The sequence below is a fragment of the Anguilla rostrata genome, chromosome 6, assembly GCF_018555375.3.
Source record: "Anguilla rostrata isolate EN2019 chromosome 6, ASM1855537v3, whole genome shotgun sequence".
Lineage (NCBI taxonomy): Eukaryota > Metazoa > Chordata > Actinopteri > Anguilliformes > Anguillidae > Anguilla > Anguilla rostrata.
This window is the reverse complement of record NC_057938.1, coordinates 46,878,760-47,020,915: the sequence shown is the minus strand read 5'-3', so window position 1 is coordinate 47,020,915 and position 142,156 is coordinate 46,878,760. Positions and strand designations below refer to the sequence as shown.

The 142,156-nt window shown below is 44.3% G+C and overlaps 7 protein-coding genes and 1 long non-coding RNA gene across 20 annotated transcripts in view; 6 read left to right on the top strand and 2 right to left on the bottom strand.

Moving 5' to 3' along the window:
* tpd52l1 (tpd52 like 1) overlaps positions 1 to 10,767 on the top strand; it is a 17,046-nt gene extending 6,279 nt beyond the window's left edge. For 7 of the 9 annotated variants that reach the window (XM_064340105.1, XM_064340104.1, XM_064340109.1 and 4 more), the window contains 7 exons: positions 1,341 to 1,456; positions 2,108 to 2,256; positions 5,904 to 6,005; positions 8,413 to 8,427; positions 9,278 to 9,316; positions 9,872 to 9,932; positions 10,444 to 10,767. In XM_064340105.1, the coding sequence (XP_064196175.1) occupies positions 1,341 to 1,456; positions 2,108 to 2,256; positions 5,904 to 6,005; positions 8,413 to 8,427; positions 9,278 to 9,316; positions 9,872 to 9,932; positions 10,444 to 10,572 (611 nt within the window). In that variant the 3' untranslated portion in view covers positions 10,573 to 10,767. The remainder of the gene's footprint in view (positions 1 to 1,340; positions 1,457 to 2,107; positions 2,257 to 5,903; positions 6,006 to 8,412; positions 8,428 to 9,277; positions 9,317 to 9,871; positions 9,933 to 10,443) is intronic. The other 2 variants (XM_064340111.1, XM_064340106.1) reach the window with 1 other exon arrangement.
* Positions 10,768 to 11,915: 1,148 nt separating this feature from the next.
* On the bottom strand, positions 11,916 to 17,714 carry hddc2 (HD domain containing 2). 3 transcript variants are annotated; one of them, XM_064340113.1, is made up of 7 exons: positions 17,576 to 17,714; positions 16,342 to 16,467; positions 14,259 to 14,380; positions 14,064 to 14,166; positions 13,513 to 13,581; positions 13,264 to 13,402; positions 11,916 to 12,820 (listed from the first exon to the last, which is right to left on the bottom strand). In XM_064340113.1, exons 2-7 carry the CDS (start codon positions 16,405 to 16,407, stop codon positions 12,675 to 12,677), a joined length of 645 nt encoding a protein of 214 aa, XP_064196183.1. In that variant the 5' UTR covers positions 16,408 to 16,467; positions 17,576 to 17,714; the 3' UTR covers positions 11,916 to 12,674. The 3 variants fall into 3 exon arrangements, with proteins under 3 accessions (XP_064196183.1, XP_064196182.1, XP_064196184.1); XM_064340112.1 differs by having other exon boundaries at positions 16,342 to 16,519; positions 17,576 to 17,709; XM_064340114.1 differs by lacking the exons at positions 16,342 to 16,467; positions 17,576 to 17,714 and adding an exon at positions 14,581 to 14,728.
* A 161-nt stretch (positions 17,715 to 17,875) lies between these two features.
* On the top strand, positions 17,876 to 22,201 carry LOC135257408 (uncharacterized). Of its 2 annotated transcripts, none has more exons than XR_010330647.1 (3): positions 17,876 to 18,012; positions 18,557 to 18,638; positions 20,019 to 22,201. It is a non-coding gene; the product is annotated as an uncharacterized LOC135257408 (long non-coding RNA). The 2 variants fall into 2 exon arrangements; XR_010330648.1 differs by having other exon boundaries at positions 17,887 to 18,012; positions 18,554 to 18,638.
* Positions 22,202 to 55,825: 33,624 nt separating this feature from the next.
* Positions 55,826 to 59,768, top strand: hey2 (hes-related family bHLH transcription factor with YRPW motif 2). Of its 2 annotated transcripts, XR_010330646.1 has the most exons (6): positions 55,826 to 56,365; positions 56,835 to 56,913; positions 57,032 to 57,115; positions 57,352 to 57,433; positions 57,941 to 59,102; positions 59,140 to 59,768. XR_010330646.1 is itself a non-coding variant. In XM_064340101.1 (5 exons), the coding sequence occupies exons 1-5, from the start codon at positions 56,283 to 56,285 to the stop codon at positions 58,627 to 58,629; spliced, it is 1,017 nt and encodes a 338-aa protein (XP_064196171.1). In that variant the 5' UTR covers positions 55,826 to 56,282; the 3' UTR covers positions 58,630 to 59,768. The 2 variants fall into 2 exon arrangements, 1 of the variants encoding a protein (XP_064196171.1); XM_064340101.1 differs by having other exon boundaries at positions 57,941 to 59,768.
* Positions 59,769 to 62,557: 2,789 nt separating this feature from the next.
* On the top strand, positions 62,558 to 88,044 carry pex7 (peroxisomal biogenesis factor 7). Its single transcript, XM_064340100.1, has 10 exons — positions 62,558 to 62,919; positions 63,318 to 63,375; positions 63,660 to 63,810; positions 67,275 to 67,352; positions 67,535 to 67,643; positions 74,206 to 74,312; positions 75,851 to 75,964; positions 77,420 to 77,475; positions 81,063 to 81,165; positions 87,208 to 88,044. The coding sequence occupies exons 1-10, from the start codon at positions 62,811 to 62,813 to the stop codon at positions 87,286 to 87,288; spliced, it is 966 nt and encodes a 321-aa protein (XP_064196170.1). The 5' UTR covers positions 62,558 to 62,810; the 3' UTR covers positions 87,289 to 88,044.
* A 100-nt stretch (positions 88,045 to 88,144) lies between these two features.
* On the top strand, positions 88,145 to 91,292 carry slc35d3 (solute carrier family 35 member D3). The gene is made up of 2 exons (XM_064340098.1): positions 88,145 to 89,381; positions 89,840 to 91,292. Exons 1-2 carry the CDS (start codon positions 88,946 to 88,948, stop codon positions 90,655 to 90,657), a joined length of 1,254 nt encoding a protein of 417 aa, XP_064196168.1. The 5' UTR covers positions 88,145 to 88,945; the 3' UTR covers positions 90,658 to 91,292.
* A 7,199-nt stretch (positions 91,293 to 98,491) lies between these two features.
* Positions 98,492 to 107,567, bottom strand: il20ra (interleukin 20 receptor, alpha). Its single transcript, XM_064340097.1, has 7 exons — positions 107,305 to 107,567; positions 104,309 to 104,441; positions 103,494 to 103,693; positions 102,646 to 102,821; positions 101,939 to 102,083; positions 101,332 to 101,471; positions 98,492 to 100,758 (listed from the first exon to the last, which is right to left on the bottom strand). The coding sequence occupies exons 1-7, from the start codon at positions 107,402 to 107,404 to the stop codon at positions 99,946 to 99,948; spliced, it is 1,707 nt and encodes a 568-aa protein (XP_064196167.1). The 5' UTR covers positions 107,405 to 107,567; the 3' UTR covers positions 98,492 to 99,945.
* Positions 107,568 to 109,158: 1,591 nt separating this feature from the next.
* On the top strand, positions 109,159 to 140,472 carry med23 (mediator complex subunit 23). The gene is made up of 27 exons (XM_064340096.1): positions 109,159 to 109,370; positions 109,681 to 109,712; positions 110,180 to 110,267; positions 111,131 to 111,255; positions 111,602 to 111,713; positions 112,343 to 112,441; positions 112,540 to 112,641; positions 113,115 to 113,184; positions 113,293 to 113,405; positions 113,789 to 113,884; positions 118,282 to 118,482; positions 119,176 to 119,319; positions 120,798 to 120,943; positions 122,328 to 122,573; positions 123,621 to 123,763; positions 124,249 to 124,423; positions 124,935 to 125,098; positions 125,955 to 126,079; positions 130,062 to 130,232; positions 131,332 to 131,548; positions 133,327 to 133,563; positions 134,314 to 134,479; positions 135,054 to 135,126; positions 135,614 to 135,828; positions 137,853 to 137,973; positions 139,115 to 139,246; positions 139,651 to 140,472. Exons 1-27 carry the CDS (start codon positions 109,320 to 109,322, stop codon positions 139,849 to 139,851), a joined length of 3,765 nt encoding a protein of 1,254 aa, XP_064196166.1. The 5' UTR covers positions 109,159 to 109,319; the 3' UTR covers positions 139,852 to 140,472.
* Positions 140,473 to 142,156: the final 1,684 nt, after the last annotated feature.

Here is a 142,156-nt window from a genome sequence, read left to right as displayed (position 1 = left end):
AGTTATTTGCCAAACTGTGATTTCTATTTCCCTCTGGAAATGTTAACTCAGGATTTATTCATTTTAGACTGGCTGATGAACCTGGTCAGGTACAGTATCACTGCCAGGTGGCACATTCACCATGGGGTAAAGCATAATGCTTCATTTGGCCCATCCGTCGCTTTCATCCGCTGCAGGAGCTGGTCGGCTCCACAACATGGCCGTTGTTTAATGGAGATGCACTTTAGATTGAAATCAGATAATCTGGTTTTGAAGAAGAAATAGAGAACAGTTCCGATTCCATTGGCTGATACCCTTGTGGGGGGGGGGGGGGTGTTGTCTAGATGATACTGATCTTATATTTAAGTCTCTTTTATACACCAGAGCCCACTGTCATGATAAACTGCTACGAAAGTGGCTCACTTTAAATTTCTTATGCGATTATTCAGCCCTGTATGTGTTTTGAAACCAACTGAACAACATTGCTCTCATTTCGCAGTAATCTCTCGTTTAAATCAGGCTCGAGATGCAAACGTGCTCCATCGGGAGCTCTTAAATATATCTGCCTCGGCGTTGTTCCTTTGGCAGATCTTTTGATTATAGATGTGCAAAAATACACCTCCACTCCGAAACTCCGAGGTTGAAAGAAGTGGATAATTTTCCCTCCTATGACACAAAAGGCGGTTTTTAAAATTGCTTTAAGGTCATGCTGGAATATTGCAGTTGTCACGGTGATGGAGGTTAAAGCCTTACATTTTACAGGCAATATAGCATCTGAGCCTAACCACCATGGCAAAAAATCTCAGGACCACTCCATTAAAAATACATGTTTGCAGGTTTCTGAATAGTTCCTTGTTTTTCTAAATAGATGCCCAGAAACCATTTATGTCCAAACAGCATGTTTTTGAATGTATACCAGGGGACTGTTGGAAAAGACTTGTGTAGGAGTAGAGAAGAACTCCTTACCACAGGGACTCACCCAAAATAAGGAACACTGGAGGTCACTTATGCAGGGGAAAAGGCACTGTTTAATGAACAGGGTAGACTGACGTTTCGACATGTACAACGTCTTCCTCAGAGTCAAACAGCACACTCCTTATTTTGGGTCAGTCCCCGTGAAGTGTCCACGTAAGGAGTTTCTCTCTCCTTTTTTGCTGCAGTTTGACTGGCCTTGTGGTTGAGCACCTATTCAGTCCTGTTTTTTAGCTGGCTTTAAGCACGTTGGGCTGCTTCCTCTCATACTTGCGTAGGAGTGTCTAAAAAGCCGTGCCAGTTTCTCAGTGCAGTCAGTCATGCAGTAAATGATTGCATATCTTGTCGACCTGCTTCACCTTGTTGCTGTGCTGTGTTCATATCCACAGGCCTGCTGGAGCCTGAGCCACTGCAGGAAGTGGATGAAGACATGGTGTCAGAGGTGGACCTCAACAACAGTGTCTCTGAGGAGGAGAGAGAAGAAATTCAAACGGAGCTAATAAAGGTGGTCGCTCTTCTCACTTTCAGACATTTTTTAACTGCCGTTTCCTGCTTAAACAGATAATTCAACAGGACCTTAATCTCTGTATCATTTTTGATGCTGCTTTTGTACACAGAGACTTTTGGAAAGCAGCACGTGGTCATTATGATCCAAAAAGTTGTTTCCATGACCGAAAAGCGGAGCAGATGCAAATGCTGGCGCTCAGTCTAATCAAAGGTTTGCATACTGTGTGATGCAAACAGGGCCTTGTTGGTTTTCGGATGTTGAGTCCAGAAGGCTGCCGAGAGAAGCTAGCTGATCTGAGAACAGTTTGCACAGCTGTTTGCTGCCATGCCAGACCCATCACAGCTATATGATTCCCCCAGGCCATTTTTGCCAAGGCCTTCAGATACAGTCCGCAGTGAGTTCAGTCAGTCACTAACCCTTGGCCTTGTAACCACATAGTTGTCCTCATTAGGAAAGGTTTAATAAACAAGCCACTTCACGAGATAATGCGGATGAAGAGCGATGTGATCAAATTCTACATTTCGTTAGCTTTTGTACATTTCAACAATGCTGCTTGGCAACCTTGTCCACCTCTATCAAGATCAGACAAAAAGAAGAGAGAATGGAAATTGAAATGCTCAGATGTGAAAATGTGGTCCTCTCTTACAGTTGGAAGAAGAAATCTCCACCCTGAAACAAGTCCTGGCAGTCAAGGAGAGACGTCAATCCGAACTGAGGCAAAAACTGGGCATATCACCGCTGAATGAACTCAAGCTGAATATCAACAAGAGTTGGACTGAAATGCAGACATCCACTGCGTAAGTTCAGTTCCCATCTTCTCCACCGTCAGCTTCACTATAACTATCTGTCACACCTCACAAGTGTCCCTAACGCCTTTGTAAGGAACCCATCAGATACATCAAACGGTGCATCGAGATCACCAACAGCAAGAAACCCCTTTGCAAACCAAACAGTGGGAGTATCTCAGTAGCGAAGGTACGCATGTAGTCTTACCCGGTGCTACTGGAATGGGATTCATTTAATGTTATCTAGGTTATCTGACTCCAAAAATAATGTTTTCAACCTTTCCTCTGTGCTAACAGTTATGCATAGAAGGAAACTGCAAGTGATCCACCGGTAGTGTTTCAAAGCAAAACACCAAGTCATCAAATGAAGACACAATCATGGCAAAACAGTATAGATCAATGATACTGCTTTCACTATCTCTGTAAGCATATCACACCGAGTTAACCTTTGTATCTGGCTGGGTGCTGACCCATAGGTATCAAGAACTTTAGTCAGCACCCCACCACCAAAGACACCAAATGGTTCCCTATGACATCAGCTTTCCAACAATACAAAACATGATTACATTGTATTATGGAGAACCTAATGTTTACATAATTGTTTTGCAACTGAGCACTGTCTCTCTATCACAATTTCTGACTCTCTGTCAGCACAGTAAACAGTCTGTTTTCCTTTGAGGGTCTGATAAGAAGTAAACTTCTGCCCTAAACCTTCATGACACGTGTTCATGTTCTTCAGCATACTAACATGCCATTATAATTCATTCATATGCCTGTGTGCAGTCAAATATTAGTAAAAATATATATTTTTTACTATAATAGCTCATGCTCATAAAATTCATAGAATGAGTGCCTATCTGAAGCAAGTATATGAAAAAACACTATATGAAAAACCCTGATGCCTCTATTAATCAGTAACAGTTTTGAACTTTCGTTCTATATTTTATCATTTTCAGTTTCTTCTCAGAAACAGTATGTTTCCTGTGAATAAATGTATCCGTCCTCCATATTAATAATATTCTTATTATGGACTGTGCATAATTTCTCAAAGGGCACGAGCCCTGTCAGTGCAGCTGAAAGACTTGTGTGTGTTTGTGAGAACAGTTATGTCAAAGAGGGAAGGAAAAAAATGTGCCTATATGCCTAGAGGTATTTTTCTCCTGTCAACAGAAATTAGGTTCATGGCCATTAGAGGCGGCAGTGTAGTATAATGGGTAAGGAGTTGGTCTTGTAACCTAAAAAAAAGGTTGCAGGTTCAATTTCCCACTCTGACACTGCCATTTTACCCTTGTGCAAGGTACTTAACCTACATTGCTTCAGTTTATATCCAGCTGCATAATTGGATGCAATGTAAATGCTATGTAAAGCTATGTATGTTTTGTAAGGCACTCTGGATAAGAGCGTCTGCTAAATGCCTGTAATGTAATGGAGAGCAAGGGCGACTGTATGGATGCTATTTCTCTCACACATAGGCCCTGTGATGTCATCACTGTGAGGCTTTGGAGAGTCATGTTAGCATAGGTTTTTGGGAAGGGAGGGAATCTCTTTAAGCCCAGAGTAATGCTCTCTCACACAATAGCCACCGAGGACCACACCCGAGAGAGCAGCAGGCTCAAGTTCCTTTGCAATCCCAACTGAGGTGTCCTCGTCAATATCAGTCAAATTACGGGCTTTTTTTTGGGAAATGTGTCGTGCTGTCCTTATGTAAATGGACCCATTTCACGCTCCATTTACAGGAGAGAGGGCTTGTCACGCCTCTCCTGAGGGTCGTGCGGTGTTAACTGCTGCGTCGTGGGGAAACGGGCATGGGGAAATAGCCCTGAACGGCGCTAACGGTGTCAGCAAGCCGACAGCTAGCGCTATGTGTGCCTGGGGACTCTCGGTTCACTCCGATGCCCGTCTGTCTGTCTGCTCTTTGGTTAACGATATGCGATCGTGAACGAGCTTGGGTCTCGGATCACCGTTGCCGTGGTGATTGCACGACGGCCTGAACGTTTGGCTCACTTTGAGGGATCGCTGAACGAGAGAGAGCTGTGTAGGCAAATGAGAGCCGAGTCGCTGCCTGGGTGAAGCCACTCTTTCACCATAGCCTAGAGCGGGGTTGGCTCGGGGGTGCAGCAGTTAGCACTGGGGTTTCACATGTTCTCCCCTAGGTTGTGTGTGTTTCCTCCAGGTTCTTCCCACAGCCTAAACATGTAGCCCAGGGACTACAGATAAACATTTGCCTTCCTGGCTAACTCTGGTATATTTACAGAAATGCTATTAATGTGCTTTGTCCCTCTCAAATAAGCTAACTAAACTAATATTTATGTCCTAGTATTCCAGTGCAGAACAATTGAGTGGACATGAATTCCTGCCTCATGTTCAAGATGACATTCCCTGTAATTTGAGCTTGGTTATGTGGTTAGTTTCAACTGTGCAATCAAATTTGTGTTGAACAAAAACAGAAACATCTCAGGCAGTCCAGGACCAAGATTCCACACTCCTGAGAAACAACAATGATACTAATAATAACTAAGAATTCTATACTTATTATTACTGATAATAACTCCCTATATAAGAAAATGGGACAAATATGGTAGTACTTATGGACTTAGTGGTCTGACACAGTAGTATGTTTTTTATCTCAGTGTTGCTGACACAGACCTCAGGTCTCTTAAAGCACTTTGCTTATAATACTCTGAGGTGTAACGTTTTTTCAGTGAACAAGATTTCATCTCCAAATCACAACTTGACTTATCGGACCAAAATAGAGCCGACAGTACTATGCTTTAGGGTTCCTGGCAGTGTCTTTATAATGTTATAATATAATTTTCTTATAAAGAGTTCCACATTTGCCCTTGAAATTTATGTTCCTCATTCCGAGAAGGCAAGGATATCAGAGTTGGTACTAGGGCAATATTCATACGTTTTCATTCTGTGGTGTAGTTTTACATTCAATTTTTCTACCTCGTGTGCTACATTGTCTTTAGCCTCCAGAGACCGATTCTCTCAGAGCCAAGCTGCAGACAGGCTGTTAGATCAGAAATCTGAGAATAAAATCAATAAGATCCTTCTTTGGGTGCTCTTTTTTAAAGCAGTGCTACTGTTTCTGTGCTATTAATCAAAGCACGCGTTTTACAGGTTGATTTGCGTGCAGCAGTCATGCAGTCAGGGAATATTTACATTTTAATATAGCTGTATTTTAAACCTAAGATGAGGTCAATCTCTGTTCAAACTGACAAGCAAGTAATGACTCCGTTAGTTTACCGTTTGAAATTGCAGTTGTCTGAGTTTGCTCCACACCGCAGTGGCTCACTCATAAATCCATTGATCTCCAGATATTAATATTCAAAGGCTTTTCTCGTGAACATGAGAACACACTAAAGGGCATTCTGCCAGTGGGGGAAAAAGAGGAGGGAGAGAAGACATGTTCTCTTGTAATGTGAACTGTGGCAAGGTGCAATTAGATGTGCTTGCTTTGTACAGTATGTATGTGTTTGTATGTGCATATGTGTGTGTGCATGGTACAGATTGGCACAGATTTTTGCTCGAGGACAATGTTTATGTCAAGCTCCAAACAGACATCAGTGTTAAGTGGTGCTTGTGATGATGACGTAAAAGATGATGTAACTTCTGTGCCCATTAAGCCTTTATTATGTTTTTTTTTTAAAAATCAGCTACAAAAAGACGTCAGAAACGCTAACGACGGCCGGGCAGAAGACCACGGCGGCTTTCAGCACGCTAGGGACGGCCATCAGCAGGAAGTTCGGGGACATGAGGTACGCCATCATCTCCAGCAGCATGGCCTCCAGTCATTATGCTTAACACTCAACTGTGCTCGCTCTCTCTCTCTCTCTCTCTCTCTCTCTCTCACTGTCTCTCTCTCTCTCACTTCCTCTTTCTCTGTCTCTCTCTCACAATCTCTCTCACTTCCTCTCTCTCTCTCTCTCTCTCTCTCTCTCTCTCCTTCACACACACTTTTTTCCTCTTTCTTGCCCTCAAGCCTCAGTGTCACATGCTGAAAAATACAGTCTTGCTCATTTTCTTCCGTTGAGTCAGCTGTTGGCGGGGATGGCGGCTCTAGAGGTCCCCTCCTCTCCTCTCTCCGCCGTCGTGCTTTCCGTGGCTGCGGCTGACCCAGACAATCTGCTGCAGGGCCGTGTTTGTGTTACGTAAGGCCTGCGCATTAAGCAGATTTGGGCCTGGCAGCGGCGTGGGATCAGGCCTTAAAGAGCCGCGAATTAGAGGAGGGTAACGCTCGCTGCAATCAGCGCGGATCAGCAGCCCCCCCCCCCCCCCCCAACGGTGGCCTCGCCCTGGTCACTCTGGGCCCTGCAGGGCTATCATGTACAGGCTATAGTGTTCCAGAATGACTCTGCTAATGCCATGCAGCCTGAATCGCTCACTCAGTCTCACTGAGGACAGGGAGGGAGGGGACTGGGTCTGACTCCACAGAGCAGGAGACTTTTGAATGAGTTTAGCTTGAAAGCTTCCTCTTAATTACTTATTAGTGCGGGTTCTGGCAGTATGCTTCTGCTTATTTCTGTTTTTCCTCTACTGCATGAAGAACTAAAGGTTTATCTTGAGTATCTCCTGTCACATTAAGCATAGTCACGTTTTTTTTCCATTCTTATGCATGTTAATAAGTAAAAACTATGACTGCTGATGAATAGAATTCAGAATAAGAATCTCAGTCAAAACAACGCTTTTATGTGCTTCAGCTTGTTTGGCCTTGAGCTACTGTATCCAAGAAGGTAAGGTATTGTGCGTGCGCATGTGTGTACGTGCACGCGCGTGTGCACACGTGTGTTTTTTTTTCCATCCGAATGTGTGCAGTGGAAATAAACCCTTCTCTTTGCGGGAGTCTTTTCCTGTGCTGTTTAAGAGAAGTGTAACCTGATGCCTTTCAAAGGGCTGGGGCTACAATATAGAAGTACAGGGTCGGCATGGAAACAGACCCCCAATGTGTTCAGTGAGGAGAAGAGGTGCTTTGCTCTTGGACCTACTGTATCAGTAGACTAGGGTTGGTCAGAGTCACTGGAGTTATCAATATCCGCTTACAGTAGGACTGTAACCTGGTATTGGTTACAGAAAACAGGAAGTCATGTAAAATAAGTCACATTATTTACAAAGTCGACTTAACAACCCCTCCTTATGTGATATTAATTTGGAGTAAAACTAGATTAACATGCAGTTTATCAAGTAATACATCAGCTATGTTTGTTGTATACAATGAAAGGACACATTCATAATAGTGTCACTAACACCAATGGGTTAGTAATATGTATTCTAGAATTAATCGCATTATGTTCAGAGAAGAAGTTCGTAATTTTGTTTAATCAGCTCTCCTAAGTGGTTCCTACATTGCTCTCTGACAGTAGGTATATAGTTTTCAAAAAATGATTTGACAAACGATTTCTGCCCCACATTTCATACACTGCAACTGGTATGAAATGCTAAGGGGAAAAAATTCAGACTGTGCTTGAATTTGCATGAGTGTGATTTCAGACATTTTGCTTGAATGCCAAACCTCTTGCTGTGTGGTTAAGCTTTTGACTAGAGTCCACAATAGGGTTTGAGATCTGTTGTGGGGGAATTGTGGGAAATCTCTAAAAACAGTATGTCTGGTATTTTTGCCACTCTTGAAATGCTTGAAATATTGTAACCTTCTCTGTTTTTGATGGCATATGAGCAGAGGACATTTAATACACCATGAAGATGCAAAAGTATTTTTATTATGTGCATGCCTATTTATTTCCTTGGATCCAGAAAATATTTGGACAGTGTCACAGAGGTGCAAGCTAAAAGTTCCCTTTGACAGAAGAAATCTGTGCTTTTGTGAATAAGGCAAGGCATTGTAGTCACAGTGGTAGGGAAGGAGGGAAGTAACAGCCTTTTGATGTGAATCCTGAATGTTTAGCTGTCTTCCTGTCTAACCTCAATATTAACCGTCTCTAAATAAGTGTTTCAAAATATGCCTGGTGCTACAATTTACCAAGGTCACCAAACTAAGCCTGGTATTCTTGCTTTTCATTTTCATGCAAACACATGTATAGGCTATATTTAGATAGCAGTGTCGTTGAGAACAGATTGATTCATCTACATGGACTATGACTGTAGTAAGTCCAGGTGATATAAAAATGAACCTCTGACTTTTTTTCTCCATTTTTCTCTGTGCACCAAAAGATCAAACTCAATTGGGTAAGAGATTGTGTTATAACTGGATATTATTAGCTGAGTCCAAGCAGGTGACACAAACGGTTGCACTGAAACTGAATCTAACTAAGCAGCGGTCAACTCTGCTATGCACAACAATCGACTTGCAGCACACATGTCCAAACCTGCCGACTTATCTGTGCCTTGGAGTCAATTGGAAACTACAAGAGTTACTTAAACACAGAGGCATGTCTTAGAATGCATCTAAAAATGCATAATGATTCTGTTTTGGAATATGTATACACGGAATGTGATTTATGTTACTTCATCAGTTTCAGTTTAACCACAGCACGACCATGCAAGTCCCCTTCCTCTTTTAGCCAAGAGGATCACATAAAGATAAACTGTAGATCTACGACATCATCCTATATTTTGACTGTTTGAATAGTATCTTTAACACTGAATGTTGAATAGTATCTTGAATACTTCTCAGTTTTAATCAGCCTCTGCTTTAATCAGTGGACCCTACGTTGTCTGCTTTATATCGGTTGCCGATCAATAGAAGAAAAATCAATGCTTGTACACCTCTAAGGTTCAGACTGTTGGCCAGTGTTTTCATAGTGCCTGACACTTAAGACGTCCCAGACGCGAACTTGGCAGTCGTGGTCCTTCAATAATTCAGAACATTGTTACGAGACTACTAAATATTTAATTGTATTTTTAACCAAGTTAACCAAAGTTCACGCGATAGCTAGCGGGTGTAGAAGAATGCATGCTTGCTTAGAGGACCGATGTACAGTGTAGTGTGTGTCTGTACACTTTTGCACGCTCTGCTTTGGAAGCCATGTTACTGATTTAACCCCTTTCTCGCCTGGCCCATGCTCACACGGAGCAGTTACTCAATCCGCCATTCAATGAGCATGCCTACTATGAGGTAAACAAGCCTGTGTCTGCGTGTGCATGTGAGTGTGGCTGAGGGTGTCTTAACTACCCTTGGCAACGTGGCGTCAGGATTGATGATCTCCGTACATGAGTAAACTGATCATAAATAAAGAATCTTGACATTAAAGACATTTGAATGCTTCAATGTGTGATGACAATATATTTCCTATTAAACAGACCAAGAAATTCTGTGAGAAATCATACTTCATGTTTTTGATTCAAGAAGGAATATCTAGGAGGTCTAGATGTTTATATTACGAGAACTGCATGTTACAGTACCATTAAAATGTAGTTTTGCATGTAGAATAGCTTTTCTTGCTATACTGTTCTCCAATTATCTACACTGTGCTGCTTCAAGACTGCATAGTCGTGTCTATATTTTGGGCCCTAGAGTATACACTGTAAACAGTCAAGAAAATAAGGGTTATTTAAGGAACAGATGTAGCAGATGTATAGAGGGAGGCATAACAAGCTTGTTATTCTGTCAAATAATGTCTCGCATAAACAAGCTTTGAACGTCTGACAAATATTTCCTTATTCCCAACAGAAACTCACCCAGTTTCAAGACGTTTGAGGAGAAGGTCGAAAGCACAGTTTCCACCTTAAAGGTAAACATATATTAAAATAGTGGGTGGTATTCTGCGTGCTCTACTGAATCAAGTCCACCTTGTGTGTGTGTGTGTGTGTGTGCTGAAGAATACAAGTTTAGCATTTTGAGACCAGCACGCACTCAAAAACGACCATTATTTCCTAGAAGCACTATTTTCCCAATACGGGGATGTACTGCTGCTATAGCTGTTCTCAGCGTGTGTGTAATACATATTTACCCTTTTTTATGATGCCCTACCCATGGCAACTTAGAATTCTGTGCATATCCCGTAGCTCATTCATCCAGTGAAAATAATTAAGTTTGCTCACTGGTACATCTGCAGTGTCACCCTTGGGATTCAATCCCATGATCCTCAGGTTGAAAGCTCTCCAATAAGTCACATGCACCCTCATATGATCCCTGATTTGTGGCTGGGGAACTTGAAAAATTGAATTAAAATGTATTTAATCTGCCTTTTGCCGTGTGTGTCTGTGTGTTTGTGTGTGTGTGTGTCTGTTTTTCCGGAAAAGACCAAAGTCGGAGCGAGTGGTAGCGGAGGCAATTTTGAAGAGGTGCTCAACTCGGCTGCGCACGCTAGCGCCCAGAACACTCCCAGCAACACCCACCTTACGGAAGACGGCAGCGAGCAGACATCCTAGGCTCTGCATCCCCTCCTGTGCACTCTACTGCCCCCCTCTGGCCCTGAGGCCACATAGTCTGCTGAGGAAAGAGTCACGGATACATTTTCATTCCAACCACAGTCGCAATCACAGAATTTTATCACAGGCATTATTTAAGCCGCGTTATGTCTGAAATAGCTTTGCATGCCATGAAGAATAAAAATCTCGTGTTTACATTGTTCTTATTGCGCTTTACTGTAAAAAATAAAATAAAATGAACTAATGAAATTAAAGACTGAGGTTAATAAATAGGCTCCTAATTAAGTTTCATAATTATAATCTTTCATAACTGTTTTCGCTTTAACTTAACACAATGCTGGTTTGGCCCATTATGATTTGCTTTGTCTTTGGATTTGTCATTATCTACCAAAGGGTTAGTTTTATTGGCCATGTGTGCACACTTGCACCAGGTAGGAGCTTGTTGATCGACTTTGGTCTTTAATTTTATCAGTTAAATAATTTTGCTTCCTCTGGGAGGTTTGTTCGACATGACATGAATAGCTATTTCTGACATAATGTAGCTTAAGAGGGTAAATAATCCCTCTAAGCATGAAAAGCCCCTATTTAAGAAAGATTAACAGCATTTTGAAATTCTTTGATTGCAATTGTGGTTGGACCAAATTTGGGAACCACTGATTTAAACACTACAAGCCTCTGAATCGATCTGTCCTGATAGAGGGCCCTAGCCTAATTGACAACGCTTTGGTTATTACATTTTGTACTCAAAAGGAAGCAAATATTTTCAGGCTGTTTATAACGATGTCTTCAGTCCATGCAAACGCTAAAACATTCCAGAACATTCCTCAGACGCTCTCCAAGTGTTTTGGAGCCGTATTATTCAATTGTGTCGTCTCATCCTTAAGTAAAAAGAAACAAGATATTTGTACCCGTGTACTTTTTGATATACTCCATCTCATCAATTTTTTTCTTTTTGGCTGTCGCTTTACAATAGAGAACGATTTTATGTTTTGTACTAATACTTGAAGTTCCTTGTGCTGTGGTGTCACGCTAAACTATCTGATTAACTTAAGAAGTGCTTGTGCTTGATAATACAATATTCCCTTAAAACTTGAGGCAATGGGTTCCCTATTAGTCTGTTTCTACATCTTATATCCACATTCACCTCTGCCTGCCAAGTCAAGACCTAGCACCTAAGGCTGGAATTCTCAGCAAACCCCAAGCACACGCTCCTTGTATTAATATTTGGCAGGTGTTTAAGAAACTGTGTTTATTTACACAGCAACAGACATTCCTATTCGTGGTTATTGGTAAAATTCCACAAAAATGGACCAACAAGATTTATGTTCACATAAGTTGAGGCATTTGATTGATCTATGTTTTTATTCATCTGTGGTTTTAAAACTATTTTGCTGTGGTTTTAATTGTGGTTGGTAACAGGTCGTCATCGATGTTTTCATGAGCAAATGTCTTTTAACTGTCCCTCTTATTTCAATGTTCACTTTAAGACCATTGGTTATGATCTGTTACATACAATCCCATCATGCTTTTTTAAAAACAAAAGGTGTGGCTAGCTACCCGGTTACAGTTTCCCACTGTATGGACATACTGAACTGTTTTCTGCAGGTATATTATTAAAATACCAATTGTAAATTGGGATCTGTTGTTCTTTATTCACACATTGTTTAATACTACTAGTACATTTCAGAACAATGCTTGACATAGGCCTATATGTTAATGCCAGAGCTAACATTGGTAGTCTGCACTTACACACATTTGTGTACAAGAGTATAACTTGAACCGGTATACAAAAATGAGAGCACACAGCCTGGTCTTAAGAGGAACTGCTGACCCCATGCAACAATAAAATATATACAAAATAAAAGGAGGTAGCACATGAACTGCCATACTGAGACGTTTCATATTATCCTGCTGATTCGGGGAGCAGTTTTCAAATTCAGCCATTTTTACTCAACAGTCACTCTGACTGGCCAAAGGAACCCACATTATGAAACTGTGTGGGGCAGTTATGAGTGGCTTGCTGCATGAAAAACATAAACAAACAAATAAAATGGCCTCCCTTCCACTGACGAACATAAGAACACGGAGGATGGGCCTGGAGGTCAAGAAGTGCCAGCCGGTCTGTTAGACTGATTGTCTGTGGTCTGGCAACCTTCAGAAGAGCTCTTCCTCCCTGTGGCTATATGACCAGCTCTCTCCTCATTCAAACTCTTCACCAACTGGAGGACTTCGGGGTGGTGGAATCGGCCTGTTGGTAAAAGAAAAAGTGTGTTTAATTCACATTCAATTATTGCGAATGTTGAATTACTCAATATTTACTTTTCTTTGTTTAAGCTCAGGTCATCAGGTTGAGTGATCAATGCTGGTTAGGAAAATAAAGCATTTATCTTACTGTTCTAACTGCTTGGCTAACAGAGATATTTAATTTTCCAGACTCTACAGCAGTTTACATATATATCAATACATACACATACACTCCCAGGACTGCACACCACTCATGTCACAGGGCCATTACTCTTGATTCACTCATTAATCACTCATTTGAAATTTACTAGGATGAACAGATGGGGAACTGAACCCACAACCTTCTGGTCTGAGAGGCAAAAGGCTGCTGAAGTGGTGTTTCCTTTTTAAATATAAAACACTGCCATCAAGACTTACTGATGGTGAAAAGTCTAAAAAGCAAAGTACCTTGCGTGGAGTCGAAAAACTCCTGCAACCTGCCAGGGGTGTGCTCCAGCTCCTCGTACTCGTGGGCCTGCAGGATCATCTCCAGCTGGTCCAGCTCCTTCACCAGCCTGGCCTCCGGGCTCGACTGCTGCTCGTATTCCTGGCGGTAAGAGGGGAGCACCAGGGCACACATACGCGCATGAGCACACAGGATCGGTTTCGTCTGAGTTTGACTGGCTCGTGAAGACCGGCGGGACTGAATGAACTCACTGTCCACAGTTCGTAAATTTCTTTCCTCAAATCTTCCTGTAGCAGCCCGGTCAGGTGTTTCATAGCCTCCTGGAACATATCGGTATCATGATGGACACACTGCATGACTTTGCACACTGTACATCAGTTAAAAAGAATACATATTGACAACAAAACAATATACAACATTACAACAACACTGAAATAAAATATTTCCTATTTTTAAATTATATGTCTACTCAGTTCAACTCAAGCATGTTTGTGGACACAAAACTGAAGCAGAATCCAAAAGTAATTAGATAATTTATACTATATTTAAAATCCATAACAAAACTAATGTGCACCTGCAAACTGTAAAATATTTTAGTTGCTGTTTTGGTCTAGTATGGTACTGCTATGGCTTACAACTGACATTTCTGAGAGTAAGCAGAACTTTAAATATCTCAGAAAATAGCAACTATTGTATTCTTTTCATGTGAATATTTCCCAAAAACATACAAGCACCATTAAATGTAATTCAGTTAACTTATCACGGTACACAGCCGATATTGCAGGCACTGCAAGTAACTGACCTCTTCCCTTCTATGCTTCTCCGTTTTGCTGATGTTATCTGCTGGAGCAATATCACCCACGATACACTCTGCCATGTCATGGACCAAAGCCAACTTCATGCATCTGCATTTTTAAAGAAAATTCTGTTTTGAAAGTTGCACATTACTCCAGGCAAAATATATGACAACCAATAAGCAAGCTGGCCAGATACCGACCTGTCCCTGTTGACGTTGCGGTCTGTGATTGTTAAAGCCATCATCGACATTCTGTACATGTGATCTGATACACTTTCCGGTTGTTTCACATTCCTGTACACCCAGCCTGTCCGTGGAACGCGCTACATGAACGAACAGAGGAAAGACAGACATAACACATGACGCATACATTCCTAGATAGCGCCCTATACAAACTTGGGAATAAAAGTATTAGCTAGCTAAGTAGGCTACTGCTAACGCACTTTAACTTTACGAATTTAGCTAACTGGTCATCCTTTATCAACTGATCAAATTTAATTTCAAAATTTTAACATAATCTTACTTTTAACTGTCCAATGAGTTTCATGAATTGCAGCATATTGCCTGCCTGACAATTGGCAGCCATTACTCAGACAGCGAACCGGAAGTAAATACGAAGGCAGCATGTATTGCATCAAATTGAAAGAAAATCATGCATATCACCAGCAGTGGGCAGCCTATACCAAGGAAGCGGAGACAGATCTGCAGTGTGGGCAATATGAGGATTTCTCAAGCTATAGCCTCCCCACGTGAAATACTGCTTTTGTTGCCATAAGCAGGACTGGCTCTTCTAAGAAATAGAAATGTACAAAGTAACTTTCAATTAGTGTGTTGACTACTTTTCACTCAGCGTGTACAAAAACTGTCACTTTCCTTTTATAAGTTTTGTCCTTGCCATGTATTCATGCACACAATGTTTCTCTTCTGAAAATGATTAGGATTCCTATCAGAGTGCATCATAAACATGTACGTGCACACACGGCACACATACACACACACACACACACAGTGAAAATTTTATTTTTTATTTTTATTTATTTATTCATATTTTTTTGCAGAAATTAGTATGAAATGCGTAACGTTAAAACACTGGCCTGAATTCAACTAAAATTTGCCTGTCTTACAAATAAATGCTGTAAAACATTTTTGGTCACGAACATAATTTGATTTAATTTCAGCGATGGCTGAACTTTCCGAACCGTGTCGGTGAATAAAGAAATAAATAAATAAATAAACACTTGCATTTACTAGCAAGTTAAAGTAATGAAACATTGATTGAATCCAGACCATTGTCTTTACAACTGTGTGCTGCTGAGGCACCATCACTAAAAACAATTTCTATGATCTCAGTATATACCACCACACCTCTAACTGTATAATACATTGAGGCTGGAGTCTCTCCCTGTATATCTATTACAATCTCCAAGTACTCATTCAGTATAAACCTCAACTTAAGTTTGTTCTCATTTATATTAGGCCAAATTCTAAAGTCTGTTTGCTCAAGCATGACATTTTGGCGTTTGCCAGTTTTTTTTTTAACACCATTCTGAATTGCAATACACTTTGAAGCCTTCTTCCCAAGGATACTATTTTCCTGTATGTGAACTGATACAGCACAGCAGTCCAAGTCTCTCCGCCACGCTTGGGGAAGCAGGAGGATGTCATGCCTGGAGACTTCTTTGGAAGATTTATCATCTTGCGTGTCGGTGTGACATGCGGTTGCCCTGACCATTTAACACCCCTGCCCAGGCGTTAAACCTGTGTGAATGTATAATGACTGTTTACATGATACTGTTGCCTGGTACACAACAAAGTGCTGGGCAACCAGAGGACACTGACACTCTTGCTTTCTCTGCCAAGCAGCCTCCTCCCATGCCAGTTGTGGAATCGTTCAACAGTCATAATTAGTCAGAATTGTTCCATACGTTGTATCCACAGCTAGATGCAGCAAAGTATAGTAATCGTTTGCGTTTCAAAAACGCACGTGACAGAGATGAGTTTTTCGAGTTTGGTTAATTGATTTTCAGGAAATTGCCCGGAAGAAGATTTTGTGAATGGTTCTTTCTTATTAATTTTTGAATATAAACTGCATTTTCTGAAAAGCACTGCAGCCAAAATCATTTGTTGTGTTTTCAATTCCCCTGAGGGAATTTCAGACATGTTTCCTACGTAAAAAATAAACAATTTGTCAATTAAGCAGGGCCATCCTTGTCTCCCTGAATTTCTGTAAGACGATCAGTATCACAGCTGTGCATCTATTTGTGATGAAAAAGGATACAATCACCTTCCTTCCTGCCTGGGATATGACGTTATGTTCAGGGCACCTGTCTTGCTGGAAGACTTGCCCCATCTCATTGGTGGATGTCAGCCTCTTCCTCGTGCATGCACTGCTTCCTTCTGGCTCTATTTCCTGGAAGAAGCTTTATTTAGAGGCCGGAGCGTAGGGTTGTGATCACTGCTGTCTATTAGAGAGGAAGGAAGTAAATGCAATCAAAGCTCTACATTTGGAAATACTCTAAAGTTGGCTAGGTTGCGCTGACAGAAAGGTTGAAATACATTGGTGGAGCTGACTCAATCTACTGAAGCCTAAAAACAAAACTTTAGCCATCTTATATTCAAATGGTATTTGATTTACCTTTAAGCTGAGTGGTTTGGGTAGCATTTCAGAAAGCCATTTCATGTATCCATCTAATGTGACTGGCTAGGATTCAATTTAACAAGAGTACTCTTTGTCCTCAGTTTCAGTAACAAGCACAATTTAAAGTATTGTTCATATTTTCACAGCATGACATTGACAACACGAGAGCTTAAATTTATGGAAAATGTTGGAGCATTGTTCAAAAGTTAACGTTAAAATGAGATTGGATCTGTGCCTGTGAGGTGCACACTGTACATTTAATTTGATCAATTTTAGGAGAGGTATCATCTGTGCACCTGACAGGTGATTTGCAGGTGATAACTAATAACTAATAGAGCATGAAAGCTAAATGTCTAAAGAATCTTAAATAGCTAAAGAATCGTAATGAAAGTTTTCTGGGTTGCATGATAGCAGTGCTGCAGAAAATCTTTTCTCCATTAGATTTAATATATTTTTCAAAGATAGAGGAGTGGGAAAAAAGTTTTCTCTTACCTTATAATAGCAAATCTAAGAATGTGTTATGGTTGTTCCTTAAATGTTTTCAATTCACTACAGAACTCATGATAGTAAAAAATTTTAACAACTTGCACATATAAAATGTATCAGGAACAGGGTGGAAAGAATGACTTAACTCCTCAAGTATTGTGGGATACACCCACATATAGTCAGTAGCCTATACAAGACATGGTTAATGTCACAAAAATTATGATACACCCACATATAGTCCGTTTACAAAATTGAATGTACTAACAACGCTAACGCCTAATTAATTGATTGTATTCATTTATTTATTTAAGGTTGCGAGAACACGTATTCAGAAATGTTGAAAACAACACGTTGAAAAGTGCCTATTGTTTCATCTGACGGAAAAATACTTTACATTTGCAAATGTTCCGAGGGCTTCTTCCGCAGGTGGACGTGATGGGTGTCAGAACAAGAAGTGCATACGGCTTCCGTTGTCAAGACAATAATGGCTGCACTTCTTTTTTGCAGGAATTCGCTTTTTCCTGATCTCTCCCTGTTGCAGAAAATAGATAGACGAGAGGAACACTGAATTGCTGACTGCTCCAAAGCATTGTCACATACTCCAGCATTTTGGTGGCATTATTTTTTGCATACCCCGCTAACCTTTGACTTCTTGACCCTGGTTAGTCTAAATTTAGGCGCGAGTACTAAAATTGTCTGGGAAATCTTTTGGGGGATTTTATGTTCACTCGCCGTTCTGAGAATCCTCTAAGCGAACGCGTGACGTGAAAGTCGGAAGACGGCGCACTTTCTCGTGAGAATGCGATACTGCCGAGTCTGTCACGCGCGGGGGTATGTTTACCGAGACTACGGGGTCTTCCGCGCATCACTCATGTAGGCACATTGGAGACCACCGCAAACGCGCACAGCAGCGCACTGTTATTCTAACCCACAGTCCTCTCCCACTGCCTTTCTATCAGTATTGGTAGTTGCAGACTTATTTACATTCTGAAGGAGTGCTTAAATATTAAGGTAGACCAGAGCTTATAATAAAAAGCTGAAACATTCCTCTTTTTTTGGTGAAATTTTCTGTTTCTGTTTTTTTCAGGAAGTCATAAATTCATTTTAAAAATTATGTACAAACAATAGTAATTATTTGGTCCAGTAAATGTAAATACCAGTGTGGTTCAGGTATTTGAAGGTGGTTATATTTCTGATTTTCAATAATTCTAGCCAATAATGCTGGTAAGCCAGTAGCTATTTGCAAAAAAAAAAAAACAATTTCAGTATAGCCTGTAGCATGTCTACTCTTAAAGAATTTGCATGCAAGTTATGTCTGGTCTTAGTTGGTCGATGTGATATTTGACAGTCGTTCTTTGATATGCCCCCCAAGCAGGCGTCAGGCAAGACTTCTGGCTGAAGAGGGCAACGGCGAGTAAATAAAGCGCACATCCCTTTGTGGGTTACCTCGGCAACAGGTAATGGATCCGCCGCGCTGGAATCTTCCCAGCTGCGTGCGCTCGGTGTCGGAACATGCTGTTTGCCAAGCGGGGCGCTTTGTGTCCGCGCCGATGCTGTGGAAATTCGCGGCAAACAAATAGGCATCACTTGCGATGCCTTGTCGGCTCATTGTTCGGCGGGACTGTCAGACAGAGGAGGGCCCTGTCCCTGCAGGCCGTGTGAATGGAGAGAGGTTAGGGCTGGGGCAGGTGAAACATGAATCCCCTGCAACAGTGCACCTCCAGAGAGGGCTACCTTGAAGTGAGTGACCCCCAGAAGGGGTATAAACGCAGGTCAGGGCGAAGACAGGGGCGAATCTGTCTTCTTGGGAAGAGAACCGGAGGGGTGAGGGGGGGGGGAATTGTGGCTTTCTTCTCTGTACCAAGGACAGATTGGGAAGAAAGGAACGTTGTAATTCATAGCTCTTCTCCTTTGACTTGGACCCTTTGAGGTGGCATGTATATAATGCACAGGCTGACGGCCTGGAGCACAGCCTGGTTCACTTCTGTGAAAGCGGAGGTTGAACTTACAGTGTCCATAAAATCGATTTTTAATGCATAACTGGTGACTGACAAAAAAAAATAGTTTTTTTTTTCCTAATGTAAAATAAATCTTAGACACATAATCTTTATACCTCGTATATATTTTAAATGAGCTGACTCAAGAATCATTAATCATCGGATTCTTAAAAAATCAAATGCTTTATCCTTGGGCCATTTTAATAGTCTGCAGTCTAACAGTCTAGAATATGTCATGGTTTATTACATGAATGAGGGAATTTATGTTTGTTTTTAGATATTCCAAAGATGTTATGAAATGTTTGACCCCACCTTTGGCATTATGAGCCTGTCTTCGCAGTTCCACAGTGTAAAGGTGTGTTATATTCATGTCTTAGTAATTAATGATGGATCACACCGTCTTTGTTACAGAGCATCACTAAAGCCTGGCTAACAATGATTAGCGCTGGCGAGGGATGGTTGAATTATGATAGCTGTGTCTGTTTTGGTTTGTGCGGACGACAACTGACAAAAATCACAGCTCAGAGGTGTGGACATTGATGAGAAATTAGTTTGGATGAGGTCCCACGAGTATCCATCAATTTGCAATTAACCAGTTCCTTTTAAATGCTTTTGTCTTTGGTGCTGGTGTTTGCAGTAATGAACTTGCAGACTTGCTTGTGATTCAATTAGAAGGTGCACTATTGTTGATGTCACGTTGTCAGTTCGGCTGTCCTATTAATTAACAGTTCCACGGGACTAGCTGTCGCATGCTGAAATGTCACACCAGATAAAATAGTTATATTTGAATTTTTGATAGTAGTAATATAATTGTCTATGTACATTTTCTCATCCAAAAAGAAAAACAGAAACAAGGATTGGCAGAAAGTGCTCAGTCGGCCAGTCGAGCGCTCTTTAATGTAGCTCTGACCTCAGTAGCCGCTGCTGACCCTCGTCCCAGGCCCTGACTTCCAGATGAAGGGAAAGAAAAGGAGCGTCATCTGGCCAGGAAATCTGCCTTTCGGCGTCTGCTCCCACGGCTTCGGCCGTGACGGATCGGCCCGTAACCAGCGCCGTGCCAGTCCACCGGGTCGCCCAGGCAGGCCTCGCCACCTCTCTGCCTGCAAGTGAGCGCCCAGCATCACTGTCTGCCAGCATGCCTGGACCCTGCCACCAGCCTCCTGCATAATGCACTGCCTGTATTTATATGTATGCATATATATATGCATTGTGTATTTGACGATGGTGTTATATTATCATCTAAATTAACTATTTATAATGATTGTTTACCTTTAGTTTGTTCATTTTATGAAGCTATAGAAGTTATAGAAGCAAAATATCAAAAAATATCAAAATTGGCATATGGAACCAAAATCATCGTTTTTGACGGTGTTGCCCCCCTTAAACTGCTTTAGAATGCTGGATTTTGTAGCGCATTGATTTTAGAACTGTTAAAAGGCTGAGGTGTCCCTTCATTGCGAAATAACTTGTTGCGAGGTAAAAAATAAAAAAATAAAAAACCTGGACTGGAGTTAAAAAAAAAACTGGACTGGAAGAAAAAAAAAACCTGGACTGGAATTTCAAAAAAAACTGGACTGGAAGAAAAAACCTGGACTGGAATAAAAAAAAAACTGGACTGGAAGAAAAAAAAACCTGGACTGGAATTTAAAAAAAAACTGGACTGGAAGAAAAAAAAACCTGGACTGGAATTTAAAAAAAAACTGGACTGGAAGAAAAAAAACCTGGACTGGAATTTTAAAAAAACTGGACTGGAAGAAAAAAAAACCTGGACTGGAATTTAAAAAAAAACTGGACTGGAAGAAAAAAAACCTGGACTGGTATCGAAAAAAAACTGGACTGGAAGAAAAAAAAAACCTGGACTGGAACAAAAAAAAAACTGGACTGGAACAAAAAAAACCTGGACTGGAAGCAAAAAAAACTGGACTGCAAGAAAAAAAACTTGGACTGAAAGCAAAAAAAACTGGACTGCAAGACAAAAACCTTGGACTGGAAGAAAAAAACATAGACTGGATGAAAAAATTACGGAGCCCCCTAAGGGTCATGGTGGGGATTTTTTTTTTTTTTTTTTTTGAGCTACTTTTGCGTTCCCTCGCAATGCTTTTGCATTACCTTGCAACGTTTGACACTCACAGCAGTTACACGCAGGCTACCTTTCCGTGCAACTCTGATAATTCATCTTGCCCTGGCTCTACATTTTGGACGGTGCAGTGGCATGCGCCCTTTTGTGTATGCCATATATTATGCATGTACTTGCTTATTTATATTTGTGGGCGTGATCCCGTTCTAAACGCTTGGTCTAGTGTAGTAAAAACTTGACCCTTTTTCAGAGAGAAAAAAGTATGAACGTTCTAACCTGTTGGCCTTAGGCCCCAAGTAAGAGCTTGCGAGAGCCTGTAAGAGAAGCCTGGGAAAAGGCGATTTAGGACTCGCTGGGTGAAAATCTCAGGTCATGACGATTTAGCCTAGGAGCATGTGATGGTGCGTGCCCAAAGAGCAGTGGCTGAAACCAGGCCTCTGAAGTTCTGGTGTCACGACTGAATGGTGACGATCGGAAGAAAAAGTGTGGATCAGAGCCTGAACCCCCTGCGTGGAGAATCTCAATGGGCATTCAGGAGGAATTAGGGCCCCCGAAACAACTTTCATCTTTGCGTTGTTGCTAGTTCCATCTGTCAGCATAACGCTCTTACTGTTTGAGGAAAAAAGGAACTTGTTAAAGTTAAAGGGAGAGGGGAAAAAAGCTAATATCACTATTTGAGGATCAGTGCTTTTTTGAAGTCATTTTTTGAAATGTGTAAAGTATCCAGAGTAACCCTTTAAACTGGGATATGAATTATATGATCAAATAGCATGTTTGATATTGTTTGAGAATTGTTTAATTATTAAAAATGTAAAAAAAAGTTTGAGAAATGGCTTCTGATAGTCATCTGGCTTTGTTCTTTTTGGAAACCATGCTGTCAGTGTGTACGTGCATTAGCTTTTCCTTAAAATCTCCAAAATTGAGTCATTAAAATAATCAAAACTTATCTGAATTGATAAAAGGGCTTTTCATTTAGCTGCACGATACATGTTATCATTTCACAGCCTGTGGGTGTAACCACCTTTATTTTCATTAAAAGACAGATCAAGGAGGGGAGGGGGAACCATTACATAACTTTAATTTCTAGACTTGCTATTTAAAAGAACTGACGGTTATTAAAAGCAATTGGTTTACAAATAGCTATTTAGTGAATGTTGGGAGCGATAGCATGACCTGTTGTTATTTCTATGTTTGGTCTCCCTGTCTGATTTTGTTATGCACCATGGTAATGTGTCAGAATGTTGTGTTGGCAACTTTTGCTGCATTCTCACGTCATCCAAATTTATAAAAGTTTTTCCGATTAAGAGCACATACAGCTCTGCTGTTTTTCAAAGAACAGGAGTCTTGAAAGGTATGCTCGCGAAGTGGCGGTACGACAAAGGACTGGTGGAAAGGTTCGACCATTTTTGAGTGTCACAAGGTCCCCACATGTGAGGCTGCTTTATGTCATGCTGGGACCTGACAGCTTTGACTGTATATAAACTGAGAGTGTAAGTCGTTTCGCCACACCTGACCCCGAGGGGTCAAAGGTTAAAACAACAGCTGAGTTGAATTGCTCCAAAATCTGGTCTTTACATATTGGCAGAGACGTGCCCTGCCGTTCGACATTTTCGCCAGTCTTTCCCCTTGAAACCTCTGTCATAGGCCACGTACATAATTCCGCAATTATTTACCGCTCAATTTATGCCATTTTATCTCATTTTAATGTCAGAAGACTGAAAGTTTTTTGATGCTCAAACCTCCTCGCCCCCCCCCCCCCCCCAAAAAAAAAGAAAACCTCAGCGCACACAAATATGTAGGAAATATGTGTACACTATATCCTGCTGGACCGGCCGGGGCTGGAGGGCGACCAATGGGAGGTTAAAGCAATGGGAAACGACTCATGCTCCCTGGTTCCCCTCTCCGCCTGCGCTGCGACGGGGGCCCTGTCACCGCGCTCGAAGGGACGAGCGGGGGCTAAATTTAGCCGTCCGCGGCTGCTCCAGACGAGAAAAAGGGCAGTCACTTAATAAATAAAGAGCTCGGGGCCCTGAGAACGATTGTGAGGCCTACCAAGGAAAACAAGCCCCGAGTCAACGCGCAGCAGCCTGTGAAAACAAACAGAGCTGATGAGAACGGCGCTGCCTCTGAAAGGCTCATTAGCGGCCAGATGCATGCCCCTCCCCCCACCCCCTCCCCCCGGCTGTCACCCCCAACACCCCGGCTCTCAGCGCCGCTTCCTCACTCGCCGCCCGCACACCGGCAACCCAGCGGCAGGGCTTCCCGGCCGCCCAGTCACCCTCACAGTTTCCGACAGCTCTCCATTTTTTATTAACGTCGTCGTTTTTTTTTTTTCCCCTCCTTCCTCTTCTTCCCCCTCTTCCCCGCGCCCCTCGCATAACAAACGGTCGGGCGAAGTCTTCGGCAGGAGTAACCGCACGCGGTTTTTCCACACGCACGCGAAAAGGATGTGTTCCTACCCAGCCAACCCTACATTTATGTCACCCACGCCCTCATTATTTTTTAAATTCCTTTTTCGTTCTTTATGTAATGATTTTATGTCCTTTGTTTTTGGTTTTGAAATATGAAAATTAATCTCACTACTCACGTAGGGCCAAACAGAACACATCTTTCAATGGCAAAAATATACAAATGTCTAGGATATTTTCAAAAATATTATTTATTTTATTCTTATCGAATGTCCCACATAGTGTAGGTTTCAACATAGCATAATATATGATTCTTGAGACCAGAGACTCCTCTACTGGTAACAAAAATGAATAGCTGGATTTTAGGGGGATATTACATCATTTTTGTGTTGAGATGAGCATGTTCTGAGGCTTATTCTTTCTCTCTCAGTCATTACATCCACCCATCCATCCATGGTTCATCTATCCATTCATTCCACAAGCACAGATTGAAAAATAAAGTACGTACGTGTGCCTTTTGCCACTCTGCAGTCACAAACAGAATCAATCTGTCATTACAGTGCCAACAGGAGTCTCAAGCCCACCAAAACTAGTCTAAATGTCAGTGGCTTATTCTTAGCTCATAATCGCTTCAGGGATAATTACTTTATTTGCTGTGGTTCTTCCATTCAAGGGCTTTCATCTTACAGACAGTTCTACCTCTAAGAGACAAATAATTGTTTTAGCTTTTTTACCAAAAAAAGAGAAAGTTTTCGGAATAAAACGAGCAGGCAAGCGCAATGATAATTCGGAAACCTTTAATGTCTGTTGGAAAAGTAGAAGGTACCCTGGCTTTGCGCTCTTGCGACTGTGAGAAACGCTGATAAGCACTTCACTCAGCGGTGGAAGTGCCCCTGGCTGCTTGTGTCGGGTGGGGGGGGGGGGGGTTGGGCGGGGTGGGGGGGGCGTAGTCTCCCCGGAGTTGCGGAGTGTGTTTCGGGGGCCGATGTGGGAACCGCGCTAACGTGGCAGCGCTCCCAGATCTTGATAGCGGCGGGAGAGGGTGGAGGGGTCGCCCCGTATCTGCGAGGGGATCGCCCGGCACAACAGCGGGAAGTGCTCCAGAACGCGTTGACTCAGAGGCCATTGTGTGCTCCGCGCCGTCGCTGCGGTAACTGTACGACTCTACTGTACGACTCGCGCGCTACACAAACCCCCCCCCCCCCCCCCCCCGTCAGAAACTTTCTGAAAGGGAACTCAAAACCGAGTGGAAGTTTGCGTTGCTCATTGCGAGCCATGTGCGCGTAGCGTTTCTTGGTCAGAAATGAGTCTCTGAGCCCTAAATGAAACTCAAGTCTTCTTAAGAGTTTCAGGTCCTCTGACCCAGGGTCAGTGCTTCGACCAGCCTGCTTCATGCAGATCAAACCCCTTCGACCTCAGCCTCCTGACCTGAGTGCAGCCAGGGCCTGAGATACATGTGTGGCTGACTGATTTGCCTGTTCTGGGGACCCAGGACCCCACTGCAATGCCAGTCTGACTGGTGGTTCCAAGCTGTCCTTGCTGGTGTATTTGCACATAAAGGGGGAACCACAGAAAGAAACACTGCAAAATTTTCAGTGTTAAAACACTTCAAAAAGAGCTCATCAGCCTGGTAAGGACACACCCTCTGTGATAAGACGAGGTGGCCTAAGCAAGAATTCTGTGACATCCTGACAAGTTACGAACACCTTACTTGATTAATGTGGTGCGTTCTTCAGGTTGCGCGTATCGCTGGGGCATGAGCGTTAGCGCAGACGCTCGCTGAGAGGGAGGGTTTGGGAAAAACTGCAGACCTCTCCGGTCCCTGGAGCCACAGGTTCAGATAGCGGCTACGTTTTCCCCATTCACGCTGCACATGAGAGACTTCCACGAAATCAAGAGACAGGGGGCCAGGCCCCAAACGGGAGGGGAAAGCTACCTCAGATAGCAGAGTTAATTCGGCTAAATGCGCCGCAATTCAGAAATAGATTAGGGGCCTTTGAAAGATACGCGGGGTCCCCAGGGGCCTCGGTAGTACGCTTTTCAGGAAGACGGGGCTAAACAGGCTGATTCTGGGCAGCGGGCGACGGCGGGAGTTTTTTGGGCGAAAGGAGGCTGCTCTGTTTGTTTCGCTTTTACCGCCGGCCGCGCGGACTCCGTCTTTGTGTCCGTCGCTACGCTCCCACTGCGGCGGCTCCCTCGCGGTGCCCTGGGGAGTCGGCGGGAAAGGGGGGGGTGGGTAGGGTGGTGGGAACGTCACCTGATCCGCGCCTCGGGGGGCGACCCCAGTGGGCAGCCGCTCAGCCCGACCGGGGGCAGGGAGGGGGGGAGGGAGAGACGAGACGGGGGATCGAATGCGAGCGACAGGCGTGGGCTCCCGCCACAAAAAGGGCTCTGTGATGTTGGCGGAGGGGCAGAGTAAGTCAGCGGCGGGCTCCCTGGCCAGTGGCTGGGGGGGGGGACTGGGGGACGGGGGGAGCCATGAGAAGGGTCCTGGGAGAGAGGAGCGTGCTGGAGGCGGGCCAGCCCGGGGCTGCCCTTCTCACGGGACCCCTGCGTCGGCCGCACTTAACCCCCGAGCGGCCCCGCGCTCCCCTCCCCCCCCCCCCCCGCTCCGCTGCCGCTTCTCAGGCTGCCTGTCTTCCCTGTGCTCTTTTCCTCCTTACCTCCCTTTTTCAGCCTTTCTCTTCTCTCTCCTGTTTCTGTTCTCTCTGTCTTTCTCCCTTTAATCTTTTCACTCACTCTCTCGCTTTCTATCTGCTTCGCTTCTCTTTTCCCTCAAATGTCACTTCACGCACTTTATTGACATGGCATACAAAATGCACTTATAATAATCAGAAAAATAAAAAAAGAAGAGTCCGTTTTGAATAAAATGACAGTTACACATGCATAGCACTCACAGCGCTATCGGTTACAGTGTGAAGTAATAAACCGACAAACCTGTTGCCACCATGTACACTGTGTACCATGGAAAAATTCCCCCCCTCCCCATTTTAACTGTTCCATAAAGGACCTTTTACAAGATTCTGACACTTGCCAAATATAATTTAATTAGATCTCTCTCTCTCTCTCGCTCTCTCTCTCCGCTCTTTCTCTTTCTATCCCCCTCTCTCTCCTCCTCCTCCTCCTACGCCATCGCGAGGATGTTTTGGCAGAGCTGAACCTGCTTGGCATGCGGATGGGGTTTTTGGGAGAGGGCAGAGGTTGGGAGGAGAGTAAGGAGGGCAGGGGGGCACACGAGAGAACAGGAAGACAGTAGGGTCTGAGAGGCGAGGCTGTGATCCAGGCACGCATCATGTGACAAGGGAGTGGTGGTCCATCTCGCCCTAAAGGTCTCCATTGCACACGGCTGGCCGTTCTATTATCCCAAATATGAAATTGATAGCTACTGTGAGGGCAATCTTGGGGTTGTTCATCTATGCAAATGAAAGGTAATTTAACAAATTAATTCCAGCAATCTCGCTGGTCCATGACATTTTTCTATTTATTGGATTTAAATAAAATGAATAAATTATATATACTTTATATAATTGAATAATTTTATATTTAAATCTAATATTTAATATTCTACTAATATAATATTCTTTTTTCTGATGAGACAGTGAGACTCATAAGCCTATTTTCTGCTTGTAACACCACTTTTATGTGCGACATTCTGAATATCCTTTGTTTGGCACTTCTGTTTACAAGTCATAGTGAATGGGTTTTAATTAAAAGAGGCTTATAATCTCCTATAAAATGTTCACAGCCAGGTTATAACTTGACAGACACAGGCATCAAGCAAATGTACTTTCAGATTGACCTCCTTCTGGTGGGGTGTTTTCACATTGAGCTCGAGCAGCAGGGAGTTTGACTGAGGGAGACAGAGTTATTTATGCACACACCCCAGGAGGTTCTACGTAGAAGAGCTTTGTTGGCTTTGTTTAGCTCCTGTTACCTTGATAATACATTTTCTCTGAAGTCGTTTTTGTATGTAGCCGCCTATTGTATGTCTAGTTATATCGTCTGACGTGTCAAGGAGAAAGCGAGTTTTGAGGATCTGCTGTATGATCTTGACTAGAGATCTGGTCAAAGATGGAAATATTGCATTTCATTCCTGGTCATGGTTTGTGGAACCATGAAATAAACATTTTACATAATTTTGTTTGGATTATGAATGCCATTAATTGATTGTTTAGTGATTAATGTCACCGTTATATTTGTTTTTATTTTTGGAACCAACCTCTGGCTATTTGTATCAGATTTTATTTTTATTTTGTTTAAGTACAGTACATGCTAACTAGATTAAGCTGTTTTATATTTCTCTGCCTTTCTATCTTACTGTGGTAATATAAGTTTTGATTTTCCATGTGGAAATGAATATACGTAATCTCCACATATACACAATAAAATTAACTGCCTGTTGGACTCATACATATTGAAATAACAGTGGGGAATTTTACACATTGAAATAACAGTGGGAATTTTACACATTGAAATAACAGTGGGAATTTTACTGTGTAGTGTGGAACCAGTTGGGGAGCCTGCCTTGAGTCAAGAGTTGGGTTCCAGCTGGAGCCGAGAGTCAAATCCTTCCCGCCCCCCCCCCCCCCCACGTGACAGCCATGACTGTTGAACTGCCCACTGCTGGTTTATGATGGGGGCTTTCCGAGGAGGTCAACAGCTTACCCATGAGAGCAGGAAGTTGAACTCCTGCCTCCCTGTCCAAAGCACAGCGGCGTTACAGCAGCGCTAACAGACTGGGCCTCCGAGTGAGAAGGACAACGCGCTGCCACCACTCTCAGTACCCAGCGAGGCCTCCTATGATACGTGCCTGCTGCTGAAACCGATTCCCTTTCTCCCGTTACATAGCAGCGAGGTGACCAGATTGCTTAAAGGTCAGCCCTCGTTGTTTTGGTCGGAATGTAACACTGTAAAGTTCTTCCTGGTTGACTTCAGGGATTATAAAATAGGCATAGGGAGTCATCACTTTGACATCACAGAAACCAGAGAGGAGCTCTCCACCAATCACAGCGTGCCTTGGTAATTACCAATAGAATGAATCCAGTAGATGGATACATTCTGCGTATAGTCCTTTCATTGAAAAAGGGCTTGTGAGAATATCCACTCATCATCGTCAGGGTGGTTCCATGTCTTCCAAACAATGTGCTCTGTGATTGGTAGAGTCCCTCCGGTTTCTATGCAAAAAGTGATGACTCCAATGTCTAGTTCCTATTATTATCTCTGGGTGACTTCACCCTTTCTGATCGGCATGGTGACAGTGGCATCACAGTTAATGGCCTGCACCATTGACTATCTGACCTTTCCCAGGTTATTTGTGGCTTTCCCCGTTGCTGACTCCTCCATTGCCTGTGAGTTCACAAAGAAAACATTCATTACTACAGGTGATATTCAGGGTGACGCACAGACATATTAGGGGGGGTGCGGGCATATCCTCAAAATAAAATGTGTGCCTGTGCTAAGTTAAAAAAAAAAAATCCCTGCAGTCGAAAAGGGAACTTTTACTGTCTCAGGGGAGGGGGCATACGTGCCAGCTTATGTTGGCGTGTATCTGTGCATGTGCATAACGGTGATAACGGAGCAGATGAAAGACACTTGTGTATACGTGTGTGTGTGTGTGTGTGTGTGTGCGTGTGTGTGTTCAAACTTTCAAATCCTGTGTTTGGACCGGTGGCCGCCTCCTGCTGTTACACAACCGCTGTATCTGAAAATATTATCTGCCGCAAAGTTCCCAGCCACCTCTTTGCATTGTTCGGCATTAGCCATAAAAATAAGCAGAGCGAAAACCGGCCTCCCACCGCTCTTCCTGTTGGTTTGTTAAGTGAATGAGCCTCTTTCACGGGCCTACGTACAATCATCCTCCTCTCTCTCTTTCCCTCTCCCTCTTTCCCCTGGGCGCAAAATCAAGAAAGCCACAAGATTGCTCAGAGGTTTCTCTGTCGGTGGAGGCGTGGCTCTTTGTGTGTGAAAGTGAGAGGGGGACAAAGGGGGGGGTTTTGTGGTCCACACGCAGAGGGGATTTTAGGAGCGCGGGACAATCACTCGCTCTCTGAGCGGTCGATATAGAAATGACCTGCCGCTCGACAAATTTTAGCGGGTGACCTTTTTCTCCTCTCGTCTTGCTCCTGCCGGGGATGCATTTCGCGGTCAGAGCGTTCAGTCGCCTTTGGCTCAGGTAGAACGACGCCGTTGGGATCGAGGTGGTGATTTACGCATCGGTATACGACCAGGACGGGAACGCATGCATGACATTTAAGAGCGTTCAGAAATGGCAGCGCACCAGCGTGAGCGACTACATCAGAAGTGCGTCTGTAAAGTCCCACAGGATTTCCTGGCACTGCATGTCAAGTGTCCTCTGTTACACAGACATCCGGGTGAAGTCCCGCGAACCACGTCATTATGAAAGAGAAAGAAAGAAGTAAAGAAAGAGAAAGAAAGAAAGAAAGAAACCTTCATATCGCACATTATACACATTACAATACATGACTTTTGGCCTTGAGTCTATGTCAAACCACGCACCGCCATTTCATCTCCGTGTAAAGAGGGATAGTGGAGTGTTCAGTGCATAGTGGTGGGACGTCGGTGGGGACAAGGTTCCACATCAGTGATTTTAGACTCAGGGAGCGCTGACCCGCTGACCGGCTCGACGACACGAGATCCTTTCTTTACGCCGTCCTCCGCCCAAGTCCCCTGAGCTCCTTCCAAGATTATTTCATCTGGCTAACCTGCCGGGGGGGAAAGGGCCCAGCCGGGCGCTGCGCGGAGATAAGGAGACGCGAGACATGTGGCGGGCGGTGATTAGCATCGGGCCGCTCGCATTCCTGCCGCACGCCTGGCTGTCAGGCGGCTCTGCTTCCAGGGCCGCCGCGCCGGTTGACGTGCGAGGAAATGGCCGCCGGGGCTGTTGTGCTCTCTCCCTGTCAGAGCCCCATTACGGGCCGCCGTCCCGCGCTGATCTGAGCGCCGATCTGCGCGCCGAGCCCCGCCGTGATTTATGTGCCCTTTGTAATGTGAACTTTGGAAAGGTGCGAGCGGGTGTGTGTGTGTGTGTGTGTGTGTGTGTGTGTGCGTGTGAGTGGATGTGTGTGTGTTTGACTCTGTGTGTGTGTGTGTGTGTGTGTGTGTGTGTGGGTGAGTGCTTGACTCTGTGTGTGTGTGTGTGTGTGTGTGTACTTGACTGTGTGTGTGGGAGGGTGAGTGTGTGTGTTTCTGGGTGGGTGTGCATGCGTGGGTGTGTATGTGCGTGTGTGTGCTTGACTGTGTTCGTCGAGGGGATATATATGTGTATCTGATGTGTTTGATCTTATGCATAATATATATGCCTATCTCATCTTTAAGCACACAGTTCACATATGGTTTGTAGTATCTTAATATGATCAATTTTGTATACAATCAGTCATAACAAGTAGAATCACTACACACAACAGAAGGCTTCACAAGCATGTTCCTGAACAGTAAAGTTTCTTAGCCTGCCAGTTTATTCAGCAATCTCACTGGGGAAAGCGGCCAGGGAAAGAAAGACATTGTAGCTCACTTTCAGAATCCCACAGAACCAATGTCAAGATGGTAATTCAATTAAAACCTAGACACTGTGTCCCATCCAAAAAAGCCCGCATTGTCTGAGCTGATGAAAGTCCGCCATACCCAGCACTTCTCATGCTTTTTATTTTTAGACGCGAGGGTAAGGCAGAGGACAGCGGGCTGCTCCTCAGGCTGTATCATATTAACCAGGCAGCTGAAGCGCCGTGCGAGAGATCGCTCCAGTCGGCCTCATCTGCATTCAAGAGCCGCCGCCGCCGCCGCTAATCTCCCTAATGAGGGGTGCGTTTAAGGGGGCTGAATCCCTGATTGAATCTTATGCAAATCGTTAGCACCTAGCAGCGCGAAAGCAGCCCCGGGTCTGTGTACGAATTTAAACCGCAGTTTCGTACGAATAAATTTATACGTGCGTATTTTTTTTTTCTGGCAGACTGAAAGGCACGCGTTTCACAACGTCCTCCGCGCTCTCGGTTTATCAAAGTGTTCTCCTCACTCCCCTCCTTCAGCGCGCGGCGTGACAGCGTGGGGCTCCCCCCGACAGCCACTTAGCCGAGCGGCGAAAAGGAATCGGGTCCAAGCGCGCCGCAGGTGGCGCGGGCCTTCGCACCCGGTGCCAGAATCAATTTGCTCACCGCGCCCAGCGGGGTGCGAGGGGAGGCTGCCAAATTGGCAGGGTGCGAGGGCGGCCCGGGCGCAGGAAGAGCTCGCGCGAGCAAGGGCTGAGTTCAAAAAGACCGGCGCACCCCGGAGGGGGGGCCTCGCCGTCGCCCCCCCCCCCCGGGTCTCCCGACTCGCGACTCAGGTATTCGCTCTTCGCCACCTGGAGCGGCGACTCTTCCTCTGCCAACATCCGACATCCTCAAGCGCCGTCGCTCTCTCTCCCGCTCCCCGCCTGATTGGCTGCCGCAAGGGCAGTGACAGCATTTTACGGTTGAGGCTCGTTCTTTTTTCAGGAACAGTCAGGATGCGAGAGAATGAGCCAGCAAGGAAGGAAAATATTTAATTTCTCTTATGAAGAAAAAACATACAATAAATCATTGATCACCGTGTGGAAACACATAAGGAGTAAAATAATATAGTCGTTTCAGTTATATAATATCATATAATGTATTCATTCATTTTAGAAATGACTGTGTGTGTGCGTGTGAAAGTGAATGTGTATTTGAACATATCTTACAACAAATTTGTGTTTTATACAAATGAAAACATGACATGAGCTCTTTCAGAAAGTGAAATGAAAATGAATGATCTGTTCAAAGTATTTCCCCACTGATAGCTCCAATGTGTCATGCACCCCAAACAGCAGGGCTTAGCCCTAGGCTTAAGATGAAAACCTAGCCGGTGTGTCAGAATTAGCAGGGGCAGCAGGTTAACTCTGTGACTTTCAACCCTCTGGAGTGAACGGCTCAAAGATCACAGATCCGGTTTCGTTTTAATTATGACCGAGTTCCCAACGCAGCCCACAGTGGATTTAAATGATTAGGAGTTTATTTATAAAGTATTTATCTATGGGTGAAAATTCTTGACAGACTTGGTTTTTGTTTGTTTTCTTCAAATATGTGTACTGAAAAAGTTATTGCTGTAATGATTTTTCCGAAAATTGTCACACCGCATCAGAATTACCATTGATTTAATGCTGAGATATAAATACAATTATGATCTACAATATCTTATAGAAAAACCTATACATTTTATCAACAACACGGCAGTGTATTTCATATGCCCCCTGTAGCAGAGAAACCACTGGCTAAACTGTAGCTGTACTGCAATGAGAAACCTCAACGTCTCGGAATTGTTCAGCTGTCAAGCATTGTTTGTGGGCTACAATACTTAAGAGTATTGATACATTGCTTCCTTTTCCTCCACAAACTTTACACTCCACACTTCACAGCGTAGTAACAGCTCCTATGCTGTAAGTTGCACTGACAATAAAATGTCTCTGTGTGTTCCACTAATACTGATTCCGAGGCCTATGAACTTTAGATAGAACAAAACCAGAGATTCACGAATGCATTCTTTAAAGTGCTCACGTGTTACTTCCACTGTGTTTATTGCCATTACCAGCTGTACCATCTTGTTTCCTAACTCTGCATAGCAACAAGGTGAGTCATTTCTGTTTTTGTCAGAGACTGCTGATGGAAGCGGAGGTGGTGTGATCAACACGCAATTACAATCGTTTCTATCATCTTCATCTGCAACCGGTTGCCCTAATTGTGTTGTGTTGGCAGTGGCGTCTTCTACAGCCCAACGACTTGCTGCTGTCCCGTCACCATGGCGACAGGGAAGGGGATTTCCTGGGTGAATGACGGTTCTTCATCATTAGAAAGTTTCGCCAGGACTTAACTTTGTGGAAAAACCTTGACTTCAGCTTTTTTTCTTTTCATTTTCTATATCTGATTCAACATATCAAAATTTTTGTAAGACAAAAAAAAGAACTGTGTTGTGCTTTGTCGTAACCTTTCAAAATACTTTTGAGCCAGTGCTTCTTGATGTTAATTATAAGTTTTAAGCATCTCTGAAAGTGATGAAGATGTAAGGTAGAGTATGAAAAAGTGTAATGTTTGTACCGATTCAAAGATATGGGTAAATGATATAATAATGAGAATTAAAATGCCCAAGACCCGGATTCAATCAATATTTGCCCTTAATTTAACTTACAACGGGATGCATGCATTATATTATTTCCTCATAAACATGCTTGAGTGATCACCAAACGTAATTAAAAAAAAGGTTTTTTGCATTCAAAAAGTTGGGTTATACTGATGTGGTTATAATATTTGCTGCTCGTGATATTAAATCATGCTGCTATGAAGATATCCATTGCTTTCCATTGAGTACCAGATCATAAATGTAAAGCTGCTGTGTGCTGTTATCTGGGTTCAAATATATATCCCATCTTCCTTATGCAAGTAGCTATTATAAGCTAAAAAAAAAAACATTTCAGTCCAATACAATCCAGTTCAGAATAAATTGCATGTTGACTGAATCTAAGGCTAAGCATTTCAAAATGGGTGTGTTACTGTGTATAATAAGACAAGCTTTAAATAAGTCATAAATTATCTGTTTTTTAAAGTACGTCCTTAAACTCCTCTCTTTCATTTACACACATGGAAAACAATTCTTTGCTTTATTTCCTGTTTTTGTGCATAGGGTGTGTGTCACTCATTTTGTTTGTTTCAGTGGCACTAATTAAAAAGTATATGTTTTGAAGATGGTATAATGAAAGGAATGCAACATAACTACAATATATCTTACTCAACACCAACCAAACTCCTAATATACTTAATATATATTTTATTGCACGGGTTAAGATGATTTATTACTTTTATGAAACTTACTCCATGTGTGGCTCTCATTTACAGTTCAAACTGAATTTTAATTCGTATAAATCTTTTCTGAATGTAAATAGAACTTACGAATGAAAAAAGAAAAGACAACCTCAGTGAACATTCAGATAACAGGGTAAGTAAATTGTGGCTTTTATTTAACTGCATGTTTACACATTTGATTTCAAAGGGACTACAGTTTTGTTTTGTATTGCTTTGCAAGGCGATCACGTTGAGCATTGAGCACAAACCTGATTCTGAAACTCAGCACCAGATACAAAGGCTTTCTATTTGGCCACTGGCATAAATTAAAAGGACACAATTGAGACAATCTTCTGAGAATCGCAACCAAGGACGCGTTCTGGTCACGTTCTCCACTTTTTGTCTTTGTGGACTTTCTCAACAGCTTGACCCGGCGTCAAATTGAAACTGTACCAAGAATGAAACATGGGGAGGAATCAGCTGATCCTGGAATGGGCTGCACCCTAGAGGTCGTTCCCACACCCCTCACGGTTCTCGGGAATGTGCAGAACCTCGGATTCCGCACCCCTCCGATACCATCTCCGGAACGTGTGGGGTTCGGCAATTACAATAAGCGCTCAAACAAAGGTTGCACTATTAAATGGCTGAATCGTGTAAGTAGCCGGTGTGCTTTGCATAATTGTGAGCAACGCTGATGAGTTTTGCCCATTGTGTCCGAAAATGAATCGTCCTTTCGCGGTCTTCAAGTAGGACGAGGTTTTGTACGTGCCTCAAAGACAGTGGCGTACTCCGTGAACTGTGTTAATCAACCTTTTCTGCATTAAATGTGACAAAATCATACACTTACATCACACGCTATTTGCTGAAGTTTAAAGGCCTCATTTTATATGCCAGACTCCAATACAGAGACAGTGAACGGCTGACAAAAGCCTCCATTGCAATGGTAATGCCCAATGAATAATTCTGATTTCATTATAATACCAAATCACTTCCTTGTGACAGGAATCTTACATTAGGATTGCAATAAACTGCTGCATAACAAACTACATCATGTACATTCGTGTTTTAACCGTCCTTCAGCCAGTTTTAATGAGTTGAGCGAAATGCCAATTATTAAACATAACTCACATATAAAAAGCATTTTTCACTTTATGTTTATCATATACTGGGAGGAATTAAAGTTTATTTTCTTTGGTGCCCTGAAGGAGAACAGTGTGCATCATCGCTGTTTCTGCTGTACCAGAGGCATTGTTGTGGTGTAGATATTAAAATTAGACTTTATATAGATACAGTCCATGCAGCTGGACTGTCCTACCACAAGCAAGCCGTGAAATATTTTGCTGTCAGTGCGTCTCGATGGGCAATAAAAATAAAGTTGACAATTTTATCCGCGCTATGGCTCCCAAACAAGCCTTGCCAAGGCCTAATCATGGGGTTGCTTCTCATACGAGACTTCCTGGTCTCAGCGATACCTTGGGGACCTGGTGGTTGGTTGTCTCTCACCACTATCTTGCTTTATAAATAGATCAGGACAATGGCGTACAGAAGGCATTGTCTGTTTTTTTGACCACAAAAGTGTCACAAGCCAGAAACATAGAATGACAATGGTGTTTGCCAAAAGACAAATATGTCTGCTTCTAGAGAGGATGCACTCAGCAGACAGCAAGACAACATTCTTGAACTTTTTTTCCCCCAAGGGGTTTAAAAATGCTAAAGCCAGCTAAAAGCGAGCTTAAGGGATTGTTCAACCTTCTCTCTTTGTCCTACAATCTGTCAATTTTTTTGAAACACCTTTTATAACTGTATTTACAACAACAAAAATATATATTTTCACAACACTCACAATGACTTTTGAATAAAATACACAGTTAGACTTGATTGTAATAAAACGTGAAAGAGAACAGCGTTCAAACTCTGTTATGGTATTGTACGGCATCCTAAACTTTCGAATGTATGATAAATTATTTCCTATTAACTGTGTTTTTGGTGCTGCTGTGCCATATAATGACCTGCCACGTTGAATATAAGGATTTAATTTGCATTCAAAAAACAAATTAAAGCATGCAAAGTTGGGAAATTAGTTTCTACACATACAGAATTCAGTTTTGCATTTGCATTGCAAAACCGTTTAACCATACTTTCAAGTTCCATTTCCAATCCTAATCAAGGTATTTGTTCTGGCTGATGTGTATATAGACTGAATGATTTAATTGACAAATTTTCGTTCATCAACCACAAATAATGCTGCTTTTAGCCAGGTATATAGGTATTTTGAAAAGTTGATATCTAGCATCTTTTTCCGTATTGTTTGCTGAAATAGTACTTGTTATCTAGAGCAGGAGAAATCACTGCTCTTTCTTCATTTATTTAATGGTTTTTTCCATGTATGTTACGATAAGCAGCCGGGGAGAAGTAATGTTGTCAATGCACAATGTTATTACTTGTGACATTTTGTCACTATTGCCATTCCTGTCTTTGACTGATTTCTGCTACAAATCAGTTTGAATTTGTCTCAGTATTACATTTTCTGCAGTTTTCTGCTGTATAAATATTCTTTCAAAATCACAACACTAAAGAAATTCAACAATTAAAATGATAATTTCATGACGAAATATGATACTGACATTTACATTAATCAGTTTTATATATCATAAAATATTTTTGTTTCCTACAATCCTTCTTTAACAAGTTGAACCTTCCATTAATTGTCTTGTTTAACTTTAAATGATTCAGCTCCTCTGAAAAAACCATATTAATCGTGCTCCTCTTAATCACAAGGCTGTTGAATTACAAAGTAACAGGGGAAAAATCCCCTGGTCAATAAGAGCATTTATCGCTTGCCTTTGAAGAATCTCCCCAGAACCCCCACCCCCCACCCCCCATTATAACTGTTGCATAAAGGAAGCCTTTAACAAGATTTTGACACTCGCCAAATATTTTAATTAAATCTCTCTCTGCCTCTCTCCCTCTCTTTCTCTCACACACTCTCTCACACACACACACACACACACACACACTCACTGTCCAACAGACAGAAAACTCCAGGAACACACTGAACGCTGGAGAGTTAGGCTCATATAGGAAATTTTTGTTCTTCAGTGATGTTAAAGGAGAGTTTCGCTGCAGTAGGAGAGTAAATAATGCAAAGTCAGAAATCAAAACTCCGCAGCACTCAGTATGTTGTTCTACCACAGCCATACATAACTGTCACACAACCCGCCAGGCACCCTTACTTTTGCATGAAGATGGGATTCTTTATGTTTCGCTTTCCCTTTGAGGAGCACTGTTAATCCATCATCGGATTCCCAGAGAGCGAGGGGTCAGTGTTAAGGTCCTTCACCACTAGTTATCACGTGTGTGTTTGTTTGCATGCACATGCAAGTGCGTGTGTGTGTGCGTGCGGTGTGCGTGTGGTGTGCGTGTGTGGGAGAGAAAGACGGAGAGAAAGAGAGCAAGAGAGATGTACAATATTGGTGGCACAATTCGTCACTTCCAACTGTACCATGAAGGAGAGTGAATACAACAAGATAAACACATTAAAAAAACAAGTATTTCATGATATTTATGTCTTACTTGTTTTTTGTTTTTTAATTCTCACGTGTGCATAGGAATTTCATACCTGCCAAGGTACTGCAAATGTATTGACAATATTGTTTTTGCTCGTGCTAGACACCATCGATCAGACATTGGAAACATGTTAAACTATGTCATCAATAAAAAATTTGAAATTGAACGGAGAGCCGGCAGTTATTCTTGGAAGTGGGAAGCATCCGGAAGGGTCGCGTGTGCAGGTGTGGCAAGACAGGGAAACACCAAGTCACCTGAGATTACGCTGTGAACATTTGACCTTTCTCCCAGCAGGCTTTGGGTGGGAATTGAGGGGGGGGGGAGGGGGGCATTACAGTCATGGCTGTGGGAGGGGCATAGAGAACCCCAATGGTCGGGGCTCCATCACCCTTGGACTCTATCAACGGCCTATCCCCCAGGGCCGCCAAGCCTTGCCTTTCAACGCAGGGATGGCCGACCCTCAAACCACCTCACTGCCTGGAAAGTTTGGCGGTGGAGACAAGGTGACTGCTGAAAGATTGACTACAGCAACTGACCACCGCCCCCCCCCCCCCCCAGGCTAGCTCTCCATCTGACAAATAGGTTGGAGTTCACTGTTTACTGCATGCATTTATTTCCATTCAATAACGTAACGCTCCCGACATGGAAGCGGCGAGCTTCGAAAAGCACGCAAATTACTCCTGACCACATTAAAGATTTTGTCATTTCGAAGATAAAAGGGAGCGCTGCGCTCGGGTCAGAATCACTATTTTATCTGCGGATCTCGACGGGGGGGAAAAAAACCACTTCAGGTTTCCACGCATCTCTGAGGTTGACACGACATGAAAACCATCCGCTGGTTCGTCGCCATAAATGGAAGAGGCGTCTATTTTGACAAGGGGCTTCGCTGGCATTGTACGGCACGCACGCGGCCGGGAGCTCTGCAGCTACTTGAAAGTCCTCCGAGTCTGTGGGAAAGCATGCCTCTCAGACTTTATTTTAGCCCTCAGAAGAATGCATCCGCGTCCCCGCTCATCTGATACGACACGGGTTCTCGGTACTCAGTATTCCCAAGGTGAGTGTTATGTTTTATGGGGTGTCTGGGAAGACAAGAGAGCCTCGCTGTCCAAAGCTCTCGCAGTGCCAGGAACAGACGAGCACTCACAGTGAACACAAACGTTCCAAGAGAAACACAATAAACTCACCTGTACCATAAATAACAATTAAACACAAGACAAAAATCTGATCAATGGTATAAATGAAGAGAATTGATATATATGAATTATGTCAACTAAGAAAAATTAATTTGAGCTATTTCACAAGTGTGGGTTCTTAATATCAAGTCCTATCTATTTTTATTATTATTTTCCCTACAACCTGAAAACAGACATGCAAAGAAAAAAAGAAAAAAGAAAATATGACTATTTTATGTAAAGTATAAAATACATTAAATAAAAATGCAAATGTTTTTATATATTTATAAAATCATGCAATATATAAAATCAGTTATTGACACCTGGGTATATATAATATGAGGATATATAACAAAATATATTTCTTAAATTTGAGATTTAAACATATTTTTCGAGAAGGACGACAGCCTTGGATGTGGCGTGGGAATCAATTTCGCAAATACGCAGAAATAATCAAATGAATGAGGTGTTGTTCTCGTATTTTTTCGCCAGTGAATACTTGCTTATTATTTTCAGGTGTCAAGAGACTTACCACACCCCTACGGAGAATATATTTGAACTTCCATGAAGTTTTCTTTTTTTTATTCTGCACGGGAACAAAGGTCTCTCGAGGGAAACGGTGGTGCAGAACCCCAAATACTGCTCCCCTCCGTAATCAATGGCATCCTTGTCAGTGATCAATTAGCGCGCGGTCGACGTTGTCCCCGCACGTTTCCCACTGCCCCGCGCGGCCGCCTCTCCCCTCCATCTGGCTTTCTCACAGGCTCCCAGCGGCCGGCCCGGGCACATCTCATTAAGGAGTTATGTGTAACACAAACAAACCAGCTCTCCCAGAGTGTTTATCTCAGGGCCACAGAGCGCTGTGTGCCCGCAGATCAAAGACTGTGGGAACAGACGCCGCTCGGCGCAGCAGCTGCACTCGGATCCTGTCCACACCCTTCCTGTTTGCCGCGGTCTACCTCGGGGCTATTATTTTCCCAACAGCCCGATGATAACCCCCTCACTGCTCCACGGGCCACTGCCGCCTCCTCCGTGCTGATCTCCCTCTGTACCCCCGTTCTCTAGACCGCGCTGTATGTCTCATGCAGGAACGATCGGTGCTACGGACGCAGCTTCTTTAGAACGCGCGCTAACTGTTCGGAACCCAGCGCCGTACTCGCTGTGTAAGATTTCGTTGCTGATAGTCCTATATATCATCGTCGGTTTCTTAAGGAGTATTAATCCCTTGCATGGCATATAAGAAAATAAGTGGCACTATCGTGCTAAACCCACAATGGATGCAAGCCCAAACGAGGTTTAACATTTTAACGCTGCACACCGTAATTAAACTACAATCACAAAATCTAATATTTGTTGACACGTGCCTTTATATATACACCGTTTGCCTAGCTTTGGTCTTTCATATTTTTTAAAGTTTTTTTTTTTTTTTACATGAATTTTGTCAGCCTAATTCAAAAGCAAAATATTACTATTTTGTGCATAACGCAAATATGCTTTTCAAAATATATAGGATAATAGCGCACAAATAAAACGTGCTACATTGGTTTTCAAAGCCTTCCCTACATAGATTAAAAAGATTTTCACCTGTGCGTTCTAAGCTGAGAAATGATAGGATTCAAATGCAATGGCATGCAAACACTTTTCTTAAAAAAAAAAGAAGAAAAGTGACTTTTATCATGCATAGACAAGCAGAGGCGCCTGTCCTGCGGTGGGTCCACGTTGACCCCTGGGACACACCATTTCCTGTGTCTGACAGTAGAAAGCAGGTTCTCCTGGGTTATGGAACCAGCAGCTGTCCCGCCCCCCCCACGCACACCCACACACACGCAGCCAAGACAACCGCGAGCGTGCGGCGCCAGGCCAGGTGAAGGACATCAAAAGGACGGGTCGAGGAGGACTGGCTGACCTCCAGCCCGGCAGGTCGAGGGTCCTTAAGCATGTCCGGGCCGGGGGACCACCCTTTGCTCCCAGAACCACCGTCTCTCGAGGGCCACCACAGAAGGTTGGCGAATGCTCGCTCGTTCACTTCCAGGTCATGCATTAGTTCCCTTCACAGCCAGATTGATGCCCAGTCAGGAAACCATGACTGCATTTTCAAATGGGATGCTAATTGATTGTGGTTAACTGCGCTGGGACCAGTGTACCGAGGACAAGAGGAATACGTTTTTTTTTTTAATGAGTACTTCATTTTCATTTCAGAAGCCACCATCGAACAGCCTTCCAAATAGAATTTTTGGATGTGGTTCGGGTTGTCAGCTTGTTTCGGATGGCTGTCTTAACATTTAAGTAATTTCATTGCAAACCATATAACACCTTCTGCTTATGAACACTAACTACCCTCATTTGAGAGAATAATTTTACAAACACGCTTTCGCACCTCTGCAAAACTGTTTGAGCTAGCTAGTAAAGTTCAGTTGTTTCAATTTTTTCTATTTATTGATCTTCAAAGAGGGCAGAAAACATATGAATTCATACTGTAATTAATGTATTGAATAATGTTCTGCATATATGCCTATTTTCTTTTATGTTAGTTTTTATTCAAAATGTAACACAGAGGCTTGTGTATGGCACTCATTGAATTCTTGATCACCCACTGTAGTGTCCATTAGTAGTAGCCACACAGAATTTGGGCCAGACATGACAGACAGGATGGTAAGCCAATCAGTGCATGATTAATGACTATGACCTACATGACACCAGCCATTAGGAGAGAAGACATCCTAACGATGTCACCACAGTACCATAAAACAGGGATTCGATATGCTTTATTTTGTATATGTTGTCCATTCAGAAAGATTCTCAAATACCCACTTTTATTTTAAAACTACATCTGGTCATCCAAGTTTCTTGTGGAAAAAGTTTTTTGATAATTTTTAACGCCATAACTCCCCACTGAGAGTGCACATGGATTTTTCTTTGTATTAACTTGATTAGTTAATAAAATAATGGCAAATTGGTTTACAATAATAATTATTTGCAGAGGTGTGTGGACATAATATAAGCCGAACCATGTATGACTATTCACAAGAGTCATTGGTCTGTACAGCGATGTAGATATCTGTCTGTAAAACAACTGCAAAGTGTGAGTGTAGTTGTGTAGGAACAAACAATATAGAACCTCACATGCACTTATGAAAGCATTCTGTCCTGTACTTTGTGAGCTGTTTATTTTTATTTTCAGGGATGTAGTTTAACAGAATATACATCTGCTTTGGAAGAGTAATGTGAATTTTGGTGCGAAAGCGATCGGTCAGATTAAGCTTGCATCGGGGGCTCAGACAGTGTACGTTTATGGTGCCGCTTTATCGCTGTTTCCTGGGTTAAGGGGTGGATGGCCTGTGATCCCCAAATAGGAAAGACATGAACGGTGCCTGTGTCGTAAACACTGGCACCTGCTCCCCCACCGCGCCTGCACACAGTCGGCTTTCAAACACCAAGCGGCCATTTCCATCTCAAAGAGGCCGGTAATGAAACAGCTTATTATTGATTCTGCTTAATGAGGCAGACGTTCGCCTGTCACTTTTTACAGGAATGCCCACTCTGAATAGGATTCCCTTTCAGATAACTCACATCTGACACTGTAGCGTCTATGCACGCTGCCATTCAGCGAAAGATAAAACTATGTCCGTCCCAGCGTAGAGATCAGAATAATAAATAAATAGACAGTGTTTTTCGGTGAAAAGGCTGATTTGACGAGGGAAACGAGTGCTACAGTGCCGGGAAGCTTCCGCTGCTCGTCCAATGTAAACATTCCAGCTTTGAAAGGAGCAGCAACGCGTCGCGAGTGCAAATGCCTTGAAATATGTCAAGAGTGCGCTTCCGTTCCTGGCCTCCGTCATCAATCTTCAAACACGCAGGGCAGACAGTACTCAACAGAGGCTCTGCCCTGTCACAGATATATCATGTTCTGAGAGACCGGGGTCTTTACACCGCAGGAAGGTTGCTCTCGTAGCTTACCGCAGCTCACAAAATACCATGAAAAGTATATGCGTATTTCCTTTTTTTTTTTTGGGGTGGGGGCGTTTTGGTATTTTGACACATATTGAAACTTCTCAATCAGCTCTATGTACTTTCACTATTATCTCGCTCAAAATTTCTTAGAAAGGCTTCAAAAAACGAAAAAAGAATCCTTTTTTGCTTTTCCTGAGGATTCAATTTTTTCATTTTTTGATATGCAAGGTTTTCGTGTGACACTGACAATATTTAAATTGTGTAATATTTTGATAATCACTTCGAAACATTACACAATTTACCAATGAATAGATGAACATAGTAACTTTATCAAAGTCTCGTAAACATCCCTTTGATTCAGAGGACGTAAATAGACGTAGGCAAAGTTAAAGTGCATTAACTTTCAAAACATTATTTTTGCGAACCCCAAAATTCTACCGCAGCAGTCGTGGGACAATATTTCCAGAAATCTATTTTACTTCAAAGTAAAGCAGGGTAGAGCTAAGTGCATATGTGAAGGCAGGAGAAGGGGGCGAATCGATACGCTGAGTTCTGGCTGCGGTCCTGACCAGTCAGGCGAGCGGTCACACGGTCCTGGTGAAGGGGTCTTCTTATAACCCGTCCCCGCCATTCCCCGCTGCCTTTTACAGCCCGGAGAATACTGAGGCCTCTGTGTGCGTCGTGCCAACACACTGTCACCGCCGGTTATTTACTCGTTCCTGTTGGAAGCCCGGGCCTGTCAGGTTACGGAGTCAGGAGGGAGGGGGGTTGGGAGGGAGGGGGGGCTCCTGGCCTCACCGTGGCCCCCGTCTCCAGCCCTGGCCCCGGACCAAGCGCGCAACCAGACCCCAACAGGAAAGACAAAAACGTGCGGTCGCGGACACAATGGCGGCAGCGACCGTTTTGCCCCGTTCCGCCGGCCTGCTCGGCAACGCCGCGCCGCGCGACGGCCAACTGTGTCCCCGCGGACGCCTCTCGCCGCTCGGCGCTTGCCTCCCCCCCCCCCCCGGGTCGAGCAGCCTGGCATGTCAGGAAGTCGGAATGCGCCACGGTCCCGTGGTGCCATGGTGATTTCTTATACTTTCCTGGCGTTTGCTTATACAAAAGGGGAGCCAGTTCCACAATCCTCTCACTGTCTGCGATTCTACTGATTTTCAGAGGTTTCCAATCTTACGTCCGCATCAATTTTCCCACGTGTTTGCGTCAAGTAGGCATTAATGAGCAATGCTGAAAGGGAAGATTAAACAAATATTGCCTACCTTTCCATAAATATTGAACTTAAATCTAAGATGTGAGATTTGAATCTCTCGTAAGTATGAGATCCAAAGTAATAATGTTGGAACGAGATAAACCGGGAGAGGTATTGGCCAGTTTAACAGCAGCGGTTTCAGACTCAAGCAGCTGTCACACCTTCAGAAATGTTGATTTATTTCCCGCGCGGACGTCTCTTGTTTTTTTTTCCCCCTCTGGAGTTGTTTTCTTACGGGGAGCGCTAATCCCCGATCTCCAGGGCAGCGGACTCGTCTGCCGGGGGGAAACGATGGGCGGTATCTGCAACCCATCTGCGGACACCTCTCCCTCCACTCCTCCTCTCCCTCTCCGGCGCGAACGCGGCCGGATTCCTGCGGACCGACCCGCGGGGGGGATCCCGATGACAGGTATTTTCCAGGCCTGGGAACCCGCAAGCCGCGGCTGCCCCTCCCAGATTCCCCCGGCCTGAGTGCCAGGAGGGCCCCCGGACGTGTCGGTGATCCCGGGACCCCGCGGACAGCCGGCCGCCACCGCGGGGACCCGGACACCCGATAAGAACGCGACCCCGCTGTTGTCACGCTCTCTCCTCCTGAGATTAGACGCCTTGGCCCCGGGGAAGATTGGGCCGGCCGAAGGGGACTGGGGGAGGAGGGACCCAGGGGGGGCCGAGCATGTGTGGAAGGGTGGTAGTGTTCTTCAGCCGTTATCAGGGCCTCAGATAGCGCGAGCGCTCCGTCTTCCCAAAAATGAGGAACTGTACGGGCCGACACAAATCCGTCTAGAATCGGGATACAATGTAAACTCTGGGTCAGCCTTCAACTGGAAAAACACAGGGTATCTGAAGCAATCATTTGTGGTGACCTGAGTAGTGGTTCCGTGTGGATTTATACTCTCTTTTTACCTTTTCATTAATTTCCTCCGCTTATTGAATGTCTTCTTCATTCAATAAGCATTTTTAATGGAATCCCAGGCATCCAGCTGAATATATCCCATCAATATAAAAATAAATCTGATAAATCTTTTGTCCCTTAGTGTCCGTCCGTCTCAAAACAGCGACTTACTATGTTATGTAAAAGGGTGTGTTGAGCCACTGAACTCCAAAAGCCCCCAGAACGCCATGGTGTGAACGTACGGCTCTCACAATGCTCTCAAGCATCCTTCACAGCGTAAGAAAACAGGGAGATACGGCAACATCGGGCACAACCCATAACAACAATATTTGCCGCTGTTTATCGCGAGGCAGTGACCGGCGGTATCGATGTTTTGGCTCTACCGGGTCTTGCCCTGATAAAGCCCGGCGCGCGGCTCCTCCCTCGACAGCCTTGCGGCTCCTCGGAGTCAGCTGACCCCCTAGTGCACTCCACCACCACCCCCCCCCACCCCCCTCCCCCCCACCTCAAAAAGTGCCCAAGGAGAGCGGTGGAGTCTGGGCCGCCGGATGTGTTTGAGGCTTGGACGTCTGTCTGGAGACCCTGAGCGGAGCCGACTTTAACGGCGCTTTATTGAAGGCTGTCCACAGCCCTGGCCAAAAACCTCCAACCAACAGGAACTTCACAGGGGCTGGGAGAATAGACTGGCAGCTCCTTCTGCATGGTCTGAGCATGAATAAAATTATTATAAATTATTATTTTCTTTCTCTCTCTTTTTCACATACTGTTCTTCACTCTCTCTTCGCTGAAATGTAATTTTATTCTTATTCTTCCTGTTCCTAATTCACATCTTTTCTTCACTCTGAACACAGGGAGCCACTGAAAAACAAATTGCCTGGGATGGGTAAAATGTATGTTTGTCCTTTAAATTTTTATTCCTGTGAAAAAAATGAGATGAAAATAAAGAAGAGTCATACATGTGTGTTTAATCCCACCAAATATATTCCCTGGGCTTTATCATAAACCTGTGATAATGAGGAGATTGCTCAGCATTGTAAGCATTTGCTTCGTACTAACAGTATATTCTGAATGAGTCTGCATTTACTTTATGTCACCGTTGATTTTGTTTTTTATAACCAGTTCCTTATTTTATCATGGCTTCTTATGTGTAATACTTATCCTTCCTTTGAGATAATATTTCCTTTGTGACAGAAATATTCCTTCTGCTGTCTGTAACATACATACATCCTCCTATACCTAGAGAGGTACATAGATAGTTAATGGACTGATGCGCTCTCTCTGCTTCGGAGATGATCAAAAGGGAGGTGCGTGGCGACAGGTAACCAATGCAAACACGGCGGGGCAGAGTGTGCCAGCCACATAGCAGGCGGTTGCCTGTGTTTATGTTTGATGTAATTGCTCCTGTGGTTAGCCACCTGTATGGCAATAATCCCAGGGTATCGAGGATATTGTGCAACATCTGGTTTTTAAAAGCCTTGCGGCCTAGGCGGGGTTCACTTTCACCTGCCCAGGTGAGGCTTGCTTATGAAGGGGACCTGTTGACATCATCCGCGAAATGAACCAATCGTCCTCTTTTGTCAAAACTGACAAACCAATGGCTGCTCACATTCCGGAATGGAAGCTACCGCCATTCTTTCACGGCAGTGCTCAATAGTTATGGAGCTTAAGTAGCTTTAGGCCCCTCTTGCCAGCAGAGCCGAGTCTGCTTCCTCATTTTGAGTCACGGCGATAAAAAAACGACCGCGGCGTGTCTTCGCGGACGCTTCATTGGTCCGCGCCACGCGTTAAAAGCGAATCTCTTTACCAGACTGTTGCTATATCCTGCAGACGGGGGCAGTGATTTCACAGTGGTCAGGTCACTTTATGTGTGGCTGATGACTTCCTCACTCACAGCTGCTAATTGCTTTAGCACATTTACCCCTGGAGCTCTTCCAGACAGTAGACTAATGGGGTTTACTACGCATCGTCTTGGGCAACCCGTACCTTCAGAAAGCACTTTTAAAGAGCAGCCGGAGGATTAATGGCTTGCCACTGTCTTTCAAAATATTAATCCCGGAGCTTGATGTTTATTCAAAGCTCCTTGAGTTGAATACCAAGTTGATGAACCAAGCACATGCCTCAACTCTGCATGTACAACCAAACTCTTTCCCTGGACTTAATGCTTTTGACAGAATGACCCCTGGAGCCCCTAGTTTTATTGACGGTGTGTGTGTGTGTGTGTGTGTGTGTGTGTGTGTCCGTGCGTGCGTGTGTGTGTCCGTGTGCTGTCTTCATGTCTGTGTTCCAGATAAAAGAGATGATGAAACAGTGGAAGTGTCCAATAACGTTTCACTACTCAGCCATTCGTGGTGTAGCTAATTTCACGTTCTACGAGTGAGTCACTGACTTATCCTTAAGGAACTTTTACATTCCATTGCATTCATTTAGTAGATTCCCTTATCCAGAGTGACTTGCGCAATGAAATATGTTGATTTTGTATACCTCATATCTCTATGCATTTCATAGTGAATACTTTGCTTTCAGTCCCCCTGTTACGATTTCCTGTTAAATATCAGTAATGGTTATTTCATATAATAGCTAAATGCCTCCAGTCAATTTATGATGATCGGTGTGCTCATTGTAGGGAAAACCCACGGCTTCCTCTCATTCCCGCTCCTCGGCAGGAAGTCCATTTCATAGCGCAGGAAGTCGGAAAAGGCGAGCAGCACCTGTCCGATGCGTCTTGGGTCTCCCCGCTTTTGGCTCGGGGTCGCAGGAACCCAATTCGCCGCGAGCTCGCCGCGATTTCTCTTCCTCCGACAATGGATTTACCCGCGTCGCGCACATGTGCGCCTCGCTTTTGACACTCTTCCCGCACGCTCATTTTTTTCCTTTTCTTCCTTTTTTTTCTTCCACATCCACACCCTGTTCGTCCGATGACGTGACCCGGACGCGCGGTGTTTGGCCGCGGCGGCGGCGGCGGCGGCCAGGCCGAAGTGACTCAGGAAGATTTGTTGCGCCGTCGGCCCGGGGCCCTCGTATCTTGGCTCGCGCCGAGGCGAGCTCCGGACGCAGGGCTTTTGAAAAGCCCTGACAGAAATACAGCGCGGTGCTGAGAATGGCAGGAAGGGGCCTCTGTTATTCTGACCCGCTCTGTTCGCCGCTGGCCCCGTGCGACGCCCCCGGAGCCCGTCTGCCGCGCTCTCGCTTCCCAGGATGTCCGACTCGCGGGCCGCCCGCCCCCGACTGAAAAGCCAAATATTTCACTCCTGAGACGCGCTCGGCTTCCTGATATAGGATGCACTCGCTTGTCTCTCGGTGACCTTAAACACTAATAAAGCGTCCATAATACGAGCCCGGAGTCAAGAGGCGAGTAACCCCGCTGGTCGGGCCATTGTCATCGCAGCGGCTCTCTTCCACTCCCAGGGAAAATAAACAGGCCGCTGTTATTCTCTGACAAATTGGCCAACAATGAGAAAAGGTCCGGAGTATTTGGACAACAGCGGAGTGTTGTTGCGGTCGGTTTTATTTAATCAAATGTCTCACATTTACCAATGACAAATGAAAAAGAAGGAAAGGGAAAAATGATTCTTTTAGTCTTTTAGATTTTATTTGTGCAACTCTAAATTCTACAATTCAGTCACCCTCTGTCCTTAAATCTGACTCTCACAAGTAATTGCAAGCGCTCTTTTATTTATTATTGTGAAGAAAAAAAACTGAAACCTGCACTTGCAAGGACAATTGCTCACTGAACACCGGTCATGCCTTTTCACAGCCTAGTATATGTATCCACTGAAGTGTTTAACACCGATCTGAAGGGTTTGGTGGATGATTCAGCCTTTGTGCTGATTGTGCTACGCGGCCGCGCGGTCGTCACGAGCCGATGATTCAGTGTCGCCCATCGCAGACCCCGGGTCCCCACAAAGCCGCAGCCTGTACCGCAGCCACCCCAGAGAAGGTAGGTGTGCATTAGTTCCACCGAGGCGGCATTGAGCGGTTGGAGGCCGTTGATTTAGCGCCGTGGCGACGGCGAATAATAACAGGGGGGGAGCGAGCGGGAAGAGCCGGGCGGAGCGGCAGCTGCAGACGTGTCCTCGGCCCCGGGGCGACTGTTGCCATGAAGCGGTTAACTGGGTTTTAAAAAAAGGCAGCCCGAGAGTGACTGAGGGCAGCCTTGTGTTAGGAGGAGGGCTTGAGATTGTGGCTGTTGCTGTTGTTTTCTTTGTGTTCTGGGGACTCGGGGAGGGTAAGAACAATAATGCTTGTAATGCTGATTTTGGAACAGGTCCACGCAGCTTTTCCCAGGCCGGGCAGCCTTGGGAACCACTGATACCATGGCACACCAGGGCCGGGCCCCGATCGAGCGATGCAGGGGCAGGGGCAGGGGCTGGGACAGGGGCAGGGGAAGGGGCTGGGTTGGGCTGGGCTGGGCTGGCAGAGGCCCGGGGCAAGTATGAGAGGGATGACAGGAATCTTCCCCCTTCCTGGGAATGGGAGGCGCACACACACATACACGTGTATGGAAACTCAGGCACGCACGCGCACACATGCACACACACACCCACACACACACAGACTCACACACACCCACAGACACACACACACACACCACACACACACATACACGTGTATGAAAACTCAGGCACGCACGCACACACACACACGCGCACACACACACACATACACCCACTACAGAGACACACAGGCACATACACACATACACATACATACACAAGCAGACACGCACACAAAAAACACAAGCACACATATAGCACACACTCACACAAACGTACACACACACACACACACATCTACACACATACACATGCCCGCGCACATAAGGACGCCTCTCCCTGGCCCGCTCCGCTGTTTCCCCCTTCCCCGTGTGTCCCCAGCGGTGACGGGCAGAGAGCAGATGTGCCGTTTCGGAGCTGCCGTCGGGGAAGCTCGGCGCTCGACGCCCGGCATGCCGTGCCTCTGCTTTCGGCACCGCGCCCCGAGCCGTCGGACGAGCTGCTTCGTTCTCTGCCTCCCAGGGATAGAAAAAACAAAAAAACAGAAAGATAACAGAGCGGGGAAGGAGAGAGTTTTTATTCTCTTTGACTAATTAATTTTACCAAAAATTTCTGTTTTCCAATATCTAAAGGAATGGGGAGTAGAAGTGCTTTATTGCAAGGACATTGGAGTTGCTCTTGCAATCACCCGTGATATAGCCAAAATATACAAAACAGAACCCTCTGTATGGATTGAAACTACAGTATGCCACGATCTACAGTGCATGGCTAAATAATGATTTCTGAAATTACTTATACATGGGAATAAAAAACAGACTAATGTCAAATTAAGAGGGATTGCCTGGGTTTGTTAAAAAGAGTAAATTGTTTTTATTATATTTAAATTTAGATATAATTTATTTTCTGGGACAGCATATTTATCTTGGGTGTGTTTTGGTGAAGCATATCTTCGTGTGTTGGCGGAGGGAAGCTCGTTGATTACTATTCATTTACTCCAATCTGTTGTTGACAACGGAGCTGAATAAACATTTCGGAAGGCATTAGAATCAACACTCCTTCTACGGCTCGTAGACTTAGCTGAATCCTGAAACACGATCAGATGTTGGGCAGAGCCCCTGCTCTCTGTCTCGGGCAAATGAAAGTCCGCCCTGAGGTCCTGAACGGTCACCGGGGACTGGCTGGTAGCGGGGCATGACCGCCGGCAGCCAGAGACAGAGATCCCATCCCTGAGCCAGAAGGGTGGCAGCTCAGTGCCAGCTTGCGCAGGTACGGAGGGCATGGAGATTCCACGCGGGGGGGTGGAGGGAGTTTGAGCAGGCGCACCTGTGAAAGCCATTAGAGTGTTTTGGGGTATGAGTGGGTGTTGACAGTGCTGCGATATGCTCACTTGCTTCGGCGGGGGGGGGGGGGGGGCGGACACTGCGACGCGTGAGTGATCTGGCCAGCGTTGGCTGGGAAGGGAGAAAGTGTGTGTGTGTGTGTGTGTGTGTGTGTGTGTAAATTACTCAGACCTGGGCTCCCATTTCCACTGTACTGGCTCAAAGTGTTAGAGTGAGATGGGCTAAACAATCAAAGTAACAAGAGATCATCCACCTGAAAAGAATGACATCATGTTTTTGCAATAAAAAGAAACCATGTTCGTGTAATTACATTATAGTACCAGTTCAAAAAGTATATTTCAACCTATTTTTTATTTTTCACAGTCCACGCTTATACTGCCCTTATGAAAAATTTTCATGAAAAAACTGTGAATGTATGTTCAAATATAAAATGGCATACTTTAAATATACATCAGCACAGCAATACTAATATTTTACAGTGCTCATAGCTTATAGCTCATAGTTATTTTGCCTAAATAATGAAAATCTTCACGTTCTCCTTATTCCTTATTTATTTTGCTACTTTAGCGCCAGTGGTAGAACATTCAACCGACGACGTAGCATCTTTGAAACTATCCCCCCCCCCGAAAAAAACAAAGGGAAAATAATGTGTGAAAGGTCAGAAGTCCCTCTGGCCCTGCGCGGAAGCGGCCCATTTCTCAGGTTTTATATGGCGTAAGCTCGGCCGGGCATACAATAAACACAAACAATGCGAAGAATGGGGTTACGAGCGCTGGTGGGCGCGGCATCGCGGGGTGGGGGGGGGCGGGGGGGGCAGGGGGGCTGGTTCTCTCCCCGCTCGCGCCGTCCCCTCGCCCCGCGCTGCCCGGGCCGCCGCCGCCGCCGCCGCCACCGCCGCCACCGCCGCCGCCTCGCTCTCACACGGCGATCGGGTTTCACGGCGGCGCGGCGAGCTGTGGGAACGAGTCATCGCGCTGGCAGCGTGCCTGGGGAGACTGTGCTGCTCTCCGCCGGGGCTTGAGGCACATGACAGGGGGGGGTTTGTGCGGGGGGGGGGGGAAACAATGCGCCCGTCTTCGCTGTTTAACCCGGACCGCCGGCTACAGCTGGAGCCTCCCGTCGGCCCTGGGAGGGACTCTGGCTGTGTGTGTGTGTGTGTGTGTGTGTGTGTGTGTGTGTATGTGTGTGTGTGGACCTATAAGGCCAGGTCATTGTGCGGTGGACAGAAGCAGCCAGCTTCCTTTTAAGTCTCTGTTCCCCTGTCTTTTTCATTACTTTTTAAAATCACATTCATTTGCTCATTTGGATCCAATTATAAACCTATTGGCTGTTTTGCTCATAATGGAGAAGTGGATTTAGGAGGAAATAAAATGATATAGAAGTTCAAACAAGAAAGACAAGAATGTCCAAATAAAAAATGCCATAAAACAGCATGAGTTTAAGCCATAAATTCTACTTTTATTTCATTTCTGCAATGAGTCCTTAAATGTTGCTCTTTTACAAGTCCAAATCCAGTTGTGCAAACAAAATTAACAATCAGTCACAAAATTCAGACATAGGTGCTATTTTGGACACATTTTGAAACCTACAGGTGTATAAACATTTAGCAATTTTTCAACATTAAATGACTTTCGTGCCTTGTACTGAGGCTACAGTTCACTGCATATCTCCCAAAGTGCTCCGTGTGTATGATTGCCTTAGTGAAGGTGAGAAAGGAACTGCACAGGGTTCTCATGGGTAATCCTTCAGCATGTCTCTGCCTAAGCTGCATGGGTCAAATGAACAGAAGATGAAAATTTGGGAGATTAATGCACCCCCACACGAGGGCTGTAAGCAGCTTCTGTTACTGTTCTCAGACTTATCTTGTGTTCAAAGAATCTGTGACCTGTTTCAACAGTAGACTGACCAGCTCATATAGGTGGTTCATATATGTGAAGTTCATATTGGCTATAGAGAGAGAGGGACCATGTCAATCAAAAAAATAAAAATGAATTTTGCTTCATTTCTCTAGTTCTTTTTTTAAAATAGATAACTGTATAATAAATAAATATTTGACACTGATGTCTGTTAAATTAATGTTGATGTAGATCCTACTGCAAAATGTTTCCAGCTTGATATATGGTGCCCCTGTCAGTGATAAAATGATCACCTATATTTTTACAGAAAGAGGCCAGTCGGATTCGCTTGCTCCCTACAGATGTAGGTCAGTAAGTCTACTCCACTTCAGACACTGCTTAAGAAACAGTACTCAAGATGCAGTCTATATCAAGTGTTTCCCCCATCCCAGATTCTGTAGCAGATTACTTCAGCTTAGTGCTGTGGAATGACACATGTGCCTTCTGTAACTTAAAACCGCAGTGAAGCGATTAGGTGACTTTAAGTGAAAATCAAACTGTAGACCAATTAGAATTTTGCCTGCAATCCTCAGGTAAATGACACAAATGAACTGATAAGCCTATTTTGCAAAAATAGTCTACATAACAATAATAATAATAATAATAATAATAATAATAATAATAATAATAATAATAATAATGTAACTCGACTTCTTTCAGCATCATTCCACCACTTCAACAGTTGTCTCATTTGCATCTTTCCTACTTTTCCATGACATGACAAAATTGACCCCGAGAAGCGTTTGATTGGCGTATATGACTGATGCATGCGTGCGAGGCCCGGTCACATGACTCACATTGACTCCAGGCCGTGCCGTTGCTGACTGCTGCCAGGAGCCCCGTGGAGCGATGCACATTTGAACAGAGCACGTCGAGGGGGCTTTGATCAGCAGGGTGACCCCTTGCTCACTTCTCATACGCAGCACAATGAAGCCCACGAAATGAATTCAGCTCCCTCCATGGACTCGCCGAACGCGTAGCAGTAAAACACGCCGAGGCACACGCTCGTCAGCTATAGCGGATTATCGGCCATGAAACTATGTATTTATACCGAGGAATTATCTTACCCCTCATATGCATTGCAAACTTACCAAGGCACACTGCGACAGGACAGTTTACTCCACACTGTAATTTTACAATTTGAAGAAAATAATTATCATTTTCTAAGAGAATGTCTGTGAATTTGTCCCCTTTGTTTGAATGCAACTTAAAATTTTTGTCTTTCCCACATTAGATGCATTCATCAGACTTCCTTTTGCGAGTTTTTTTCTTCACATCAGTTTCATGCTTCTTATCGTTTATCATTTCATTGCTCTTCCTGCTCCCATATAACACTCCTGTGAGGTTTCCTTTCTCTAATCTGCACTTGGCTTTACATTTTTTCATATGCACACCTTTCTTCTTCCTCTGAACAGCATAGAAACCCTCTATATTCCATATGAGCGTATTCAGTCACTATGTAAATGCTTGTTTGTAACTTTTCTTCTCAGTAAAACCAAATTGAATTACTTCTTTTTTGCTTAATCTAGGTTAATGCAAGAAGCATCACAACCAATATAAATATACCAGTTCTTGTATGAAGATGGAGGTTACTGTAGAAGGTTACTGTAGGTATAGAATAACAATTTTCTGTTAATTATAATCAGTTTCTGTAATCTGTTCATTTTCCAATTATCTTTTATGTGGCGCAAATTTACACTAGATATCACAAACAATGCTGAAACTCGCAAGAGCTTCTCTGTCATGCTTCAACAGCCTGCAAAGGCAGTGATGAGCAGTTGGTGTGCGATGTGCCTGCGATGGGTTAAAGGTCATCCAGCTCCGTACACCTTCCATCGCCGCCGTGTCACCTGTACCTGCGTAACAGCTCCTCGCTCGTCCTGCATTCTCCCGATGCACCTGACTGCAAACCAGATACCGCCTCCCGCTCTTCTTTCAAAAACAGGACTCCGGGATAGGTGACGGCTATTGAAGAACAGGTGTGCCTCTCGCTGACGACAGCTGGCAGCCTGTGGGAACCTGGCGTACCACTGGGAGGAATTAATATAGTGATAGTCTGGGGAACCTCAGCTGATTTAAAGCCAATAGTGTCTCCCTGCTGCAGATTCAGTCAGCAAATTAAATATCCCAGTCCAAATCTACAATTCTAAGCTTGCAGTGCAAGATGTACCCAAGAAGTCTGACTCTTTTGACTGGTGATTGGCAGGCTACAGTCAATCAATATGGTTGCACCGTGCCCAGGTTCTGAACCAGGTCCATGTATTTTTATACAAAAATCTTTATTGTGACAGTTTTAAAGAAGGCCCAAAAAAACATTATAGTTGTGTTTCTTAACATATTGTTAAATTCCTGTTTGTTAATTCCCAATCTATTTTGGCATGAGCACTGTACCTAAAATGGGGGGGGGGGGGGGGGTTGTATGTGGAATACAAACATTGGAAAAAATGTGTAGCTCACCCCCTAGGCAAACCCTATGCCCTACCAAAGGGAGGCAAAGACCCACCTCCTCCGTGCGCAGAAGATTGTTTCACCCCCACATATTTTTCTTGTGCGTATGTGATGTCACACACTGTATACTGACAAAAATATTTTAAGAGAGCTTAGGTGCACCCCATTTGCACTCCCCTGTGGGTCTTGAGAGTGGAAATCCCCAATTGTGCTTATGATGTCAAAACATAAATAAGATCAATAAATACAGCAAACAAATTGTTTTATTCCTCTGCTTTTGTGATGACTATAAGCTCCTTTGTTTCTATGTAACCACAGCATCTTAAATAATTAAGTACTATCAACTATTAATAACAATCCTGTTCTGACTGAATACATTACCTTGGTTAGTGTCTTATTACAAGTCGCATTTATGTTTTATAAAACCAAGGCACGGTTGACTTTACATTCATTCTCTGGGACTGTTGTTTCTCACGGTTCTCGGAACCCACGGGTGTTTTGCACCACCACTAAAAACGGGCAGAGTCAATTATCTGGGGAACTCTTGACAGAACAGCGGCTGCAATCCCCGGCTCAGTGGCTCGGGGCGTGTTTTTTCTACTGTGGGTGTTCCCAAGCAGGACGTGGGCGGCAACGCTCCCCCGCAACAGTGATTGAGGCTCCGATGTTTCGTGGGAAAGAAGTTCAGTGGGATTTGTGTAGTCGCCAGCGAAGGCTACCTGGACGCACGTTTACTGTGGTATTGAGGTTACAAACACAGCTTTCACCATGAAGAGGCCTTGTGAGGACACTACCTCTGATAGTGACATGGATGAAACTATTGATGTTGGAAGCGAAAATAACTACTCCGGGTAAGTTACAAAAAACACCTCATTGATATTATCATACGGTATCGTTTTACAGCGCGACTTTTTAAAGCTGTTATGAGTAGCTCCTAATTCTCGACAATAAAGTGAAGCAAAAGTTCTATTAAAGTTTGGTCAAATAATTCGTTGTCAAGTTCAAATCTCTGTTTCATTGGCTTCTGTTTGGCGCGTGTCAACCCATTTTGCGTTTTAATCTCCAATGTGGAGTCCTGACAAATAAATGTATATTTAAGCTTAATGCGTGTTTGAAAGCAACGGTCTCGGATAATATATCACCAGTGATGAATGAATCGTTATTTACAAGGACAGAAGTTTGCCCCGCTGAGGTATTCCATTCATTAATTCATGTGGCTATTTTCTCCTGGTAGTGTAATGAACCTGAACGGGATCAAAGTGTTCTTTTTGTAATCACAATGAAAATAGAACTAGAAGAGTGATTAATATTTTCCCACAGACAAAGCAGCAGCTCGCTTATTAGATCCAACTCCCCAACAACAACGTCCCAAGTTATGGCAAGGAAAAAAAGAAGAGGGGTAATTATTATTATTATTATTATTATTATTATTATTTCATCGAAAAAATGGCTGACTTTTCTGCTGCATTTTGCTTACGATTAAACTGTATACTATTACTGTGCGTTTATTTTTCAAGATTATCGAGAAGAGACGGAGAGATCGAATCAATAACAGTTTATCGGAATTACGTCGGCTTGTTCCAACTGCATTTGAAAAACAGGTAAGTTGAAATCCTTCAGTTAAAGGCTTGTTACTGGTACATAGAATAGAGGTTTTAAAATGGATTAAGCAAATAATAATAGCAATAATAATTGTAAAGATAATAATAATAAACAAAACTCGCATAGTCTAGAATAAGGATTTGATTGGAAATAATATAATAATAAGTCCAAAGGAACATTACTTCACAAATTTAAAATTACAAATATATTTTTTAATACACTGCTTCTTTTGCAGGGATCTGCCAAACTTGAAAAAGCAGAAATATTGCAGATGACAGTAGATCATCTCAAGATGCTCCAGGCAACGGGAGGTAAAGGTAAGGAGTTAATTGACTGCTTTTTTTCCACCTCACTTTGTAGTGAAATTTGAGCACGCAGTCCCTTTGACAAGATTAAAGGGGTGGAAATCAATGCTAATGGCGGGGTTGAACTCGTGGGAAAGCACTGCTGGGACAAAAGGAGCACTTGACCCTGGGATTGTGTTTGCTTTCATAAATCCGTGGGAGGGGAGAAGGCCGCATTCACAGGCCGTCCTGCTGGGGGTTTGTTTGGGGTTTCCAGAGAGTGTAAGGACCGGCGCGCAGGGGAGACAAAACAAACACACAAACATCCCAGCGCGAGCGCGGCTTGTTTAGGTTACGCCGCGCTGCGCTGCGCCGCGCCGCGCGGTCGGAGGGTAACGGTGGGCATCACGCTCCACAGGTTCGGCTGTTTACCCCTCGCTGCCACTAACAGCTGCTAGCCTCATTAAGGCTTGTAGTGGAGGAGAGCTGTGCTTACAGGCCGTTTGGCATTGATGTTTCGGCCATCCCTTTTGCCCGTAGGGTTTTTCGACGCCCACGCGCTGGCCATGGACTTCATGAGCATCGGGTTCCGGGAGTGCCTGACGGAAGCGGCTCGGTACCTCAGCTCCGTGGAGGGCCTGGACTCCAGCGACCCGCTGCGCGTGCGCCTGGTCTCCCACCTCAGCACCTGCGCCTCCCAGAGGGAGGCGGCCGCCATGACCACGTCCATGGCCCACCACCACCACGCCGCCCTCCACCCGCACCAGTGGGCCGCCGCCTTCCAGCCCATCCCCGCCGCCTTCCTCCAGCAGAGCGGGCCCCCTTCCTCCTCCTCCTCGGAGAGCGCCTCCGGCAGGCCATCGGAGACCCCCCAGCGAGGCTCCGCCCTCCTGACCGCCACCTTCTCCCACAGTGACTCCGCCCTCAGGGCGCCCTCCGGTGGCGGCGTGGCTCCTTGCGTGCCGCCGCTCTCCACGTCCCTGCTATCCCTCTCAGCCACCGTACACGCAGCTGCGGCCGCCGCTGCCGCCCAGACATTCCCCCTGTCCTTCCCCGGAGGATTCCCCATATTCGCGCCCAGCGCCGCCGCCGCTGCTGCCGCCTCCGTGGCTGTCTCGGCCATCAGTCCCACGTTATCGACCGTGTCGGCGTCCCAACAGACCAACGGCGGCAGCGGCGGCGGCAGCAAGCCGTACCGGCCTTGGGGGACAGAAGTGGGAGCCTTCTGAGCCGGTCTGTCTCAAGGCTGTCCGCGTGGCTGGAAGTCTTCCACACTTTTTGTAGATATAACGGAAAACCTTTTTTTTTACTTCTTCGGTTGGAGATTCTGCACAGAGCGCACAGACTTCGCCCGCCAGCTTTTCGTCCTGTGTCTTAGCTGTGTGCAGAACCGAAGCACCTGCATTTTAACATGCAACGGGAAATGAAGGACGGTGGATAGTGTTTACATACGGCACACAAACTGGACAAACCTGACAGTGTCAAAGATTACAAAATGGAAAACAGCACTCAGTTTGGATCTCTTCATATTGCTTTATTTCCTTTCCTTACCCCTTTTCAGAGCAGTTATGGGTAGTGGCTACTCAAATATGTCAATGGTACAGTTTCCCGCCAACAGTTGGGCCATTCTGTTTATGTGTGGCAATAGAGGGCCTTGTGTCTGTCTTCCAATGTGTTTGATACAGTGGAGGCACCTGGGATGGTTCCATCCATTATCATTCAATCCTAAATTTAAGGAGGTTGTCCAAGCTGGTGTGAATGGCAGTGTCGATTTAATGGGGGAAAAAACCTACAATAACCCAACAGGTTACATGCTGGGGGTTGTTTTAATCCCATAACTCCAGGAGACATCTTATAAACAGGATTTAACACCAAACAGTCTGTGATCTTGCTACTGTACTTGACCACACACAACGACAAATAAGACAATACAACAACAAATAGAATGTGGTCTTTGTTTTATGTGAATCACAAAAAATGAACCTTGAAGCAAAACCAAAGGTTTTTTTGAGATAATCAATCAGACAAATTGCAGTGTGTTTGAATCCGAAAACTAACAAGTTTGTAAATATGTACATGTATGATATCATAAGCTAGAGGTTTATATTAAAGATAGAAACTTGCTTTAATTCATGATGATGCACTTCAGTTCTCTACTGTGTAAAGAGGGACAAAAAAACATTTCAGTGAGAATGTATATGACAGATACAAATTCGTAACCAACAAAACACTCAGAAAGTAATGTTAAATACTACTGTAACATGTTTGGCTTTTTTATTTCTTATTCTGTGCTGTATGCTGTAACAATTTTCTATGCAAAGAAAACCTCTGCAGATGTCACTGATTAAAAAAGTATTCATTTTTTGAATGTACTGGCATTCTTCATCATTCATCATGCTTTCAATACAGCCTTGTTATTACAAGCCGATGGGTAACAAACCAAGTTTCCGAGTCCAGCCCATCAGATGAGGTTTTGTCTATGCAGTAAGACTTTCATAAGAGAAAGGAAATGTTTGGAGAAGAGTCTTAAAATTGGTACCACAAGAATGTACAGAAATAAAGTCCCCCCCCCCCCCCCCCCGTAAATCAAAGTAAAAACAAAAAACAAACAGATGTATAGCTAGCAGTTTCCATGTTAAGGGCCCAATTATGCACTCTCAGATTCTTTGAACAAAATACATTTATATAAAGTTGTAGATGTAAAACAATGATTCTGGTTGATGTTTTACAATTCTGGCTGTCATGTAATAATTGCAGCAGCAGCAACAGCTATGGTAATGGTTAGAAGCAGTATTAGTAGTAGTAGATGTAGTAGTAGCATTAGTGGTAGTAGTAGAATAGAATTTAAATGAGCCTATGAGATATTATTGCAATTCAATTGCACAAGTATCAAGTAAATTATAAATGACAGATTAAAGACAACACCTTTCAGTTTTTTTAATCTATGATACAGGTATTTTGTTTGCTTTCAATAATATACCAATAGCTTGATGTTGGGTTTAGAAAAGCAGAGTGTATTAGGCTTTTCAAAATAGATGGTGCAACCCTTATTGGACATTGTTGGGCAAAGCCTTCAGGTACAAAACGTTAGTTTTATGACAGGCAGCGGAAAGATCCTTTCAGGAACAGGCCCCCAAACGTATGCAAAGGCTTTGGCTCGCCCAGGCCATACTGCCCGCTCTGTACAGCAGGCAAGCACATGAAAGCGAAACAACGGCGGTCACTCCTCCCAAGATGGGTCTTTATGCCGGGCTAATCCACTCTCTTTATCCCGGGGTCTGTTAGAAAGATTTACATTAGTAAATCACTGTCACACCATTAAATTCCTTAAGAGAAAAAGTATCAGCATTTCCAAGTGAATGGGGATTACGACCAGCAGCGCCTGCTGCCCACCGGCGATCATGGGAACAGCGCTTGGCCATAAATCCGCCAGTTATCTGCTTTAGTCTGACTGGTTCTCACGCCGGGGCCCGGGCTTTGAAGTGGCCGTCATAAAACTGGGGCGCACATGATCGGTAGCTACAGAAACATCAAATGCTCGGAGTGGCACAGCCGAAGCGCACAGTGGTGAAGCGCCCTTTCATGATCCGACAACAATAGAATTAATGCTACTTGATAACAGATTAATAAGAATAATAAATGGTCAAATAAATAAATAATGATAAATAATTGTCTTTAATGTAGGTAAATAGGTTTTTCGAAACAGGTTGCATTGTGATGTTTTGCCTTTGTCTGTGCCTGTTAGTGTGTGAAACCTTGTTATGCTGTGGTATCATTTTCAGCAGAATTATGCAATCAGTCGCAGTTCCTTATCTCCCCAAATCTCCCAAAATGGGGGGAAGTGTTTGTTTCAAAAACACCATCTGCCTTTGAATCATGTTTATTTAAAAATAAACCGCACTTCATAAAAATTGAAAAAATAAACCACTGAAGAATTGTACACACACATACACACACACGCACACACACACACACACACATACACATACACACAACAGGAGTAAGGGCAATGGTCCACTGTTTACTGAGTTTAGCATTATAAAAGCTAACTGAGCCATTTAATTTAATTAATTCATTAAAATGCATTGATATAGATAATTTCACATATAGTCCTGACCATTCTAAACATTTTGTCAACTGCCTGTTATCAGGACATTTCTTATGTATATAGCACAGCTTTTACCGAGCGATTGTATGATATGATGTAAAAACCACAAAATATGTGTTTTAGCCTATTATAATTAATTTATCACTAAATCACATTTTATTAAGGTTAAGTAACAGTAACAACACAAGTAAAAAGTACATGTCTGGAAACACATTTCAATGTTACATATATATATTCAGTGTTTTAACCTTTTAAATGCTTTACAGGCTTTTATCAAATTATGTTGTACTGATCAGTAAAACAAATGTATTAGTTCAAAGAATTATATTCTGTTCTATATGGAAAACAACATGTGTTTTACTATTTGATTTATTGTTTATTAATTTATTTATCTTAAAATCTGCCTATTGAAAGAGTATAAAGCTTCATCACCAGAGATCCAGATGTAGTCACATTATTGACATGCTGGGGAAGAAAGTGAAAGTCCACGACTCAGAAAAGCAACCTGCCCTCAGAAGCATGTAAATATAAACATTATTTTGGTCTGCGTGCTTCTCAAGAGTCAAATTATACTAATAAATAATGACTGTCAACTGCTCACACTCGACACGAATGAAGCCTGAAAGGGACAATGCTGTGACAATATTGCCACCTTGTGGAAAAGTAGGCTACATGTAAACAGGGAGAGACAGAAAATGAGGGACAACCAGAGGCACCATCCCTATTATTTGTATTGTTAATGGTTTTTGTTACCTTTAGTATTATTATTATTATTATTATTTTATTATTATTTTAATGTGTAATTTTATTATTATATTTATGTCTACTTGAATTTGAGAGAGAGATAATATTGATAACGTTTCCTAAAATTTACTCTTGAGATTTTACGTACAAGCATATCTACTTGAACTTCAGAATTTAATGTGTTAGCATAACATCCCATTATCTCATCAATTTATCATATTGTGCAGGGTTTTAGCCAATGGTTTAGTTTACTCTCTGGCCAATTATATTTGGCCCGTAACTGGCCAATCAGAATGCTCGTGAGTTATGTTCTTCCGCAGTGATTCAAAACCAGGAAATGGGTTCTTACTCTGTAGATAGTTGGGTCGTTCTGTAAGAAATTCAAGAACATGCATTCATTTCTCCTTTGTTTTCCCTGTGTTGTTAAATGTAATGACGACCTGTCAAGACGTATGTTTGCAAATGCCGTTATATATATAGCTAGCTTTTAAACACCAAGGGGACAAACGATTCTCCAAGCTAACTACAGCTAGCCAGCTTCACCAAATTACCGCAGAAATGACGAAGACGTTCAGATCACCATCTCGACACGGCTATGCTGTAGAGATATCCCCATTTTTTCCAACCCGATTGGCCTGTGCTACGTCTCAGTACTATGGAATAGCAGGTGACGACTTGCTTGAACATGAGCGTGCATTATGAGCAGCTATAATGGTACCGAAGTTGCTGTCTGTCAGCCAGTAAGCTGTCGGCATTTCGACTTAACAGAACTTCTTCATCTGACAAGCTATGAATTACGTTAAAAAGCACTTTTGTTCGCAAGCTTTCATATCTTCAGTAGCCATTGGCTGCGTCTAAACAGTATCAGCTTATGAAGTACAATGTTACCCATTGTAATTGTATGCAAGGCATTGTAAACAATGATTTAAAATGACTTTGCTTATGTTAATTGGATATTCTATGATTCTTCTGTATCCAATAATAACAATGTACCTTTATACAAATCATTTGCGAGGTAGGGTTGTTCAAGATTTGGAGTTGATGCTCTTGGTTTCTTTTACTCAGGGTGTGGGACACTTCTGGTGCTGGATCAGAGCGAAGTTGAAATTTCTCTGTTCAGGAGGTATAGTGCACTGCTTTACATGGTTTTAACTGGTCTCAAATCCTCTTCAAATTTTGAATCCCATCAGATGATCTTGATTAATGACAATGAACAGTATTTCACTGTTCCACCCAAAGTCTTAATTTCTAGAACAAACCCATACAGTAAGCCTATAAATGAATCAGTGTGTGCTCTGACATTTTAGAATCCTGTGAATGATTCATATTTGCAGTTCAGTCATTTAATTTTCAAGATATTCAGGAATGTATTGGACCGTGGTTCAGTGTTGCACCTTCCATACGCAGCTTCGACTGGAACGACGGTCTCTTTGATGTAGCGTGGAGCGAGAGTAACGAGCACGTCCTGGTGACGGGGGCAGGAGACGGGTCTCTGCAGGTCTGGGACACGGCTAACCCGCAAGGCCCTCTGCAGGTACTAAAGGAACACAAACAGGAGGTGAGCATCCGATCGCGCACAAATAAAAATGGCACTCTTATATCAACACCCGACCTCGGTCGAGTTGCTCATAACTCATGGGAGCGATGCCCAAACTTTGAGCATGTGAATCACTTAAACAACTGTGTTTTCCCTATGTTATTAAAATGCAGCATGACGTGCTCAGATGTCGAATACAAATACTTTTTACCTGTCTCTAGTGCCCATTCCTGTAATTGGTGCAGTGTTTGAATGAAGTGAATGTACATTTTTTCACGCATTGTGTGTCAACCCACCTCAGTGCTCCACCCAGCCCCCAGTTAGGTCCCAACCCACAGGTCCATAAAGACTACTGAACGTTACCACTGTTACATGGCCATATTCCCTGATCTACTTTCAAAACCTTATAAGGTTCAGACACCATTCTCATCCTGTCATCCACACCTTCACTCACTGTGCGCCAGCATATTCCATTGTTAAGCATTTACAGTAATCATCCTCACCTGCTGAGTACCTGATAGTGGTAGATAATGCTAATTGCACTGCTGTGACTGCAGTCCACCCATAGGCTAGTAATATGTCTGCTCAGCAAGACATAAGTGCTTGAACATCCACACCTTCACTCACTGTGCGCCAGCATATTCCATTGTTAAGCATTTACAGTAATCATCCTCACCTGCTGAGTACCTGATAGTGGTAGATAATGCTAATTGCACTGCAGTGACTGCAGTTCACCCGTAGGCTAGTAATATGTCTGCTCAGCGAGACATCAATGCTTGAACATGAAGTACTGGTTACTCCCCAGGCGTCATGTAAGCACATTACTGCTAATGCTAATTGTGTCTGTCATGCAGTATATTCTCATTCTCCCCTGGTACTGCCAGTATTCACATGACATTACTCATCAGCTATATTGGACAGCTGTCATTGTAATGTGTTTCACGATTACATTTTCACTTTTATTTTAAGCTTCAACAACTATAGTGTTTTAATATTCATTGCAAACCCTTAAAAACTATTTAATAGATGGATGTAATGTCCGAGGAGGGTATTAAAAGCAAGTACTGTGCATTTTTTGTAGCTGAATCAGCAAATGATCCTAAAATTGCTATGGCTGTTAAGCTAGTATGGCTGCAAAGCCAAGGGCAGGTCTTTCTAAGGTTAAGGTATAAGCTGCTGCTTAAAGCTGCGCCATTCTTCCTCTCTGCAGTCAGTCTTCTGCAGTCTTTGAAAAAAAAAATGAATCTACAAAGCTAAATATCACCCTTCCAAATGGGTTTATGCATATTACGTAGAGATAATCATACTTAATTAGTCCAAGGACACTCAATTTTTAGGGTTTACACAAAAGAGAACTCTAAAAGCCTACATGAAGTTAATTACTGAATAACTATAATCTCACACAATAAAACACCTTAGCTGTCCACTAAGCTCTCGTAGCAGTGAAAATGCACAATATGTGGGGGATGCTGCTTTTTTTGGGTTAATTTAATGCATATATATTTTAGTGAGCTTTTATGTAAGATTGCAATACACTGGGAGAACAGCAAATGCCGAAATGCAGGACACTATTTATCAAGGTTGACAGGAAAGGTAATTGCATCTGTTTTTTACACCTGGGGGAGGCAGTTTTTGGGATTGGTTGCGGTTGGTCTTTGCCCCCCTCCCAGTAGCCTCGTCCACTTAAACCCCGTCGGATGTTACTGTGGTTTCAACAAGTTAGCATCTTTTAACTGTTCCCTAAAGTTATCAGTCTGTGGATTTATTTTCACAGGAACAGATGCGAGATATATTTTTTGGAATTATTTATCTCAGTTTAATGAGATACAGTTGCTGTATGCTTAACATACTGTGCATGAGCAGCTTTAGTACTTTAGTGTCATTTATTATAATTTTTGGCCTTTTCCCACATAAAGAATTTGGTAATATATGTTAACATTTATTTACAAATTTATAAATACCATCTGGATGTTTATATTCATTTTCACACATTGCACCTAGCCTCTTCCTTTTCCATGACCCTCACCTGCTACCCTTCAAAAAGTCTGTAGAGTTGTGTCTACATGCTGTATAGTCTCACAGTATGTTCATAATGCAACTAGAGGCGAGGTGAGACCGGGGACATCCCACCCCCGGCTCACATAATTGGATTCCAGTGTGAAGATGGGGTATAATTGAGGAACGACAGGAATACCCCCAGTCGGGGAGACCCTGGCAGCGGGGAACCCGTTTCAGTTGAAACCTGTGAAATGCAGCTAAACCCGCCTCTGGCTTCCTGCTACGGACGGACCGGGAGAACACAGCCAATAAAGGCTCAAATGACACAAACATCTGTCTAGACAAAACGCCACAAGTAGGAATGGGTTCAGTGAGTTAACGGTTATTTTATTGACAGAACCTTGACATTTGAGTCCACTAATACTGGGAAGATTCAGAGCGGCTAATAGGTTAAACGTGTACTGTGTAAGAAGCTGGCTTCGACGCTTCTGATTTTGTTTAACTTGGAACGATCAAAATGGCTTCCTTATTTGTTAACTATGTGGCCATGGGCACACGAGCAAAACTATTATTGATTTTTGGAAAGGAATACTGGGGTGAATAAGTAATCACATGATCAGATTGCTGTCACACAAGCAGTCTTACCTGGAAATGAGCGCTTGCTTAAACTTCCTTGTGAACTACAAAAGTGAAACTCAGGAATTTTGTTGCCATCAGTCATTTTAAATGTTAACGAAGCACTTTTTTTTTTCAGGACATACGGTGAATAAGTAATCTCTGTTCAGCTCTGTTCACCTGCTTCCTGCAAAGTTTGAACGCTGCAATTTTGTGCAGTACAGTCATTACAGGCACTTCTATAGCTGAAACAAATAACTCTGGAGCACAACATCTTTCATGGTTTTAAAGGCACATTATAGAAGTCAGCATTGGGTAATGGGAGAAATTATGTTTGAATTCTGTATTGACGCAGAGGTAAAATACATTCAAAGAGAAGGATTTGTGGGTAACATGAGCGACTAGACCCTTAATAGTTTTCACACACGGTGTAGCAAGTACAGCGTGCCACCAGATATACAGGATATATCTTTTATGCATTTCCACACTTTCCCAATACAGTGCAGTACAGTATTGGCGTAGGTTCTTTCGTTCAAAGTTCTATGCCACAATTTCATTATCCTTACTTTTTTAAATATCAGTAGCTAGCTGTGTGCAGTAGCATTCAAAATATTTGGTCATGCTAAGCAAACATAAACCTAATTTAAGAGACCATAGTCTCAATGGCCTGATGTAATTTGTTTTATATCATATACCGTTACCTTAGGTGAAGAATGAATCACACCCTATGGTACAGTAGTGTTTCAGCTATGCCAGGCTGCTCTTGTGTGTAAGATTTTGTTTAAATTGAAGGACCTGCTCTATGGTGACGCTAAAGGGAACGCTAAATGAGTGTGAAGGGGAATCTCAAAGTTGGTTTTCTCCCTACCCAGGTGTACAGCGTGGACTGGAGTCAGACCCGGGTGGAGAATCTGGTGCTGTCTGGGTCATGGGACCGTACCGTGAAAGTGGTGAGTTTAATTATGACCATGTGTTTGCGTGTCTACTTGCCAAGCCTGATTTGTTATCTTGTATACCGGCACATTAAAAAAAGACAAATGATATGTGGAAGAATTGTATGTAATGTGATATGATGTACTTGGAGTGCCTGTTATGAGTCCTAAAATGCACATGGTGTGTTGTGTCCTCACAGTGGGACCTGGAGCACCCTCAGTCCCTGTGCACTCTCCAGGGTCATGAAGGGGTCATTTACAGCGCAGTGTGGTCCCCTCACGTCCCAGGATCCTTTGCTTCTGCTTCAGGTGGGCGTTTAACAGTTTTTTTATCGTTTGACCCTGTTATCTTTATACATGATGTGTATGGAAAAAAACTCATTTTGCTACTGTCTGTGTACTTTAAAATAATATGATTTGGTGTTGGTACTGTATCACTGTGCTTGCTTTGGATTGGGAGATTATAATACATATTTGTTTAATACCATGTTACCTTGAACATTTTTATATTTTTAAAACAAGATAAATGAATGCATGGTTGCTTCTAACTTCTACATATTTGAGTGTGTTTACATGAGAGGGCAGCACTGTTCCTTAAACTCACTGTGGCAGTAGAACCTACAGTAATACTGAGTTTGGCCACATGATGTCAGAGAAGGGGTTCGCCTGGTACAGACACATAGCACTGTCCTCTTAATATGGCCCTTAACAAGGAAATGAGCATGTCTTCTTAACTTCCTTGTGAACTACATAAGAGTGAAACTCAGGGAAAGTTTTTGGTGTGCCTTCCTGGCATTTATAAATGTTTAACTGTGAAAGTTTTCTTTGGGTAGTCATTTTTTTTTCTTTTTCTCAGGAAACATCACGGTAAAGCATTATCTAGCTCCAGATGTGAATGTAAAAACTTTTGCTGTGTTTTAACGCTGATTGAGTTAGAATGAATTAGTTGTGCCTATTGATTTAATTACCTCGGGGGTAAATCTTAATGTCAGGGAGTGCATTTATCTGTAGGTAACTACATGGCTTGCATTTACAGTGGCGGGGGGGGGGGTCATGTGATGTTCATACTTCCCTTTCCATATCAGTAAACCACATATGACCTCCATCAGACTGAAGATGTGACTTGTTCAATTGAATCTGTTGGTACGTTCCTGCCATTTCCTTTCTGAAAGATTCTGATTACTTGTATAGCTGCAAGCAGGCACAATCTATCTGTGCAACATATGTTATATTATCTGTACAACACTAATTATATTAGTTTTCAGTTTCTGTTTTTCACTTGTAGTTTGCTCCTATAACCGAGACCCTATGAATTAACCAAATGTGCCCAGAGCCCTTTGTACTGAATGAGAAACCAGCTCCCCCACACTTACATAAAGACATTTGTTCACATTGGTGTCTATCATTTGCCTCTATAGCTGAAATCCATAAATAACATAGTGCTTTAACCTAGCTAGTTATGCAAGTGTTTGGATTCATTGGTTCGTTCATTTGATTGAATTGATCTTATGACACATTGCAGTCGATCCATTTTGTGAAGCGTGTCAGTTCATTAATATTTATATTGACGTGATGTTAATTCATTTGGACCGCATGGTTTATATTTTCTGTTCACTCAGCAGTCGCTGTGACTCGTCTTATTCATTAACGTGTGTTTTTTTTTTTTCCGAACTGAACGATGACGGTCGCATCGCTCCCTTCGAGGCGTTATCTCGATCAAGCCAAACGTGCACTCTCCCTCACGGCCCGTCCAGGGCAGCTTACCAGCCACTCAGTTACGCTCCCATTTCTAGAAGCAGCCGGGATAATGACAACATGTTCTGCTGAAAAATTGTTCTTTTATGGCTTCAGGGATTTTCTTCCATTAATCCCCCGTTACGGCTAAGTTTACATAATTGCACACCAAATGTGCTGCCGTGTGGGATGTGAGAACATAATGTCGCTGTATAATTCCCCCTTTGTTTAGTTCTTTTGTAGTTTCAGGCACAAAAACAGCTGCTAAAATTGTTGAATGAAATTGGCAGTATTCAAGAGTTTTACAACTATCAGGGAATGAATATCACCAGAACCATAAAAATGGAAACATGTAGGCTGTATTAAAAAACATTATTAATATAAAAATGTAATATAGCCTACGTCTATATTTTATGTTCTTTATAAAATGTTTTTTTTTTCTTTTAAAAGAGGTAAAGTTGCCATCAGCTTGCGAGTGTAGGTTAAATGTGACTGCAGATTGCCGTTTTCCCCTTTCGTCCGTGCCTCTCTGACGACTGCGCCCTTTCATTCGAGAGCAGAGGCGGCGTTTGATGGATGACAGCTGCCGCGCTCTCCCGATCTTATCGGCGGCGCTAACAGAACCGCCCGGGGCCGCCTGGGGCCACCCAGCGCTCTGAAGCCTGGTGCGGACAGGACCCCGTCACCGCCGGCCAGGTTCTGGCGCTGCACGTGACGCGGGGGGCCGATGGGTTCTGGAGAAAAGGGCACCGGCGCGGAAAATGCGGCGAGAGAAGTCGCTCGGAGAAGCGGCGACCCTTCACTGGTTCGACGGCCGTCGCTCGGGCGGGTCGCTGTGAACCGCGGCTTTCGCAGAATGTAGCCGACGGTTGGGCAGAATTCGCCGACAGTCAGGCGGGTCGGACGCGCCTGACAGACTTTTCTTCAGCTTCCGAATGGCTTAATTAAAACACGCTATTGAGTACACTGTCCTCAGTCATGAATTATGCAGATAGTGTTATGAAATGCGGTCTACTTGGTGCCGTGTGCTTAACGCGCAGTACAGGTAGACACAGCCTGGGGGCGAGTCTGTGCTTGGATTTCCTTTGGAAAAAGCGAAATCTTTCACAGCCTCTAACGTGCGAGCGCACGTATACCCCCGCACACGGTGCAGCCGCGAGAGTGAATTATGCATCCGGTCGCTTCTCTCCTCCTGAATAGAGCTTAGGGTCGTTGCTCACAATAACACTCTGACACGCCGTTGATGGAGGGTCCCCGTTTTTTCCCATTAAAAGCGGGACACCAGAAGCGCTGCCGGGGCGATAATGAGAAGTGGCTGGAAATCGATGCGCGAGCTCCGACGCGTGGGCGCCGGCCGCGGGAGCCCGACCCAAACTGAATCGCGGGACGGAGGAGGCCGCGGAGGAGGCTCGGGCAGGCCACTTAACCGGCGGACGCGCGCCGAAGGGGCCCTAATTCACCGCGAAAGTGAGGCCAAATCGCCTGTCACGCCGCGTAAACGGGCCCCATATTTCCCCGTTGACAAACTGCCGCACCAAACGCGTTCCCTCTTTCCTGCAGGGTTGCAGAGTCTTCAGTTTTTACCGTTTGCTCACTCAGAGAAGCAGCTATTTTTGCGCGTCCGCCTACGTTTGCAGTCTGCGCTTTAGTCGCCACCAATTCATTTAATTATTTTGAATGTTTATGGTAACTTAAATGTACACTTTGCTTCAATTAGACACCATAAAGCTGACGTTATAGTGTCATAAGCCTGGCGTAATGCCTGTCATAACCATTCACAATGACGGTGCGTTACAGCTTGCGACAGATGTCACTGCATTGACATAATGTGTACTGAGGTCACTTACAGTTATTTTGAAAATGCTGTGTAAAATTAGCCTTACACATCGTGACGGTGATATGACGCTTGTCATAAGTTGCAATGCGCTGACGAGAGCTGTCATGTCATTCTTATGGCTGTATCATGCAGGCGTCATGGCGTGTGGATAAAGTAAAGAGTTTCCGTGTTTTTTATGTCACGCTCTCCTCTGTGAGCTGTGTTCTCCGTGATCTTTACTCCTAGACAGCGCTGTCAGTTCAGCGCTGTGGGCAGGCACTAGTCGTCCTGAGCTTTTGAAAACTCCGACGCTTCCGCGTAAGATTTTCTTCTGCGGCAAGAAAGATACTGTCAATTTGAGCGAGGGACCCCTTTGAAGGGATCCCGGGGGAACAATGCTAGGCGCTCCCGATTTGCGCTTATCGGGAAATTCAGTAGTCTCTTTCATTACGCCGTGATGGGTGATTGCGACAGCGTCACGTCTTGGCAGGGATACAGTAAAGCTTTAGAGTAAGTGCTCTGCGCGCCTGCAGTCTCAACGAGAGATCCATTCCCCTGTAATTAAACATGTCAGCTCTGCCCGGAGCTGAGTGTAAATCAAAGTTATTTAAAAAGCCGACATCTAGGTCACTGCAGCTAAGGAATATTGATATAACTAATTTTAAAACTTTTGAGCGATTTGCGTTCTTCCTTCCGCTGCAGATCGGTTTCATAATGTCTTGATTTTTCCCCCCCGGCGTATTTTCCTTCCTAAACTGTTAACATAACGTAACGTAACATAACGACGAGAACAGGCCATGCAGCCCAACAGTCCTCGCCATTTCCCCGACTACATTGTACCTAGTGCTCTGTCTGATTACCTACAAATTAGATAGTATCTGACACCATATCAAGCTTAGTCTTGAAAATCTTTCTATGTTAGGGAATAGATGTGCTGCCAGTGTGCAGTCAGTAAGTCAGTACCATTGACACTGGTGGGACTTTGTTAATGGAACAAGAGAAATAATCCGACCATGTGGAGATCATTCAGGCTGTTGTAGATTGAGATTTTGACCCCAGGTTAACATGGGTCTTTCCAGATACTACTAATTTTCTGCATGAAACACTTGAGTTACGTCGAGTGGATTGACCATTAAATAGCACTGTATAGAATTGATTCGACACTCTTAAGAAAACAGAAATTGACTTTCTGTGACTAGCTATGTCAGCATATTAGAAATGTCTGTGCAGGGTGCGATCCCTGCTTTGACCATGTGGTTTCAAAATGGCAAATAGAATTCATAAGCCCATCCAATCACTGCAGCAGGATCCTTAATCTGGAAGGGTACAGGTAAGCAGCAGCCAGCCATCGCTTCAATCTGCAGTCCACGAGCTCATTGGACAGATGGCTAAAGGAGTCGCTGTTGTACGCTACCATGGCAACGGAAACCCTCCCATTTCACGTGACTCCGGGGGCCTCCCAGGCCGGCCCCCTTCGAACCTGGCGCAGTGGGGTGTGTCTCTTCATCCCTTATCCCGTGTTTTAGCTGGACACGCCAAACCAGGAGGCCCTCCATTTTAATGCTCTAACTCGGTATCTCCCCTCATGTCAATATGAATCTGCTGTCACAAGTTCTGACCACTAAACGCTGCTCCTACCTGTTCGTCATGGGAACGCGGAGAGCAAATTGGGCTATCCATCCACAGGCATTAAATAAACTGATTATTACTGCTCCCAAAAGGGCCCCTTTTAACCCAATAGCGGTCGCTGTTAGTGTGTCGGGGGCACGTTGACACGCAGAAGCGTATAAAAACACAAGAGTAGTTTCACCATGTAGTAATACGGATGGCTCAAATCGCGGGAAGAATCGTTTGTAGATGTTAGGCTGACTGTGTGTCAGAGGTACGGAATCAGCGTAAGAATGTGAATTTCCTTCAACTCTAAGGTCCCAATTCAGGGGCTACTTTAATGTGTTTTGCTCAGTCTTAACAGTCGGTTCACTTTGGAACATGTCTCCTAAAAATATGTTTGTATGATGCTTATAACGTTACAGTTTGTTCAATGCTTAACATAGCCTGTTACAAAGGACTTTATTATATAGCATGCAGAAATTCCCTTGGGGGCTTTCTCTTCATTTCAGTGATGGAACAAACCACTATCCATTTACTGTAGCCACAGTTTACATTTTTTTGGCCCATTTTCAGTCCATTCAGTCTATCAGATGCTGTGGCGCTAACTCAGTTGGGATTGAAATGCTATGTAATTTGTACTATCTTGGCATGAGGATCTTTTTGTTACAGAACCATCTGTATTTGTCTAATGTTCAGTGCTCATAGATTCTCTATGAAAAGCTCTCTACAAATCAATTATACAATTGTAAAATAAAGTTGTAAAATCATCCCCAAAGTTGCTGTATTACATTAAAACTATTACTGCTGACCTTTCAGTTTCGCAGTGCTACAGCAGTATCAACATAAAAAAGAAAAAAAATTATTTTCTTTTTCATTACGTTGTATTCATTGGCAAAAGGAGAGCAGTCATTCAGCTTATATATTTGAGATTTGGCTCCACTTGTTTTCACGCTGGCTCATTGACACGTTACGTGTTAGCTTGGTGTGTTTTTTCATGTCAGTTCAGTGTTTGTATTTATGTGCATGTTTTAGTGTGCACTTGTGTGTGTGTACGGTGCATATACTGTACGTGTGTGTGCTTGCGTGTGTATGGTGCCTGTATGTGTGCATGCTTGCGTGCGGGTGTGTATATGTGTGCGGCAGTGTGTCTGAGGGGCCGTTGTGGCTGACTGTGTCTGCAGTGGAGCTGATGCAGCAGCCTCAGTCCGCCCACAGCCCGGTAGAGTCCCTACGCTGTATCCAGCCAGCCGGCCAGCCAGGGCTGCAGCGGCCCTTGAAATAAGGAGCGTCATGGTTCACTGCATGCTGCAGACTCTGGAAGTGCAGGGTGGCGTGGGAGAGCCATGCAAGTGTGTGTGTGTGCATCTGTGCGTCTGTGTGTGTGTGAATGTGTGTGTGTGTGCGTGTGCATGCGTGTGTGTGTGAGAGAGAGACTGAGTGAGTAGTGAATGTAAGACAGAGAGAGAGCTGCAGCGGTGTGTGAACGTGTGTGTGTGTGTGTGTGTGAGAGAGAGACTGAGTGAGTGAGAAGTGAATGTAAGACAGAGAGAGCTGCAGTGGTGTGTGAACGTGTGTGTGTGTGTGAGGGAGAGAGAGAGAGAGACTGAGTGAGTGAGAAGTGAATGTAAGACAGAGAGAGCTGCAGTGGTGTGTGAACGCCTTGCGGGGGGCACTCCCCCTTGTGAACTCGCATCCAATCTGCATTCCCAGGGGACGGGACGCTGAGGCTGTGGGATGTGAAAATGGGGGCGTCCCGGTTGGTCATCCCGGCTCACAAGGCGGAGATCCTCAGCTGCGATTGGTCCAAGTACGATCAGGTACCCTCGCGCCGTGACGCTCCGCCGTTCAGGCAGCAAGCCAGAAATATGGGAGCTCGTCTGTCAAGGTGACATTTTGAAAGCATCTGGAAACGATGCTATCATGAGAAACCACCCCTGCGATTCCCGCCTCATTGATTGAAGAAGCACACTTGGGACATCCTTCGCTGTATAGGGAGGCGACAGGGGGGCAAGTTGCCAAAAGTTTGATTAACATTTCATTTCAGAACCTGCCCTTTCTACAGTGTCAGTATTCTCTAATTCACCGTGTAGTCTGTTCAGCTCTGTGCGTATCAGGGGTGCCCTTAGGAGTATTCAATAAACTGCCAATTTACTGAAATAAAATATTATTATCAAGATATCGCAACCCTAGCATATGGATAAATACAGGAAATTTTTGCTGCTTTCAGATATCGCAATGTTGAAAAAAACGTGGTCTCATTCCCTACTTGTCTTATATTAAAGCTTAGGTGGAATCCCTTTCTGTCACTTTGCCAACGCTGAAGGAGTCCTTTCTCCCTCAGTTTTGGACACGCTTGGTATCTCCATAGACTTCAATAGAAACCCTCAGCTTATTTATGTTAACGTCAAAGGTAAACGTTATATCTACGTCAAGGGTGAAAGGGTACTGTGTATCTTGGCAGATCTTAGCATAATTTAATAACAATATAGAAATTACAGTGTAACATAAATATAACGCCTTATAAAATTTATCATTGTTTATTTGTATTTCAGGTTTTACAAACTTTCCTCCTTCCTGCTTACCCTTGGCATCACTATAAAATGCTGAGGGTTTCTGTTGAAGTCTATGGGATACCTAGGGCATCCAGAATTGAGGCCAAAAGACTCCTTCTGTGTTAGTATTGTGATGTGTGCCAAGCGCTTCAGTCCAAGCGTGAATATATGGCGAATTTGGGAATGAGACCACATTGAGAAAAAAAAAAAAACTATATATACACATTCAATTTTTGCATGCAATTTTTGCCAGCCCTGGAGAGCCGCAGGGTATTTGGGATTTAGCTCTTCCGCGGCACTTAATCGATCCGTTAACGCGGCTGACTGTGCAGTTAACTCACTTCATCTGAACTGGTTGCTGATTTTAAGGATAAGATTAAAAACTCACATACCCTGTGCAAATGTAGTAGGTTTTCTAAATGTGCCCTCTCATTTGTGAAGATTTTATACAGCGCTAGACATCTGTACATGCATCTTATACCCTATGTAAACATATTTACAGAATTTGTGTGTGTGTGTGTTCGTGTTTGTGTGTGTACATATACACATACCTATTGCCATTTTCATTACATTATGTGCTTTTAATTGTGTAGGAAATCTTATTTAAGGTGGGATAAGATCAATATATTTCAGGATTCATGTAAAAGTATAATATTTACAGTAGGTCATAATACATATTCTCACGTACGTTTGTAGAATACTCTCTTTTCAGATTGCACCTTTCGGATTGGTTTGTTAAAAACAAGAATCCGTGGCTCCCCTTGCTCTTCTCCAAACATAGTTTTGGCGGTTTTTTTTTTCAGAACGTTATCGTTACCGGAGCAGTGGACTGCAGCCTGCGTGTTTGGGACCTGCGGAACGTCAGGCAGCCCATCTCCGAGCTGATTGGTCACACATACGCCATACGAAGAGTAAAGGTAGCTGGGTGCTCTCTTTCGTTTGACTTATTAGCCTCCACCTTCTCCACCTCTGCTTTAGATAATCACACGCGCAGCCATGAAGATCTGGCAGGTGTAGGACAGAAATAGCCCTCCATCAAGTGTTTTTAATGCCGGGATTTCATCTTTTTATGTTCTGTTTCTCAAACGACTGTTCGCTGTTCAGCTGAAAGCGGTGCATTTGGCAATCCCAGCTGTGACATTATTCTTGTTCGATGGCTTCCTCAAACAAAGGAATTCTTAACAGATGAAATGTAGGAAGCACTTACAGCTCAGATTCAATGACACTGCACTGTGCAACAGAAAAAAAAATTAATAAATACATCAAACTTTCTCAAACCAGAGATTCAAGGGTAAGGAGGTGGAGCGGTGTTTGATGAAATCTGCTCCTTGATCCTCCTTTCTTACTCCCACTCTCCTTGGCGGGCTTGGAGCGTTGCATTGGCTTTCCGAGCAGAGCTCTTTCTGAAACTCCTTTTTTTTCTGTATTATGTATACCTGATGACAGCTATGGATTTTTTTTTTTAAAAGATCTGTTTAATTGAATTTATGAAAATTGGAGCAGCTGTGTGTGCCTTCTGAAACAACAGCCGATTACCCAGATTAAAGAGCCCTGGCTTCACTCCGCGTTCCAGAAGCCATCTCAGCAGGAGAAAGATTTTTTCCAGGGATTTTACACATGAACTGAAAAAATTAATCCATTACAAATAATAATAGGAATCAAGTCCCTTCCGCCCACAGACTTAAAGTGCATTTTCTTCTGCCGCAGTGCAGGGTGGAGGTGTTTCATCAGAGCTTTTAGCTGATGACAGTTATTAAGTGTTCAATATTTGTGATGGTTTGTTTGGCCTCCATTTTGAACTTTTTCTGCACGTAAGTTAGCCTCCAACTAACTCATTTAACTTGCAAGACGTGTGGAGTTTTTCCCTTTGGTTCATGTGAGGCCGAGTCTCTTAGGAAAACAGAAACACATTGCTCAGATTCATGCAAAAGTCCTGAATTCCCTGCTTCTCGAGTAGACTCTGGAGGTCAGGATTCAGTTGAACTATTGTGGGATGATGGAGTATTGCAATTTTGTGATCCTCAAAAAAAAAAGCTGTATGAAAACTTAGTATAGATTTGTTACACATAGTTTAGGACAATGTACTTTAGCATTGTGATTGAATGGCCCCTGTTTCAAATTCAAACCAGGTGCTCGTTTCAGGGTTTGCATGAATGTGTTATAATGCATAATTAATACATGCTTTATATGTATTAAATAAGTGTATGGTACTCTTGCGAGACAATAAACCCCAGAGGGAGTGTTTCGTAGGACGTCTATGCATAAATTCGACCATTTGGCCACGGACTGTTTTAATGAAAAATGTGGTTAATGTAGCTGAAAGACAAAATGAGTGTAACCCACTGTACATTCTTCCCATTCTGTCTCCCCAGTTCTCTCCATTTAACCCGACAGTGCTCGCGTCCTGCTCCTACGACTTCACCGTGAGGTAAAAAGCTTCGTAGTTTTGCGTATATTTTACCCCCCGCAATTGCTTAGCTCTGGCCTCAAGTATTTGCAAATGAACCACAAGCAAGCTCTTTGATGCCTCACTGCAGCATCTTGATTTTATATTTCTCGTGATTTGCTGTTTTATAGCAGGATTATTGTGCTTGTGGAGACATGCTTCACAATACACAATGTGATATATGAAAAAAAAAAAAGTTATTTATCAAACAACTCTACTACTAATTATTTCATAGGTAGGCTAGTGTACCCAGTCATAACCACGCAGAATTACTGGTCTGTACTTGTTGACATTGTGTAAAAAATCAAAAGGTCAGTTGAAATTATTAGAGAAGCAGGCAAACGGAAAACTCAGATTTTTGGTAATATGGAATCATGACTTGCAGCTTTTATTACATTTAGGAAATTGAAATACATATCAGAGCACTTTATTATATATTATGTTTTATAAATGTGTACGTATTCAGTATAGTTAGACTTGCTTCTAAGTTGCAGTGTCAGCACTTTTGCTTTTGGAATTCATTACATTGAAAGCATAACATAAAGAGACTAATTGAGACCCAGGACCCAGGTGCAGTCATATTGTTCCATATTGTCTGCCAGAACTCTCATCCATGGAGTGGGTTTTTAACACTGAAGATCAATCTTCTCCATAAATCCATTGAACTTTTAAATGCATTGACTGGTGTAAATTCTGAGTGCCATGGAATAGGTATATGGCTAAAATGAAGAAACTGATCTAAAGATGCATTAAAATAACATCTTTTAATGTTTATTTCCCAGTCCACTACAGTTTATGGAGTGCAGTTGATTTTTGTTTGTTCATTTGAGAAGACCCCTTGTTTTATTTCTGAACTGCTCTTTTTTAGCTACCGTCAGCTTTTAATCGAAAGTTACTCAAGCTGTTAAATGAACTAATTGAAGCCATTAAAGCAACATCATTAAAGATGTTAAATGAGTGAAGCAAAGTTAGTCAAAAGCCAGGGTTTAACGGGGGGAATGCGTACGGACACACTGGTTAAAAACCAGAATGGATTGCAGGAACTTTCCGAGAGATTCGCTTTTGTACTGCTTCGGTTCACAAACTCAGTTATTTTCAATTCTTAGATCATCCATGTTTTTTCTCCCCCAGTGGTTCGTTCCTCTTGGGCAACCCAAATGTTTGGGTTTAGAAATACCATCTCCCTGTGCGTTTTCTTTCTCAGTTCTGTCAGAAACGGCTCGACTGCACGCTGAAGGCCATGTTTTGTGGTTGGGTTTATGCACCCACGTATTTTTGCTTCGGTATCAGACGGGGGGAGAAGCTTTATTTTCCGAGAGGGTCACTGGGCTCTTGTTGGACGGCAGGTTCTTTATTGATCTGGACTGTTGCTTTCCCCCCGGTTACATCAGGAGATTACAGAAGAGGGTATTTTATTAGAGAATTCTCTACAGGCCCATTCTTTATGTCCCACTAACTTTAATCACATTGATCCGCGGCAAACTGATTTCTGTTCTAGACACTCCTGCTGAGTGAAATAAATAGTGAGGTACAGTTTTGATATTGTGGACCGTACCTTTAAAATTGTTTGTCAACACTGAGTCAGATCTTGCTTAGGTTTTGCTGAACCAACCTGCGTGACTTCACACTGGCTATTTGAATCTCTCCACGTCTCCATCTCTATCTCCCTCCATTTCTCTATCACTGTCTTTCCATCTCTCTCTGTCTTTCATCACTTTCTCTCAATCACTCACTCCCTCTCTATCTGTCCTTCATCTCTCTATCACCATACACACACTCTTCCACACATACATAAACAGGAATGTATGTGTGTGTTTGCATGCCCAAGTGTACATATATCTTATGTATTACATCTAAGGTGCATCCTGTATCTCAGTATGCACATTAGCTTTACGCCTATCACATATAAGGCAAAACACTTCCTTCATATATTTCACTGATGCCTCATCGTAGTCACAAGCTCTCTGAAAGTCAGGGCCAGTCACCAAAGGGCATTTCCACGAGGCATCTGGCTTTTGCTTTGTGCTCGTAGTCATTCATGCAGTAAGGACCTGTAATTTATATTTACGTTGTGCGCATTTTAAAATCAATGCTCATCTAAGGTACTCGGAATATGTTTCGCATTTTGCGCGATGCTTCCTCCGGGTCTATTCACATTCAGGCAAGATGTCTTATAATTATATCTGCCGTATAAAAAAACAAACAAGCAAAAAAAAAGCAATACCCTATCGATCAATAGGATGCATAAGTAGAGGAAATGATTTTTCATTAGACCTGGGACCTGCGTAATTCCCTGTGGCGTATTGGAAAGAGGCTGCATTTACTGTGTGTCCGCAGTGTTCTCTGTTGTACGCGTAAGAGACTTTAAAGGCACCTGCCACCACAAGCACACACACACACACATACAGACACACACGCACACCTCATAAGCGTTTGTTTACTCTACATGACCCATTGGAGCCTCATATAAGTCTATTAGATTTCAATGTTTACTAGAGATTATGTGTCCGGCTACGTTTACAGTCGATGGCGAATTTGGGTTTCCATGGCATGGCTAAATAGCCCAGGAGCTGCGCATTTAGACTGCGGTGAAGCGGATGTGTAAAGGCGACCGAGATACTGGAGCTCACGCTATTCACGGCTTTGTTAGCCAATGGTGTCGCCTCACCCGAAGTGCACCTCTCTCCAACGCACACTTTTTTTCCAAGCCATTGTTGGGAACGATTATGGCGTCTTCCATTTCATTGTGCGGACGGTCTCCCAGGGCCCACATGTCGGTAATGACGGAAGCGTTTTGATTGTTGGCTGGACTTTTGACCGATACCGGTGCAGTGAGCTGTAGAGTTACAGGCCCAGCAAACACAAAACGTTCTCACAATGCTGCTTCAGTGTCATAACATTGGAACACCGGAACGTTGTGAGGACGTTTTCTGGTAGCCGGGGAGCTATGACGGGGTGAACAGCGTGGGCTGCGCATTTTAATGCAGGTGGAAGCGGAATTTCTCTCCGCTCTGTGAAGCGTGCTAGTTTTGAAAATGTTGTGGGGGGAGAGAGCAGAATAGCATCTGAATAAACCTTTTCCTTTTCAAAAGGGAAAAAAAAAATGTTTCTGACACCCTCCCGCCAGGTCCGGCACTTCGGTCTCGCGTTTCCCGCTGACGGTTTTATCTGCAGTGCCCCTCCGTCGTGACCCCCCCCAGCTGTTGTGTTTCAGAGACCCGCGTCCCGCGCTGATTTACGGCGGCCCCTTTCTTTAAATAATACCATTTCTGAAGCCAGCGGCCCCGGAGGCCTCATAAATAACACACTTTGGCCGCACTGTACGGCAATGCCGGTATTAATGCTTTCCTAATGTATTTATATGAGCGCGGGGTATTTTTTTTTTCGAGGGGAGTGATTTAATTAGATTTGCGGAGTGGATGGGTCTGTTCCACCCGCCGAGGGCTGCGTCAGGGTTTTGAGCGGGCGCCCTCATGGAGTAAAGTGGGGCGGGGAGGGGATGGGAGAGGGGAGGGTGAAAAACGGCCTTTCAATTAGCCTGATTGCTTTCCCCTGGTCCGCGTCGGCAGGTTCTGGGACTGGGCCCGGGGGGACCGGCCGCTGCTGGGCACCCAGGAGCACCACACGGAGTTTGTGTGCGGGCTGGACTTCAACCTGCACATCCCCGACCAGGTAACCCACGCCCCGTCCTCTGTCTTATTAAAAAAGCAGGTAACCCACTCCCTGCCCTCCATCTTATTAAAAAGCACCATGGACCTTAGCTATCATTATCACACATCCTTCAAACGCATGTGTTGTCCTTTTTTTTTTTTTTTTTTTGCTTGTTTTAGCAAATTTTCTGAATTGGCTGCCACTTAGTCTTAGTTTAGTCTGCATTTTACACATTACCGGTTTTCTTACGCACCGTTTTAATTTAGCTGTATTCATTAACTAGCGCTGTTGACCGTGTAATGCATGCCCCGAAGCAGCAGTGAAACGCATCCCATCCACGCAAATCTGTTTCTAGCTCCCTATATGCATACTCCAGCGCTCCTTCCCCAAGAGCCCCCTCTTTATGCATAGTTAATGGAGCTGATTTTACTAATCCATCTCCTTTAACTGTTCTAGACAGTGGTAAATGCGCGCCTCGCGGACCGGTGCTGCCGTGAATTAGCCTTCCTCCAACCCACCGCGCCAGGTGCTGTTGTTTGTTTAACTAGTTTATCTCCCGTGAACACCTGCGCGCCGCGAATTTCGCCATCGATATTCTTTATGTAAATTCTTTAATACGCGAATTCCCCAGAGTTCCTCCCTGCCTTTTTATCTGTATTTAGGATTCTTTAATTAGTGCATGGCACTTAATTAAATTAAACTACTCTTGGAGTAGTTGACATGTTCGTTAAAGCCTGATTAAAGGTAATGTAATTAACATTCTGCGCTTGCACCTAATTATTTTCCGGAAACTATTTTCAGGACTAATTGAGATACACATCTCCAATATAACTATGAATATGAACATGCTAATATATGATGAAACCAATGACACTATCAATATCATGTACTATTTAGACAATAATTGACACTTTTGATATTGTGTACATACAATTAATAAGTCATTTGTTCAAATTAATAAATGTAATTGTAATAATTACTCCTTTTTTTCATTCTTGCTGACTGGCTTGATATGGACCTCTTCTCATGTTCTTTGCTTGTCTTACTTACCTCGGCGTAACTATACTGCATGACTGATTGCTCTTCCTGTCCCAGTAAAGCTAATCCTGGTTGTTTTTACTGCACTGCACTTCTGAGCAGGCAAACATTTTTTTGTTCTAAGATGTATGTGTCAGCTGAAAAGCCAGCTTGGGGCAATGCCCTGTGTTTTATCTGTTTAGTTTATAGCATCATAAAAAGCCATGTTTCGGAAGCATAGATTTTTCGGTGCTGTGTCTTCCATACACTTCACCCAACCATGACCCCCCCCCCCCCGGGTCTATTTACTACTATCAGATATACATATTTATCCTTTTATCTCTATCCTTGGAGTTTTAACTTTTTTAATGCTAAAAAATACTGAATCTGCCTATTAATAATGAATGGAGACAGTGCTTTGCCTGAGGTGCTTCCTTATGCCCTGTCTAAATAAAGATTGCAAGATTTGACATACAGTAAGAACAACCTGATTAGAGTATTACTGCATTATGAAGTACCATGGATTAAAAACTCTACCGTAGAACTCCAGTGCCCGTTGACATGATGCGTAATCCTGGAGCTCTACAGTGCCAGTAGCCTGCACTATGACAGGTTAAGTGATGCACGTGGGGGACCTGGCGTTCTGGTGTTCCTGGAAGAGTGTTTTTTACGGCGAATTACGCACTTAAAAAGGGAACGTGACCGCGACAGCGCAGAGCTGGAGCCCGTCGTGACGTAGGGCCGCGTGCGCGCGCGCGCATTCGTTGCCGCAGCTGTCCATCAAGCCGTGAGCGCGAGCGCTGAGGGAGTTCGCGAACCTGACGCAAGCACCCAGAGCGATGAATTAACGGCATAACGCATGCGATCCATCAGGAAGCCGACATTGCGCAGAAAGGGAGGATTGATTTGAGTGGCACTCGAATCTATGAAACAATACACACGGTAAAAGAAAAAAAAACTGACAAATACCCCACTGACTGTTCTGGTTACATAAGCTTGCATAAATCCTCCGTTTATAAAATTCCTCTAATAAATCACTTCAGCTATCTAATGAAATTTAGAACTAGCTCATTTTTGACTCGTATATTTCGCAAATATCATATAATTTTGCCCATCTTCAATTTTCTAATTATATGAATTCAATTTAATGCTTCCCGGAGGGAACAAATTAAAAGGCAGCAATAATCACAACTCGGGCAATTTCTTTGATTGAATCCCGGGGCATAGTGAGAGTTATCACAAAGAGAGGGAATGCAATCAGACTATAAATCAACGAGGCACATTAACCGGAGAATAGTTTTGAAATGGCCCGGCCGGCGCAATGCAGAATCGCGGAGTGCCCGTCCAATAAGAACGAGCAAATAAAACGTAATGCTTATGTTTTGAAGCGGACAATGGGGAGCAATTGAAAGAGCTGTGCTCGAACAGACCACGGGAAAGAGTCGAACCATTTGCGTTTTATGATTGGACAATGTCTGCATTCTGACATGGACATGGTTAAGTGGAAAGGCCACACCCTTTACAGGTGAATGAAGAGTTAGGACTTCATGCATGATCTTTGTGCTTACAGCCATCTCTGACCTAGTCATCCATCCACAAACCTTGAGGAACACACGCAAGATCTCCTTAGCACAATAGCAGTACTGCTTTTGTTTTCAGTACAAACATAATATTAATCACACAAATTCAAGTTAAATTGAACCATTCTACATGAAGAATTTCCCTGTAAATAAAGCACATTGGTTTGCAGTGGCCATTGTGCACTATAGCATTGCTCCCCTTATGACAGTGTTGGCCAAACTTCAGTTATAAACTTGATGAAAGTTTTATGCTGTGTTGTCGTGAACCAGTCACGGGGCCAAAACCCGTTCAACCACGCCAACAGCAGTAATTCAAAAGCCCACTGACCGCAGCCGCCAGTTTGGAGGGTGAGCGGGATGGCGCATTTCTCATTGTTCACCCCACCTCCACCACACCCCGGCCCCCCGCCCCCCACCCACCCTGGTCAGCCTCGCTTGGCTGATCCGGTTGCCAGCGCCGCTCCGCACCAGTCGAAAGGGGACGGGGTGGTAACACTGTTCCTGCTGCAGCACCCCCCCCCCCCACCGCTGCACAACTCAGCAAAGCTTCGCTCCGCTTCCTCCGCAGTCCTACCTCCGCCTCTACCTCCGCCCCAACCGCGACTCTGCGATCGATCACCTCTCTAACTCCACCGCAATCTCTGCGATCGATCCCCTCGCTCCCCGTCACTCACAAAAAAAACTCCAAACAGCTGCACCCGCAAGCACATCAGGGTAATCCCTTCTGGCGTGGCAGTTACAGTCACATCTGTTTAATCACAAGGACGTTTTCTGCTGTTAACTCCAGGTTTTTGGGTGTGCATATGGGGTGGGGGGGAAAGAAATGACAATGAAAGTCGTATCTCAATGGCTTTATAGATTTAAGCTCCGCAGTAAAAGAATCGTGATTTTGTTTTTTATTTACTTAGCCGTGAGTGAAATTGTACTGTGGGACAGAGTGCCAGATCCGCCGTCCATCTGGTACGCCAAAACCTTTTGGCTGTGAAACGCCCTGTGGCAACCCTTACCCTCTCTTCATGTCTTTACCTAAAACCCCCACCCCCCCAACACACACACACACTCACACACTCACACACCCCAGCCCAGGTCTCTGCAGCACTGCCCCCCCTGGTAGCATTAGCTTTATGTTTCGCAGGAGAATAATTAATGGGGGCCATTTTTTTTCCTCAATGGATGAGTCACAGACCAGAGGCTTGGCAGCAGCCTCGCCGTAGTACTCAGACATAATGAATTCTCCCCTCACCCCTCCTGTCCTTAAAAAGAGAGAACAAAAAAAAAAAAAGCTGTAGCCTGTGGCTGCGTTTTCTCCTTCCTCCGCCGTTTGGGCACCATTTTATGTATTTTTTTCACAAACGGGATTTCACTCAAACTGCTGACCTTTTCCCTCGGTCCTGCTCAGTGCTGGTAAGCGCTCGACCGATTGCTCGGCCATGACAACCAACAGAACGTGCCGCTGCCTTAGCTCTCTTTGGCACTAAGTCATCAAGTCAGGGGTCAAAGAAGGTCAAAAATTCACTGTGTTTTGGAAACGATGGTGATATTTTCTCTCAACCTCAGCAATATGAAAGATCTCTTCAAAACGGAGAAGCATAAATTGTGTTACTGTGTTTGGCACTAGTGTTTTTCCCCTCTTGAAAAGCTAATATGAATCCTCCGGTGAATTACCTAGATGAAGAATGCTGCAATTCCCCCATTTTTGATTGACACCATTTGAAAGTGGCTTATGTTTATTACAGTAATCTACTGTAGCCGCTGTTTTATGAAGCTGTCCAGTCCTTCATACACCAGTACGAAAAGCCATAATTTAGTCTGCTGCAGCTGGAGTTTAATCACGCATGCATAATCGGGTTTTTGTAGAGCAAAAGTATTTAAGGGTCTAACTATCAGGTTTTGGCTTCGTAGCTAAGAGACTTGCCCATGGTTACAGAGCCCTGCAGTGACCCAGAAGTGGAGGGAATACCGAGATCACATGTCACCGGTTTCTCAGTCCTTAGAGTAAAAATCCCAGCAGGTTTTCCACCAATCCAGAGGCTGTACTCCAGCAATGGGCGTGTCTTTTCTGCAGTAAATTTGCCCCCAACAGCACATAGAAGAACATAGGCATTATCTTTCCCTAAACATATCACAATCACAGTTGCCTTCTTGAGTGCCATGCTGCATACAGGAACCCTCTGAGTCATTGCACTGATCTCCGTATCCAAAGACGTGCAAATTGTAGCAATTCCAGGATTGCCAAACTGTAGATTAATTCAAACAAACTGTGAACAACAGCATCGGATCCAACATGGACGCAGTGAGAGGATGTATGTATATTAGCCTCTGTCATATCCAGTGCTAGGTATTCTTTTTATATTTTATAACTAATAACTATCATCCTTGAGTGTTAATCTTTAAAGGCAGTGATTAATGGTAACACAATGAATCACTCACATCTGTAGTTCAGGGTGAAAACTGGACAATAGCAGTCAAATTTCATTGACATCCATTTTGTAGTGAATTTATATTTGAATGTCTTCACTGTTTGTAGACGGACGCTATCATTTGGAACAATGATGACCTCTCCTGCACCATTAGCCTGGTGTCAGTGAACAGATTACCACCAGCGAGACTTTCAGTCAGGGTGCATATATCATGGGTCAAATTGACTCGCCATGAGAGCACTGTTTAGCATGTGATGCAACCTCACCATGCACTGCATGAACACAGACGTCCAAATAGCACATGGGTGATGCTTTGGTGTTATGGGTAGGATCCACTGGACGATTTGCCTGCCTCTTCCTTTGCAGACATCAGATTATTCAGCCACTTTGTGTATGTTTTGGGAATGTTGTGGTACAGCTGAGCTCTCTGTTAGGGGACTTTCTACACCGCGTCAGGAGGAGGGGAACTGTAAATCCCGTGCGTGGATTCGCTTCCGTGCCAGCACAAGCTGTCGTGTACTCCATTGAAATGCTGCTTCAGAGGCACAGTGCCTCAGATGTAAAAAGCCAATCAGTTTTTCTTACAGGTCTCCAGGACCATATCAGCGGTGAACAGTGAAGCCCGTAAATATCGTGCAGTAGGCTATTCATCGTCACCGTTAAAAGGAAAACGTTTAGTTCCACTCCTGGGACGTTGTGTGTTGTCCCCTTTTCACTCTCAACTCCTGCTGCAAATTACGTGATAAACCTCATCTTTAATTCACTTTGACTTTTAACATGTATCCAAGTCATAAATTGTAACTAAAGAGTGTACTTGGGGTTTTATAATCAGGAAGCAGGGTTCCCACAGTGCACATTGTGAACGGTGTGAATGCAGTGAACCAATCAGCTACTCCCAAACCGTGGCTCCGCAGGGCCTGAGTTAGACAGCCTTGTTCTAAAGGAAGATATCTGCGATTGTTTCTCAGTAAATTTCTTTCGCAGTTCTGTAATGATAGATATGCACATTTTGAAAAGATGTTTTGTCACGTTTTGTTTGCTTGCAGGTTGTGGACTGCGCCTGGGACGAAACGGTAAAAATATATACACCTCCATGCCTTGCCGCCGCTCAGCAAGGTGCACCATAGAGGGAAGATAATTACTTTGCCCCAAGGAAGAAGAGAAGACTTTTCGGACTGGGCTGGATCTAAATCATGGCCAAAAGTTACCGAACCCTGGATGCTGTCTTGATAATGACACTTTTAAAAAGACCCACAGGGAAAAGTCTGGCGCTAACAGGCTAAGTTTGAAAGTAGAATGGAGTAATGCTAAACCATGTGGAACACTGGAAATCACCAGCTGTAGGACCACAGGTGTCACAACCACTGACTTTTCATTACCACATTTTTTCTTTTTTATAACGTGTGAAATTAGAAGTGTCTACGCATTTTTCTTGTGTGCCGGTTTTGGCATTTGGCGGTCCTGGAGCTGTAAGAAGAGGACGCTTCAGTAATTTCACGTGCTCCTTCCTTAGGTGTTTCACTGTGTTATGGTTCAGTAGCCTTTATTTGTGTCTGCCAAATCTGGAAGGGTGTATCCTAAATTACTCGTGTGTATTGAGTGATAAAGCCAATGCTTGAATGACACAAAGTATTCACGTTTGCACTGAGTAGGCCTATATTGTATGAAAATGAAATAAGGATGTGTATATTAAGTCCAAATATTGACTGGGAGCAGAAAACATCATCTGTAAATGTAACGGAAATATTTTGTTCAGACTTCATTTAGGATTTAGTATTGTTCTATGAAATATTATAGTATATAGGCTATTATAATACTATAGTATACTGTACAGATCCCAAAGAAGTGTGTAACGTGCAAATAAATTGAAAACTAACTTGGAATTGTTTCTTGTATTCAAATGGCAACCAAAGGCTCCGAACAGCTGGTGTTTAGTTCTGGACAAAGGAGAATGAAACTGACAGTTTGATATTGGCACGGTGCGTCCCGGAAGACCATTTTCGAATGCAATTACAATGTATTTAAGAAATGAGTGCTCCTATCGCCCTGACACCTGTGCATGTGCTCAGATGTTCGCATGAAAAGAAGCTTAATTTGCCCAATTTGAAATTTTGAAATACATAGAGTTTAGAGTTAGTCGTTGTGAGTGATTTGATTTAAGATCGACATAGGCTACGCACTGTAACCCACCGGTGCTGACTTCCTGGTAGTTTATTATGTAAATACAAACAAGAAAAAGCTATCAAAGTAAGTGGGTAGGCTGTGGAGTTTTGCATTTTCATTTTTCTACTTAAGGACAATAGGCGCTGCGGAGACTGCCGCGCACGCAGCCACAATTCCAGCGCAAATGGCTCTCGCTTCATCTCCGCGAATTTGCGCAGAGGGGACACGGATGGATGGGTGGGTGTGTTGTAAATATTCTGCATACGCCTCCTCCTTTCTCCTCTGTTGAGGTTTACTGCACGTGATGCGGAGAAAACTCGAATGAAATAAGCGTTAATTGAATAAATGAAAAGAGAAGTCTCCCCCTGAAATAAATGCGTCAGCACATACACGTTTTTCTGTATTCCCTTTGAGTTTGAATCCGTGTGTCAAACCGGACTTCTCTAAAAACAAAAGGTCCTGCTTGCCAGCTAATTTTCGACTGACATCGATAACTTGGACAATTATATAGGTGCTTTTGAAGAGGGAGGCAGCACTGCGTAGTTAAGGGAGCTGAGTGTAAGGCTACTCCCGTTATTCTGTTCTTTCCCACTTGCCGTAAGGAATCGTTTCGAGGAAAGCATGGAAGTTTGCAAGGGACGGTTGCTGGGCATTTCAGTCGCAGTTGCGCACGGATTTTTCTCGGGATCTCTGAACATTTTGCTAAAATTTCTCATTTCTACTTATAACTTCAACTACCTCACTCTTATCCAGTGCCTGACTAGCACCACTGCGGCGCTCACCTTGGAAATCCTTAGAAGACTGGGGAAGATAGACATCCCCCCGTACAGTCTCAGTTTAGTCAAAGTTTTCGCAAGTGTATGCATCCTTTCCACGCTGCAGTCAACTCTAACCCTGTGGTCGCTGCGAGGACTCAGCTTGCCGATGTATGTGGTATTTAAGCGATGTCTACCTTTGGTCACTCTGAGTATTGGGGTCTGCATCTTGAAGAATGGAATCCCGTCCCTTGGAGTAACAACAGCGGTGCTCATCACAACCATCGGTGCAGCTTTAGCCGGTACTGTTCTACTCTTTTTTCTCTTGTTAATTTTTGAAACATCACTTGTACGAGATGAATAAATTATTCACATCTTATGTATACACTTAAAAGTACATTTTTCAGACGTAACACTGTTCAGAATATATATGTGCATTGTCTGTGAAGGCACTGTGGACATTTGTAATGAGGAATTCCAACGACTATAACATTAGCAGCATGTTTTATGCGCAGAATTATGTTAACGGTTCTCACAGATATGCATGTCCGATGTTATTGTAATGCTGCCTTCTAGTAGCAATGCATTTAAATGTGCTCAATTACATTAACAATTAAAAATTTCTGATGTACTTGAAGAAAATGTGCTGTAGTCGTCTGCGGTGCTTTGTTCACATCATGGTACAGTTACGGCGTAAAACTATGGGAAATAATTTGATCTCTGTTTTTGTTCGTGACGCCCGGTGTCGCTGTTCCCTCAGGCGCGGGGGATCTCATGGGTGACCCTTTTGGGTACGTGACGGGTGTGCTGGCCGTGATCATCCACGCGTCATACCTGGTGCTCATACAGAAGGCGAGCACAGACAGTGACTATGGGCCGTTGACGGCCCAATACGTTATCGCCATCACCGCCTCGCCCGTGCTGCTGATCTGCGCCTTTGTCAGCATGGACATCGTCAACGTGTGGTCCTTCCCCGGCTGGAGCGACGCCGCCGTCCCCTGCATCTTCACCACATGCATCGTCATCGGCTGCGCCATGAACTTCACCACGCTTCACTGCACCTACCTCAACTCTGCTGTCACCACCAGCTTCGTGGGCGTGGTCAAGAGCATAGCCACCATCACCGTGGGCATGCTGGCCTTCGAGGACGTGAAGCCCACCCGTCTCTTCATAGCCGGCGTGGTGGTCAACACGGTCGGGTCGGTCACTTATTGTGCGGTGAAGTACTTTGAGACCGTGAAGAAGAGCAAGTACCAGGACCTGGAGGAGGCGAGCAAGGACGAGGAGTTGCCCGGGGAACCTTACGTAGAGGAGAAAAAGCCAAACGGAGACCTTGAGGTCGTGCCAAATGGAGGATTGGTGGGCCCTGTGGAACCAACTGACTATATGGAGTCTACTGTACAAGAAAGTGGTGTAATGGAGTCTATTGAATTACAAAAACAAGCCAACCCAACAGAGAGCGGGGCAAGCAATACGTCCCTGAGCGATAATTACGTAGGAGTGTGGAGGTCTGTTCGGAGCCTTAAGGTTTTTAAGAAGGACACTTTAATTGATAACGAGGAGTTACAAAGTCCTTGATAGTGAATCCTTCCATTGAGAGTGGGTGCATGTCATGTTGTTGTTATTTTTGAATGACCAGTATGAACTTACTTGAACACTGAAAATAAAGTTTTTGGTGTTGCTGATCTTTTTTTCATACACGCAGTTCAAAGAAAAACTATTTCTTAAATGGGAAGTATTTTTAAATAGTTTGGTTCTTTGTACAGATTGGAGGAAATATATGACTATTTCTGTATGTATATGGGGGGAACCATAAGTATGTTTTATATTACTGAATGATCAGTCATAATAGCATATTGATAAAATGAAATGAGCAGAATAAATTTAACAAAAATGCAATCAAATAAAAAATATGGTGCACAGACAATGGAAATCTCTACATGGAAAAATCTATGAAATTAAAGAGAGCCATCTCCTAAAATGCTTTCATGAGACAGATAATAGTTTAAATAGGATATGAAAAGCCATGTGGTCATGAAACAGGTATACATTTTAATGAATTTGTTCTTGCACGTTTACACGTACCGTACATGCCTGTTCAGATTATGTGTTCAATGTATTGATGACAATATTTGACAAGTGAAGAGCCATACTGACTCAAGTGTGCATGTATGATGCCAAGTAAATCCAAATGGGTTTTATATGAAGAATGATACTGTGATGTCGGTTTCCTTTTGTCCTCATCCTAATGAGACTGCCTGCGAAATTGTACGGCTGCCAAGAGTACTAATCTACGCAAACTAAATTCGATTTTCAATTAAACGATATTGGTACAAATTAAGTGCTTTATCCAGAGCACATGAAAAATGTGTACAATTTCTCATGCTATAAAGAAGGAATTTGTTTGCCTTCTTTTGTGCTGCTTTATCTCTTGTTCTTGAATTAGAAACTGGTATAGGTAAGGACACAATTTGAGAAGTGTCTTATTCTACAGTATTCTACTACTACTAGTGAACCACTGTATAGCCTTTCAGTACACATTTATGCAGTCTGAGTTGGAACATACAAAATCATTGGATTACAGCTCCCACATTGTGGACGAAACAGTTTACATGAAGAATTTAATGCACCAAAAGTTGCTGTCGTATATATATATATATATCTCAAGATAAATGTGTTTAAAGCAATTATTCAAATCCTGACTTATCTAAATATATGCAAGGAAAACTCCCTCCTGAATATATGCAGAGAGGTAAAAGGGCAAGCAATCTGCTCATGCACTCACCAGAATCAGTTTGACCAGCAGGGAATTCCATCTCAAAGTGCCTTTGAAACATTTAATTTGAGGAAGTGGAGATAGTGCCAGACTCTTGAGTGGCATGCCTCCAAGAACCCACAGAAAAACAAAAGTGTGGTCAGTGGAGAGGAAAAAGAAAGACCGTGATGAAGCAGGAAACGGAGATAAAAATCATTAAAAGGGGATTACAAACAGGCGGTGTCAACAGCAATATCTTCACCGTGCTCCACGCCCTGTTCTATTCTTTTGTGTCTTTAATGGACAAATTTGATTCAACATGGTGGGGCGGGGGGGGGGGGGGGGGGGGGGGTTAAGTTTGTGTGGGTACTCTCATTTCTTGTAAACAAATTTCTTTTGTCTGCCACAGTAGAAAAAAAATGTGTTTGGGAACAGTAAATTGGCATGAGGCTACAGTAGTCACGCAGGTCTGCATTCATTAAAAATTATGTGTCTAAAAATACAAACTACTTGAAAAGGAACTATTGGAGACTACCCTAAAACCAATCTAGGTTTTGACTCAGAGCAAGAGATCTTTGAACTAATTGAAACGTGAGCGTAGAGTTCAGCATAGCCTGCTGAACTGTTTCCACGGCTCTATCTGTTTTCTCTTCTCGGTTTTGTTAGCTTTGGCCGTGTTCCCATTTCTGAGACGTGAGGAAAATACTGGGCATGTGTAACATTCCTCAACCAGGAGGCTTTCATGCATTTCTGGTAACCAAGAGCAGCCATTTCACTCGTTGCTCAACATCCAAAATAGACATACTGTATGTCTTAGAGCACATTTTTCAAAAACCTTTTTTCACCATGTGTTTCTGTGTGGCGTGGCTTCATGCTAATGCTACTGGCACAGGTGATGCATTTCAAAGCTTCTCATCAACACATAGAAGAGCATTATAATGGCAATGCTTCTCTAAGCCAACAGCATGATACCTCTAATTTACATGTTTTTTTTTTTTTGTGTGATATTTAATTCACATTGCCATTAATGATGTCATCTTATCTTCTGTTGTGGACATTGGTCTGATTGCTGCACGCTATATCTTTAGATTTAATTTCAAAATGTTATATCACTCTTCATGATATCTAGAATGTTCTTCGGGCCGTTTCTGAAGACTTTGATGTCACTGGCCATAAAGCATATTTACTTGCCCTCGACTTCAGGAGTGTTATACAAGTGTCTACGACAGGTTTTCAGTATTTATTTCATGTGTAGAACAGACATCACCTTAAACGGCTCTTTTGTTATCAAACAGCATTCTTCACTTTGGAGATAACACCTAATGATTCCCTGTAAGGAAATCCTTGTGGTATTTCTCCTCCTAATTTTTTCGTGATTTTGCAAAAGTTTGCCTCTCCTTGTAACAAAAGGAAATTCTGAAAGCCCAGGGTGGAAGAAGCATATGGGTTTGCTCTGTAAGGTTTCTAATTAATGGAGTGTTAGCCCTTGTTGTACAAAGGCTTGCAATGGTAAATTTATGGACACGTTTCTGAACAATTCTGTTATTAGTATTATATGTTTTTGGTAGCTCGCCATGAAACAAATCCTACTTTTAAAGAGCCTAATTGCTTATTTCCATAATGTATTGTGGTTATACAAACTAGTATAAACTAGTTCCATATAAATAAATAGTATTTTTGTTTATTTAAAAACTGTAATGGGTATAAATAAATATGTCTATATAGAGGGCACGATAGGGATATGTCATAAAGTGTCCATTTTCCTTTCACACCTGGAAGTTTTTTGAGTTGAACATGTGATGTCTGGTCATGTTTGAAGAGGACACCCTGCCTCCCTGTCTTGGCAAGAGCCTCCAAAAACCTGATATTAACTCACTTTTTTTTAAACATTCTTTAATTCTCACACAGTCTCTCAGTCTCTGAGTGTACCTAACCTTCTACAACTCCCTCCGATCCCCTTCCCTCTCTCTCCCCCTCCCTCCCTCTCCCCCCATCCCCACCCCCCCTTACCTCCCTCTCATTCTTTCTCTGCCCACAGACTGTTGAGAACTCATTGTACCATGTCAGGGAGAGCCAAGCCCTTCTACTGACGTTTCATACCACAAGAGCAATATTTCTTCACAATATAATTGAACTATTGTCTCTAAATCTGTACTTTAGAGAGTCTACTTTTTTTCTACCATTGTGCCTTAAATTAATCCTGAACTGTTGATATATGGGTGCAAAATCCTAAGACATCATTGTCCTCTTTCAGAAAATATTTTTTTTTCTTAGGTTTTTCTGTATGTATGTTTCGATATAGCTACAGCACATCTGTGCAAGAGAACCACATAGATTCACATGGATCCTTTAAAGTAAAAAATTCTCATAGACCATGCTTTCTGAACAGACGTTCTAGAGAGTTTTTTTTGGTGGAATTCTCTTGGGGGTAGGGATTCCAAGAATGGCTCTTGGAAAGTTTTCAATATGACATTCATGATTATGGTACTGCATAGTAATATCTACCTGCCTTTTTTCAACGTTGGGGGGCACTGCAGTTACATATCGTAATGTACATGCAGCCTGTTCTACCATGACCTACTGATCAAGGTAAGCACCTTGTTCAAAGGTCAGCGTCCATGAATCCTGACTGTAATGGCTGCTCATCAGTCATTGTCTGTTGACCTCACTCTCTCAATCCAGACTTGCTGACTGGGTTCTGACTGTAGGCCTAGTTGGATCCCAGAGGCCAACCGTCATCTGACCACATCTCCAAGACTAAGACCACCAATTAATGGCAATATTGTTGGCTGAAATAATTTTAGTGAGTAGCCTGGCTAATAAACCATCTATCAGAATTAAGCTGCCAGCGCTCAATCTATCGTCGTCTTGTGAGCTATTACCCACCGCAGTCAACGTTATGGATTTCCTTTAGCGCGAAGCAGAAAGTGACGAGCTCGGGCCATGAATCTACTATACGACCATTTTTGAACCATAAAATCCGGTTCACCATAATGAAAAGGGTTAGGAGCTGTGTGTGATAGATTTGTTCATACTTGTATATTACCCCTCGGATTCGTTCGATGAGTAACCCCCGGAGCTGGGGCTGTAAGATTAGCTGGAGGGATTCCTGGTCATTAACGAAGTCATCACAGACTTTTCAGGCGGAGAAAGCAATTGCACTAGATTTATGTTTCGTTACACCGCTGTCTTCAATATCACCTCTTCACCTCCAATTTGTGCAAAATAAGCAGTATAAGTGAACAAGCAAGTGCTGCTGTCTTCAGTAAAAGTGATTGTATATGAAATGAGGAAATTAATACTTGGGGACGCTGGGATGTGGACATTTATTCAACGTGTAGGCTACAGGTGCAAATTAGGCATACGACAAATCCGCTGTCGTAATTGTTGTCGGTCACGTTACATTTAACATCCCAATAAGGTTTCATTGAATGTGAATAGCTCTATGGCGACAAAATCGTTTGTATGCCTGTGTGTAGCCAATTTGTCCAAGTAGGCCTACAAAATGACAGACTAGCCTATCTATCTGTATTCGGTACGGGGGGCGGGGGTGGCATTAAAACCAGAAGTGAAGTGCCTGTGTAACCCATTCGCGGAAACATGCTGACTGCAGGGATAGCCTACATAGGGCATTGAATTGATAGGCGTGGATCCCTTACCCTCGTTATCCGACCCACCGAATTGCCGTTTTCTCGTGTTCCGTTTAATTATCCCTTCTTCGGCTAATGTCATTTCTCTGCATATTCTATCGAATATCCCTGAAATGAACTGCACTACAGCGCATTATCCTCAGTGCAGTCTTCGGATTTAGATACACCCACCCCTATCATTTAATGCCCTATATTTTCTCGCACAGTCAGCATGTTTCCGGGAAGGGGTTACACATCACTTCAATTCTGTTTTTTTCTTCTAACTTGAAGCTCACTGCCATGAACTGATAATATCGGATTACTACCTCCAATTCCACATTTTGCATTTCCATAAAATTATTTGTGAGTTCCTTTACAATATACTCATAACTGTTCATGCTTTTTTCCAGGAAAATAATAACTTTTTAATTCGTACCCTATATATTACAGGTGAAATTGTTTTCTGCTTCTAATATGAACCTACGACTTGAGCAGAAATATTAGGTTCCTGGGAGGGACAGTGCCCTTGTTTAGTGAATTATAAAACTAATTTACTCTGCACAGGCACTATGAGACATCATTGTTTATCACGGAGAAATGGCTCCATCTAGTGGAAATGCTGTGGTTAAAAAGGCATTGATATCTGGAGCTTCCCTCATTGATATTAATAATGCAGTCAATCATGTACTGCAAAGTTGTAAAACGTCGATCGATCTTGGTTAGGTATTTATAAGTGTTTGTGAAAGAGATATAGATATTACGTGGTGGAACATCGTATTATATCATAGGATCATCAAATGTGAAAAGACTGCTTTTGAGAAACTTTCTTAATAAAGGTTTTGTGGAAAGTAGAAAAAATGCTTATTATTCAACTAAACTAAAACTTACTACTGTAAGATTTCTGGAGCAATTCCATTTTTAAAAATCCTGAAATTTTGATGTTGTAATTTCATCATAATTGAAGTTACAGTACCTTGAACAATAAATGCAAAAATAACTTTCTCTTTACTTTATTTATGTATTTATATAATTCCCGTTTGTATAAGATGCCTTCATTTCTGAATGTGGTCCAGTGTGTTTCCCCCGGTGAATCTAGGGATAGACTTTGTGCTCTGAAGCCCTCAGGTGGTAGTCTGACTGTTGGCTTTAGTTTCCTGAACTTTTTTTTACTTGTCAGAGTAAAAGAAAAACTGCTTAGTTTCATATTTTGAGCCTTCCAATCTGTCCACTGGCCAAGTAGGTCAATAGACTGTCACGCATATGGCACGCAGGTGTGAGATTTGAGACAGGGTTGTTTTGAAATATCAAGTATCAGGTATTTTCTTACCAAAGAATGCAGAGGGTGTAGCCAGAGAGGCCACAAGGGGTGGCAAGGGAAGTCATTTGGAACACCATGGGTATACTGAACGTTTGGAGAATGTGACATAAATATGGATTTTTTAAAGGATTATGATCAATGGAAAAAAAAAATGTTTTCCATTTTCACTGCCAGGAACTGTCGAAGTAATTAATAAGCAGTCGTAAAAACATACAAAAAATCAATGAACTTTTGGTTTAATAGTTAATCTCTAAAAAATATTGCTGTGGGAATAGTAATGTCTAATCAGCACCTATTAAGAACATCAGGTGCCTGAAATTAGTGCCATCTTCTGATTTATGTGCATCTATTATCAAATCAAATAAATTTTATTTATATAGCGCTTTTTACAGAGAACTGTCACAAAGGCGCTTTACAGAGTAGCAGAAAAAGAGCAAGAAACAGAGCAAAAGAGCGAAAATCAGGCCAGCAAAAAAAAGCAAGCACATGAGGTAAACAAACTCCCAATGGGGTGAACAACTGACCAAATATTCCCTCTCTGCTTTCCCCAGGGACCCAAATTCCAGCACTCTGCTTTCAGTTAATGAACTGCTCACTATCGGGCATCTCCTTTAGCTTTTTTTACTCATAACAGATATGGAGTCCTGTCTCATCTGCTGTTGAAGTAGATGTAACAGGACAGCAAATTCAAGAGTGCACAGTGAAAGTATATGCATATGATATCATATATATCATGTTATATGAGCCTGAAGTGGATAAAAACGTACACGATCACAGTTAGGGGTACTTTTCTGTAACTGAACTAAAATCTTGCAAATTAAAGAACACATTTGCTGATGCTAATCTTTACGCAAAGGTTTTTCAGGGGGAGCACTGTGCCACCTCAGTATTAGCTGGTTAATGTGCAGAGCCTGTTGGATTTGGGCCACCTTTTAGGCCACACAAAAACCAAATACCCACTTCAGGAAACAGCTTCTACTTCAATAACCACAGCCACCCGTGACACGTGTTAGTTTTGTGTGTTTGTAATATCTCTACTAATATCTTTTTTTTTTTATTTCACGTCACTGTTATCTTTGGTGGGAATCGCCCTAACATATTTTTTCCATTCCCACGTCTTCACATATATAGACTGCACAACAAAGGATCTTTAACCATAATTGCGCAGTACTAACGTTCTGTTTTTAGTCTGCCTCATGTCAGAAAGAGAGGCAACATATTTAATGTGGGTTTCAAATAAATTTCCCCAAACTTTCAATTTTTGCAAAACATTCATGTTTGCAGATTATAAGACGCCATTTCATGTGGTGAGTTAACTTCATCTGCTCTGTATGGTGCAGGTCTGACACAATGGTCTATTTCTCCTGGACCCCATCTACACAGTGGAGAACAACTGTGAACAACTGTGCTGCTTCCACAGAGTAAAATGTCCAGTGTTAATTCAACTCCAACAGTGTTAATTCAAACTCTTAACAGATGACATTTGGTCCCACATTACATATAGAGTTGGATCGAATGTTATCTGTTAAGAGTTGAATTAACACTGCTAGAGTTGAATTAACACTGGACGTTTTACTCTGTAGGTCTCATTAAATGATGAAATGCATGCTTAGGTAGCACAAAATGGTGAAAAGATTGTTTCATTTAATTAAACTTAGCCGTTTATTAATAAGCGACACTACAGGTGAATAAGCCCAGTTTCACTCACAATGAAAAATATATATTTTATAATATGACATTCAGATTGAACAATGAATTAATCACAAAACAAAAATAACATGCAACATAACTTATGAATATATTTACAGTTACAGTAGTTAAATTCTCCTGTGCAACTACAATATAGCCTGTTGCCATTTTCAACATAGATTTTTCTTTCTGTAATTATTTCAGTATTTCATTTTTTTACCAATCAACATTTCACATTTTGAATACACTGGATTATTATGAGTGAAAATCAAATCAGGGCAATTCATGTACTTTCTATGTATAGCACAGACATTTTGAAACTGTAAGGTTGTATATTTATACTTCATTTAGATTTCTTCTTCTGAGCCGTAAAGAAGTGGCTACACATTTCTGGGTTTTGTTGAACAATCATTGAACTGGTCAATCATTGTTCAACAAAACTGCTTTTGTTTCCACAGTAATAATAAACAGCTGCTTTTTTAAAGCCTTTAAATGTGTTGGTGTTTTTTTTAACATAATGAAAACATTGGTGAAAAGAATATGTGAAAGTTTGGTGGGAAATCCCAGTTCCACCTCAGCACTGGTGACATGAAAGCCCTATATTAATTATAATCCAGAATGTGTAATGGAATTCCTGTTCAACTGTGTTCCAGAATATCTGTCCTGTCATAAGCTTAGTAGGCTTGTTAAACAATGTCTGCAAAGTATATTCCCAGAAGGTTTTTTTCCCCTTGAAAGGTACATATAATGACACATTAACTAAAATATAATAGAAAAAAAGTCAAAATTACAACTGCCTTAAAGTGCACAAGTAAGATTATATTTTCAAGGAAGGCTCAATGCGTTAAAAATATGACCTAGGCTCACTTACAGGAGAGCTTGTATAAGAAGGTAAAAAACCTGACCTTCAATATTCATTATGAAAATCAGTTTAATCTGCCTTCAATCATACACCATCAATTCTATTAAGCCTATATTTCTTAATAATTCAACATCCCTCAATAAGGGCTTAAATAAGCAATGTATCAATACAAATATAGTATAAAATATTAATTAAAAAGTTGCTTTAAAAAATACCTGAGTGAATAACTTCATTATTATCCTTCATTACAGCAAATTAGATATGTAAACATTCCATAGAAATTGCAGTATTATTGTAACTGGAAAAATAGTAAGTATTATTATTTATAAACACAATATAGTTTATACTGAGATAAGGGATTCACTGAGATAAGCATGCTTCACCCAGAGCTACTCACTTCTGGTCCCAGAGGCCCAAAACGTCTGCAAGCTTTTGTTCCACCCAGGAATTTATCCACCCCATCTAATTCATCTTCAAATTAGCTCAATTTAGCTCCTCTCCAAGCTAGGAAACCTTCTGTATGAGATATTAAATTGAGTAACCTGATTCAAGAAAAGAACACACATATCTATATTTATAAATAATCCCTGTGAAGAATGCGTTTTTATTATTTTTACATATTGATCTGTAGAGCCCAGTTATTCTCAATTTTTGTCAGGGCGTCCTCCGATTCGCTGGAGGCCTCAGACGACTGTCTGACGTACACGTTGGAAAAAATGTCCATCGGTTGCACCTGGTCGCATTCCGGTCTTTCCTCCTCGACCTGGTCGGGTTCCATTTGTAACAGAGAGAGGCTCGGGATCTGAAGTTTCCCGGTGTTCGGGTCCCAGTCCACCAGGATGCTCCCACCTGTGTCGGCGTCCTCGGCCTCCTCCTGGTCCTCCTCCTCTTCGTGCCCGCTGGTGCGGGCGGCCTGGAACTGCCGCCTGTAGGCCATCCACCGCGCGCAGTCGTCCCGTGGGAGCTGTTCGCTCGGCCGAGCTCCATCCCTGACCGCTGAGGAAGAGACGTCCGGCCCGCCGCGTCCATCAGGCTCTCCTTCGCCCTCCTCCTCCTCCTCCTCCTCCTCCTTCTTCTCCTCCTCCTCCTCCTCCTCCGGCAACGAGGCCTTCACCACGATCCCGTAGTCGGAGCCCTGGCTCTGATCCCGCCAGGGCGCCGAACGGCAGCGCCACGGGTCGGCCTCGCCGTCGTTGTCGCCCGTGGGCTCCAGCCGGGGCGCGAGCGGGGGCACGCACGCTTGGGCGGCGTAGGCCGGGTTCCCGGGGACCAGAGGCTTCCCCTCATCCGGCTCTTTGGGGGGAAACGGGGACTCGATCAGGACGTCCGGCTCCCTTGGTTCCTCCTCGGGGCTGGGCTTGGGCACGCTGATGCTGATGAGGTTCACGGTGAGCAGCAGGTCGGTGACGGGCAGGTGTCGCACCCACTAGACAGAGAGGAAACGACATGGAGGGCGTTACTTTACTCCCCATTTTTACCACCATTTCAACAGAGCATTCAGCAGCATCCTAAACCAGAAGCAAGCTGTTATGACCACAATCAGCTTCTGATCAGCTCAGTGTCAGCTATCGTGATTGGATGTTGGACACAACCACAGAAATCTCTTCTGTTTTATCTAGAACACAGTTCCGATGAAGACAACCAATGATGGTTAACCATAGCCATTTTAAAATAAACAATAGAGAAAAAACCTATAACAGATGTCCTTCCCTTCTGCACAGCAATGTAATTTTACACAGATTAACAGCTAGTGCTATTTCTTCATTGACCATTACCCTTCTCTCAATGATATGTCTAATAATGGATTATTTAAAGGTATATAACCAATGTTTCTGTTAATAAGCTTTCGACATGCTGCATGGTGATGAGAACACTGCTCTAAACGCCTTGTGTTTCCTTTGCCTTTCACCCTATATGGTCAGTCAATAAGACATAAGCAAGCTTTGACTGAAGTCTTCTGATGAGAACCTTAAGCGAAGATCCCCCGCACAGGGCTTACCAGATTGGACGGCTTTTCCTGCTTATTGCCAAAAATGTAGTGGTACACAATGCAACCGATCAGCATCAGGACAAACGTGGCGAGCGCTAAAGGCAAAATGTACCCCAGCAACACCAGCAAGATCTGGTCAAAAAAGGGATCTGTGGAGAGGGGACCAAGGATGGGAAAAGTGATGTTACAAACACACTCATTGTTCCAAACAAATCAATCGTACAGCATACACGCATGAATGCACGGACTGAAACCAGCTTTCGACAACTTCCTCCTGTTTGCAGTGATCTTTATCTACAACCATTTGCCAAAACCCAAGCTGCACTCCGGGTTTGTTACAATGCGAGTCCGTAAACACACGTGCGGTGAATCGCGCGTGCACACAGGCCGCGGCAAAAGAACCTACGCAAGCTTTTGACAGGAAGTCAGTCTATATCTGGGTAACACGAGAAAGCGCCTGCACAAAGTTTGATTGTTTCAGCTTGCATGGTTACGGTGTTTACACAAGGAAGGAGCAGAGTTCCACAGATGTAAATCTAACTTATTAATCCTTTCAAACAGGCCCAGCATGCATGGAATTTTGCTGGGAAACCGGCCTTACTGTTGTCTGTCTTACCTTTGGCAGTTGTTACACACTGGTCGTGAGAGGCTTGAGACTGGAATGTTAAGGATAAGAAGAGGACCTTTGCAGAAACACAGAACTCAGTGCTGTAGTTCAGAAGACCATATTCCAATGAGTTATTATGAAGAAGGAAAATCATCTGAAAAAGAAATTCATAAATTAAACTTTTTAATTCAAGCTTTAATTCATGAGTCGCTTAATTCCCAGCTCTACCAAAATGTGCAAGGCCAAAGTAAGTGTCCTCAGCATTAAAACCAGGTCAATATATCACATGGAATCTCTACAATATTTTCAAAGTTAAACTAACAATACTTTTGTATCATTATCCCATGTGACATGTAATTACTCAGAGAAATCTTCCTCAACAGTCCTATACACAGCTCACTTTATGGTTGGCTCGTGGTCCATTAAAAAGCATCTAAGTTAGTACCACAGTGTTTTTATGCAAACATTGCCCTATTGCCCTATTTTGAGCACTCTTTTTTGACTTAAGTGCCATTTTGGCACTACATTTATATTTATTTATTGTGTAACAGAACAGTAAGCAAATAATTCATTTTAGTCTTTTTTTTCAAATGTGGATATGTAACTATGCTCATTCATTCAGAATACCAATTATGCACTGGCTGATTTGACCACTGAACAAAGAGCTACAGAGAAATGTACACAAACATAACCTTTAGAGCAAGGGGAATACCAACCTTTTTCTTGGTGTTATTGTTGTGGATGGATACGTTGTACATCATCTGAGGGTAGTACTTTGCTAAAGACTGCTCTTTTGTGCTGTTCCCAATCTTCCACCTCATTGGGCCTTTCAGTTTAACGATCAGTTTTCTCTCAGCGACTGTGACTTTTACGATGGGAGGTCCGAAGGTGGCTGATAACAAAAGATATCACAGTCAAACACAAATGAAACACGTGCAAATCAAACACATGCAAGTCAAACGTGCAAATAAAATGATGTCGGGCCGAAAAATTTAAATAGTAAAATATTTCATATCGTCCTGACAATTATCACTAGTGATACACAAAGGCAGACTTTGTTGTAACATAAAAATAAATATACTTGCATAAAAAAATAAAACATGTCACCAACCTTTGTCCTAAAGGCCAACATTATGAGACACAGGCACATTGAAGGTCAAAAGATTTAAAGACTTTTTATATTAGGCTGTAGACTCAACCTCTATGTTGTACATCTTCAGGCTTTATATTTAGATTTATTACAGCTATAAAGGACTGCTTTATGTCTAATCTTATCTGCTAAGGAGTGTGCATGTGTGTGTGCGTGCGTGTAAACTGTACAGACAGACAGACAGACAGACAGACAGACAGACAGACAGACAGACAGATAGATAGATAGATAGATAGATAGATAGATAGATAGATAGACAGACAGACAGACAGACAGACAGATAGATAGATAGATAGATAGATAGATAGATAGATAGATAGATAGATAGATAGATAGATAGATAGATAGATAGATAGATAGATAGATAGATAGATAGATAGATAGATATACAGACAGACAGAAGAGTTTACTCACTCTGCCGTTTGGGGATGAACCTGCTTGTTGTGATCCATTTTGAGGCGCCTGCTGCACTGAGGGCTTTCACCCTGCCGTAGTACTCCTCTTCCAGGTCTCTGGTCTCATTTGACAGATCGCAGAGAGTCTGGAGAGTATCCATACACTGCCTCTTAGTCCTCCACACCACCCTGTTCTTGTTCTTCTCCCCATCACCGTATCTGAGAACGAACAGAAACCTTAAAACCACAAGCTTGCATCCAGCAGCACACTCTGTTAGAACTTCCCATTAGTTGACTCAGGGGGGACAACAAGACTTGACACCATCTAAATAAAGTATGGCTCCTTTATGAAAATTGAATGCAATATACTGTAAATCTGAGTAATGTGGGTGTTCTTTGAGATTAGATGTAAGAATCTAAAACCAGCACAATATATTGGAATATATTGCTTATATTCCATTTCTGTCAGAGTTTACCGGGAGTTGGAACACCTTGTTGACTCAATTAAGTCACAATGTTGATTATGTCCATGCATTCTATCTGGATGAGTGTCAGAAATATGAACAAATGACTAGAAAACTTGCTGTTGGTATAAGTACCTGGACTGGACCGAACGCCAATCTTAACTTTTCAGTACCCTGCATTTGGTGATGGTGTCATAAAAAATGTTATGAGCGAAGACGACAATTGCCCATTTCTGCAATTCTGTGCTGTGAATTCAAAACTACTTCGTCTTACATGTGCCTGATTATAAATGACCAGCGACTGCGTGATTCTCACTCTAACAGCTTGTGTGTGATATAAATGAGCAGGACGTTGAGGACTTGTACTCACATTGCGTACTGAACTGTGTAGCGCGTCCTATTTCCTGTTCCATCTCCGGGACTCCACTCCAGAACATTCCTCAGATTGTAGGAACTGAACCTGACGGCTTGGGGTGCGGCAACTCTAGAGCCATGAGCGACCACTGGAAAAAAAGGACAGAAAACCATTACAGAATGTATTGTATAGCATGAAAGTATCATTTTTAAAAAATGAGGCATGACCGTATTTTGCCATTCTGACTGTAGACATTAAAATAACAGCTCTTTATTGAAGTTCTTGGCGCTTCAGGGCACACAATTGTTGTCTCACTTTTTCTCCTCAGTGTGAAATTCAATGGTTTCAGCTGGACCATGACAGAAAACATCTCGCTATTAAGTGGACGATGTTTTGGAGGACGTGAGAAGCAATGCGTGGAAATGCATGCAGTGAGCTGCTGCTGCTAACTTTCATCCCGCAGTTCTGAAATCACAGCACTGGAAGACCGCACAGCTCATAAAGACGACACAAAGCTATTTGGCTATGGAGTCGCTACTAAGGAATGAGGGGACTAGAACCCTTCCTCCCTGGGTAATGCAAATTTTCTCTCTTGTTGATAAATATGTTTTGATCAATTCACAAAAATGTTTTTTTTTTGTTTTTTTTCCTGTTGCATGGTGGTTTCTCCACATTTACCAATCCACTGGCCAAAGTCTACATTACCATAATTCAGAAGTGGGAAATTCTTATCCTGGAGGGCCAGTGTTTATGGAGGTTTTCGTTTCCAACAATTCCCCAGGCTAAATTAGCTAATTGGCTACATACACAAATGCAAAACTTTTCATATAGGGACACAAAAACGGCCTTCAGATATATAGCTAAAATGTCAGATGGTGTGAATGTTGGGGCTAATCAAATAATTAAGGGCAGAAGTTAGCATGACAACCTGAAACAGATATGGCACTCATTGCACACCTCTGCCATAATCCACTGGCTGCATTACTACACAAAGCACAAATGCCTCAAAGGGGTGTGCCGATTAGTAAGCTCCACATGTAATTAATTTCAAAGCATTAGCAACGGTATACACACGCTACTCCAATTGTTCTGAAACTGTTTAGCTTCATACATGCATTTTATATAACCGTGTAAAATCAGATTTCAGGTTGAGCTTTGGAAAGGAAAACATTGCTGAAAACAGGAAATGTGGGCTCGTAGCTTTCATGAGTTAAATTTCGTTTACTCAACCAACTGCAGGTGACTGCCGCAGGCTTGTGGCCCCACACACACTTCCTGAGGTTCACACCCTACCCAACAGCTTTTGTAGAATGTGAAACAGTGAATTTGGCTATGTATGTCACAAGAAGCATTTGGGAGGACGTGGTTAAAGCAGGGATTGGAGAGGACATGAAGGGATAATTTGAGGCAAACCCAAACCTATAAATTGATACTGTATACATTTCAAATGATTTTTTCTTTTTACAAAGTTTCACAGTTTGTGTTTTAAAACAGTGATAGACAATGAAAATGTTCAGGAATGTGGCAACTTCTAATGAGAACTCTAATACTAGGATTGGTACTGCTGGGTTTTCTTGAATCAGTTAGATACTATTTGCAATGCAAGATATGGAAATGACCCAAGACAGAGTAGTCTAATTATGTCAAGAAAACAATATTGTACTTTTTAGGATAGCATGATATATAAACAGACATATAAGTACATCCATGACATCGAAGTCATTTCAGAATACTGGATCTCAAACAAATCTTTATCAGTATTAACTTCAGAGCTAGAAATCTGACTGCTTTTGTTCACACGAGATAAGAAATGTTGAACTGAATTGTGTATGTCAGTGGTTCTCAACTCGGGCCAGAAAGGGCCGGTGTGGGTGCAGGCTTTTGTTCCAACCAAGCAGTTACACACCTGATTCTACTAATCAAGGTCCTTAGTGAAGACTCCTAAGGTTGATTAGTAGAATCGGGTGTGTAACTGCTTGGTTGGAACAAAAGCCTGCACCCACACCGGCCCTTTCTGGCCCGAGTTGAGAACCACTGGTGTATGTTAATCATTGCCAAACAGGAGTGCCACCAGGCATTATGGGCCCCATGAAAAGATCTCACATTGGACTCCACCACCCCATTCTTATACACTACTAGCACAATTTTTTGAGGGCAACTGCCGGTCAGGGCCCTTGGAATTGTACTTTCCCCCTCCCACAGCACACCTGTTAACAGACACATTTTCCCCTTGTTTACAGTGGAATAGCATTTTTATTTTGACTACTGCATCTATTCTAGTTTTTTTTTTTTTAATTTTTAAAGAAAGTTAAGTGTAGACAAAAAGTTGTACAGGAAGGGTTTTCCAACTTTAAAGTGACAATTGTGAGAAAGAACCTATTCCTCAGAAAAAACCGATCATGTATATCTAGTGACCACTTCCTTATGTGGGGAAAAATTAAAAATGTTATCAGTATTGCAATTCCCCTATGTTTGAAGATGGTATTACTACATTTGTGACATTTTACAAATTTATACAACCTCAAACACAATAATAATAATAATAAATTCATTTGTATTAGTACCAGTAGTGGTGGTAGTATTACATATATAATGGCATTACTAGATTACATACATAAGATTTCTTTTTTTTTAATGACAAAATATCTAAGTAAGCCATATGATCAAATATCGCTGGCTGTGTATATTTGTACATACCACACGGGACTTATCTTGAGGACAGGCAAGCGCAATCTAACCATAGGAGACTGTGATTTTTATTATAATAAGCAGGTCTATGTGTTTATACGGCAGCCTAGACGTATACAGCCTATTATTACAATGCAATTTACAATTCAGTTTCAAGAATAAAATTTTAAAAAATTTGTATTTCAATTTTAGCATTCGTGAAATATATAGACAATAATCGTCATTAAGTATTTAATTTTACTTTGTTACATTCAACCGAAAGTGAAGGCGAAGTGATAGTCATTGCGCAGCAGCCGATACTGTTGGGTTGAAATGAAAGGTACCTGTAGCTTCCAATGTTAGAAGGCATAAGACAGTCAGAAGAGTTTTCTTCGGCACTGAGGTTCCATGAGCTTTGTACTTCTCATTGCCGTGCTCCTTCATGCCGACGTGATATCCCGCGGGTGTAGGCGCGTAAAACACGGCATTGGCTCTTCAGTGTTAAATAATTTAATTCGAAGACCGACATAAGTTTCCTGCTTCCATCTCAGACGAAACCGCAGCCATGGTACTGCTCTCAAAGGTTTCTGGAAGGTGAATGGCAAGAAACCACGGGACTGACTGTATTACGTATAGGGCGGAGTTTGGTTTTCTGTGTTATGCGTGAATGTGAAAGGTATAACAGGAGCTGCTTTCTTGCACTGTTACGAATGAAGAGTGCAATTAAAACATTTTAATTATTATAAAATATTATTATATTATTGGCGTTTAATGGAAGAATGCACACATACATTTGTTCTTATGCTAAGTTGAACAAATATCTCATTACATTTTAAGTCTTATTATTATATATTAAAGTTTTACTTTAGGCTACCTTATTACGCAAAACGCTACATGATAAACATTCAGACATCCATATATAAGATATTATTACTCCTATTAATAGATTGCCATTAGTACTGCCAGAGCCGTGAAGACCAATGTAAAATTTGTAAAATGTACTGTTTACAAATGTAATTTTTTCAAGGAGCATACAGAAATAATTTATAAAATACTTCTTTCAATCTTTGACATAATTAAAATGTCATAATTCTGACCTGCACATTTAGCACATTTAGTCATATATTACTACATTAGCTATGCATTAACATATCTGCAGATTGTAGAAAAATGTTCTTATTTTTTGAACACACTTTGTGTATTTTATGGGAAATTTTGCAATGAATCACAGAAGCGAAACATAACCAGAAACTGTGCAAGAGACATCTAGATACCTTTATGATGAGTCGACCTCATTAGCGCACCAGTATTTCCACATTCTTGATATATTTTGACACTGAGTCAGATTGCTCCTTAGCAGCCCACTTAGATCTCGTTCTGTCAGTAAATATGTGAACAAAAAGATTATTCAGTTACAGTGCCACCCTGTGGACAAGCACAGGTTAACAAGTGAACCAGGGGGTAAAATGTTACTTTGTATTTGAATAGTTCCTTTGTTTGGATTAGTGGTTCCTTTATTTAATTCAGTAATCTCTTTTTAAATAATTAATACAATATTGACGTAAACACATCTATGTACTAATAGTAATATTTTTGTCAAAGAGAATTAGAATGAAATATAGTTTTTCGGTCTCACAGTGGTAAGAAAGTCATTTTCTTTACCCAAATGCATTTGTCCACTTTCCCTTTTACAAAGGCCCAGCTTATTTAAACAATAAAGAACTGTACACCGCATGAGGAATATTGATTCAAATGTTCCTAATAATAATAATAATAATAATAATAATAATAATAATTTTGGAAGTAATATTGATACACAGAAAGATTTTCTGGAATTCTGTTGATTTTACAATAAATGTAATTGTTGAGATGAATTATTTATTTAGCCCTTAGACAAGTGTACTTAAATATGGGTGAAAATGTACGTTAATTATATTTGTAAGTTTTTGGAGCACGATGGTCAGTCATCCTTTCTTATAGTTCAAGACAATATGCTATTTTGCGTAAAATGAATTTTTTTTTTAATAAAAAAATGATTATACGACGGAGCAATTTGAAACAACACAAAATAATGCCTGATTTACTTCACACATTTCATACTAGAATGAAACCGATACTGGAGTTATTATTTATAACCTATGATTTATTGTCGATAAAGACGTGGAACCACAATAGACGTTAAAGCATTCGTTAGTTCCCCTTCGGAATATTTTCAAGGTGGTACGGGCTTCCGGCACAGACTGGATGCTATTGTTTAATTTAGGCTAACGTTATTTTGTTGTAACATGACTCCCGAGAATATTTCTTGAAATTTTGAAGACGAATCTTTAAAATATAATCGGGAAATTTTGTTTTGAAGATGGCGATTCCAATGGAAACGCAGCTTCAGAGCATATTCGAAGATGTTGTGGTTCGTTTTTCCCTTGAATTACGGCTAGCTATTGTAGCTACTTGCCAATACAGTCCAATGTGGTTGACGAGCTTGATATTTTTTTTGAGTGCCCAACTTTCTATTCAGCCAAGTTACTAGTCACTAGTTAGCTTAACTTTATATATCTTTATTATTAGCTAGTGAATTAATATTCATTGTTAATTTTGGTTTTGCAATGTGCATCGTTCATATTGATGGTTAGCTGTGATGATGATGTTATCATTGCTGGTTTGTACTTCTTCGGTTTGTTTTTATTGTGTGTTGTTGTTATTGACACATGTTTCCCTAGAAAACGGAGGTTATCGAAGAAGCCTTTGCTGGGTAAGCTGTTTTAAAATAAATAAATACACATACGCACATTGCTATGCTGTTTTTAAAATGTGTTGAAATCTGAATGTACCAGTAAGCATTGTAAGGGTAATATATCAGAGTGGGCCTTGATAGAACAAACCATGCTTTTGTGATGACTCCAGCGCTCAGGAGGGCTATACTTAGTTTGCAATTGGTTGGCGGATTTCCGGTTTGGCCATAGTCAATTGCACACATTCAGATCATTTCCCATATTGCCTACAATGTAATTTGCTCCGGTTTTTGAACTTCACATGTTTGAGACCACTAGAGGTTGCACCTCCTGAGCTGGGTCTGATGTTGTAGCAGCATGTTAATAATTTTTTAAAAAAAAGGAATGTAGTTCGTGCTGTCATCTGAAGTGTTACTGCTTGAACTTTTTCTGAAAAGAAAGAAAATATATCTTTTTAATATTTGTATTTTATTTTCTGTCAACACAGCATGTGTATGGACACACCAGAGGATGAACGAACCAAACTTGTCAGTTGTCTTGGTGCATTTCGTCAGTACTGGAGCACTCTACCACAGGTAGGGTTCCTGGATGCCCGGTTTTCACCTGGAATGTCTGGTTTTGAAATTATTTGTGCAGGTTCGGTTTGTTATCCTGACCGGACAGTAATTGAGGGAAAGATTTTACCTTTAGTTTCCGATATTATGCTGTGCAGCTGACCTTGGCCAAATGGGCTACATTAACCACTGCTTTTCTACTGACTTCTATGCCTGCAGCCCTCCCTGCAAACTGTGTACTGTTTGTTACTTTAACCCAAATCTCTCCGTACTCTGTCAGCACTTTAATTAGACTGCCAAATGTTTGCCAGGACTGGATGGCCATTTCCCAGAGTAGGGATTCCCCCCAGGTTTCTTCCTGTTTCCGTGAGGACGTTTCCCTTGTCACTGCCAGGCTTGGGGCCTGGAATGTGTAAATTGCTTGGAGACATTGGTCCACTGTGAAAAGCACTATACAGATAAAATTGAATTGACTTGAATTGAAATGCAGCCGTATTAAGCCAGATGTTAAAGTACTGCGTTAAGTATAGAAAGCTGTACACCTTCTTGAAACAACTAGTGGAAAATGTTTTAATGGTGTCAGCTTAATTTAAGCTTAATATGGCTCCGGATGTTCCGTAGGTGTATGTTACTGTCAGTTTAAATCTCTTTCTTTTAAATCTCTTAAAGTCTAGCACAAAATTATCAAAATGTCACCAATTTTTTGTGTCAACTACACAGCATATGCTCCTATTTTATTTCATTTTATTTTTCTTTTATGTTCTATTAATTATACAACACTTATGTACAATGCACATAGCCTTGAATATAATTTGCAAATGTGAATGGTAAATGGGTAGTCTTCCCTATTTGGGAAGTTGAAGAGTTTGGTGGTTGTTTTTTAGGATTCCCATGATCAGTGTGTGCAGTGGATTGCCAGATTCATCCATGGACAGCACAGTCCCAAAAGAATATCCTTCCTGTACGACTGTCTAGCAATGGCTGTAGAGACCAACCTGCTGCCTCCCAGGTAGGAAAAACAGAATTTCAAGCTAACAGTGAAGCCTAAGATCTTAAATGGGGGGAAAAAACCATATTTGTACTCATTTAAAACCAGTCTCAAAGTCTCAGGCAATTGTAATTTGCAGAACACATGCAAAATCTTGATTAGTCATTGCTTCTGAATGAATATTCTGAATATTCTAATTCCCTGATTGAGTTCAGCTGTGATCGGAAATGCAGTATTCTGCATGTGTTTCTCGACCCCAGCCTCGTTATCTGCAGCGCAGGGGCGGTACAGAAGGTAGGTCGCGTGCTGAGCGAACTCGTGATTGGTGAAAAGCAGAAGGTTGACGCGCCCCGCCCCGCTCTTTCAGGATGGTGTGCGAGGCCCTGATCAGTTCGGACAGCGTGGAGTGGGAGAGGACGCAGCTGTGGGCCCTCACCTTCCAGCTCATCCGCAAAATCATCGGCGGGGTGGACTACAAGGTGTCACAGGCCGTTCGTCCAGTCCGAAAATAGGCCAGCCGGGACATAAGTGCAAGAGACAGGCAGTCTGGGTCCTGGGAATGGAGATTAGAGGCTGCAGAAATATTATTAAAATCCCTGTAAAGATGCAGCTGATTAATATACACTGTGGTGCTGCCATCTGAGCGTTAGAGATGAAACTAGGCTGGAACATGTCTGTGTGGTTTCGTTTGGATGGTCAGTTGAGACTGATGTTGAAAATGCAGCTTCACCTTTAATGTTGCAGTTGCGGGGGGGCCTGGTTTTGAAAGACCTCTAATCAGAGGGTCATTGATTTAAATTTTTAGCAAAAAGAGAAGCGCAGGCCATTCAGACCAGCCAGGCTTGTCATTATTTTATCCATCTAAATTGCATTGAACACTATTTCAAAAGGCTAATTAATGTGTAAAAAATACGTGGCAGTATACATGTTAAGGGTACCTTTAACTAATGAACTGTGCTTTGTTGTGGGCACTAGCCCTGTTGGGTCTTTTGCGGGACGATAAATTGACTATCTTCTAGAAATACGCCGCTGTATATATTTTGGATTATTCCGCTATCGACCCTGTTTGGGAAACGACGGGAAGCTAACGCAGTGCGCCTTCCTTCAGGGCGTCAGGGATCTTCTGAAGGCCGTCCTGGAGAAGATACAGAACATCCCCAACACCGTGAGCTCGGCGGTGGTCCAGCAGCTTCTGGCGGCCCGAGAGGTACCGCCGACCCCCGTCCCACCTCCTTCGGTGAGCCCGCGGTGTCGCGTTCGGCGTCCGTGGTGAACGCCTGTCTGTTTTTTTTTTTCCCTCTCCAGGTGGTGGAGTACATACTGGACCGGAACGCCTGTCTGCTGCCCGCCTATTTCGCCATAACGGAGATCAGGAAGCTGTACCCGGAGGGGAAGCTGGCACACTGGGTGAGTCTGAGCCTCAGTCTCCTCGAACAGCGAGGTTCGCCTGGAGTTCAAAAGGTCATTACAGTTTGAATGTCTTCCTGTATCCAAGCGCTTGGAATCAAGAGTCCCAAAAGTAAATGGATAGGTAAGGACACTTTGTGCTTTTCAAGGTCAAAATTGGTTTTGAAAATTAGAGGACACTTTCCGGAGAGCAAAATTTCTCTTTTAGTACATACTGGGAAAAGAGCCAACAAAAATGGTTGCTCAGCTGTCATTGCTTGGTGTGCATCCCTGTTTTGGAACACCATTTCAAAGCCCTTCAGATGTCATTACAAAACTCTCACTTGAATTCAAAATGTGGATTTTGAGAGGTGTCAGCTGCTGTTTCTCATGCTGTTGAATAACTGCGTTAAACACCATGTGTTTTCCAAACCGTTGCTTTTTTAATTACAAAATACTTTCATCATCGATCACAATTTTTCTTTCCATTTTAGCTGCTGGGCAGTCTGATATCGGATTTTGTGGACAGCTTCAGACCCACGGCGAGAATAAACTCGATTTGCGGTAAGGCCGCTGCCTCCATTTCGTCCTCTCTGAAATGCAGCGGCTTGTTTCCATGGCGTGGGTGGGCGGGGTTTCTCACGGGTGTCTGTGCGTGTTTTTGACCATCAGGAAGGTGCAGTCTGCTGCCAGTGGTCAACAACTCTGGAGCCATTTGTAACTCCTGGAAACTGGACCCCACCACCCTGCGGTTCCCCCTCCGAGGGCTGCTGCCCTACGACAAGGTACCGCCTCTCCTTCACGGATGGGCTTTGGTTCTGTAGTACAGAGTAAACCGGGTTTCTAACGGGAACCAGGCCTGGAGCTTCGACTAAGGGTTGTTACATAACCCAGATTGCTTCCGCAGGTCATCGGCTGTGTATCGAAAATAAAATGAACGACACAAGAGAGGTGTAGGTTCCTCTGGTGTACTGTGAACAAATATAATGCAGGGCCTTTTTCCCAACTCGCTTACACATAGGCAAACTGCCAGTCTGCCCTAAGCTGAGAGAGATGATCCTGAAGCAAAAATGAAAGTACTTGGAGATACGTTGTGGCAGATGTCTGTAGAAGGCCCTTGCTGCTTTGGCCCGTGTGCTAAGAGTGTGTGGTCGTGTCTCCCTGGCAGGACCTGTTCGAACCGCAGACGGGGCTGCTGAGATACGTGCTGGAGCAGCCCTACTCGCGAGACATGGTCTGCAACATGCTAGGGCTCAACAAGCAGGTACTGAACTCCTCCCTCTTTCTTTCTCTCTTTCTCTCCCTCTCTCTCTCTCTCTCTCTCTCTCCCTCTCTCCCTCCCCACCTCCCCCAGACCCATCTGCGCCCCCCTCCTCTCTGCTCTCTCTCTGGCTGTTGAACGGGAGACGGACGCAAAGGTACGGTAAAGGGAAGCTGGCTCAAAGAGCAGCCCTTTGCTTTCAGTCATCCTCTCCAGTAGCCCCGGCGCTAACCGAGAGAACAACAAGTGGTTTGCATTGCTTTGTCTCCACAAGGCCAGCCTCCAGTATGCTCCCTGACACTGGCGCGCCGTCCGTCGCACAGAGAGAGCCGGCTCTGCCTGGCCGCTAAAAACCCTGCGCGCGAGAAATCGTTAGCATCGGCGACGGGGACCAGACGGCCCGGGCTGTCAGGGAGCACACGGGCACCGCCTGTCACTTTGGTCACGTGTCCGAGGAGCTCGGCTTTACTGACTGACGGGGGGAACCTGGAGCCGGCCTCCTAGTCACTGTTTTGTCTTTTCTTTTTTTCTTCCTTTATTTTTGTTCTGTCCTGTCTTCCCCTGCCCATCCTCCAATGCTCTAGACCTTGAACATTGCTCAGGTATGTTCACAATCTTCCTGTTGTATTGTGACTAACCAGATACTGGACGCTTCGTAGCCACGCTGATTCCATCTAGACCGTTAACCGAAACCCCAGGGGCTTGAAATTATCCGCAGGCGAGCGAGAGGGGCGGTAACGGCCCAGGGGGGCCATCTCGAACCCGGCGTCTGACCCCCCCCCCCCCCCGGCTAAGCGGCACCGTGCAAGTTCATCCGAAATCTCAATCGAGGCCCTCCAAAGACTCTTGGCCAATGCTGTGGCCGCAGAGGACCACAGTGGCTCATTTGCGCAACGATTAAGTTCATTGACAGTGGTTGGGTCTTATCTATTGGATCTTTTTCTTGCCTTGCCCCAAGTTTTCAATTGCGCATAGTCTGAGCAAAAAGTGAATTGTAAATCAGTAAATTGGGCAGCAGTGTATTGTTCAGTTTTTTCACTTTTATCGCATCTCTTTTCCCCCCCCCCAGTTGTCCTTTGGCTTTTTTTCCCCCCTCTTAATTTGTCTCTGTCCGCACCTTAACGTTACTACGCTAGGCGTCGCCAGCCACGCTGTCCCTATTCTGTCTGGTGTATTAGATCAGCACAGCACGTTTCTGTAGAACAGGTCGACCACAGGAAAACGATAGTTTCACACGGGAGATTTGAAGCGTCTGTTCATGGTGGCTGGGACTGTTTTTCTTGTCCTTTAATAGAAAGCGCTTGTGACGGTTGTTAAAGGTGCAGTATGCAAGTGATATGAATTCAGCTGACATTCAAGGGGGAAAACACTTCTTATCAGTCAGTGTTATGTTTTCCACTTGACCGATTAGCCTGCTGGTACCCACTACGTGAGATGAAAATTGCATGATTTGGCTAGCACGATATTATGAACACTGGAAAAATATCATAAAGAAATCTCAGTTTTCTAGTGTAGCATGACCAAAGTCTGGTTAAAGCTGTAAATGCAGCAAATATTATCTAATATCTAAATAACAAATTTATTTCAGTAGTACAGACTTATAATCATAAGACTGATCATACTGCCAAACATTATCTTCAGTGACGTGTGAGAACCTTTGAGCACGCCTATAAATTGCTCTGTCACTGATGTTATTTTGTTTATGAACAATTATCCCGCCCAAGCCATTTAAAATTCATTTGGAGGGCGTAAGCAAGATTTGAGGTGCTGAATTTTTCCCACAAATCTTATTCTCTCTGCAGTTATCATGATCGTTTATCTTTGATGGAAAAAAAATTGCATAATGCACCTTTAATATTTTCCAAGTAGAAGTTTGCCAACGTGAAAAAGCATCACACAACGTGAAATACATTGTGCTCCTGTTGTAATTATGGGATGCTTTCCAAAGACCAAATACAGTTACAGACAATACCTTCGACTTGACATCTGCTTCATTAAGGGGTGTGTTTCAGGGTTTGGTTGAATGTATTGGTCTGTGAAAAATGCTTGGAACGTGTCGTATGCTCATAAGAATAACTAGCAGTGCTTTGTTAAAACTTGTTAATAGAATCAGTGAATAATCGGGGAATTACGTCAGTGCGTACGGGATACGTCATTGCCTCTCCCTATTCCATAAAGAATGGCAGTCATAGCAAGTGCACACATAGCGTTGTTCCTTAGTCTTGGGATACGTATTGTGAACTTTGCGGCATAACGTTACGATGCTTCCAGTTTGAATCGAACTTTAAAACGCACAATACTTCATTAACCTCAGACAGAAAGTGCCAAAGTGGTTATGCTCATTTTTTTTTCTTCATAGAGTTATACCTTCAGTGTTCAGCAAAAAGCCAAATTGAAAAAGAGCGGGGAAACATTCACATTTTTCTGAAATGTTAAAAGCCTACCTGAGAATGAAATGCTAATTTCAAGCCCTGATCTGCTGCATGTCTGACTGTTGTAGAGTGTAGTGGTGTCTGTTGAGCTGTGGTGGAGTTTGTTGAGTTTTGCGCTGAGAAACAGATTCATCTTGGTGCTGGCAACCAGATACATGCATCAGTGTGTAGTTTTTTTGTTGTTGTTTTTTTTTGTAGTGCCTGGAAGTTGTCGTAATTGCAGTAATTCATGACTTTATTTCATTTCAAACTTTTACATTTGTGTAGGAGCATGTTCAGAAAAGAAATGTGTGTCTTTTGCCATCGAGGTTCGTTATTGGATTTTGCTGAACGTCGTCCCGTCAATTATATAGTCGACATTCAGTGATTTAAAGTCAAGTCACAGTGATTTGTCCAAATTGTAATTCATTTACAGTACTACTGCTCCAAGGAGTCTGTTTGAGTCCAGAAATGTAATTATTGAAATATTTCCCTTTGTGATTCGCCATACTTTGCGTGTCACTCTTGGAATAACTGGATGTGACCAAACGCATGGTGAGAGAACGTTTTTGACAAACCGGTAGTGGTAGTCCTCTGCTGGTATTTCACAAACCCCGCCCATCCAGACCAACCGGTTTAGGATCCAAGCCTCACATTCAGTCAAACCATAGCGTGCAGTGTGCCAAGAGAAATATTTTGTCATATAAAATGGCGATTAAAGGTAGTGTCATTAACCTGTAAATTTTTTTGCGAGCGCGCAGGACGTGAGGCTTTTTGGCCAATGAGCTTTTGTCCTGTCGCCGTGCGAACAGTGAGGGTCTGTGAAATAACCCTGTTGGAGTCCCTAATTGCCCTAATCCAGTAAACAAACCCCTATCTCAAAAGAGCATGCATCTCTCGGGTGTATTTATGTTCTGTTTGTGTGTGCTACGGCCCCGCTCGCAGTGAATGACGGAATGGTGATGTCATCTTACCCAGCATGCCAGACCAGTGGGGAAGCTACAGCGTGTCAGAATGGCTGGAGGTGTCCATAGCGCCAGTCAGGGGGAAATCTGGTTTGAGGCGTGCAAGATGGAGGCTCAACATTAGGCTCGTGCCATTGGCTGTGTCAGGTTTTCACCACAAGAGGCCGTTGTTGCCTCAGAAATTTCTGTCATCACACCCATCGTCTCCTCTCATGCCTTCGTCCTTAACCCTTTGAAGAGTAGGTTTTTGGAATGTTTCTTATTTCTTTTTTTCTAAATTCTAAGACAATGTTCTAGAACTCCATTTCTGTTAGCTGTATGTGATTGTTAGATGAGAATTAGAATGTCCTGTTGATAACATTATAATCACATACTCGTGAACTTACACCTCAAAGGGTTAAACAAATGTTGTTCATATCTCAGAATTTGAGTGTGTTTTAGGCCTATACGGTATTGCAATTTTCAAGATTGAATCAGGAATTTGAAAAAGGCTGGTATCAACATGGCCCCTAATGTTTATGCCAAGGAATTAAAATTCACAATATCCATGAGTTCTGGTATTAAAGAAGCTTCAACTGAGGCAGCGATTTCAGCCTCCTTCAGTGTGCTGTGCTTCCTAATTCCTCTGAAATGGTCCATGTTGAACGGCATGAAGAGAGTGTTAAGTTAGATGGAGAAGACTGACCAGCCTGTTGATACCATGCAGCTTCTCTGGGATCAGGGCTTTCTTAGGAAGCGGGCTGTCCCTGTGTCACCCCCTCCCCCCTCTCCCCCCCCCCCCCATTAAGGCTCCGCCCTCTGGATGGCACTGGTGCTTTGAGTGGTGTGCTAGCTTTGAGATCTTCTAGGTGGGCGGGGCTTAGCATCACCCCAGCAGAATGGGAGGTGGGCAAGGGAAGGGGGAGGGGCGTTGCTCTCCTGGGGGTAGGGCTAGCGGCTCGCGAAGCCCCTCCCCCTCGGTTGGGTCCGGCGGCCGGTTCGGAACCGACTTTGAGCCGGCGTTCTGTGGGCCTCTCCTTTCCAGCACAAGCAGCGCTGCCCGGTTCTGGAGGACCAGCTGGTGGACCTGGTGGTGTACGCCATGGAGCGCTCGGAGACGGAGGAGCAGTTCGACGACGGCGGGACCAGCCAGCTGCTCTGGCAGCACCTCTCCAGCCAGCTCATCTTCTTCGTGCTCTTCCAATTCGCCAGCTTCCCGCACATGGTCCTGTCGCTCCACCAGAAGGTGCCCCCTCCCCCTCCCCGCCCATGTGACTGCTAGCTAGCGTGCGCACACGCTCACACAGACACGTGCATTCTCATTACTACTGAGCCCCTCCAGTGATAACCTAGTAGAGCCTGTTCTGGATGCGGTTCGCAGTTTTAATCTGATCTGTGAAATGTTATTTTGCGGTTCCTCCATTTTCTTTCAATGGAGATATTGTATTACCAAGGTAACGGTGTGCTGTAATAATTTGTCATGGGAGCAGTTAAGGGTCACAATATGGAATATGTGAAGAATATGTGCAATCATAGTTTCATTATATCAAACTTTGGAAATGTCGTACAGGATGCATTTTTTGTAAGTCCTTTCATTATCTCTAGATGTGGTTTTGTTTTTGTAATTAAGGTTTGGTTATTGGTGAGTGCTTTGTGTTATGTTCCCCCACTGATACTGGATTAACCCAGTGTTGGTTTTTCATACATTTTGCATATTGGGTCAGGTCAAATTGAAGCGAAGTTAATGAGAAATCATTCCCATGGGTTGAAATGTTTGGTGTGTCCAGGTGAAGGCTTTAGTGTGCCCTGCTCACGTAGGCTTTCAGTAGACCCTGTCCTGATAAAAAAAGAGAGACCTTTATTAAACCTGAACAATATGCAAGTACAGACAGGACCTCTGGACGTTTCTGATAGCGTAACTGAATTATTTGTTCCTCAGCTGGCTGGCCGGGGCCTTATCAAGGGCAGGGATCATCTGATGTGGGTCCTGCTGCAGTTCATCTCCGGAAGCATCCAGAAGAACGCCCTGGCCGACTTCCTCCCCGTCATGAAGCTCTTCGACTTGCTTTACCCAGAAAAAGAGGTAATGGCTCAGACTGACTGACTGCTTGAACAGCATAGGCTGGTTTTAGCTGGAATTTTCAGTAGGGGTAACTGCACACACTATACTAGTATAGAGGTAACAGCATATACTGTACTAGTATAGAGATAACAACACATACTGTATTAGTATAGTGGTAACAGCACATATTGTACTAGTATAGAGGTAACAACACATACTATATTAGTACAGTGGTTACAGCACATACTGTACTACTATAAAGGTATCTGCTGACACTGTACTAGTATAGTGGTAACAGCACATACTGTGCTAGTACAGAGGTAGCTGTTCTTACAGTACTGGTATAGAAGTAACAGCTTATACTGTACTAGTATAGAAGTAACTGCTCATACTGTATTAGTATCGCGTTAAGTGCTCACACTGTAATAGTATAGAGTTAAATGCTCATGCTGTAATAGTATAGAGGTAACAGCCCACATTGTGCCAGTACAGAGGTACCTGTTCTTACTGTACTAGTATAGAGGTAACAGTTCATACTGTACTAGTATAGAGGTAACAGCCCATACTGTACTAGTACAGAGGTAATGGCTGGTGCTGTAATAGTATAGAGTTAACTGCTCATACTGTAATAGTATAGAGTTAACTGCTCATACTGTAATAGTGTAGAGGTAATGGTCTGTGATACTGTAATAGTTTTCTCAGGCTGTCAGTTCTGAATGCGGAGGGACCAGTAAGCACTTCCATCTGCCCCAGGGCCGCAGCAGGAAGTCCGAAACCGATAATCATCATCCGGATCCGTCTCCTGGGTGGCACAATTACCCCTTCCGTAACCACAGTTTCTACCCAATTAACTCCCCTCCGAATGCGTCATTAGCATGCAAATATGCGCCCTGCCTGCTAACGATGCCTGGATCCCCGCGCTCCAGCGGCTACCGCGGCTAGCAATTGTTCTGCTATGACAAATTGGTTATATCTGGAAATGTTGAAAAGCTCAATGGGGGGGTGAATACATTTCTCGATGTTTTCTTTTCCCGAGGCAAAGAAATCTTGTCCTCATTATTTTCTGACCGCCTGTTTACTTAAAGGCTCTGTCCAGTGTTGTTCAGGAGCCGCGTGGAGCTGGAAGCATTTGCAGTCATTTGCTGCTAGCTTTGATTAAGGATTTGGGCTTTTTATTTGGCCCGTTTATAAAGTTTGATCTGACATTTCTGAGGTCAGCCCGGACCAGTGAGGGCGGGCGCGTCTCGCCAATACGATTCCTGTAACGGGCCGTCCGCTTTTTGAGGCTTTAACACGCTCCCGCCCCCACGTTTTGATGCGTACCGACATTACAGGGGCCCCAGGCCTGCGGCGGCCATTTTGCTTTCTCAGAGCAAATGGGTTGCAGTAGCGCAGGCCGAGGCCTTTGAAGACTGCGAGAGTTGCGAAGTCGTCGGGGTAAAGGCGCTTTCGTGAAGGAGACGGAACGCCATCTCACGCTCGGCCTCTTCCCTCCGCAGTGCATCCCCGTGCCGGACATCAACAAGCCCCAGTCCACCCACGCCTTCGCCATGACCTGCATCTGGATCCACCTCAACAGGAAGGCCCAGAACGACAACTCCAAGCTGCAGATCCCCATCCCCCACTCCCTGAAGCTGCACCACGAGTGAGATCCCGCCTCCGCGCTCCTCCTCCCCCGCCCCCCTCCCCGCCTCCCCCCCCTCCATGTTCGTCGATTTTACTGAGCGATCGCCAGCGCAGTTTGATGGATAGGGACCTGGGCTTGTAACTCAATGGCCCTGGGTGTGTTTCCCGGTTGGGATGCTGCCATTTTGCTTTTGAGCGAGGTACTTCAGCAAAATCGCTTCACCTAAATGGCCGGCTGTATAAATGGATTGCGCGTAAAAATGCGGTCCTGTGCAAGCCACTTTGGATAAGAGCGTCTGTTAAATGGCTGAATGTAAATGCAGGCAGTTAAAGAGGGAGTGTGGAGTGAGGAGTGATTTTTTTTCATGGCCTATATGCATAGATACGAGCTTAGCCCGGCCCTGAAATGTATTTCCACTCAATGTGACTGCAAAAGTGATTTTTAAGGCCTGCTTCTTTCGCTGCAGCAACCCATTTGTTCTGCCTCTTTGAAAAACACTGTCATAATGTTTGATCTCTGGCCTTCAGATTCAGTCATCACTTGTTCTTAACTTTGATGTACAATTTAAAGTAAGACAGAGTTTAGTTAAATAGTACGGAGGATAGACAGCGTTTCAACGTTACTATGACAACGTTAATTGACAATGACGTAGTTTGTTTGTTGAAATGTTGTCTGCTGTCCTCCACCATTACATCAAACACACAGTGTTATAATTCGTAGTGTTGACCTTAATCTTAATAAGGCTTGGTCACTTTGAAGTTTGCCTAGTAAGGTGCATATTTCTGTTCTGCGTACAAGTATCAGGTCTGCCACTCTAATGCATGTAAATCCGGTGACCGCACTTGCACTCTCCTACCACTGTGAGTCACTCTGGATACGAGTGCTTTTCTAAATCAGTGGTTCCCAGTCTAAGGGGTCCCCTAAGTATGCTCATTTTCTTTCCAACCACAATTGTCCCAGAGTCCCAGAATTTTAAAAAGCTGTTAATTACGCTTTTCATGTTTTGAGCGATGATTTACCCTCTTCAGACGCATTTGGTTAGAAGCATCTATGCATTTCATGAAGAATAGAAGTCCCCAATTCACATTACTATAGTTCCAATGAATAAAAAAGGACATTCAAAAAATTTACTTGATCAAATTAAGGACTGAGGAGAATCAATAGGCTCCAGATGGTGAGCGTGGACACCATTTGGAGATTCAGAACAAGATTCAGGAACAAGTTGATGCATCCAAATTAGGAGATGTGCTCCTAGTTAGCACCTATCAATTTCCAATTAGCACATATTAATTTTCACGAGCGCCGTGCTGCTAAAAATGGGAGCTCTGTAGAGCTCTGGCCTTCGTCTTCAGTCCTAAACCAGTGTCTGCGTGGTAACGGAGGCCCACTGCGTGTACCCCAGGTTCCTGCAGCAGAGCCTGCGGAACAAAAGCCTGCCCATGACGGACTACAAGATCGCCCTGCTGTGCAACGCCTACTCCACCAACTCGGAGTGCTTCACGCTGCCCATGGGCGTGCTGGTGGAGACCATCTACGGCAACGGCAGCATGCGCATCACCCTGCCCGGCACCAACTGCATGGCGTCGGGCTCCGTCACGCCGCTGCCCATGAACCTGCTGGACTCGCTCACCGTGCACGCCAAGATGAGGTGAGGCTCCGCCCCACCTCCCGCCGCCGCCGTTACCACGGAAACGCGCCGCCGGCCTTTTTTTTTTTGGTGAATCCCGCCGGTTCTCCGTTTGGTCCTCGCTCTCCATGAAAACGGTCCTTATCTCGCAAACCGGACGCAGCCTCCGTCTTCAGAGTCGGATGTTTTATTTGTGGATTTATTTATTTGTTATTGTAATTGTTGTAATTAAGAACGTGTGGTGACGAGAACGGGCCGTTCAGCCCTTCTAGGCTTGCCGTGGTGTCTGCAGTCATTTCACTGAAATCTTGAGTGCTCGCCGGGGAGTCGTTTTACCGCGATTAGTGGTTCGGCCGCTCTCTCTGTAACGCGCTGTGAGACACTGCTATATCAGTATCAGTAGTACGCCGCATGCTTTTCAGGGGTTGCCTTGACAGCGGTTTGGATGACACCGCGCGCGGTAATGGAAAAGCGTTTTAGAGTAAAACAGCGTTTTAGCTCGGCGCGGGGCGCGCGGCACAACCGCCCTCCGATTCGGAAGCTCTTAGCTGCCGGGAAGCCGAGCGCTGTCCCAGTCCCCCGAAGAGCGCGGGATTGCCTCGCCCCGCGAACTCGCAAACGAACGCGTTCGAGATTAGCGCCTTTGTTTTCCCGCTCTCCCGGGAGCCATTAGGAGAATCTGAATCGAGGCTAATGGCTTTTCTGCTGCCTCCCCCTCCCCCCCCCCCCCCTCGCGAGATGGCCGCTCCCGTCTTTGCGCGATTTCGTATAATGGAGCCGCCTCCGACGATTCCTCAGAGGGCAGTGAGCCGGGGCTTACCGCTTCCACCGCGGAGGGAAACTGAAATAAATAGGGGGAAAAAAGGAGCAAATTGCCCCCTCGGCTAAATCCCATCCTCCCTGCTAGACTCTTACTGTAGCTTTGTGAGGAGATTTTTTATATTTTTATTTTTTTTTGCCTAGCCGTGCGGAAGCTTATTGCAGCTCGCTGGAGTCATCCGCCCTTTCCCCCCCGTTTAAATGCAGAAGGTGTGGTGCGAGTTCTTACGCGGCTCCTCCGCGCTGCAGTCTGATCCACAGCATAGCCACGCGGGTGATCAAGCTGGCCCACGCCAAGTCCAGCCTGGCCCTGGCCCCGGCCCTGGTGGAGACCTACAGCCGCCTGCTGGTCTACATGGAGATCGAGTCTCTGGGCATCAAGGGCTTCATCAGTAAGTCCCATTGTGGAGGTCGGGCTGAAGTATAACCGTGAAGGAAACAAAGTGGGCGAAAGGATTCATTTCAGGGGTGTTTAACCTTTCAGTAAGATTAATCATTGCAGATATAAGATCTAAAATTAGATATACCATCATTATATTAGTCTTGCGTCCATTTTGATTCATTTTTATTTTTAGTGCTATAATGTTCATTGCTTTCAGTCTGAGGATAAATGAAAGTAAATAAATGCATTTCTATCCATTATTTATGAGTCCTGCTGCGGTATTGTGTTTCCCTGCTTGTGACTCTGCTAGGTGGGAAACATACACATTGGGTGTTTGGTATTATTGTCATTTGAGTGACTACATTTGAATTATGTAGAAATTAACACCAACTGGCTCCTCCCACCCGTTTGTGGCTCCTCCCACCCCTCCCCCTCCCATCTCTCCCCGGCTCCTCCCACCCTCCCGGCTCCTCCCACCCCTTCCCCACTGCCCAGGCCAGCTGCTGCCCAACGTGTTCAAGTCGCACGCCTGGGGCATCCTGCACACCCTGCTGGAGATGTTCAGCTACCGCATGCACCACATCCAGCCGCACTACCGCGTGCAGCTGCTCAGCCACCTGCACTCGCTGGCCGCCGTGCCCCAGACCAACCAGAACCAGCTGCACCTGTGGTCAGTGTCGTCCGGAGGCTCGCCGGGCACTCTGTCAGTCGTCCTTTACCTGTGTGACACGTCGGCACATCCGCACGTCTGGCTGTCACTGTTCTGCATTCGTTTCTGTGCTGGGTAGAAGTAGGGCTTGGTGTACGTGTATGTCATCCATTAATACTGTTGCTTTGGACTGATGTGATGGTGTCCCTTATGGGAAAAATATATATACTACAATATACACTTATATTTATATACTTCACAATATATGTTCAAATATATGAGTCTTAGCAATTTTTAGGAATTGCTACATATTAAAAAGAAGCATTGTAGTGAAATTTGTTTATTGCTATAATTTCCTCAAAGCCAAGATTTACAATGTCAATGAAAATATGGTGTCTCTGGAAGTTTATGAATCCTGAAACCACTGTAGTGTGCCAGTGCGGCAGACAGCCTCCAGCTCCTTTGGTCATGTGAGAGGAGAGAGGATGTAATGTGTGTGTGTGTGTGTGTGTGTGCGTGCGTGTGTTCACAGCGTGGAGAGCACAGCCCTGAGGTTGATCACTGCCCTGGGGAGTTCAGAAGTTCAGCCCCAGTTCACGCGGTTCCTGAGCGACCCAAAGACGGTGCTGTCTGCCGAATCTGAGGAGCTGAACCGAGCCCTCATCCTCACGCTGGCCCGAGCCACGCACGTGACAGGTCAGAGCCCAGAGCTGGCCCAGAACTTAAGCTTTTAACACTGCTGTCAGCCACGCCCAAAAGCTGCTAACCAGAACCATGAAGAGCACTAACCCCGCTGCAATCCTGAAATATAAATACCATTATCCCTGATATAAACCAGAAACATAAAGAGTATTAACCCTGATATAAACCAGAAACATAAAGATCAGTTTTAATCCTGATATAAACCAGAAACATAAAGAGTATTAACCCTGATATAAACCAGAAACATAAAGAGCAGTATTAACCCTGATATAAACCAGAAACATGAAGATCAGCATTAAGCCTGATATGAACCAGAAGCATAAAAGATCTTAACCATGGTGTAACAACTTGCACTAGCAAAATTTTGTCTGTGGACAGATGCAGTTTAATTTTAGGGAGAAGTACCCCTTTAAGCATATGTTGCCTCTCTGATCTAATCCATAACACTGAACACTGAGCATTAAGGATTAAGGATATCTCTTTGATATGATCAATATCACTCGCATGAAGGGTTCATTAGCTCTCTGCTATGATCACTTGCAGAAATTCAGTACACGATCCATATCACTATCAGGAATGGTTTATTAGCGCTTTGCTATGATCGGTCACAGTAATACAGTACACGATCAATAGCGCTAGCACGAAGCTTTTATTAGCTGTTTGCTGTGATCATTCACAGTAAGCAGATATGCCTGAAGATATGCTGTCTCTGGTCTGGTCCGTAGTAGTGTGCGTCAGGTACGCGTTTTCTCCGGTACGATCCGTGACTCCCTCTGGGGTGACGCTGGTTTTCCGTGCGGCCGTCCCGCCCCTGACTCCTGGCTCTCCCGTTTTCTGCCGCGCCCTGCAGATTTCTTCACGGGGTCGGATTCCATCCAGGGCACGTGGTGTAAGGACATCCTGCAGACCATCATGAGCTTCACCCCCCACAACTGGGCGTCCCACACCCTCTGCTGCTTCCCCGCCCCCCTGCAGGTAACCCGGGCCCGCCCCGGAACGAGGTCCTGCTCGCGCGGCGCGTCGTACACCGCACACGCTGAGGGGTGTGGGAGTTTCACACACCGCACCCTGGGAGTAGCAACTGATATGTGATTGTATTTCACAACACGCAGTGAGAGACAGTAATAGTACAACATGTACGCATTATATCTATTATACACCATGTGCAGTGGTAGACAGTGAAATACACCACACGGTGAGAGGCAGTGATTGTATTATAGACCACACACCGTGACAGACAGCGATTGTATTACACACCACACACAGTGACAGTGATTGTATTATAGACTACAGACAGTGATTATATTACGCACCACACACAGTGACAGACAGTAATTATATTACACACCACACAGTGACAGACAGTAATTATATTACACCCCACACACAGTGACAGACAGTAATTATATTACGCCCCACACAGAGTGACAGACAGTAATTATATTACACACCACACACAGTGACAGACAGTAATTATATTACGCCCCACACAGAGTGACAGACAGTAATTATATTACGCACCACACAGTGACAGACAGTAATTATATTACACACCACACAGTGACAGACGTTTGTAATTATATTACACACCACACAGTGACAGACAGTAATTATATTACACCCCACACAGAGTGACAGACAGTAATTATATTACGCACCACGCCGTGACAGACGTTTGTAATTGGTGATTATATTGTTCACTGCACACAGGGACCGGTTGCTGTAGAAGGGAGTGTTTACGGATGCTGAAGCAGCAAAGAGAGATTGAAGCAGTATAAATAGCCCCACATCTGACAGCTGATAATAACCCGCTGGTGCTTTTCCTTCGATTTACCGGGCCCCAAGCGAACGTAACCGATTTTCTCATTTCATTTTCGGGTGGCAGGCTTTCTTCAAGCAGAACAACGTGCCCCAGGAGAGCCGCTTCAACCTGAAGAAGAACGTGGAGGAGGAGTACAGGAAGTGGAAGTCCATGACCAACGAGAATGACATCATCACGCACTTCTCCATGCAGGGCTCCCCGCCCCTCTTCCTCTGCCTGCTGTGAGAGTGGAGAGAAATCGACGCAGTGCGTTAATCACCATCGACCACTGAATCAGACCAATAATCAAGACGCTTATCAACTGGAATTCGAGACTGGCGTATATCGACTGGCTAATACGAACTGGCGAATACGACTCATAATCGAGCTGGCGTAATAATAATACAAGACTGGCGTAATAATACAGATCGATAACGACGGGCGTAATAATACGAACCGGCATAACGACTCAATAACCTAGACTGGCATATCAGTGCGTTAATCACTCATCGACTCAATGATACAAGACTGGCTTAATAATACGAGACGCGTATAACGACTGGCGTAATACTATATACGAACTGGCATGCTAATAATACAATTAGACTGGCATGCATAGTAACATGTATGCAGACTGGCGTAATATACGAACTGGCGTCATAATGTGTAATAATAATTGACCAAAATCAATCAGTCAGATAAACTGGAATTTTACTGGCAAATCAGTCCTGCAGCGTTGCAACAAGGCGGTCATCCGGGGTCATCGCAGGTGGACTGTTCTTTTTTTATATGTCTGTTAACGAATAAGCTGATGACCTCAGCGAGAGGATTTCAGAGGGCCGGGTGTGTAATCGTCAGGGCCTTGAGCTGTGAGCTTCCCTTTGTGCGGTCAGTAACGGGTGCAGCGTCGGGGGGGGGGGGGGGGCTTAGCGCATCGCGGCCCCCCCGCGCAGCTGCCACGGCGACGAACAAAGAGGAGCTGTACGCGGGCTAACGGCTCGGCCCTCCGATTCTCCGTCCCACTTGTCATTCCGGTCACCGGCTCGGCCACCCGACGCTTGCTTTGCAGAGCTCGCCACCAGAACGCCTTTTACGGTATTCGTGTTTGGCTGGTGTCTGCCGCGGCTACTTCGGCAGTGATTAAAAACCCGACCCGGGCCCGTTTGAAACGGCGGGAGCCGGTCTTTGGTTGGCGGTAATTGCTCCGCCAGCCCGGTTCCCGCGGCGGGTTTCTTTCTGATCTCGCCTTCCCGCTCTCCGGGCCCGGACGGCGGGCCAGAGAAGCCGTCCGCGGGCGAGCGTCGTTCGGAAGCCCCTCTCCCGCCGTAGCCCTGGCTACTGTTTTATGTAATTCCCCTGGGAAGGCTCCTGCGAAAGCTATTGAACGCCCGGGCGGATCCCTCCCTGCAAGCAGGAAAGACTCTGCCCTCTCTCCCCCTACACAGCAAGCAGAAAGGAATGAAAAGAGCGCCCCTGTATTAATCTGCTCTCCCTCTCTCTTTAACTCTTTCTGTCTGTCTCTCTCTCTGTCTCTCTCATACTCCGTCTCTGGCGCTCTGCCTCTCACTTGCTATGTCTCCCTCCCTACCTGCCACGAAGAGGGATTTTTACAAGTGGTTGTTATGGGAGACGGTTTTGAGAGCTCAGGAATAAAGTTATATACAAAGCGTGCTGCTGGCAAAAAAAAAAAAAACAACTTCAGAACATCTTATTTTTTTAAGGAAGCTTTTAAGAAATGATTTCCGGAAGCTACTGATACAGCGCGCTCGGGCTGAGAGCGAGAGGCGGTCGTGCGGAACATGTCTGGCTCTCGCAGGCGATAAAGCGAGCGGGATCTGGCGCTGTCAGCCGGTGTTTGGCGATAGCGGGTAGGCTGTCACCGAACCCCGCTGCGATAGCGGCGAGAGGGAGGCCGCGAACGCACGCGTCACCAACTCACTCGGCTTCAGGTCGCGGTTGCTGAAGGGGAACGGGGCCCTAGCGGTGCTCGGGTAATCCCCAGGGAGAATGGCGGGGAGAAAATTGGGTTTGGGAGGCTGGCGGCGACCTTTGTGGCGGTCGATGCCAGGTTGCTGGTGGCGTTTTTGGGGCACTGGCAGCGTGCCCGAGACTGAACGGTGCCGGGGAAAGGGGAGGGGAGGGGCGACTGTTTCGGGGATTGGGCGGCAGGCTGATTCTTGTGTTTAGGGAAACAGGACACGCCTGTGTGAACCAAGGGGGCAGGTACCATGGAAACGCTCCTCTATGCAGGGCCCATGGGCTCTAACCTTTGGTGAATGAGTCGCAGTGAGCAAAATCGATACGGACTCATCACAGGAGTCAGTATTTTTGGCCGATAGAGCACAAAGCCTTTCCCGAAGGATGTTTATGAGGACTAATGAGCAAATTACTTTGCACGTGCTCAGACAGCCGATCGTGAGGGCGGGACGACGCACCCTTCCACCGCTTGATTTTGGACCAAGATAACGTGACCGACGCCTCTTCTCCCCTCCCAGGGTGCTGGAGCGGATAGGGGCGCGGGCGCTGGTGGCCCACGTCAGGACGTTCGCCGACTTCCTGGTGTACGAGTTCTCCACCTCGGCCGGGGGCCAGCAGCTCAACAAGTGCATCGAGATCCTCAACGACATGGTGTGGAAGTACAACATCGTCACGCTCGACCGGCTCATCCTGTGTCTGGTGAGGCTGCGGTCTGGAGCTGCTTAACTTGCTGCTTTTCCACACTGTCATAAATCTTCAAAACATCTCTCTCATACCAGTGCTTCTGTTAGTCATTTCCAGATGGTGTCTGAGGTAAGATATGAGGTACGAGATGTATATGGCAGAAATTATTTGCTGTGTATTTTGTTTTGTTGTCTCTGCCATTCTCACCAGTCAAATTTAAGAACATTCTGGAAGACTGACATGAAATATGGGGAAAAAACATTCCAAAAATCATACTCATCAGAGGGTTAAATGTGTGGGTGGGGTCACAAAAAGATTTATTTTCTCACGGGTTCTGGGCACAGAGTTTGGAAACCCCCCCCATCCTGTATCCTGTATCAGTCATCACGTCCCCAGCTGAATTGAAGGCTCGTTCCGTAGTCCTGTCCTTCCGTCTGTCCCTCCTTAGAGGTTTTGACTCAGGCGGGCGGGGCTTTGTTTACCTCCCCCCTCCAGGCCATGAGGAGCCACGAGGGGAACGAGGCGCAGGTGTGCTACTTCATCATCCAGCTGCTGCTGCTCAAGCCCAACGACTTCCGCAACCGCGTCAGCGACTTCGTCAAGGAGAACGCCCCCGAGCACTGGCTGCAGAGCGACTGGCACACCAAGCACATGACCTACCACAAGGTCAGCCCCGCCCCCCATCTCTCTCTCTCTCTGTTTATCTCTCTCTCTGTCTCTGTCTTTCTCCGGTATTAACCCACTTTCTTCCCCAGTCTGTAGACTTGAGCCAGTGCGCTAGCATGCTATGGCTACAGCTAAAATGCTAAGTTGTTAGCTACTCGATCAGTCGCTGGAAACATTGGTCAGCATATCCTGAGCACTACACATGCATGCACAAGAAATCATTTATTCAGACTAGAAATGAGTCTCTTTCTAGCCTTTGTTTACCTTTGAGGCCAATCTGTTTGCCACGATTTTACTAAACGGTGTCAATTTATATTTCTCATGTTCTGTTATTTGAAGGCAAAACATGTAATATGGGTTCACTTTATTGGTTATGTTATGTTAACAGTTTTGTAATTAGACTAATTTTTTGTGTACACAATGCTTGCAGAGATCTCGCTGCACTCTTTGAAGCAAAGCTTGAAGACGTTAACCGTAGCTAGCAACGGTTGCTATGTACTGGAGCGGTTGCTTATTATAAAGGGAAAACAAAAAGCAGCAACTTTGGAGTCTCCTGTTGTCTCTGCAGGACCAGGGTTAGAGAGCACTCTTCATGAATGTCGGTAGGACCAGGTCAGCAGACCCACTCCATGTTCCTGAGACCCCTGTCCCTCCTGCCGTTGACCTGTGTGCAGTCTGACATTTGAAAATATCTAAAGGTTGCTCAAAACAAGAGCGGCGAACCTTACGTTGCAGAGTGGATGCTTATTTTAGTCTTTACTAGAGCATTGTAGTGTGCTACGAACACACGCGCCGCCAACGCAAAATGGACGCCCTGCTATAAGCAGACCTGGGTCAAATACGTATTTCTTTTGGATTCAAATACCTTTCTACACTTTACTGATCTTGCCTGGTGTATTGGAACCAATGAAATGCTCTCAAAAAATGCAAACCCCGCCTTCTGGTCATATTGGCAGGCTCAGTTACTCCAGGCAAGATCAACCGAGCGCAGAAAATGATAGGAATCCAAAACAAATACGTATTTGTCCCAGGTCTGGCTATAAGCAAGGTTTTTCGCCTTTTTGGTCAGGCAGCTTGAGCTGTTCCCCGCACTCCGCAGAAATACCCGGAGAAGCTGTACTTCGAGGGCCTGGCGGAGCAGGTGAACCCGCCCCTGCAGCTGCAGTCGCAGTACCTGCCCATCTACTTCGGCAACGTCTGCCTGCGCTTCCTGCCCGTCTTCGACATCGTCATCCACCGCTTCCTGGAGCTGCTGCCCGTCTCCAAGTCCCTGGAGACGCTGCTCGACCACCTGGGCGGCCTCTACAAATTCCATGGTGAGCCGGCGGCCCCAGAAAACTCCCGCCGTTCCGCGCGTAGGCAGGGCTAGCGCAGCTCTCCCCCCCCCCCCCCCGAGAGCGCCACTCATCCGTGGGCTGAGTCGTGTTCCTCCCGCCTAATTACCCATCGCTCTTTGCTGCTGTTGTCAGACGGGCGTAATCGGAGTTTGGCATTTTCCGGTCTTTTCGAGCGTCTCCGACGTGCGCGATCGATTTTCAATCACGGCGCCGTTGGTCTGTTGTGCTGCGGCAAACGAAAACCTTGTGGGAAAAGTCACCCGCAGATGATTCCGGAAGGGGTTTTTGCGTCGCCGGTCCTTGTGATTCCAGCAGAAAACCTCTCGAGCACCGCGCAGCTGCAGATGAGACGTCTCGAGACGGCTCTCACTCAGACTAAGAAAATCAAGCCCTGTGAAATGAATTCGCACGCAAATACAGAATCGAGAGCGATCCTCGATGGCCGGCTGTGCTTGAGAGATTCAATCCGGTTCCTGTTTAAAAATTCAGATGAACGTAGCTGGGCTTCTCCCATCCTCGGTTTAACAGCATCCAGTGCATTTCTGCTCTAACGTACTTCCGCGGATCCCATTGTGATAAAAAAAAAAAATTAACGGCCAGATGATAATATTCCTATTCAGAGAAATAATTGGACCCAATTCGCCATCAAAGGAGGCGTGTGATCAGCCCTGTGGCGTCTAAGCTCTGTGTATTGTATTGTCTTGCGACAGCCATGGAAACGTAGGAACACAATAAGCAGCATTCAGGAAGTACAGTAGAATCTCTGAGTTGCAAACACACTGGGAGCGAAGGTGATTCAGAACTTTGAAATTGCAGTTCTTGCATAACTGTAGCTTTGATTCTTAAATAGTCTGCTTCCGTCTTGTAGGTACAAATCATGGTTTATGTAAACCAGTAATCATGCCAGCATAATTTGGCATCTCATTAGAGCGTTAATTAGGCCTATTTGTCAGCTGTCCAAGAGATGTGACCCCTTTATTCTAGGACTTTGTATGAAAAGCTGTTCATTGTTCCCCATTCTATTCTACTGCAAATGAAAGAAGACATGCCCCTTTGTCTAAATGGCAGTATTTAGAGCCGTTGATTTTTATCAATAGCCAGTGTGATTTGCTTCTCACCGTTCTCACCTTTTTGTGTTATAATAAAGAGCTGTATGTGGATGAGGCGTTACTGCGTATGCTACTTCTGGGTTTATGCCGCATTGGGTTGACCGGTCGGTATGTAACAGTGAGGAGCATTAGAGGTTTTACTGTAGTATGGAGGCTCCTTTTTTGTTTACCCAGCTTAGATGCTGGTTCTTAGTGTGGTGATTTGCACTGGATCGAATATCGAACATACAAATCCCAAACGAGCGAATCCCAAACGAATCCTAAAGTGTCAGTGCTGTTGAGGAGTCCCGTGGAAAGAAGGGTGATTGGTCGTAGCTGTGCTTGTGGGATGGTCTTAGTCTGACGGGTTTGCCCAACCTGCTCAGTAGCTCCCCCTCTGGTCGATTAGATAACTACACTAGTTGCACTGGAGAAGGAGCTTCATAGAAGGCTTTTGCTATCCTGATTTGACAAAGGACATTTCTAGATCGCCTGAAATTAAAAGTTATTCCAAAAACCAGTTAAATGCTAAATTCTGTTGAGTGAAGTACTGGTAATGCCATAAAATGTAAACGATTTGTTTTGTGGTTAACATAGCCTTTAGCCTTTCCCTGTCGTTTGCTGTGGTGAAGCATACGGTGTTGTTTTGCTTTGGCGGTGTGGCTGCAGATCGGCCGGTGACCTACCTGTACAACACGCTGCACTACTACGAGATGCAGCTGCGCGAGCGCACCAACCTGAAGCGCAAGCTGGTGCACGCCATCATGAGCTCGCTGAAGGACAACCGCACGCCGGGCTGGTGCCTGAGCGAGACCTACCTCAAGTGCGGCATGAACCCGCGCGAGGACAACGCCTGGGTGCCCGACGACACGTACTACTGCAAGCTCATCGGCCGCCTCGTCGACAATATCCTCCCCCCGCTAGCCCGCCGGCCCGCCGGCCTCCGTGCTCTGCCCTGCGTTTATCTTTAAGGCCCGGGCCGGAGAAAAGGGCGTTTTATCTTCTTTATGAGCGTCTTCCATCTTCGGCAAACTCGCGAGCCTGTGTTAAAAGTCTGAAAAACTTATAGTTGATTTTGATTTGATTTGACTAGTGGATAAAAGACAGAGTTCTGCGTTGTCTAAAATGGAATGGCACAGTGAAGTCGAAAACTTATTTCCATTGTGGTCTCTGATGATGAGAAATAGCAGGGCAAGATGACTTCAAGACTGTATAAACGCAGTCGAAATTGCATTCTAAAAACATTCGCAGAATAACATCAAAAGAAAATCACATCCGTTTTATCTGCTACCCTATTATACGTGCACTTTTTCTAGCATCTTCTAGGCTCTGCTTTTCTCTTAAAGCTCCCTGACTTGGCAGTGTTTATGATGTCTGTGGGTATCTTGTTCCTTTCAGAATGCATCTTTAAATGTGCCACTCAGATGAAGGCTAAAGCACATTGTAGTTTTGCTTATGTTGTATGGTGTCTTAGTTCTATGTTGAGTCAGTTTTGCATTCATTAAGTCAGTGCTGGGAAGGAAGTCTATTCCAAAACTATAAAAAAAATACTAGTGAAGCTGTTCAGCCTTTTGTACACTTGCAGTGAGCTTGGCCTTTGATATCAAAAAGCACTGCAGAAGAAGAAGCTAGCCAGTCTTCCTTGACTCCCAACACCAATGGCAGGCAAGTCCCCCGGCCCGTTCCCCAACTGCGACTGGAGGTTCAACGAGTTCCCCAACCCTGCGGCCCACGCCCTGCACGTCACCTGCGTGGAGCTGATGGCCCTGGCCGTCCCGGGCAAGGAGGTGGGGAACGCCCTCCTCAGCGTGGTGCTCAAAAGGTGAGTGGGCGGGGCCGAAGGACTCGGGGGCCAGCCAATGGGAAGACGCGTTGTTGCACGCTCCTGTCCCTCCGTGCCATTTAACATCCTTTACACTGCAGCCGGAAAACCAAAACGGCTCAAATAAGACGGATTGCGGGCTGTCAGAGACCGATGTGGATGAGTCATGCTGTGCAGTTTAGCGCGACCGGTGGGAAATTAGCCTTGGGAGCGACGAGCGGAGCGGTAAGCCTGGAGCCGGGCGTTTTCTGAAAGGGCCAGACGGTGGAGCGACCCGAGCGCCGCTCGTAATTGAGTCGGGTCCGCCGCAGCTCCTTCGCGGGAGCCGTCGCCTTCTTCGGCGCGCGATCGCGGCTCGGACGAGGCCGCGAAATCGTTTTCTTGTCGTCTGTTACCCGCCGGAGGAGCCCGTAATTGAAAAAATGCTGACAGCGTGCGGAGTCGCCGCGAGCGCATGTTAACACGCGTCTCTTCCGGAGCGTGACACGCCGATGCTAATTGCCCTCCCCCTCCCCCTCTCCCCCCTCTTCCCCCTCTCTGTCTCTGTCTCCGTCTCTGTCTCCGGCCCCGACAGCCAGCCCCTGGTGCCCAGGGAGAACATCACGGCCTGGATGAACGCCATCGGACTCGTGATCACCGCCCTGCCCGTACGTCCCCCCCCTGCCCCCCCACCACGTCCTCACATCCTCCTCGTCGAACGCGGACGCCGGCTCACAAGGGCCCCTGTCTGCGGCGTCCGGCTCGGCGTTAATGGGGAACTGATTTACCGTTCCGCGTTAAAAGATGAAAAAGACAACCCTGTCACGCCAAGGACGCCGTACGACCGACCGCTCTATTAGAATCAATCTGTCACTGAATGTTGGAGCGATGTCAGGAAGACTACGATAAATAACTATGATACATAAATCCTGTAAAGAATGATAAAGGAAGGGGGGGTTTAGTATTCATAAGCTAGCTTCACAGGCCAATTAAGTTGTATTACTTTTCTTCTTGGTGGTTCGCAGGGTTTTTTTAATGTAAATTGTTTGGTCGTGGAGCAGCTGTCCAGACTGCTCCTGACCGCATGTCTGTAGAACTTTCCGGAAAGGACGCTTCCCCTGGTCGGGTCCATCTGTCTGTCCGTTCCCTTTCCAGGAGCCGTACTGGGTGGTCCTGCACGACCGCATCGTGAGCGTCATCAACAGCCCCGCCCTGACCACGGAGACGGAGTGGGTGGGGTACCTCTTCCAGCTCTTCGACTTCACCGCCTGCCACCAGTCGTACTCGGAGATGTACTGCAGCTACGTCCTGGCGCTCGCCCACGCCGTCTGGCACCACTCCAGCATCGGGCAGCTGTCCCTCATCCCCAAGTACGGCCTCCGCCCCCCTCTGACGCCCTCCCAGTTTGGGTTTAGGGTTACGCCTGAAGCGGGGGGAGTAGGAGGAGGCAGCTGGGGGGGGGCGGGGGGATTCAGCTGGGAGGCCTGCGAGCTGGCAGACTCCGAGGCACGCATTCCCGGGCTCACAGAGATTAAACCCCCCCCCCCCCCGTGATTTATATCGCCTGCTGTCACCGTGCCGCCACGCTCAGGCTCGGAGAAGCAGGGTCCAGACCGACGTTAATTAGCACGCTGATTAATTGCTTAACACACACTTGCGGTCGGCCTGGTGCTGTATGGAGCCGAGCACTGCGGAGACCCTTACGAAGGGCGCGTGTGAGCGCGTGCAGACGCGTTCCAGCGCTCGCGGCGGTTTACGAGACGGCTCGTCTCCGCCGGAATAAGGAGAGGTGGTTCGGTGTCGGGCTTCCCTGGAAGGAGGGCTGCACAGGCAGTGTGTAATTGCATAATTGCAGCTGAGCTCCAGTAAGTGCATGGTGTTCCGCACAGCATTTAGCATTTTCCAAACAACAGCGAGAACCACATTCCTTTTGAGATTTTACTCAGTATTTCTAATCATTTGTTTGACATTGGCAAGTATAAAATCTTTTGAAGGCTCTGAATTTGGAATTAGCAATATCAAATAATCTCATTTTAATATATGAATGCCTTCACACGCACCCCTTGTTCAAATGAACATCAAATCCTCATTAGTGTACCAGTGTAGCAATGAAGGGCGCTAATGTGGCTAGCTGTCACATTTACAGGTAACACCACCATTTGGTCCCCCGTGCTTGGGAGGTGACAGTGAGTTTGGCTTTTGCCGGGTCGTGTTTTCTTTACACCTGAGGCACGCACCTGTGGACGGGTCCACCTATCCCTGTCTTAGAGCACTGGGCGTGCCATGCCCGGTCCCACCCTCCATCGTCGTTAGGGCCTGGTGCCTGCAGTCCACCCCATCTGCGTTGGCCTGGGTGCCATGCCACCGGGGGGTCCCACCTTCCATCTGTCAGTTAGGGCTCTGGGCGGAGCTATGCTGCTAGGGGTCCCGCCCTGTGTCCGTCAGTTAGGGTGCTGGGCGGAGCTATGCCCGCCCTCCGTCCATCAGTTACGGCGGTGGGTGGAGCTATGCTGCCAGGGGTCCCGTCCTCCGTCTGTCAGTTAGGGCGCTGGGCGGAGCCACGCCACGGGTGAGAGGGTCCGCTGTGCCGCGCAGGACGCGCTCTCAGGGGACTGGCCTTTCCAGCGCGGGCCTTGTTCAGTGCTTTACTGCAGTTTGGTGCAGTGCAGGCAGGCAGGCAGGCAGGCAGGGGCTGGGGCTGTAGCCTGGAGCTCTAAGTCCCAGGTATGCTGCTGCTGATACAGTTTCAAACTGGGCTCCTCGCCTAAATGGCTGTAATATCTGCCCATATCTGGCTCTGAAGCGCAAGATATGCACTTTAAGCTGCCTTGTTTTTGACTTGTTTCATTCCTGGAATTGTGAGAATACCAAGTATTAAGCGGTTTAAATGTTACATTGTGTCGGTCGTCAGCATGAGCAGCCCAGGGTCACATCTAAACTCAAAGCTATTTGCTTTCAGAAATTGCTGTCTGCTAAAGTGACTGTACGTTTTTCATATTTTAATATGCTGCGTTACCGAACATTTGAATTATTTACAAAATATCTCATGGACATCTTTAGAGATGTACTGTACACCCGGGTTGAACGCAAGAACAGAAGTCCACGCAAGCTTGACGCCCAAGTAGGTTGCCGCTAATGCAGTTTTAAACAGGGCACGTCACCTGAATTTCTGCTAGCACCAAATGTAGCTGTGCAAAGCTGGGTACGTGTAGTAAACAGGCTTGTTTTTGAACTGTGAGAAGACCGAGAGGGCTGTTTTAAATGTTTTGTAACGTGAGCCGAGGTGCTAGCGGCAGCCCTCCCGGAGTCCTGCTTTTACAGCCAAGCTGAGTAAGGATCGCGTAAATCCCCCCCGCCTGTCCGTCACCTGAGCCGTCCCTGCCCCCTTTCCCAGGTTCCTGTCGGAGGTGCTGAAGCCCATCGTTAAGACGGAGTTCCAGCTCCTGTACGTGTACCACCTGGTGGGGCCCTTCCTGCAGCGCTTCCAGCAGGAGCGGACCCGCTGCATGCTGGAGGTACGGGGCCGTCGTGATGTCACTAACGGTGCTGAGGAGCTCCACCAATCACGTAATACATTGATGGCAACCAGTAAAACAACACCGGTGGTGATTGGTGGATATTTTCTAGATATTTCCTGGCTAATTACCCACAAGGCTGGTATTATAGCCAGAAAGTATCCACCAGTCAGAGTCGTTCTATTGGTTGTTACCAGGATACTCTGATTGGTGGAGCGGTATGGTTTCCATCACAACCGGGTCCTTATTTTGTTATCCTTGATCTGGATCAGGAAGCGTCCTTCAGTCTGTCTCCCACTGAAAGTGTGATGTGTGATGGGAATTGGGGAGTGTGCCAGGGAGTGTGCTTTTCTCTGTCTCTTAGTAAACGTGTTGCCTGGAGAAAGAGGTGGAGAGGGGACCTGCTGCAGCCGTCGGCCCCCCCCACACTCTCCTTTACACTGTCACTATGTCGTACGGGGGAGGCAGTCCTCCACAAACACAATTGCTTGGTGTGGGTTAATGGTGAAGGCCATAATACAGACAGGGATCTATGATACCATCTTTTTGAAGGAGCACACCCCTGAGTTGAGAGATTTAGGAGCGCGCTAATGCCCCCTAATTAGTAGACATGCTCCTAAATTATTTTTTAGTCTTCAGGAGCACTTGCTTCTAAAATGGGAGCACTGTAGAGCCCCGACAGACATTTGGAGTGTCCAAGTGAAAAGGGGTCACGTAGCAGTCAGTCCGTCTCTGCCCTCTTTCCTCCCTCTCTTTTATCTTGTCTTCTTTGTGCATCTCCCCTGGGCTGCTCTCTCTCCTCAAGCCCAATCGCGGCGGATTGAAATGGAAGAGAGGACTGAGCGCCCGACGCTACGCTAGCTCTTAGCGTCCGCAGCTCAGGGTCACGTCTAACCTGAGAGCAGTCTGCTCTGTTACGAGCTTTCAGAAAGTGCCCTCTCTACAGGGACCGTACTTTCTCAGATGTTTTAATGTGCCGAGTTTCAAACATTTGACTTATTTCCGAAATATGGACATCTTAGCGGAGATGGAGCCTGAACACAGGAGAAAAGAAGCTTGTGTAAGTCCCTGTTGGGAGCTTTCTTCTGTTCTGACTCTGATTGTTAAGTTAGTGAGGGTGTTCCCTTTGGATGCCCCGCAGATCGGAGTGGCTTTCTACGAGATGCTCCAGACCGTGGACCAGCACAGCCAGCACCTGGCCTACATGGACCCCATCTGCGACTTCCTGTACCACGTAAAGTACATGTTCACGGGCGACAGCGTCAAGGACCAGGTAAGCACACCTCTACCCCGGCTCCTCGGAATCGGTACCCGAGCTTGCTAAGGAGCGCACGCACCAGTGTTGCATTCATCCATTTGTCTTTTTTTTCCCCCCCTGGGATTCCCCATTCTCATTGTTTCTGTCGGTGTGATGCCCGTTTTGCTTCTCGTTCTTAATTCGGGGTGTTGTTTTCCATTTCGCACACTTCAGCTCCTGTTTGCTTTGATGTAGCTCAGCGTTCAGTTCGACCGCTCTCCTCTCTCTCATCGCTAACTGGCTAGCTTCCACTTCACGCGTTATTGTGCAACAGCAGGCTGTAATTTAGTGAAAAACTCTGGCTTCAAGTGCATGTTGGCCCATTTCCTGGGGGAGGAAATGTGGGTAATGTAGTTTTTCTTTTTTCTTTTTTGTCTCAGGTGGAGAAGATCATCTGCACCCTGCGGCCGGCCGTGAAGCTACGGCTGCGCTTCATCACGCACAGCAGCAAGATGGAGCCCGCCGCAGCCGCCGCCGCCGCCGCTGCGGCCGCCACCGTGCCCCAGCCCCCCAACGTGTCCTCCCCCGCCCCCCAGTCCGGCGCGGGGCCCGTCAGCGTCCCCCTGTCCGCGGCTCAGTAGCGCCCACCAATCACGGTCACCACCGCCACACCCCAACCACTCTGAGGCCTAATAGCCAATCGGTCGTCAGCTAAGGGGACGGTCATACGTCCCCCCCTTCGTCTGCGGCCTGGCAACTTCCGCCAGTCAGGCGTCAGTCCTAGAGGTCGGTCACACTGTCCGTCTCCCATTTGCATCCACCAATCACGTGTCAGCCCAGGGGACTGTTGCGCCTGCCCCCCCCTACCTTCCCCCCTCCCGTCTGAAAACAACAGTAACGCTGAAGAACCACCCGCATGGCGGCTTCACCCTCGTCTGTCTGGGGCACAGTGGCGTCGCCCTGTTTCCAGTCGGCTGAAAGGATATTTTCTCAGCGTGTGACAGAGAATGTGGCCTTGGGCAGTCCTCTCCGGAGTCATGTGATCCGAGCCGGCCTCTGGGGGCTGTCAGAACCGCTCGGCTCCGTGACTCAGCGCCCGGGGTGCCCGCAAGGGCCTCGTTTTCCAGCTTTATTTTTTTACTTTGTATTTGCGAACCTTTTTGACCTAATGACTGCATTTTACTTTGCCCTTTCTACGGCATGTTACCTTTTCCAGTAAATGCACAGAATAAATTCAGTATGGCTCACAAGCCTTAACGAGCCTCAGTGTTTCCTAGTGTGTGAGTGTGAGTTTGTGTGTGTGTGTGTGTGTGTGTGTGTGTGTGTGTGTGTGTGTGTGTGTGTGTGTGTGTGTGTGTGTGTGTGTGTGTGTGTGTGTGTGTGTGTGTGTGTGTGTGTGTGTGTGTGTGTGTGGTGTGTGTGTGTGTGTGTGTGTAGTGTGAGGAGGGTGCGTGGTGAGTGGTGAGTGGTGAATGTGTGTGTGTAAGACAAGGATACAAGGCTGTCTGGTCTTCTGTTTTATTCTGACCTGAGTGCAATGACACAGAATCAGACTTGCATCGAGCCATTAACCTTTGATGTAGCTTTTGTTCAATTTTTGTACTAAAGTTCCCATTCCAAATCATGTTCCTCTAGAATAATGATAAAGCTTCTTCCGACCTTGATTTTTTTGAATTAATATATTATCCTTTTCGGTTATGAGGAATAAAATTTTTTATGTTTTGGTATTCCTCAGCAGGAAAGCAATTCCAAAATGTTCCCCTGGTGGCTGTTAAATGAGTACATGAATTATGGTGCTGCAGGAAATCTTTAATGGAGGGCGTAGCTGCCACAACATTTCATTTGGAATGGTCCTAACAAACCACTTTATGATTTCACTGAACCGCCTTCTCCCCTGATGGACCATTACAGACCGCACTTACTGCTTCGTTTAATGACACACTGGGGTATTAATTCGCCAGATGTGTTTGTGTGTCCTTATGGTATTAATAATATTGCTTTCAATGGAGATCCTTTGGGTAGAGTAATCAATCAAGCAAGGCTCCTAGGTTGGACAAGTACCTGCAAACATCTCAAAACCAAAAGGTTGTGTTTGACAGTTTTTTTTTTATTCCTCTACTTTGTCTGCGGTAGAAGCATGTTCTAGAAGCTCACATAGCTTTTGGGACGTGGGCAGTGGGTTAGTTCAAGAGGTTCCTTTCTAGCCGTGGAGGGCACGGACCAAACCGTGGGGATGTGGAAGGGATGTGGAAGTTTCTTAGCAACAGTGGAGGGGTCAGTGTGGACAGCACCACCATCTGTGAAGCTATGCCGCGGTTTTCTTTTCATTACTGTTTTTAATGAACCCGGAAAAAATCTCCCGCTGGTGCAGAAGGCACGCTACATTTTCGGGTGGATGAGCAATGACCCTTTCCCCCGTTTTGCCGACCGCCTTCAAGAGATTCAGTCCTCCAAAAAGCTGTAGAGAGAGAGGGAGACAGAGAGAGAGATGCTTCACAGGAGTTGAAGGATCTCTCCTTTCCATTGCTGAGCTTAAAAAAAAGATTACATCTACGGCAGGTGCTCATGAATATTCAGCAGTAGGACCACTGCTGCTTTTTTTTTTTTTTGCATCTGATTGCAAAGGAATGTCTTGTACCAGTCATTTACTTGACTGAAGCAAGGCATTACAGATTCACCTCGTTATGAATATTCTAAAGCATCGCTGTCGTTTTTTCTGGCAGAGACCTGGCGTCTATAGCAGGGAGGGGAAAGAATGCAGAGTACTAGCGATGAAGAGTCTTCGTTGGAGTCGGTAGATTGAATGGGTGCTTGTAATTGGCTTTGTTTTCTCACCTCAGTTCCTGAAGCCCCAGGAAAAAAAAAGATAAGCGGCCTTTGCAATTAGAGAAATACGTCAGGAATTATACAGGAATCTCATTCATTATTTCTGCTTTGAATATGGCG

What these genes read in the sequence shown, in the direction of transcription:
- hddc2 (XM_064340113.1), bottom strand. Translation starts at nt 16,407, where the DNA reads ATGGGGCAAGTCTTCCAGCAAGACAGGTGCCCTGAACATAACGTCATA. An exon ending in TATCCCAGGCAGGAAGGAAG is followed by an intron (nt 14,381 to 16,341) that starts GTGATTGTATCC and finishes TCGTTCATGTAG; the next exon opens with CGCGTTCCACGGACAGGCTG. An exon ending in AGAAGCATAGAAGGGAAGAG is followed by an intron (nt 13,582 to 14,063) that starts GTCAGTTACTTG and finishes GATATGTTCCAG; the next exon opens with GAGGCTATGAAACACCTGAC.
- hey2 (XM_064340101.1), top strand. Translation starts at nt 56,283, where the DNA reads ATGAAGAGGCCTTGTGAGGACACTACCTCTGATAGTGACATGGATGAA. An exon ending in AGCGAAAATAACTACTCCGG is followed by an intron (nt 56,366 to 56,834) that starts GTAAGTTACAAA and finishes ATTTTCCCACAG; the next exon opens with ACAAAGCAGCAGCTCGCTTA. An exon ending in CAACTGCATTTGAAAAACAG is followed by an intron (nt 57,116 to 57,351) that starts GTAAGTTGAAAT and finishes CTTCTTTTGCAG; the next exon opens with GGATCTGCCAAACTTGAAAA.
- pex7 (XM_064340100.1), top strand. Translation starts at nt 62,811, where the DNA reads ATGACGAAGACGTTCAGATCACCATCTCGACACGGCTATGCTGTAGAG. An exon ending in TCAGTACTATGGAATAGCAG is followed by an intron (nt 62,920 to 63,317) that starts GTGACGACTTGC and finishes TCTTTTACTCAG; the next exon opens with GGTGTGGGACACTTCTGGTG. An exon ending in ATTGGTCCAAGTACGATCAG is followed by an intron (nt 74,313 to 75,850) that starts GTACCCTCGCGC and finishes TTTTTTTTTCAG; the next exon opens with AACGTTATCGTTACCGGAGC.
- slc35d3 (XM_064340098.1), top strand. Translation starts at nt 88,946, where the DNA reads ATGGAAGTTTGCAAGGGACGGTTGCTGGGCATTTCAGTCGCAGTTGCG. An exon ending in CATCGGTGCAGCTTTAGCCG is followed by an intron (nt 89,382 to 89,839) that starts GTACTGTTCTAC and finishes CTGTTCCCTCAG; the next exon opens with GCGCGGGGGATCTCATGGGT.
- il20ra (XM_064340097.1), bottom strand. Translation starts at nt 107,404, where the DNA reads ATGAAGGAGCACGGCAATGAGAAGTACAAAGCTCATGGAACCTCAGTG. An exon ending in TCTAACATTGGAAGCTACAG is followed by an intron (nt 104,442 to 107,304) that starts GTACCTTTCATT and finishes CTTTTTTTCCAG; the next exon opens with TGGTCGCTCATGGCTCTAGA. An exon ending in ACAATAACACCAAGAAAAAG is followed by an intron (nt 102,084 to 102,645) that starts GTTGGTATTCCC and finishes TTTCTTTTTCAG; the next exon opens with ATGATTTTCCTTCTTCATAA.
- med23 (XM_064340096.1), top strand. Translation starts at nt 109,320, where the DNA reads ATGGCGATTCCAATGGAAACGCAGCTTCAGAGCATATTCGAAGATGTT. An exon ending in TCGGCGGGGTGGACTACAAG is followed by an intron (nt 111,714 to 112,342) that starts GTGTCACAGGCC and finishes GCCTTCCTTCAG; the next exon opens with GGCGTCAGGGATCTTCTGAA. An exon ending in CATCGGCCGCCTCGTCGACA is followed by an intron (nt 133,564 to 134,313) that starts ATATCCTCCCCC and finishes GACTCCCAACAC; the next exon opens with CAATGGCAGGCAAGTCCCCC.